The sequence below is a fragment of the Erithacus rubecula genome (assembly GCF_903797595.1).
Source record: "Erithacus rubecula genome assembly, chromosome: 1".
NCBI classification, from domain to species: domain Eukaryota; kingdom Metazoa; phylum Chordata; class Aves; order Passeriformes; family Muscicapidae; genus Erithacus; species Erithacus rubecula.
In genome coordinates this window covers 68107541-68234108 of record NC_136658.1, presented here as the reverse complement: position 1 = coordinate 68234108, position 126568 = coordinate 68107541, and the positions used below count along the sequence as shown (strand labels likewise).

The following is a 126568-nucleotide window of genomic DNA, read 5'->3' as shown; positions in this document are numbered from 1 at the left end:
TATCAGCTCTCTGGAATGGATATCTCCATCTCTTGCCAGAATCCTAGTTTTGAAGGAGGCATAGTGGAAATGTGACCTCCCAACAAAACCTTCCACACACCCCATGTGTTCTCCCAGAGCTTTCTTGTGACCACACCAACAGTTCAGCTTTTCCATTTTGTTTTCAGCCTTCTCCTCTCATCTAGCTGCCTTTCTCAGCCCATTCTCAAGCCCTTAGCTGTGGTTTCACTCTTTGACTTGAAGAGCCCATGGCATTTCTTGTCTTCTCACATTTGTACTTGTTGGATGCTATTGTTTAAATTGTTCTTGCTGCTTTCTGAACCCAACAAAGTAAACTCCTTCATCAGTTTATTCCACATCTGCAAAGATCCAGCTCTAGCAGGGAATTCAGAAATTCTTATACATTGGAGTACAGATGAAAATCTGTCCAGTAAGGCTCCTAGTAAAGAAAAGAAAGACATATTTTGGGGAGGAATGAGATATGCTTGCCTAAATCCAGCTTTCATAAGCATCTCAACATGAAGTGCAAATGTTTTAAGGTATATTTAAGGACTTTCTACCATAGAAGATATTGTAATTCTGTCATAATTCAAAGCCTATGAGCAACCTTATAGTGCCATAAAGCAAAGGTGAAGCAAATATTCTGCATGGTAGGACATAAATCCTAAAATGCTGGCAAATAGGATCAACAATGAAATTCAATTTGCAAGCATTCTTTCAGTGCTCATGGTATAACACTTTTTACAGCTCTGCTTATGGTTGAAAGGCAGCTGAAGCTTGGTTTCCTAAATTTGATCTGAAATCAGGGCTTCTAAAACTTATTTTGCACTCTAATATTTTTCATCTTTATAATGTATTAAATCTGAATTCCTGCCTTCCCATAAAGAGCACAGCCTTACGTCTCTTCAAAGTGAGGAAGTATCCTTCATGAGGTGCAGGAGAAAATGAGGTCTTTCAAAATGGCTATGCAGCTTTTGCAAAATTCTCTTTCCCTACCTACCTGAGACTGATGTTCCCTCTTTGTTTTTGTGGGCTTTCAGATGTTTTTTGTTTTTTTTACACAGACAAAATATTGGCTTTGGGTTTGCAGTTTTATTTTTAGGATTTTTATATATCTCTGTTCACAGATGGATTTTCTTGTGCTTAGTTTAGTAAATTGCAGCAATAATTTCATCAGACTGAGACAGATGGATTGCTACCAGACCCACTAGAAAACCTACTTTGGTTCTTCTGCACTATCCATCAGACACCGTGTGAATTCAAATGTCAGATCTGCAGTAAAACAGCATTAGTGCTTTCAGCTCAATCCCATTATGAATTAAGTCCACATCATATATCCATGACTCCTTATAAATCAGCTGCAGCATCCTGAGCCTCATCATCTTGAAGATGACAAAGGCTCTTGCTGTGCCAGTGCTGGCTGTAGGACTTGTTGGGAAGTGGGGCAGTATCCTCTGCTCACTGGACTTGACATCACACCCTCTGTTACATAACACCCTTATGAATACAGGCCAGTCAACTACTGAAGGATCAAGAGGTGGTAAATTCTGGACAAGTCAGGGTTATAGCAAAATGAGTCACAATAAACTACTGCATCCTACTGTATGGCTCTGTCTTGTGCATCCAAGGAACTAAATCCAATTGACAGTACTGTAGTATAGGTGATTTATCTGTTTTTCTAGCCCAACGCACAACTGAAAAACACTTTGATTGGAGAAGAGTCTGTCAAAATAGGGTCAGATGTGCTTCTTCTGCAATTGAATCAGAAACACCATCTCACATGGAAGAGCTGCAGATTTTGAACTGTTCAGACACAAGCATAAGTTTTTTAATGCTTTTTATTTTTTTTAGTTCAATAGACTCTGCCTACCAACACCATCAGACTGAAGGGTGGAAAACAAAGATTGCCATGTGTCACCACCAGAAGTCTTCACACACAAATATGACTCCTCTTCGGCAGAGATGAGCCTGCGGAAACAGAGAGGGTTTCACAGCAGGGTAGCACAGGACAGCATCTGCAGGCTCCAGAGGGGTGCACATAGAGCTGATGGCAGAGCTCATCCTCCAGACAGAAACTACTCAACAGGAACCCCTTGGAGTGCAGCCACAGAGGGGCTGCCAGGAAAGCAGTCAGACCTCCTGGGAGCAGCAAACAGCAGGAGTTGAGGCTCTGTGTAGAGACATTTCTCATCAGCACCTTCCACCTGGCTACAGGGTCTCTCCTCTCCTGGAACCTTGTCTCTGGAGCAGTGCAGGTGATCAGATCCACTGGGTCTGCATGTGAGTGGTCCTGCACAAGGATGCTGCACTGTGAGTGCAAACAGCCAGCCCTAGTCCTGCCCAGCTCCTTGGGGTTTGGTGGGCACCCAGCTACCTGCAGCTGCTAATGATTCCTCCAGGTCCTGAGAGTTTTGCTGCATAGCTCCCACCAGGATAATACTTGCTGAAAACCATACCAAAAACATATTTGGCAGAACATCACATTAAACCTGTACCTCATACCCCTGGCTAGGACTACAAGCACACATTCTTTCTCTCTCCACATAGGTAATAGACTAATGCATAGTTTTCTTATTTTCCTTTGGGCTTTGCCACTCCAGAAAATACATGTGAAAGATTAGGAGGCAGTGATCTCTTCAAGGGAAGAATGACTTTCATTACAAAGATGGCTCTTCTCACAGTACTTTTACAAAAGGATGCCAGGCTCCAAGAAAAAAACTAACAAACTGTAGTGGAAGGCAAATGGGAAACACCAATTACAAAGCCTGCTATCCTTCAGCCAAAATGAGCTTTATGTCTTCCAGGTAGGGAGAATCCTCCTGAGACGTTGCCTATCTGAATACATCACTTAATCTTGTAGAAAGCTCCAGGAAGAGAGGTTCTTCCTGATAGAAATTGCATCAAGTAACCTTATTGAAGATAAATGGCTTTGAACTTTCATAGCAACAGTGATGAAGTGCTTCAACGTCCATGCAGTACAGACTGAAAAATCAGAGCTTTTAGACAAAGAAATAAACTTATTCAAATGCAAATGTGATTTAGGGCAGAATTTCCAGGTGATCTTAAAAGCCCTTTTCTTACTGCTGAGACTGGATGTCTGCATAGCAAGAGATATTTCACTGTCAGCCAGGTCCTATTGGTTGAGTTCAGGAAAAACTCAGGTACTCTTTGCTTCTCTGCTAAGTAAGACCACTTTAAAAAGTAAAGCAAACACTGTAATGTATGAAATAAGTCTGGAAAGGATCTTTGTTTTCAGATCAAGCTGCCTGGTGAGCAGAATGTGGGGAAAGCACTACATCTCCCACCTGTTCAAGGTGATTCCAGACTGGCAAGAAGAGTCCTTGTAGAAATTCTCTTCATGTAGCAATCTCTGCTTCAGCCACTGAAGGTAACAGCTGCCAAGCTGAAGACTTTGATGACGCTGAGACTGTTCTTTAAATATACTAATATTGACTTCTAGGATGAGATGGTTTCAGGGCACGAGACACCAAGGCTCCACAGAGGCTCTGCAAGGCTCCTCAGTGTGAGGGCATGGAAGGGATGCAGGCAAGCCTGACATCTCTGCCTCTGCCTTTCACAGCAGGACCACTGGATACACCCACAGGGATCAGTCTGGGTCTTTCCTAACAAACCATAGCAAATAGCTGGGTCACAAAACTTGATGCTAGCATTCTAGAGTGGTTCAGTTTAACAGCAGCCAAAATCAATGTGAGTTTCTCCTTTAGCTTTGAGAATTAAAGCAGGATCTGGCACATCAGAAACATTAGGCCCATTCTAATCACCATCAGATATTTTCTATTTAAGGATACAGGTTCCTCTCTGGCCTCTGACAATGACAGCAGACTACAAAACATGGCTAGGTGCTACTGCAACTTCCATAGTACAGTTCTGATCCAGAGAGAGATCTCTGGGAATTACAATAACACAAATGAATAATTGTATTAAATTAACTAAAATTTAATCAATTAAATTAATTCAATTTCTGTATTCAATAACAGAAAATAATAGCACAGTGAGGGCTGATAACATCTGTAAAAGTAGCAGCTGATACTGAAAGTAGTCATTACTTTAAGTGAGCTTCAGGAGAGGCCTGTGTTCTTGCCTAATTGAGATGTGGAAGGAGATATCCAGGAGAGTGACAGTCTCAGGGTTACTCTGATTAGTAATGAAATGCTGAACAAAAAAAAAAATCAGCTACAGAGTCCTGAGTGAAACAGAAATACATTGCTGTTGCCTCTGGGCAGCAATTTCTTGTGGCATGTGTCCTTGGAAAAGGAATTCCAGTAGGCAGACAGGGTTGAACTTCAGCATGTCACAGCTAGTGTACTGTCACTTCCAGAGTTTTCTCTAAGAAATACTTAATCAGGACTGCAAAAAAAAAAGGAGTATAAATATCAACTGGATGGTGTGACCAGTGTAAGAGCTGCCAAGGAGATTTATCCAGCTTCCTCTGGGTAAGCCTCCACACAGCTCCTCTGCTGGATTGGCAGAAGATAGGGACAGCCCCAGGTATGAGGAGGACTGGCTGGATTCCTGGCAGACTGTAAATTGTTGTTGCAATTGTACAATGACTGTGTGTGATAAACTCCCACGCTGGAAACTAGTGGAGATTAAACCTGGGCCCTGCAGCAGTGTGTGTCTGCACAGGCTGATGCTGACAGCCAGGCTGTGGATTGTGGAAAACTCATTGGCCTTGCAGCCTATATGCAGGACTGGCATGTGTTGGAGGTTGTGTATACACTGAGGAGTCATATTGAAAAAATATTTCAGCATGAGATGTGTCCTTAGTGTTTGTAATCATACTGTCTGTGCCTGATCACACCTCACCCTGATTGCTCTTCTCCCTGCTGGAACCTGGATGAATCAGAGCTGAATCACCAGCCATGGAGATCTCAGGCACTGAGGAGAACCACAGGGCTGTTCACCCTGGAGGGCCCGTGGCTGTGCACAGAGAGAAACACCAAAGAGCACTGACTTAAATACAGAGAAATCTTTGTATATGAGCCGCAGCGCCGTGTTCCCACATATCAGAGGATTTATTTCTGCAAAACACATTCACCTTCACTCAAATTGCAGCTAAGTGGGAGCCCTGCTGTGACTTGTGAAGTTTCCATGTGCAGTGGTGGTTGCATTTCCCATTCAGCCTCGAAGGCTGGTGAGTGAGATGGGCTCTCAGCTCCTCAGTGACACAACTTTCCTCTATAGGCACAGCATAGCTCTGCTCCAGGCTTAGTGACACTCCCCTAGGTGCAGAAACCCCCTCTGCACCATCTGGCCATGAGATCAGAATGATCCTTCCCAGCCCCAGACCTGCAAAGGTGTTATGCTCACACTGCATTTGCTGTGAGCTCTGGGGTCTGACTACAGCACAAGCAGCACAAGCACCAGAAGCCATCCTGCTCTAAGAGTTATACCACTTTGTCAGGTTAAGGCACTTGCCCAGCTATGGTGGGTCAGCTGTCCATTAACCAAATTAACCCTGGAACCAAATTAACCCTACACATTGCACCCATCTAGGCTGATATACTGTCCAACAAAACAAACCCCATTCTCCTCTCCTGTTTGCCTTGAGCAGACACAACAGCCAGTTCTAGAGACAGGTCATAGTTAATATGCAGGTGAAAACTGACAGTGGGATAAATGACAGCAAAATTTAATTTGGGTGCAAGGACTAGTGGACTTCATCAGCAGCTCAAAACAAGAATAGGAAATGCTGATACTGACTGTGGTAAATAGAGATTATGGTAATGTGTCCAAACGCAAAGGCGACAGGAAAAAGACACTCCTAGGTCAAGAGGTTTTTTCTGGAGCAACCTTTAGTTTTGGTGTTAATGCCCTGGCAGAAGGCTGACAAAGCTTAGCTTTTAGACCAGTCAGGTTGGGCAGCAGCCAAGAACAGCTTTTATTCATTACATGTAAACTGAGCAAATTGCTCAGGGAAGGGAGTCAATAAACATGGAGCCTCATGGCACAGTTTTCCCAGAGTGACCTTTCAAAGTATAATTGCATGTTAAAAGACTCGATGGGAGTTGTCTCTGATCAGACAAGCACTAATTGAACTGGACTGGGGACTTATTTGTCCTCAAGTGGGAGTGTGTCAGAAAAGGGATGTGTAGTTAGAGATTGTTTTTGTCTGCCTCCCATGTGAGGCTGTGATCAGGAGAGCTTTATAAATTTTTGACCTCAGCCTCTGTGGAGAAAGGAAGAAATAACAGTGGTGATGCTGGGAAACATCTTCATTATCACTAAAATCCCTATGGCTTACTGCTCTCTTCTCATCCAGTGGTGATAACCACATTCAGATCACTTCATCTAGGAGAGATTTTGATTGTGTTCATGGAGATGCATGACCCCAAGCATGATCCTCAGTCCTTGGGACCACAGACTTCAGGCTTCAGCTCCAGCTCAGCATCATGGGGCATGGGTCACCACTCACAAGAACAGCTGGCTATCCTCTCATTCTCCCACCTCAACATTTCTTCCCTGGCAAGCAGCCTTGCCCCAGCCCAAACACTTCACAAAACTATCCTTTTTCATCCACAGGTAGCAATGTCATCCCTTTCCAATGCTTAAATGGTCTCTCTTTAATTCCTTTAAAATGAACATTTACCAGCTGAAAAAGTGAACCCAAATCATTTTTGTATTATGTCAACATAATTGCACAAGTATTCATCTCCCCAGAGGGTTAGGGGATCCTGGGTTTCTCTTCAGCCTTGTGTTAGATGCCACATGTGGTAACACAGTGTCATTTCCCAGGACAGACACGTTGAACCCTAAGGCAAGCTAGCACAAGGCATCATAGACTCAGAAAATCAGCAAGAGGCTGAGACACATCCTTCCAGCCCCAGTGAGTTAGAGAGAGGCATCAAGGAGTGCCCTGAGGAGGGTTTGGAGCTGGGCTGGCAAGGTGAGCACCCCTGGAACTCACCAGAGGACAATGGAGAAGAGGGATTCCTGGAAGATGACTGTTCAGGTCACTTAACCCCAAAGCTTAGATTGTCCTCTGAGACACTGAGGTGTGTCCATCTGTGAGCATCAATGACAGAATTGCAAAAGCCCAGTTCCTCTTTTAAAACTCAAGCAGTATCACTGTGTTACTAGGTCAAGAAAATGAATCCCTTGAGAAATTGAGACTGTTCTTTTGGATAGACAGTGCAAGGCAGATCCTTACAGAACCGCTGAATTGTTTAGGTTGGAAAACACCTCTAAGATCATCCTACCATTAACACAGCATTGCCAAAGTCACCTCTAAACCACGTCCCTCAGTGCCACATCTCAAATCTTTTAAATATCTCCAGGGACAGGGACTCAGTCATGTCCTATGGGCAGCCTATTCCAATGCTTTACCACCCAATACATGAAGAAATTCTTTCTGATGCCCAACCTGAACTTCCCCTGGAGGCCATATCCTCTCATCCCATTGCTGGTTTCCAGGGAGAAGAGACCTACCCCACCTGCCCACAGCCTCCTTTCAGGCAGCTTTAGAAGTGATAAGGTCACCCCTGAGCCTCCTCTTTGCCAGGCTGAACACCCCCAGCTCCCTTGGCCACTCCTCATCAGATTTGTGCTCCAAACCCTTCCCAGATCCATTGCCCTTCTCTGGACATCCTCCAGCACCTGAGAATCCTTCTTACAGTGCCTAGAACTGAGCACAGGATTTGAGGTGTGGCCTTGCCAGAGCCAGGAGCAGGGGGACAATCACTGCCCTGGTCCTGCTGGCCACACTATGGCTGATCCAGGCCAGGATGCCATTGGACAAGCACAAATAACCTGCCTGAACTCAGGTAAATGGTGCCAGATTGGAATTTAAGTAAAGAAAGTAGCATAGGAATAGGTCTTTTACTGTACAAATCCTAAGCAGTGTTTTTCTCCAGACATATTTTAACACATATTTGTATTTGTTTTCATTTATATGCCACTGACTCCCCAAGTATTTGATTTTGACTTAACACCTTACATTGCATGAAGTGCTCTAATTTAACATGCAATGGTACCTCAGAGAGAATTTCTTAATCTGAACTAATGTGTATAATCTTCTAGAAATTCTTATGATGGTGTATTACATGAAAGAGCAGCAATAAACATTTCTATGGGTATCTAAAAAACATTCCACAATGTGTGCCACGCAAATCCTATTTCACATTCTCAGCTTGTATCACCTGTTTGCATTGGGGGACTACCTTTATGAAGAGGGTGCTGCATCATGAGACAGTTAAAACGAAATACTAGGAAGAAAAGAAAAATTGCCAAAATGCACTGCCTGCTAAAGCTTGTCTTACAATTTGTTTGCTACATTTAATCTTCTACAGTCACAACTGATTTGAAGAGAAAAAGTGTCACCATCACTAAAGGCAAAACAGAAGACCCTGTACTCCTGCTTGGACTGTCCCTCATGAGCTGGATTTAGCACCACCTGCAATTTGTGTTAGGAGCTTGAAAATCCACATAGGAATCAGAGTTTGGGCTTGTGCCTAGTCAAATTTGGTCCTGTGGGAAAGCAAAGGAAGAGGCTCTAGGTATTTTCTAATCTTCCTGTCATTTCATTAAATGGAATCAACATGAATCTGCTCCTCATTTCTTGCAGGCTTTGGACATTGATTTTTGTCTGTTTGGATTTTTTTCTTCTGGACAATTAACAGAGAATATACTTTAGCATTACCACATGAGTTATCAAAGACCTTCACAGATTAATTACTTAATTTTAGGTTGGTTATTTGCAAGATCAGATTTGGGCAGGATCTCTAACCCTATTGCCTGTCAATTCCTTTTAACATCATTTTTTTTTTCTTTGCCTTCTTATTGCCCAAAGCTGTTTCAGGCGCTCATGAAGCTTGATAGGAATTGCCTTGAAAATTCAGCTGAGTGATCAAAACTGACCAGACATGCAAGATGAATATTCATGGTTTATTGAAGCAACTTCCACTCTTCTTCTCAGAGCAGGATACCTTCAGCTGACCTGTTGTGTCTCATACAAATTACTGCCTCATTGCCATTCATTCCTCTGGAACTCAGCTGCAAGGGACATTGAGCTCATGTCAAATAATTCAGAAAAAAAGTGAAAGAGAACTGTATCTGGTCCAGAGTGGAGGCACCTGAAATTTCCTGCTGTATCTGCAAATGGAAGAGGGCTTGGAAGGACTACAAGAACCAGCTTCTCCCATTGGACATGAGGCATGAGTGTCACCCCCTTTGATTTTAGACAAGTGGAAGGTAAGCACCTGCATTTGCTCAGGTGACCTGTAGTTTCTCTTGTGGAGGGTGGAGGTAGGGCACTTTGAGAATGTGATGCATTTCAAGTACTTAGACTTCAACTTCAGGAAGCAAGGAATAAAATCCTTACATTGTTCACATCAGCCTCCACTCTTTGAGGGCTCAAATCTCCAGGAAAACCAGACAAAAACCTGTCCCAAACACCACAGGCTAGGAGCAAAGGTACTTTGTGCTTGTGTTAAAATTGTCAAGGAAGGTCATTCATTTACCAGCTGTCAATAACAAAAGTTTACCAAAGGAGCACCCTGGGCTGTGGGTTAGCACTGGGCTCCAGTTCAGCAGCAAACAGAAAATTTGATTTTCATTGTCCTCATTTCTATGGCCTGCAGAGTAATCTTAGCCTTTCTTTCACCAAAGTTCAAACAGGAGGGCTCTGTGCTTTCAGGACTGACAACTTTCCTCCTGAAAGTTGACAACAGGAACAGAAGAAAAAATGCTGATGGTGGAAGAAGGAGATGTGAGAGGTGATTTTCCTCCATTTACCCCTGAGCAAACACACTGGTGGTTGCAGAGCAGACACTGATTTGCAGAGAAGTCAACTGTGCCTTAAACCCCTTAAAGGGGCAGATTGCCTTTAGTGGACCAAAATGATGTTTGGGGAAGGCATTGTGGTAACTCCTTTAATACAGCCAGATTTCATGTGCAGCAAGAAGAGGGACTAAAAATAGAGCAAGATGCTAATGAGGCCCTGGCGCACACCATCTGCACAATGAGATGATGATTCTTTTTGAAAATGCAATAATTTAAGGGGTTGTTTCATTTTGTTTCATTCTGCTGCTGCAAAATGTTCAGAAACACGAGGCTGTTTGGGTCTTCAATTTTTTCTCCTTAATCTTAGGAAAATGAAATTGTAATGGACAAAGAAGAAAACAACTAGAAGCAAGAGTTGTTTTATTTTTCCCAAGGCTGCTCACATGTGATCAGCAAACAAAGTGGGTCAGAGCAGGCTTTCATAACACTTCAGGTGGATTTCCACACAGCCCAAGGGGGGGATCAGGATATTTTTTATGAAGATGGACTTTGACTTTTTTCCCAATTTGTTGCCCAGGCAGCACTGGGAGCTCCCTGTTTTCAGCTTGGTCACCTCTATACCCAAAACCCACGTGGCAGCTGCAGGTTAGCCTGGGACTCTTGCTTTTGTGGCACACCAGTGATTCCTTGTCTGCCCCTTTGGCTCACACAGAGATTTTCCCTGGGGATGGACATCCCACTACCCTGGGAGGGAGACAAGGCAGAGGGAAGGACTTGCTGATACCTCTTAGGAGCATGGGCACAGCAGAACCCAAATCCAGGCTGGGATGCAGCTGCTGCTGCTGAGGTTGAGCCATCCCCAGCTCTGGTTCACCCAGGCTCAATGGTTTGGGCATGGTAAGGACATTGAGCAATGCAGGCCTGTGTAAACTACACCTCTGAAGGAAACAGGCTGAAAATGATAGCAGGAAGATAACTGCTCAGGAAACAATTTTTATTTTTTTTATTGTCAGAGAGACAGCTACCTGTCTGTTAGCAGTCTATGTTGGTGGATCATAAAAGCATGCAGCAGATCAGGAACTGTTTTCTGTGCTTTCTGGCACACTCATCTCACACACTCACTCGTCTGCCTTATTTATAGGAATAATTGCTACTCTGGGAGGGAACAAAACAGGTATTGTCTCTTAATGCTCCCATTAGACAGAGCACACAGATGGTAATTAATACATCATAGCATGGCTAAATTGTGAGGAGAAATTGCTGCAACAAGAAGTCACCCCAAGAACAGCAGGATTCAGATTAGTGTTCATTTCAAGATCAACTGCTTTTTCATTCCTTGAAGAGCTAGGGACCAGCTATTTTACATTATAGAAAATTTATTTGTCTGCTTTCATGAGTTTTGTGTCACAATAGAGCTTTGTTATCTTTAATAGATTCATGTACTCCTTCCCTAGTGCTTTGTCAAATAATAATACTTACAAGGCAATAAAAGGGAAAAGGAAACACAAAGTAAAGACCCACCCCCTGTACCATAACTCCTGGGTAGGTGAAGGTGTGTGTGTATTTGTGTGTGTGTGTAGGAGAGGGGTTGTTTATTGCACTGTCTGGCACAGAATTAAATAATTTACCTTCTACATGCAAATATATCCTTCATTTAGGTAATAAACTGCACCCTTGTATAATTTACCCAAACAAAGGAGCTGTGAGGACATCACCACTAATCTTCAAAAATCAACTGTGCCTTTTCAAAAGGGATTTTTGTCTTTCTGTGAATTGATCAAACTTGACAAGTAATTTCAACCTAATGTTCACGGCTACCCTTCTCTCTCTTCACCATCTGTAGGTGAGAAATCCTATTTTCTGGAAGTGACAGGGTAATACAGGAGGCTGCAGACATCTGTAAAAAAAAAAAAAAGAAGAAAGAAAGAAATTGGTTTTCCCAGAGCTACAGGCAAACCAAAGGTGGATTCAGGAAGGATATGAGTGGCTTTTAGCAAATTATAAATTCTTTATGCCTGCAGCTGCCCAGATGGAGTCACGTATTTTAAACCCCTAAGTTTAATGAGAGCATCTGAGAGATTAAAATGTCTCTGTATTTAAAATACTGTAGTAGAAATGCTTCACTGAAATAGCCTTGCTCTTGTTAACAAATAAAGACTCTCAGAAGAAATTAATTCTACAAAGTTATTGCATCAATGTAAACTACATTATAGACAAAGAGACTGAATGCAAACTCAATTTGCTTGCAGATTTGTTTGCAAAAATACCAGCTTTTACTGAAAGCTGATCAGTGCTACATCAAGCAGCAGAGGTGAAATAGGAAAACGTCAGTTATCATGCCAGTAGGATCACTGACATGACTGAGATTAATCCAAAACAATTACAAGAGAATCTTGTGCAAATTTTGGTGCTTTCTCACAGGAAGTACAGTGCCAGATTTTGGGCCATATCAGGACACTCCAGGGAATAGAGCCAAGCCCCCATGCACCACTGGGTGGAGATCCTTGTATCCCTAGGCCAAGAATATCCAACCTCAAACATGTGTGCAATCCTCATAAATACACCAATGCTGAGGGAGTAATTATTTTCTTTTTACTATGCACATGCTTTCTCCCTTTCTGGATCACTGCTGCTCCTGAGAAGTTGTTCAGGGTTATTTTCCCTAGCAAGTAGGAGTTTTTAATGTGATGCATCAGACACCCTCACACCCAGCTCAAAGTGAAAGTGTCTTATTCACCATGCCTCAATCTAGATAACTGGAGCCAGCTGCTGGGTCCTGCTGCAGGTATTGCCTCCAAGAGCCTAAAGGCAGGCTCTTCCCCACACACACTCCCAACACAGAGGCATTCCCTACATCCTACTCTCTTCAACCTTCTTCTGGGGATGCTTTTTGGATCTTTGGGACAGACACATAAGCTGAAGTGCTCTTGAGTAGGAGGAGGCAAAGTGGTGGCCAGCAGAGGGGAGTTAAGTCTCAAGGCCAGCTGAAGGTCAGGTTAAAGCTCCTGGCTGGGCAAGGGTGGCTGGAGGGTGGCAATGCACTTTGGTGTCACAGTAACTTTTGAAGTTCTGAAATCTGCTTTAATTTCCCCATTAGAAGAAATCCCACAGCTTCTGATGGTTTTCACAGCAGAGGATTATGTCAAAGGAGATTGAAAAGGTCCCTTGGAAGATTGAAAAGGTCAAAGTTTTCAGGTCTTTCTGTATTTCTGTATTCAGGTCTTTCTGCATTTCTCCCCCTTTGTTTCTTTCTCTCAAGGATTTAAACCACTGCCAACTTCACTAAAACAGAATGGGAAAACATGGTCAAAATCAATACATGATCACAAAATGTCTTCTTCAGGAAAAAAATAATAATAGAAGCTAGTAAAAATACATTTTTTTGATTAAAAATAAAAAATCTCTACCACTAGCCTATATGTATTTTCTCAGCCATCCCAGCTGAAAGAAAAATTAAGGTTCTTTCTGTTGTTGGGTAGATGGACACTATATTAGCTCCTTCACCAAGACAATCACCTTCATCTCAGGGTCTGGGCACTGCTGGGCAATGCAGGTCATTGGGTTTTCTGATTGCACACTGAAGAGCTGATCCCTTAGATTCACCCTGTGAGGGACTGGCAGCAGTGAGGTCAGGGGCAGGGGCAGACTCGCCATGCAAGGACAGAGATGAGATTGGGTTTGGTCACAAAACTCAGCAGAATGGATTTCTGAGGTGGGAAAAGGCCAGGTATGTTTATTTCTACTTCAATAAGGGGAGTGAGATTTAATTTTCATTTTGTGTTATTAAATGCCATTTGCCAAAATACACTGGGCTATACTAACAGTATTACTATTGCACACAAAACAGAACAAAGCATTTCTATTAATTCATCAATTTCTTGAACCATTCAGTCCTGAAGAATACTAAATACATAATAGAATACTAATACTAAACCTTTGGGCTTCCCAAGGTTGTGGGCTTTAACCCATTGTGAGGTCAGAGAGACAGACTCCACTGCTCAGAGCCCTTCTCTCCTCTCCTCTCCTCTCCTCTCCTCTCCTCTCTCCTCTCCTCTCCTCTCCTCTCCTCTCCTCTCCTCTCCTCTCCTCTCCTCTCCTCTCCTCTCCTCTCCTCTCCTCTCCTCTCCTCTCCTCTCCTCTCCTCTCCTCTCCTCTCCTCTCCTCTCCTCTCCTCTCCTCTCCTCTCCTCTCCTCTCCTCCTCCTCTCCTCTCCTCTCCTCTCCTCTCCTCTCCTCTCCTCTCCTCTCCTCTCCTCTCCTCTCCTCTCCTCTCCTCTCCTCTCCTCTCCTCTCCTCTCCTCTCCTCTCCTCTCCTCTCCTCTCCTCTCCTCTCCTCTCCTCTCCTCTCCTCTCCTCTCCTCCTGTCAATCATCCATCAAGTCAGGCAGGACTGGACCTGCTGTTCTCACTACCAGCAGAAAAATGTTTATTAAGTTTTCCAGATCATTTGGGTCACCGAAGGGAGCAGGGCAAGAGCTCAAAGCCAACAAAACCTTCATTTTTCTCTGAAAGGAGAGGCAGCAGCCTAAGTTACTGGCAATTTTCACAAAGCCATAAAAGTCCAGCAGTATCACTAAGATAGGATTCAGTCCACGGCTCCTCATTATTCAAAGGGATGGGAGGATATGGAGACGCCAGAGTAATCTGGAGCAGACAATGAAAGTTGTCAAGTCTCCTCTGATTAAAACTGCAAATCCTAGCACCCTAACCCTAATCCCTTCCTGTGGAAAGGGAAGATTAGCCTGGGTCCTGAGAAAAGATAACTCTATCTTTTCCTTAAGTTGTGTGTTAAAATTCAATCTTTTCTCAGGAGACAGAGGGCATGGATATTGCTTTTTCTATCCCTCTAATTAGAAAACCATAAGAAAGTAAACACTGGTGCTTGCACAGTGACTGGCATAGCAGACCTCTGCCCTCTGATTGCTTCATTAGCACCCCAAGACTACTAACACTGCTAGGGAGGCCAACCATAAGGATCTCCTTCCAGGCCCTGGGGGTTATATGGTGTTTTGTAGGACACTGAAGCAATCCATAAACTTTTGTTTCCATGTGCATGGTGTGAATCATCAGCAAGCAGGCATGCTGTCAGGGAGAGCAGCAGCATGCCAGGGAACTTCAGCCTTCTGCCTCCTTGGCTCTCTTGTCATTGGGAGCAATATTATAATGGGATTATGCTCTACATGATCTGTGTAACCAGGGATGATCCTGCTGTCTCTGAGGCTCCCAGTCCAGCCAAATCTTAACATCCCTAAAATCTTTAATGTCAGCAGGTCTTCAGGCTGTGAAGGCAGCTTTCTCAGCAGCGCTCTGAAGTGATACAATTATGTGTTCTGTAATAAGGAGCTCACAGCCCATGGCAGAGCCTGAAAGGACCAATGTCCTGTGGGGACAGGGACAGAGGTAGCCCTACAACACAGCTGGGGTGGGCATTCAGAGGAGGCTCAGTGCTGGTATGTGGTGAAACTCTCCCCCCTCTGGTGTCCTCTGCCATCCTTAGGGCCAGTGAGAGCCCCGTGCATTCCCTCCTGGCTGACACCTGGGCAAGAACAGAGGCAGGCGTGCCAGGCAATGAACAGGGAAGGACTCTACAGAGCAGAGGGGCTTTTTCCAGTCCCCACTGGTGTCAACACTTCCTCCTCACAGCATTGACAAATTTCCTGCACTCGGTTTTTCAAGCCACTGTGCTCACCAGTGCCTCCATAAGGGGCTGTTAGGTTTCAGCAGGAAAAGGCCAGTTTGGACTATAAGGTGGAGCAGAGAAACCCAGCTGGAGAATTGCAGTCACCACAGGGCAGAGGTCTGCCACTGTAGGGGTCAGCAAGGCCTGCTGAGGGGCACCAGAATGAGCCTCTGCCTGTGAACAAACCCTTCACAAAGCCTGGAGAAGATGACAGAGTAGCAGTCTGCATTGATGTGACACTTTTTTGTTAGCCCAGCTGTGACTATGCTCAAATAGTGACAATAATAACTCTCTCTGTCTTGGTTTCCAAACCAAAAACAGATGAGACCTTTGTGATCAACTGGAAACCCTGCTGGTGTCTTTAGAACATGTCCATGGGAGGACTACAAAGCATTAGCAGTAGTATTTATTTTTCACAGCCTAACTGTGTTTTGAGAAGGGGAGGGCAATGCTCATTAGCAGCACAAATGTACCAACCTGTATTTTCAGGCTATTAATATGGTGGCTAGTGTTAATGGAAATATAATGGAATGAGATGCTTTTAAAATATGGGATTTAGCACAGTCAGGGAAAAAAATCAAAGGCATTAATGAAATTTTAATGAGAAAATCAGCTTGCAGTAATTTTACAGGTAATGATTATTTCCTTGATTTGACTGCCCTGGATAGTTTTGCCTTTGGTAGGATGCACTTGCAAGGTGTGCACATGAGGGCAGTGAATGATGCATTACAGGCCACAGCTATGACTGCCCTGGGAAAGAAACATGGTTTGATGTTCAGAAGATTGTCTGTCTGGATGAAAGGCTAGAGCCTGACCACCCCCTTTCCACCAAAGAACAAGGGAAGGATCCCAGACCTGCTTTATCCATTGGCTGCTAGTGGCACATCATATCACAATTCAGTTATTTTAATATTTGGAGTCACCTACCCTCCTCTTTTGGAGCTGAGGCTCTTGGCATAGGTGGCACACCCTGCCCTCCAGCAGCATGTGCTCCTTGTTAGACACTCAGTATAAACCCAGTAATACACAGGATTTTATCACTACAGGTACACAAATAGTCGTGCCCACCTTACAGAAGCTTTCTCTTTGCTAGGAAGTGATCAGTGCTTTTACCCCACTCTGGGGCTTGCTAACATCACAGCTGCCCATCAGTGAAGCTGATCTTGAGGGATTGAGTGTAGGTACAGATGGTCAGGCAGGAAAATGTCTCCCTTGTCCCACAGAGACAGCACCACCATGATCCTCTGCTTGGAACACATCTCCCAAACCTCACATGATGGAAAAATTGCATGAGTAGCATGGTTAAATCTGTGCACATCTTAAAGGACACAGCCTCAAAGAGACACTTAGTGCTGTTCCTAGAATCTGGCATCTGGAATATCCTCTCACCCTTCTCCAGCTCTGCACTAATTACAGACAGATAACTCCTTCTGTAAGGCATACTGTCTCTGGTCCCCCATAAAGAGCTGGATCATGGTAGTTAGCCAGGGAAGAAACTCCCTGTGACAAAGACTTAAAACTGTTGGTGCCAGCCACTATTGGTTCAAAATTCATAAATTTTTGGGAAAGGAAGGAGTAAATCTCCTAACATGAGCCCCTTGACAAAATTAAGGTCCCTTTGATTTCACTCAGTACTCTGACACAGAGCTCAAAACATCTTGCTGAGCTGTGGCATGCACTTTAGGAGAACTTCCAATCACTTTCCAAGGTCACCAGTGAAAAAACAAGACTGAAGGTATCCAGGAGGATTGTCACTTATGGTGCCCTCTTCCTGAGTACTGGTCATGGTTTGCATAAAAGGGAAACTTCAGACCTGTCACACTGAAATAATTTGTTAATTTTATGCTCAGTCCTCTGCCTCCACTTTTACAGCTCACTCAGACAGGGTGTGAGTCTCCAGTGTAGGAGCTGTGTGCTTTGACAGATTAAAGTCCAGAAAATATTATTACCTGAGCTTTTATTATTTTTTTTCTTTCTATTTTTTATGGTTTCTTTTTTGTTTGTTTGTTTTGTTCTGGATTTAAAAGGATTAAAGTGGAAACTCAGAGCCAAACCTTCATGCCTGAACTTCAGTGACCATAATACAGCAAGGCAGCTCTGACCATTCCAAAACTGTATTACCCATGAAATCAAGTGAACACCTCTAACACTCAGAAATCACTAGAAGGATCATCCATGATTTTATTTTTCCCAGTGGATTTATTCTGTCATTTGTTTTGGGTTTTTTTTTTCTTTCCAATGTACATTAAATTTAAAATTAAAGATCTGCTCTGAGGAAAAAGGAATGCAAGAATTGTCATAATTTATCTAAGGTGCTAAAGAAGAAGTGAAAAACTCAGCAAAGATGTTTTTTTGTCCTCTGCCCTTAAAACTAGAGTATATTGTTCTGAAACATGTATAATTCTGCAAAGAACCCTTACTGCCATTTGGAGCATTGCTTCAAGCCTGGCTATCTGCAACTTAATTTCTCCAACAGTTTCTACCTGAAAGTTAATTTCATGTCAGGAAACGACACTGCAAACATGGATCAGGCAGAAACACTTTCCAGCATCAGCAGAAGTATTGATCCCAGAAGCACTGGGGAACTCTGGGGTTGTGCAGAGCCCTTGCCTCTCCATGCACATGGAGCCAAAAGGGATGAAGCAATCTGTGTCACTGTCTCATCATCATTTTCTTACCAACTCTCCTGCAAGTATTATATTAGTGAAATGTCATCCCGTGGAGTTTTGTTTTAGGCCTTGTCACAGACAAAGCAAAAATAGTCACCTTTCTTTTTCACTTCTCACTTTGATTTCACTCACTGAATTTTCTGTGACTGAACTTCTTTGCTTCAAATCCTGTATCAGCAGAGTACACAAATGTGTATTTATTATTCAGTGGGATATTAGTAAAATGTCATGTAAACAGTGTCAGGATGGGAAACTATATGTGTTAAAGCTACCTCTTCCCATCGAGAAGGGAAACTAATGGTAGTGAACCACTTCAAGTTTTTGCTGTTGTCAGCTTTTTTTTTATGCAGAAAGCTGGACATTTGCGGCAAATGTTTGAGCATGAGGAACCAGAACTTTCATCCAGCTTTATAGTTTAAAATGCAGGTGTTTGCATCTAAAGCAAATGCTGTGGCTTCTTTTACATCCAAGGAAAGAAGCACTCGGGGGGTTCTGGTTCTGGTAGTGGTGGCAGCAGACCCCCCTGCATGCTGGAGACCAGAGCCATAATGGGGCCTTCCCCAAGGGTAAGCCCATCTTTGCCTTAAAACTTGAGGAGCATGTGTTTCCAGCTTTGAGTTCAAGCAACTGATTGCTTTCTTCAGTGAAAACAATGAAGCCAGTTTGCTGAGAGTGGCATTTCTTCCTTCGTTACCCATTTGAAAGGGACAGGTAACACTACCAAGCTACTCAGTTCATGGGATTTATTTGTGTTCTCAGCTCAATGTGAAGCTTCAAAGTGCCAGGGAAGTATTATTGGGACTGTAATTTCAAGACTATCTCTTGCCAGTCTTACTGCTGCATGCTTGAGCACATAGCTATGCTTTGAAAACATCAAACCCCTCTACTTGTCCAGGCATTATTTATTTATTTATTCATTCCTAGACACCTTTAAAGGGTATAGAAATTAATTGTATTGAATTCCACACATATATATATTTGTGTGTGTACATGTGCATACACATATGTATATAGGGCTTATTTTTGTATTATATATTTATGTGTAATGAGTTGGAATTGCATTCAAAATGGATGATTCAGAAAAATAATTAATGAAGCATAGACTATGCCTCTTCATTTTATCATTGATGCATGTATTTGCACTAGTGCTTTGCTTCCACTCTTGCTGCCTGCATTAGTGCCAACACAACCTGGTGAAATAGATGTGGGATGGTGAAGCTGTGATGGTGAGGAAGCAAGAGCTCAGATGACTGGGAAAACCCCAACCATAGTATTTCCTGGGAATGGCACACATATTGGTTAGCTTATTAACAGGAAGGTGAGAGGCCAGGCAGAAAGGAAAGCTGTGTCTGCAGGTGAACAATCTCCCAGCCAGGAAGGTCATCCCAGGTACACTCAAGCCCTGAGAGGCTGCAGGCAGCAGCCCAAGCCCCAAGACTCATTTCCCAAGCTGACTGCAGCAGGCAGCTAAGCCCCTTTCTGCAGACCAAGAAGTTGTCAAGGACCCTGGCCATCATCCAGGGCATGTCAAGCCCAAAGGTAAAATAGATCGGTCTTCAGACCATTTTGCATGTGTTTAAATCCCTTTCCTGGAGACTGTTACTGGGGATAACTTTTATTAAAGCATTGCAGAAAAAAAAATTACCAGGCAGCGGCTTTTTGGTCTCTGCCTTCACCCCATGTCTCCCAGACCAAGTGGGTGCTGACTGTCCCTCTGTCACAGCCATCAGACTGGAAGCAAGTCCTAGAGAGTGTCCACAGTTCCCTTCCTGTCCCTCTCCCTTCCTTTGCATTCTTTCTCTCCTGAAAACCATGTGTTTTCCTGTCCAGCAAAGTAATGGAGCAGCACAAAGCTGTTACTGGGTGCTGCTGGGGTGGAACAGTCAGGGTTTCAAATGAGGGAGTGGATGAGGGAAAATTTTGAAATCTGAGAGCTGATATGCCAAGAGGGTGCAAATCCTGGGAAAGGGGCTTGTCATCAGCTCCTTTGCCTACATCCATGCCTCCCTCATGCATCTTGCAAATCACTTCTTGAAAGGCCAGAACTAATGTGCCTTTTGTCTTCAGGGGGAAAGACTCATTGCAACCCATAGTGAATCACAATATAGCAACTTTTCTGACATGATGTCTCCTTTTTCATAGAGAGCTCTGCTGGGTACAGGCAAACACAAGGGAATTCAGCCATACCTGACTGCGTTTTCTATTCAGAAAAATTAGTACAGCTCTATCTCTGAGCAAGTCTGTCCTGCTGGGAGCTAAGAAAGTTTAAAAGAATTTGGAAGGTTTTATTAGCATAGAACAGCTCTCTATATCTATGCACTTCTGAGCTGCATCTACATCAAGTTCCCCTGTGTTGGAGTGACACTGTGGCTGCACTCACCCTGCAGATTTGCCACAAATTGCAGTGGTAGAAATTTCAAAGCTAGATTATTAAGAGGAAACATTTCAAACAGGGCAAGGCCTGGCCCTCCCTTTTGCCTGAAAAATTTGTATCTCTATGTCTGCACTTGAAAAATACTTCTCTGTGTACTTGCATCTCTCTCCACTCCCTTTTACCCCAGCAAATAGCTGAAGATGGCAACAGTTTTATCTGAGCTTGCCTTTCAATTCCAACTGGAAAGAGTCTGTGCTAATTGCAAGGCTGACCTTCTGAAAATGAGGCCTTGAGTTACCCCTCTCTTGTATTTAACTTGCAATTTACCACACGGAGGGAAGATAAATTAGATGGGCTAATTAGGAATCTGGAATACTGTTCATCATTGTGCTATGCAATCCTAGATGCATCTTGCCTTTAGGACCCTGAATATGCTGACATGAAGCCTTTTCTGCATGCCAGCCTCGTGGCATCTCCATCACAATAAAGGAGAGGGAGGGGAAGATGGAGTAGCCAAGCAAAGCAGGAAAAACAACCAGCTAAATTGAGTGCTTTCTAATCTAATGCATTTAAGTCATACTCAATAAAGCTTGCCAACAGTCCCTGGCCTCTCTGCTGCAGAGTTCACAGAGGCATCTGATTAGAATAACATGTGTCTTCTAAAAATCCTCTTTTAAAAAGATTTTCATTCTGGATAGGGAATATGTAATGAATTGGAAATGTCCCTTTGGGAGAGTGGGGTGAAGGGGGGCATTCAGCAAGCCCACCCAGCCCCAGAAGTCTGACTGCTCTCTGCCTGCTGCAAGATGGAAAACCTATCAGCTGCAGCAAGTTTTATATTCCCTGCCAAAAATAAATAAATACAGCAGAAATAGCCCTGATCAGTTTTGTATTCAACTATCTTCCTGAAATTATGTGAAATCCAAGCCCGGTTTCAAATACCAGCAATGGCAGTGACATATCCAAGAGTCCCCAGGAGCCTCATTCTTCAGAAAATGTTGATTTCAACATGTGTGTTACATGACTTAGGGTAACGTGTTCCAGGTAAGGATTTTGAGATTTAAGAGTGGACAAGAATTTGAGGAGAGATTAGGAATATGGTAAGAAAATGGATAACCACTGTATCATACCATGAGCAGAGAGGAAGAGCCAAGCTGTGACATGGGCTGTCAAGAGTAAGAAGGGAGAGATGTTTTTTTCTTTTTTTTAAAGACAAATTAAGTTTTGTGACCGAATCTTGAAAACCAGACCACATGATATGTTGTAAAAGAGTACAGATTGTGCAACAAATGCTTTGTTTGTGACTGTATATTTGCCTGGAGCAGCTTCATGGACTGTGTGGATCCATGCTCTCTTTTTTTTATACTCCCTTGAAGAGTCTGAGATTTTTCCACTTACAGAACAGTTGGTGTCAGTGCTAGAAAAAGAGTACTTTCCTGGGCAGTCTTGGTTAGGGTAATGCTGACTTCTGGTATGTTTGCAGCCTGGGAGTCTTAGAGGACATATGATGGACAAGCTGTTTCATGTCCATGACATGCCTATTGGTGTAGTGGAGAAGGGGAGAAATGGGTGGATATTCAAGAGAGATCCATACTGACCTTGAATGGACTCAACGACCTTAGAATTCCTTTCCAGCCCAGATGATTCTATGGTTCATTGCCCTTATCCAAGAACTTCCTGAATTGCTGAAATAAAGCAAAGCTCAGGGCCTTTTAGAAGTCTTTAAGTCCAGTCAAAGCTCTACCTCTGGCCTGATGGGGTGGGATAACTCTTTCTATTCCAACTTCACCTGTGGGAGGTGATCAAATCTGCATGGCCCTCTGCTCCTTGCCCAAGACCCACTGCACTGTAAAATCCGGTTGATGATAAAAGCCTAAGAGAGCTGAAAAAATGTAGAGTCAAAACAGAATTTCTGTGAACTGATGCATGAGAACAGCCACTGATATCGGCCATATTCTTCAGTTGCTTCTACATGACCTCACAATTACTTTGGAAAATTGGACAGGAATGAGGACATACCTCATGACATCTGATACCTGGAGGATCACTGAGCTGTCATGATTTTGAAAACACACTTAAACTGAGCAGGAAACCATTCTTGAAACTTGGCACCAGACTCTGCTTTTATTTGCTCTGATAAAAATGTTTCAATGTAGTACTGGTTTTACCAGGAATTAGACTGCCAGCTTTAGTGTGGCATATGGCATTTTGTTGTATCAACAATTAGGTATTTACAGGCATGTCATTTTGTGCCTAAGGCCAGCTTCTGTCAAGCAGTGAGGATTTGCACATATGGTGCAGATTTCCATAAACAAAGAGCTTAGGTAGAATAGCAGTCTGATTGTACCATGAAAAATTGTAGTTTCTCCTTGCCTATTCCATTTTGGAGCAGCAATTCACTACCCCTAAGCATTCCCTACAGTGTGTGACATAGAAAATAATTTTCCATTCTCTTTATAGAATTAAATTAGCACTGTTACAATTCCTCCTTCAGGACATTTAAGAATATATAAGGAACCTGTTTCTAATCTCCAGCTGACATGCACACACAGTTTTATACTTGAATATAAGTGAAATTTGCTCCAATCCCCTGGTTGCTTCCTTGTCGAGTGCTCTTTTGCAGTGCATATAAAATCTCTGACTTTTAAAATAGTTAAAAATAGCTATGGGTTAAGAGCACTTGAACCTTCTCATACTCTTTGAAGACTAATTTAGGAAACCTGACAGGGTTCATCATTCTGTTTCTGATCAGTACAATTTATTAACAGCATTGGCGGTGAAGTACCAGCTAGACCAAGGGAAAATGACTGCTCTCAAGTAAGCTGTTGAAATAAAAAGATATTAAGCAAAAGGCTTGGGCATAATTCAGCAATGACCTTCATCAGCTGAAATGCTTTTGTGTTTTAAGTGAATTAATGAGCTATAATTATTAGTGATCTTGGAGATGGTGATCAGAGAAAGGATTTTGCATAATGCAAACAGAACAACACAAATGGAAGCCCTGTCTGTCTCAATCAGACAGGGTCTCTTTTGTTATAATTAAATGTTATCACCTTCATTACTTCTTAGAATGTGCTTCACAGTTTATACTTTGACATCCTCATACCACCACACCATTGCTATTTATGGTACAGTCACATCTGCCATAGCAATGGAGGTTTTGAAAATGTTTTACCTGACTTTTAACAGATGGATGTTAATGGGATATTTATTTACAGAATAAAATTAAATTGAAACTGAATCTTAATGCACAATTTACATAATCAGCTTTGTTCTGAGCTGGTGAGCTGTTTTTTCCAGCACTTGGGACCCTTCAGTCACAGCTGCATCAAAGAAACAGCCACTGAGAATGGAGATTAAACAATTTCCTAAAGCTAGGAGTCTTGATGAGAATCTATTATTCCCTATTAGAATCCCATAATTTCTCCAGACATTGCCATAAGATCAAACATGCATATTAGAGCTTTGGCATAGCCCATGATCAAAAGGAAGATGTTCAATTTGCATTTAGAAAACATTTTGGGCAAGTATATTTTTCTGATGATTTGTGACTTTACCTTTTGCACCAAAAGCATTAAGAAAAAATCTCTGAAATCAAAGGCATAGAAAGGCTGAAACCCCAAAAGGTATGTATTTACAACAAATTAGGAGAGATTTGCTCACACTATTTATGCAATCTACCTACAATCCTCTGCCCTGCTGATGCTCAGCTCAGCTGGAGTTTTGTCACAGGCTTCAAGTGGCACAGGATAGAAGCCTCAGATGCAACACTAAAAACTGGCTTTGTGCCTAATCCCTAATTCTGAGGCTGAGTGAATGGCTGTAGGGCTGCATGAGATTGTTCTGATCCAAGTGTGGGACCCAGAATTTTTCCTTGTTGAGCCTCACACAGTTGACCTCAGCCCATTGATGCAGCCTGTTCAGACCCTCTGCAGAGCCTTCCTGCCCTCCAGCAGATCAACACTCCCACCCAGCTTGGGATCATCTGCAAACTGACTGAGGGTGCACTCTGTCCCCTCGTCCAGACCATCAGTGAAGACATTAAACTGGACCAGCCCCAGCACTGAGCCCTGGGGACATCCCTAGTGCCTGGCCACCAACTGGATGTACCTCATCAACCACAGCTCTCTGTGCCTGGCCATCCAACCAGTTTATAACATTGCACTCAGCCAGGTTGTGAACAGCCAGATTCTCTTGGAGAATGTTGTGCAAAGCTGTGTCAAAGGCTTTACTAAAGCCAATATAGACAACAGCCTTTCCCTCAGCTGTTAAGCAGCTCACCTTGTCACAGAAGGAAATCAGGCTGGTCAAGCAGGACGTGCTTTTCACAAAGCCATCCTGGCTGGGCCTGATCCCCTGCATGTTTCACATGATGACACTCAAGAGGATCTGCTCCATAACCTTTTCCAGTACCAAGGCCAGGTTGACAGACCTGTAGTTCTCCAGACCCTCCTTCCAGTAGACTGGAGGTTAGAGAGTCGACTCACAGTTATCCAGGACTGCTGGTAAATGCTGGGGAGTGCCTTGGTGAGCATTTCCACCAGCTCCCTCAGCATCCTTGGGTGGAGCCCAACCAGGCTCATATGCCTGTGTGTGTCTAAGTGGTGAGGCAGGTCACTGACCATCCACCCTCATGGGATGGGGGCTTCACTCTGCCCCCTGCTCCTGTTTTACACCTCAGAGGTCTGGGTACCCTGAGAACAGCTGATCTTACTGTGAAAGGCAATGAAAGCATTAAGTACCTCAGGCTCTTCCTCATCCTTTGTCACAATGCTTCCACCCACATCCCCTTAAGGGTCAAGATTCTCTTTAGCCTTCCTTTTCATGCTGATGAATTTATAGAAACATTTTTTATGGTAGTAACCAAATTAGGTTTTATTTGGGATTTGACCCTTTTAATTTTCTCCCTGTATAACCTCACAACATCCCAGTGTTCCTCTTTAGTTGCCTGTCCTTTATTGTCATGAACTCACTTTTTTTTCCCCTTAGCTCCATCCAAAGCTCTCTGTCAGCCATTCATCAAGTGATGTGACCATCTCTCAAGCCTTGACTCTCCCTACCTAATTTTGGCCACTCCAGTATCTCTGCAGTCAGCAGGGAAAGACCTGTATCCTCTGGCAATCCTGCCTACCTCCACCAGCTGCAGAAGTGTCCTCAGGAGGCCCTGAGTCTCAGTTACTGCTTTCATTTAAGTGTCTTCATCTAGGTGACATGGATACCACTTTGGAAAATATGGCAAAGTTTTAAAGTTTTCTGCTTTAAAACCAGCCAACATCCACCATAAGAAAGAATTTCCTTATGAAACTTACCTGAGGAGTTACTCCTCCTCTTCTTTGCACCTCACTGCAGGAATATTTTGAGTAGTCTGTGCTCAAATTGGATGTCAAAAAAAGAAGATGACTAATCCAGGTTCAGCACAAAGGTTGAGTGAAAGACTTCCACTGTATCCTGCATTTAAATGTACACTTATGTCTAGTTCTGAGCTAAACTGGAATTGGCTGGGGACTGGCTGGGAAAGAACAAACTGAGCTGCTGAGAACACCAATGAACAGTCTGCACCACTATGGCTTTTTGCAGCTCCACAGCTTTTGTAGAACTTCCTGAACTTCATGAAACCACAATCAAAACTCTGGGAAAACTGTCTTCAGCATTGTACAGGAGCAAGCCAGGGCTCAAAGAAGCTTGTAATGCTTTGAAAAAATTCTGAAATTGCAATTTAGGGATGAGAGGATGTGGTGGGGCTGATGAGATGAGCAAAAAAGGCCAGGGCAAATGTTCTATGAAGACAGTACAAACCCAGATGTATTAGACTGTCTAGTAAGAAATGAGAACAGGAAAGTCTGCATTTCCACAGAGCCCAGCTAGAGGCAAGAATCGAATTTACAGGGAAGTGAGAAGCTGATGGTGACCTTGCCAAAAATCCAGCTTTCCAAAAATAGTGCTGATAAATGAGTAGTGAAAAATAAGGACCTAATCAGTAATAATAAGGAGAGAGAAAGTTTGTCTCTCTGCAAAAGCTAAACTGTGCATTATAAGAATGATATCCTTTCATTTCAAGCCAGAATAGCTACCAATTTCCAGGCACTTGTAAACCAATGATCATACTAGAAAAATTTATTGAACTTACTCCATTTTTTCCCAAACCTGCCTAGATTTTATGATAATTAATAAGTTCTTCCTGTAAATGCCTGCTGTTGCACTTTTCTTCCATTTGTACATGAAACAGTGTGCAAGAGCTGTCAGTCCAACCATTCTCACCTGCACACACTCTGGAGATGGAGATCTATAGGATGGCCCCCACTGAGCTGGTAGATGGCACTGGTGGGGACATGGAGCAATGCAGAAATGGACAGTGCTTAGGGGACTCTCCCCATGCAGTCCTGTGGCACTCTGCAGGTCCCTCAGCCAGATCTCACCATCTGTGCCCGTAGCTCAGTTAACAGATTGAGCAATACTCATGATTATCTGCCTTTCCAGCACCTCCCAGGGATGATCTCCATTGTTGTCACCATCTCTGGTTTGTAACCAAAAGCACAGACTGGATTTGGGACCTTCTGGGATTGTGAGAGTGTCCTGGGGTGACTTTATGATGCTTGTATCCCCAATTGTCTGTTCTGTCTATGCTGGATATTAAGTTCTGCATCTCTGAGACTGATTCCAAGAGCAAAGTGGGGGAGAAGCAGCACAGAGTTTGTTTTCAGAGACTGCACTTGCACCCCTGTGCTCCTTCTCATGGGCTGTGTTGGCTGCAGGACAGGGAGAGAGAATTCTGTTTTCAGTTAGTTTTTAGTTAGATGAGTCAGAGAAGTTCCTTGGACTGTGAATTTCAATTTTCTTTGAACTGATCAGCCCTTCTCTGGACTGAAAACCCAGAAGAACACCGGGAGCTCACATCTGTAGCCCACTGGAGCCTGGGACGTGGCATTTTCCAGCACAGGAGGGATTGGTAAGAAACTGAGCCAGCCAAGCTGCACCCCATAACGGGGGCTTTCTGAACTTGCCATCTCTTCAGAACAGAGAGAGGTTTTATTGTTTAATATTATTCATATTTTCCATGTTTGTAAGTAGTTTGTTTGTTAAATAAACAGTTTTTTCCACTTCTCTCAAAGGCGATTTATGTCTCCCAAACCAGTTGGGGGAGAAGCTATTTGAATTTCCTTTCTAGAGGGACCCCTTTGGAGGTTTCCTCTCAAATTTGCCCTAAACCAGGACAGAGAGTTTGAACAGCACAGAGTCCTCTGCAAGGCTAAGTGCTGAGCAGTTTTTCATGGACATTGTCATCTCACTTGATAGACTTGGGGAAACCTGAAGGAGTGAGAAACTCAACTTCTTTGTGAGAGATGCCAAAAAATATATACCAGGTATAGACTTTTTTTAAAACTGGGAAGATCAAAGATCCAAAGAAGGGATCAAAGTGCAAAGGACTCACAAAACCTTATTTCTTCCAGAAGCATCATTAGCATTCAGGAGAAGTAGTGTGCTCCACTCAGGATCCTACATGTGTGCATGATATTTAAGCTCTGCCCAAACTAACTCAGTTTTATTCACAAAGTAATAATTTCACCACACAATAGAGAGATCTGAGTCAGCTGCTTAATGAAGGCATCTCACAGAAAGCAAAGCCAGGGACTGGGACACACTCCCAAGCTTGTGCCACTTCACCACTTGATGAAGCATCTCCTCTGCCTGGAATTGCCAAGTTTCTCACTCAAAGAGCTCCAAACCAAATGCCTAAGTTGGAGTTAATTGTCCTCGAAGTAATTATAGAGGCAACAGAGAGAAACAAGGGACTCCAGCTGGTGACACAGCCTACTTTTAGTCTAATAGGAGGCAGATTAATCACAGCCTGAACGTGCCCATTCCTTCCTGTAGGATAGAAAGGACACACAGGGAGACTAGCTGAGATCTGGATGTCCTGTCCTGGATGGACACCTGATATTAGATGGGATGACTCCTCCCAAACAGCTGGTGGAAAGATGCACTCCCAAGTGTCTTTCTTGCTCATGTATAGGGACATGGCAGGAGTCAGTATTCTGACCACTGGCAAAAGAGTGGTTCCTTCTTCTAATGGGACTCAAACTAGTTTGTTAAGATATGAATGCATGACCAGAGCTTTTTACTACTGCTACTCTCCTCTGAAACTCTGCATTAGGGTCTTCATAGTCCTGTTTCCCCTGTTACCCAACATTATGTTCAAACCTGGTGAGGGAGATGGCAAAGAGAAAAGCAGCATGTCTGAAGGCACAGAACATGAACATGTTCCCCAGCACAGTGCTGAGGTATTTATCTATTAACAGCTGTGACCCAGCCATTAAGCAAGAACACCTTGGTGTCTGCACATCCACCTATTAATGAACACTGCTCCTCTTTTTCTCACCTGATCTTTACAGATGCAGCCCTACCCACACCAGTGAGAGCCAGCCATATAACTTCATGTGTGGGATTTACCTCAGCATCCCAAAGCCTCTGAAGAAAACACCTGTTGTTTCAAGCCTCTGAAGTAAGTAGTCATCACTTGTAGTTGGCATGGTGTTGTCTGAGTGAAATACAAGGTGAAAGGTAGCTCATGCTTCAGGTAATTTGGTGCCAAATCACTTAGAGACTTTTAAACTAGAGTGGCAGCCTGTTTTTGGGGTCCTGTTGCAACAGATAAACCTCACTGTAACCTCTCCTTTGCTTTACAGTAATGCTCCTACAATTGCTCTGCAGAAGTCTACCTGCATCTGTCTTGTCAGATTATTTAAAGGCTCCCATATTGTGCCTGAAAGATTGTGACAAAGTGCACTACATCCAGACTGTCCAAGACAGAGGAAATGCATTTCTAGCTAGTCTGGCCACACAATTGAGACTAGACCAGAATTTCAACCCTGAGCAGATCAAAAGGCTCTCATCTTCTGTGTCAGCAGATCACTGGAGACTGGCTTGTCCATTGCAGTGGGAGCAGATACCCTTCTAAATATTGACTTAAGCTATGGAACAGCCATCAAAACGTTGTTTTTAGCAACCTGCTTTCTTGTTCTGAGGGGAGCTAAAAACCTGATTTGCCTGACTCTCCAAGAAGTCAAGAGGGACCTCACTGCTCTGTGTAGAGAAGTCCTGCTGCCTGCTCCATTCTCCCCTGGGGCCCCCACCATGATGTCTGGGAGGAGGGATTCTCCTTTATTAATCAATGCTTTTTTAGCAGAGACTGTGAGTATGTCCTTGGGCTACAATCTGGCACAATGTAATCAGAGTTGAGATCCTCAAGCAATCAAATTCTGAAAATCTAGGCCTTATTACCAGAAACTTTGAGAAAAAAAATACAGAAACATTATTCCTGACACTAGGCAAATTCATGACATTCACCTACACCATATAACCAGAAGGTGAAATATATCTAAGTAGTGCAAGGAGGTTTCAGAAAGACACAAGGTTCCCCAGATGTCTTCAGGCCCTATTGGGATTGTATTAGGTTCCCTGAAGAAAAGGAGAGAAGTTTTCTGGGACCTGAGCTAGGAGTTCTTATCCCTAAGCTTCACATGTCTCCAAGCTGATGCCCAGTTGCCTGCTTCTGTCCTGCTTCTTGATACATGGGGGAAGTGATGGCAATGATCTCCTTCTCCAGCACATCCATTTGAGCTGTGATGTCTGACACAGTGCTCTTCACAGCATTCAGCTGCAGCTTCAGTTTACTGTACTCTTCTTGGAAGGATCTGCTCACATCACAGAGATTGTGGCAGCTCTGTTTCTCCCCAGGAGGATGGTTCATTTTCAGGAAGGTGTGGAGGAGCTCACGTACATCCCAGAGAACCCGGAGGATTTCATGCTCTCCTGGGGCAGACTCAATCTTATTCTGAATTGGGGTGTTGCTCTTCCTTTTACCTTCATGTTTCTGCTGGGGGACTGGGCCAGGGTTACCCTTTTCCACAGCTCTGATGGTGTCAGTGTTCTTCTGAAGATCTGAGCTGGCATCTTTGCTCTCTTCATGGACAGTGAGGGCTTTTTGGCCTTTCCAGGTAGCAGGCAGTGCTTTATTCTCCTGCTGGAAATCCTCAAAGATTTTATTATATTCCTGGACTGCTTTGTTGCCTGGGCTGAACTGAAAGCCTCTGCTCCTCTCTTGGAAGAGTGGAAATGGCTTATTTTTGTTCTTGTGGCTTTGCTGTATAGCATCAGTGTAAATTACCTGGACAGATTTGTTCTGTGACTGGAGATATTGTAGGGCCTTGTTTTCTTCCCAGAGCATCCTGTTTTTGATCCAGAGAACTTGGTTTTCCTGCCAGAGTGCTCTGTTCTCCTCCCAGATGCTCCACTCATTCTGTGCCTTCTTGCTGAAGGGTTTCTGGCAGGAAGGAAGGCGTGGCTGGGAGAAGATGTCATTCACCCATTTCCCATCAATAAAAACAAACATCTCAGCTCTTGGTTTCACCTGAGGGGTGATGTAGTCCATCTCAGGCTCTGTGTGCTCCATGCTCTGGTTCCTCTCCTCAAAGGCAGACATGGCCCTTCTCCAGCAAATTGAGGAAGACTGTGGGAAAGGCTTCTTCCAGGGATTCTACAAGAGGCCAGTGACCACTGTCAAGGAGTAGGGGACACAGTGGGGCTGGAGAAGCAAGAACAGGGAACACAAATGTGTGGATTTACTGCCAAAATTCCAAATTAGAATTAAACTGCATTAATGATAGGAACAAGCAAATAAAACAGTTCTCACAGTTAACTCTTACCCCTCTGATGCTGAAAGGTAAGGAATCTAACAGATACCTGGTTGATAGATGCTGGGAAAATTGGCATTGGTGGATAAAACAGCACTATGGCAGCACTAAAAGCTTTCTAATAAAAAACTGGACTTTCCTTTTATCTCTCTACCTCATTTTTACAGACTTGTAAGGGAGTAAAATGCAATTTTCTGCCTCAGAATAGCCTGCTCCCAAATGCACAAACACATTAAAATTGTTATGAGGCTGAAACTTTTCAAAATAAATTGTTTTTAAAAGTTCTTAGAAAAAATCTGGCCTTGAGAGCTGGTTTTTCCTGCTGATGCTGAGTAGCCTGTGTTAACAGGATGCAAAAAAAATGCAGTGGCAGTTTTGCTTTTTAGAATCCTCAACATGTACATATCATTTGAAACTCCAAACCAAAGCTTTGGGACATTGGGGCTGACATAGCTCTGTTGCTCTTTGCATGGTTTTTTGACAAGCTCCCATCACCATGGCCCAAAAACTGTCACAACCCATAGATAATTCTCCACCTTTCATTCTCATTTCTCCTGTCACTCTTCCTCTTTATATCCTTTGATAGCTCTGTTATTTTGCTTGCTTTCTAGTCCTGCAATAGTGATTGCTTATCTTTTTTTCCTACAGTCCATCTGCCTTTTTTTAACATCATCGGAAAACTCATCTCTAAAATCCATACTGCAGGGCCAAACCTCTAATGTTTCTCATTTCAGACACAGAAACCTCAGACTTATCTGTTGAACACTCTCTCCCCTCCTTTCCTCTGCTCAGAATATTGCAGCTTAAATCACCTTCTAACCATGAGTGAACTGGGGCAAATGAAGTATTTCAGTTTTTTACATGAAAAAAAAAAGGAGCAACCAGACAATCAAAAATTATTATTTATTGCCAAAGAAAAGCTTGTTTTCTGCAGCTTTAACAGAAATTTAAATTATGTGATTTTCATGATGAAGTTATTTGATCTGAGGATGAACTACTTTTTATAACCAAATTGTTGGAATTCTCAGGGTTTCTTCACAGAGTTTCTGACAGCACAAATGTTCCTTTTTCTAGTTAAAAAAAATAAGTAACTTGTCAAATTTCTCTCAGATGTATTCCTCTCCCCCTGCTGAGGTCTCCTAGCTACCCTGCTGACCCTTGGACAGCCCAGTTCTGCATTTCTGTCTGTGAGAAGAGTTTTACCTTCATGAGCCTTGACCTCATACCTCTACCCCAAGCATTAAGCAGGGATGACCAGCACACACAAGCCCCTCATAGCCTCCAGCTCTGCCATCACACTGTGCACCTCCTGTCCTAGTGCTGTCCACTCCTTTTCAAAACTTGCAGCTCTCCCCTTTCCCTCTCATTTCCACCAAACAACACTGCATGTCCAGGCTCCTCCAAGTTACCTCTGATAGCCAACATCCATAGATTTATCTTGCACCCCCTTCCCAAGCTTGTCCAAACACTCATAAAATTACTGCTTCATTTGAAATCCAAAGTTCCTGCATTTAGGAGAGGGCAAATGCAATATAGGGCTGTTTGCAATAGCATTTAATTTTATTGCAACCTGTTCACTGTCTGAATTTCCACATCATCTGCTGCTTTATCTCATGTCAGACTTGTGTTTTCACAAAATCTTTTTTTTTTTTTGCTAAAAAGGCATTCTCCAGAAACTCTGTTTTGGACATTTCTTTTTTCCACTCGCACTTCATCCAGAGCCATGCATTGTTCCCTCTCTTTCATCCTTTCCAACACATCCCATTCCATTGGGTACCCAGTCCTTTTTTCCCCTAAAGGCCCCAAAATGTGGGCATGGTGGGGAGTGAAGGGGCAGAGGGCAAATCAGCCATGGAGGGGCCAGACCCCTGATTATCCAGAGAAGATGCAGAACACATCCAGCATCAGAATCCAGCCCAGACCCATGTGCCTGTCATGGACAGGCAGCTACAGTTCTTAAAGTCACTCACAGATAAAGTGTTTAGATTGCACATTTCCAGGATAAACAGAAAAGTGTAACATACACGACTTTGAAGGGCACTGTCTTGGGGACAATTAAACTTGACAGTGGCTCTGTCAGCTCTTTTGCACTGCCAGGGAGACCTCGACCCAGGCTGTAGAGAGACACTTCAAGTTCTCAAAGCTTTCCATATAATTTTTTTTCCCCATTTCTGAATAATCCCAGGAAACCCTGGGCAGGTGGATGGGCAAGGTGTGGGAAGCCACACCAACTCTAGGCAGGCAGGGCAGTTTGGCAGACATCATCACACATTACCCAGCACATGCTCACCTTGCCAGCGAGGCCAGCAGCGTTCCCTCCTCTTCCTGGAGCAGAAGCAGTCTGGTCTGAGGTCTCTCTGCTGCTGGGGTGTCCAGGGGCAGTGGGGTCACAGCAGGGATCAGGGGGCTGAGACTGATGTGAGCCCTGGCAGGGACCTTGCCCCAGAAGCAGCCACCTGCCCCCCAACCAGTGTCTGTGAAACTCTGCTCATCCTCCTTGCACAGTTCACTTCTGCACTCCTTCCCGCTGTCCTCACTAGACTGGCTTTTCCCAGCATTGCTCTTCTGGGTTATTTCTCATGGAAATGACCTTTGTGCTAGCTCGGCTCCCATGCCCTTTCCTGAACCCAGACTTCCCGATTTCCCTTTGATGCTCATAACTGAGAACAGTTTGGATGGATTCTTTCTCCATCATTTCCTCTTAAAACAAAATTTGCTTTTATTATGAATCTTCAAATTCTGTTTGTTGCTGACCTGATATTGATATGCTCAAAAATCACTGCCTTGTATGTGCTGTGAGAGATGAAGTTATTTTCCAAGCACAACATGAAGTTTCTTCTTTGACTATAAGTTTAAGAGAAGACTGTAGCTAAAAAGAAGAAAATAGAAGCTGATTAAGAAGAAAATAGAATATATAAGGCATATATAAGGAATATTCACACATTGCAGGTTTAGATATCACTCGTAGCAGCCATTTCCACTTCCACATTTTACATTTCTAATGAAGTCTCTCTTATTTGCTACATCTTTCAGAACCAGTTTTTTTTCTAATCAAGGTTCTTGAATAATAAATACAGCATTTAATTTCTTTTTCAGTGAAAATTACCAAGCTGGCATCACCCTCAAGGTGACTACTATTGCTTTAGGAACTTGGAGGTACAGTTCAGCTTTGGTGTTATATGAAAATCATAACTCAGATATAAAATCCTTCTCTGTAATTGCTCCCTTGCTTATATTTAATCTTGGACAACAAAAACACATCACAGGTTACTATGGCAACTCCCCAGGGAGCATCCTTCTTTATTTGAGCTCCAGTATTCTGTACAGGAAAACAGCAAAATGTTCTCAAAAGACAAAATATTTTATCACGGGCTGTTTGTGATTGGCCTACCATCAGATGGGAATTTAATACTGCTACCCAGTGCAAAAGCTTTCAGGAGGGGTGACTGAAATGTCCAATCTGAACTTCTGCAGAACTGGGGCTATGGTCACTGCAAGTGACCCTTGATGAATGTTTTAAAGTCTAAAAGCTGATTAGAAATTGAATTACTAAAGGGAAGTGCAGCACAGGACTGATCAGCAGGCAAAGCCTGCTTAATCCAGAAGCATGGAGAACTAACTTGGTAGTGAGTGTACCTTTGCTTTCTTTATGCAGTATTTTCCTTAAAGTTTTGTAAAGTTCTTCTGCTAAGTCTACTTTTTTCCTCTGAAAATTATGAATTCAAATGCCAATACATTTGGATCAAATTTAGTGAATATCTTCAGATGTGTTTACACACACATATGAATTGGAAATGCTGCAAGAGCTTACATCAGAATTTTTTATAGCAGCTACACAGATTTCTGAGCTGGACTCTGAAAAGGACTGAGATGTCATTCACAAGATTACAAAGGCAGAAATAATGCTGAGTGTGTTCCACTCGCTGCCAAGAGACAAGTAACCCCTGCTCTGTAAAAGGGGGTTGAACTAACCTGCCAGCTGCATGCTTTGTCCACAGCTTCAGACCACTCAGTTTCTCAATGTTTCACTCTACAAAGAATTAAATATTAATTGGAACCAAAACCATTTTCCCCCTCCTACCTGCACACTTCATGCTCAGCTAACTTTGCTGTCCTTCTTGGAGATCCAGTGGAATCTAGAAAGGATCCAGTGGGAAGGAGTGTGTGATCCCAGACACACTCCTATAATATTCTCCATGCTCTGAGCTGGGGTGCAAGAGGTCACCATCCAGTGGTGGGTTGAAAGCCAGGGGAGGAGCATGGTACAAACTGCTGCCATGAAGATTTTGCAAGAAGGACCCTGAAGACCCCATACCAGCATTCTTTCTATAAGATAGTGGCACTGCACTAAATGCCAGCCCTTTCCGTCCTTTGCTTTTGGGTTAGAAGATCTGGTCAAGTGTCTGAGCTCAAAATAATCTGCATGGGTTTTTTTAGTAAAAAGCATGCTATATTCCCAAATCTTTATTTGATAAAACCAAAAGTTTCTGCTGCCACTTTCTACCATTCCAAACACATTTGTGATTTTGAAAAGCCAGCCTTGTTCATGCCAGTGCAGGCTGGCCTAACCAAATACTCATCCACTGTTCTCCAGGGCATTAAGCCTGGATGTGAATCCCACCCAGTCACTCTTGCATATTTGAGTGCTCTTGAACCATCTCCTGACCTCAATAACTGGGTAAGGAGTAAAAATTATGTTTTCTCAGTTTCTGAGGCAGTGAAGTATCTGGAGGGAGAGGTGGTGATATCTCAGCATTGTATTGTGCCCAGGGTGGTCAGCAGTGTGAAAATCAGTAATGAAAAAAACTCCAGGTTTTTTTTCAGGCAGAAAAATGGCTTAAGTGACACACCTATGTCATCACCTACTTGGACTAATTGTCCTTCCAGAGACAGTCTCAGTGCTGCTGCCAGTGTGCCTCAGTGTAGCCCTCACAACACACAATGTTGTGCAAATCTCCAACCCTGCATTCTCATGTCAGCACTGGGTCAGCTGAGAGCTGAAATGAAAGGTGGAAATATCTACTTCCATACCTTCCATCTGATCCTAATTTTATTTTAGATATTTGGTAAGTGATCATTTCCTCAGGTTCTCAATGAGTTTGAGATGCTGACTTTCCGATGTAAGCTGTCAAGAGAATTTAGGTCTTCCTTGTAAAGTGCCTTGAACATGAAAGCATGACAGCAAAGGAGCTCTCTTATTTATCCCCCTGGTTGTAACACACACATGGTTTACAGGGTGAAGCAAAGCATTTTACTATTGCTGGTAAGTGACATCTTACAGATGTGTCAGGCTTTGTGTTGTTTCACCTTAGATCTCATTCTCACTTTGCTTGCTTTGTACTTTAGCTATGAATATTTAAAAAAAGATCATCAAAACCCATGTGCAGTCTCTTGGTCAACTCTAAGGCATTTTCTGTCAATGGTGTTCCTGTGTGTTGTGCCTCTGTGAGCCTTGCCAACAAAAACCAGCCCAATTACCATGTCACTCTCCTAGTTCTGTCTGAACAGATCAAAATTTACAGAGCAGTCCGTGCTGCTGAAAGAGCCCATTGTTCACTGTTGAGCAAATACTAGAAGAAATGATCGCTGGTGCTCTCCTCTCTGGTCTGAGAGCAGAGGGGCAGAGCTGGCATTGCCCCTGGGGGAGCTCTCTGGCCTTTCTGTACATGGGGACAATTGGGAGGGGTACAGTCAGCTCAGTGTGCCATGTGTGAGCATGGGAGCCCCCCTGGATGCCCTGAGAGGCAGGTCTGCCTCAGGCTATGCTGGACACACTGCCCCACTCTCTGATCCACAAACCCCAAACAGCAACAGGCTGTGTCCAGGAAACAGACCTGAGCCCCCAGTGACTTGTCAGCCAAGTGATGCTTCAGCCCCACCACTGCCCTGATTAGGTCTCTGCTGGCTGCACTTGAGCTCTGAGGTCCTGCAAACAGGTGCAGTGTTTGGGAGCTGGGGCCATTTCAGCTCATTCTGAGCACAGAGCAGCTCTTCCACGTGACAAGTCTCTCTGGGTGAGAGGAAAATCAGTGGCTCCATTCCTGATTGACAAGGAGAAAATTAAGGGTTCAGGCTTATTAAACAATCTCTAATAGTGATTTATGGGGTCCTGTACATTTTAATCTAACAAAAAAATTTCAAATCATCTAATTAGCTAAGTGTGTAATCCTGTATATTAATTGTCTATTAGCCACTTCTTAATTATAATGGAATGCTTATCAAATAACATGTGATAGCCACGCAGCATCAATTTAAGTCATTATCAGACCAGCTCCTACTTTAATAAGGATCTGTTTAACTGGAGTCTAACCATTTCACTTTATTTTAAAAGCTCTACAGAAGAAGAAGCAATGACCTTAAAAATGTAATATTTCATTAGCACTTTCTAGACCTTTTGCTGTAAACAACACTACATGAAGAATCACAAAACCAATTTAAAAAATCCAAGAAACTACCAAGGAACCTGGAAACCCAGATCTTGTGTTTAAGTTTGTCTAGGAGTTCCTTGCTCGTGCACACAGGCCTTCCAGCATTTTTACTGACTTCCTCTTTGTTGGGATGCATCACTCCTGAGCTTGGAGGGGGGGATCCTTGATTATTAACCAGCTTTTCTGGGCCCATCATCCTTCCAGGGTATTCTATATACCAAGAAAATCAGATTTGGCTTTCAGAATCAATCTTTACCCAGAGGGTTTCTCTAATGGTAGTGCTATCACCTGGTATTTTTAAAGAGCTCTGCACTCAGCTCCCAGGACTATCTTTCCACAGCGTTTTTGCCTGTTGCAATGGCACATGGATTTTTTACTGGAGCTGATGGGCTCGTGCAAAGCAAGCATCTTATGAAAGATATAAATATCTTGAAGGATGTCTGAAGCTTAGTGCTAGACAGTGTAATTTTGCCAAACTAGAAATGCAAAAAGCACGTTAAAAAAAAGGATAATGTAGACTCATAACTAAACTTAAATGTGGAATAGTACTGAAATGAGACCATTTCAAGCTCTGTAGAGCACTGGTTTACTTTTTCTAGCACATATCATGCTTTGATGGGCCATGGCACTCTTTGCTTAGAGGAACACAATTTTAACATCTGCACATCCCAGGGTTTAAATTGCTGCCAGAGTACTCTTTTAATGGTATGCCAGAAGAAAAGAGGCTTCAGCAATGAAATAAGAGAATAAACAGTTAGAACTCAGGTACTATTGTTAAGCACACCTAGGAACAATTAAACAGGCAATTTTAGAAATGTAACCCCTAGGAATAATTTTTATGCCAGAGAAGCAGCTCCTTTTTACCCATTTCCCTCAACTTCAAACCAGCAACGTCTGTCCTGAGGTGAATGGAGGTTACAAAAATTACCTGGTTTGCCAAAATTGCCTGCAAACCTCTGTGCAAATTTAGGATCACTGTCTGTCCAAGTGCTCTGTGGTAGCATCCAAAAAGTGGCTGGAACCAGAACACACATTCACCCAGAGAAATGCAATGAGAAAGAAATAGGTTAACCTGTCTTCATGTGTGTCCAGAGGATATCATTAACATTAATGTAGTCATAAAGCAGCACCTGCTGGCTCAACACAGCACATCTTTCCCTACTACCAATTAGCTCTTCAAAAAAATAATAGAGAACAGTTTTTGCCCTTCTGCCCCAAGCACAATAACTTGTTTCCTGTTAAGCTTTATTAATTATAATGTCCCTGCTGCTTTGCCTCACTGAAATGAACAGTCCCATTAGTGACATAAGCTTCATAGCAAGGTGCATCTCAGCAGGAGCAAGTGCAGAGTTATTGGGCTTTAAAAATATTACACTGCTTTTTATTACTATTGTTGCTCCTTACTTGTTATAGAGTTTTCACTCTTAACCATCCAGGAGGTAAAAAACCCCACACATCTCAGTCAGAGCACAGATCCCACCTAGGCAAAGGCACAAATTCCAAAAAGATGTTCATGTTATGGTAATGTCAATGATTCAGTGAGCAAAGTCTAAGGAAAAGGCTTAGGTGTGGCAAGCTGTGTGATGAGATGGGCAGAGACACTGCCCCAAAAAAGCTGTGGCCATGTTCTGCATTGCTAAACGTGAGCTGCAGCCAGGCTGCTGATGGGAAGAGCCAAGGGGAAGGTGAGCCCTCCTCTGTGGTCAGGTGTGAGGTGCTGTGACTGTGCTGCTGCCCATCAGTTCAGGGTTTCCAGCTTTCACAGCCCTGGGCTCTCCTCCAGGGTCCTTTTAGGACCAGTTCTTCCCAATGCAGCCACCCTTTGTGCAAGGTTTCTGACATCCAGTGAGGTCAGTTACATATGCATAAGCTTTGTATCTCTGATTTACAGTGTGAAGGTCACTGTCTCTTCTGCAAGGTGTCTCTTACAGCCTATTTCATGTTCTTGGCTGGGCTGCCTGTCTGAGCAGAGTTGGTTGTACAAGAACCAAAGCTAAGCCTGCTCTGCTCAGGGAAAGAACAACTCTTCCTTTTCCAGCTGTATGCAGGGATGAGGTGGCAGACATATGCGATGCCCATTAAAATATTTTGCACTGTATTTAACCTGAGCATTTTGGCAGAAACCATAATCCATCTGAGCTGTCTGTACAATATAAATATGTGGTATATGGCAGGCAGCCCATTGACTGAAGAGCTGTTTTACATAACACAAACACTGAGGTTGCACGTTGTGCTTGTGTTACCCTTCCTATCTCACCAAAGTCACTTTCTGCACAGACAGGATGTCAGGAATGTGATTTACTGGCTTTGCTTGTGAGTGCATTGCAGGTGATTACAGACCAGGTATCATTGCTGAATGGACAAACACCAAGGGCACTGGCTCCTGTATGTAGAATAGAAAGACAGCAATGTGCAACCAGTTTCAGTCTCAAGCTGCCATTTGTAGCTTGTAGAAAGCTGCATGATTGCTCTTCTTAAAGTGTGCCTGATTCCATGTTTATCCACAAGTTTGAACTGCACAGAGATGTGCAGTTATTTTGGTTGCCAAATCTCTGTCAGTCCTTCTTTTATGAGACAGCCAAGCCTTTTCAGAGCCATTAAATGCTTTGTATTATTTGCTGCTGGGATTGACACATCTTCTGTATCTAACAAGGTACCTGGAGACCATCCTTCTATTTCTAGGAAAGATCTCTGCCTGACGTTAATAAGATGACAGCATCCCAACAGCACCTTTTGGAGGCAGAAAGGGGCACTCCAGTGACCTGGGAAGCCTCATCTGAAATGACTAAAGCAAAGTCTGCCCATCATCTTACAGAGAAGGTACACGCCATATCTCACTCACCTTCCACCTCAGTGCTGATTAATTTCTCCAAGTCTCATCCCAAAAATTGCTGAATGACAGAAAAAGAGATATTTCTGCAAATCACAGGCCAATTTTTGCAGTGCAACTTAATCTGCTTTGCCTGATTGATCAAAGATACCATTATCTGCTGTACTCTGCAATCTCATTGACTAGGTTCAGCCTTGCTAACTTCTGGCCTTCAACGATCATAAAGATTGCTAAAAATAAAATTAAAAAAAAAAAAAAGAAAGAAAGGGGCTTTCTCTGTTTCTTTTACTGGATTATGGATCTTTATAGAGGTCACATTTCCTTCCTACACCCCAGGGAAGTTACTTTCTTTGTGATGACAGTGGACAATTTCTTGCAAATTATGAGACTAATTAATGAGACTAAATAATGCCTAATTATTTGTCCTTGTTTTTTTCCTTCTCTTTGCATCAGCTCCACCCTACCAAACACAGAGCCCTTATAAACCAAAGCCAGCCATCTCCATTTACATCTACACATATCCCCCACATTTCCTCTTTTGGGGAAGCCCCAGGCAGTACTGTTTAAAGGCAAAAATTCAGGTGCAATAAACACACTCAAGCAAACAAGGTCAGAAATTGCTTGCCTTGCTATTGAAACCCATCATCCTTGATGCACAGCTGCCACCAATGCCCAGCCATACCTGGGTGATGGCAAGGGCTGAGCTGCAGATCTCCTGAAAAGCCAGCTAAAAAAACTGCTGAGATTCAGGTGAGTGGTAATACCAAGTGAAACTGTTGTTGTTCCATGGGATACCTGTGCCCTTTGTGAGGAAAACACAGAAGTGGAAGCACAGGCACTCACAGAAATCTGAAGCAGCATTCCTTCCATATTATGCATATGAAACATCAATAGCTGAGAAGTGACATCCCACAACCTATTTTTCCCCCAAAACAAGAGAATCACTGCAAAACTTCCTAAGTAAAGAAAAGCAGATGTGGTTAAAGAAATAATATATGGTTGGAATAAGAAGTTTATTAAAAATATAGTTAATTTAAATGCCTTGTCATTTGCAATTACATTCAAAATAAATGATAGAGATAGTGGCTCTTCCTCATACTGACATCTTTTGTACGGTGTCTGAGAAATCTTGGGTGCAAGTTCACATACATGTCACTGTGCAAAGTGCTTGTGCTAATCATTTTCATGGGGAAAAATAAGCGCTTGAAGGGCCATATATTTTATGTCATGGATTCAGTTAATGCACACATCAATCAGATTGTCAAAGCTGTTTACAGCCCATGACTGGATATTTCCAGCTTTTGACATACTATGTCAAAGAGAACCAGAATCCTTGAAACATAATTTTATAGCTCTCTCTACTCACAGCTTTCTTCCCATACACAATTTTTCTGGTAAACTCTTTATACCATTTGCATCTGTTCCAGGATTCCAGTCACCAGCTTATTAGCAGCATCAAGACCGCATTATTCCTCTTCTGAGACTCTGCCCTGGGTTTCCCCCAAAACTTACAAGGACTAAGATTAGCCATATTTAGGTAGGTTCAACTACCACATCCTTTTGAATTAAGTTGTTCTGGTATTCCTTCATGCATTTGCACATCACTATCTAGTTTATTCCATCCAATTTCAAAAATGTACTCTTATTCTTTTTTCTCCATGGTCTATTTTATTTTTTTTTTACTTTTGTACTTAATGACGTTATGTCCAGTTGTTGATTACTAGCTGTGTCTCCTCTGAGGTTTGTTCAAAGTTTAGAACTAGTCTAAGACACATTATTCCCAAAAGAGGGTGTGAGAAGGAGGGAGAGTTGGAGGATCTATATTTTTTCTTGTGAAAATTTAGAACCTTGGAATTAGAAATTAGAAACCCTTTCTGCTGTATTTTTCCCTCAGATAAAAATAATTAAGAAATACCGATTTTTCTCTCCATGTATACTACATGTAACAAAACAGGGATTTTTGGAGTCAAGTATTTCAAGGCATGAACATACAACACTCACTAACTTAGTGAGTGCCAGCAAAGGAAATTTCTAGCAACATTCACTGGAAAGATGAAAGCTCAGATGTGCTTTACACCATCACCAAATGAGATCAGCTCCACCTGATGGACTGTCTTTAAGAGACAGACACTGGACTTGACAACCAGCCCATAAAAAATTAAGAAGTGTGATTTATTCAAAGGACCAAATATCTCACAAAACTGGGCAGGGAGCAAATGCAGGAGAGGAGAGGGGTCAGACACATTCCAAAACTTGTGCAGGCAACTGCAGCATAAAAACAACCAAACAGTACTACTCCAAGAACTTGGTCATAAAGTTTAATGGCTTGTTATCTATACAAAGCCTTCAGCAACACAGTAAGAAGTGCCTGTTTTCCCTCACTTCTCATCTTTACTGTTGAATGCTTTCTTTTCCCTCTGTCTCTCTCTCCCTTTTAATCTAAACAATATGTCTGGTTTGAGTGTGACTATAAAGCAGAGCCTTAGCAGGGACAGAGGTGTGTGCCAACTGGAAACAGCTCTCTAATCCTTTCCCAAGGTCATTCCCCACCAGCCCACCTGAGGACAGCAAGCCAGCAGTGCTGTGATCAGCCAAGGATGTGCCCCAAGGGTAGCAGAGACAGAGTGCTCCCAGCAGCCTGCTGGGTTGTGCTTGCATGCAGCGGGATTTCAAGTCTTTGAGGAGTTGTCAAACATTGTTTTCTTTCAAGACATGTATTAAACAGTGGATTATAGAGTGCCCTGATAGGTTTGCATGGAGGACATTGTGAGACTGAGTGACAGACTGATGGGATAAAGATGTCAGGAAAGCATTCAAAATTTACTTTTGGCAAAAGTCGAGAAAAAGAAGTAGAAAGCCTTTCAAATAGGCTTTCCCATAGACTTAATAGGGAAAATAAATGTGCATATTCTGAGACCCTACTTTGAATCACATTAGTGATTTGAGATGCTGCATCATTCTCTACATCATACAAACTGCAGACTTTTGATTTCCCAGACTCTGCTAATAACAAGCCCTGTAATTAAGTATCTGTCCTTTGCAATCAGCTCTATGGCTTTCTGTTCATGGGAGAAAAATTGTAGGGTGGGAGAGCCACTCAGGAGCATAGGAAAGCTGTAGTGTGGCTGGCTAATGGTTTCAAAATTGTTATTAGGTATGTAGCATGCTAATAAAAATGTTCTTGCTCATTTATCTGTCTGATTGAACCCATACAAATTTTGGTTGCGAGCTCATTTTCTCAGACTCCAGTAGTTAAGTAACAGATTTCTTCTGATTTCCTCCTCCCCTGTACCCATGAGCCATTTGCCTGGATGACTGGCCACAGACTGTTCCTGTTCATTAGGCAAGACTTGCTTTTGAAGTTTGATACAGCAAGATGATGCAGAAAGGCGTGATGGAGAGATGTAGCCTGGGGATTTACCCTCCTATTTTACCCTATTTTTTATTTTGCCCATGCAGTTTGCTGGTTTCTGTTCTTTGACTTGAAAAGAAGAGCCCAAGCATGTCAGCAGGCAAAAATCAGACTGTTACGTGACTATCTTGGAAAGCTTTGAGAGGCAGCTACAAGGAGGCCTGTTGAAGTCACAACATCACATGCATGAGGGATTTTGCACCCAAACATAGAGACATTTTGCCAGTCTCATCACAACCATTAGAAGTAAAAGAGTGAAAATTAATCTGATCACACTGCCTACAGTAAGGCAAAAGTCTGCTGCTCACTGCATGCACTGCTGAGATCATAGCAACTCCACCAGCCAGCCTGGTGGAGCTCCTCTGGACTCCATTTTATGTCTGGAGAAATAAATTTCCCCACCAAGTTGTCTCTGACTACATTTTAAAAATTAATGTCAGTGCATCCCATTCTTCACTCCAGCGAAACTGCCTTTGGAGAAAGCCATGACAGCTCTCAGACATAATTTTCTGCCCAGTACTTGCCTGGGAGTCTCTTCATCTCTGAGGTTGCCAAAGCCAGGAGGGTTATTTTCAGACACACACATATTAAAATTAATGCTAAATCCTAAGGACCTCATGCTGCGGGGCTTGATTGGATTTGGACAAAGAATGTCACTTTCTGAAGTCAACCTGCATGTAGATCATTTTTTTCACCACCTAATCATGATTGTGAGAACACAAATCATGTGAATCAGTGAGTGGAGCTGATGAATGTGCACTGCAGGAGCTCCAATCCCCTTCCAGGTCACCACTGCAGAAAGTCCCTTCCTGGCCTTGATTTCTCCTGCCTGGCACATTCCCTCCTCAGCCACACTCTTCTGAGGGAGATGAGAAGCACACCACCTTTGCTTCTGCTTTTTCTAGAACCTGTCTCTCCTTTTAACAGGAAAATAAAGCCCAGTCTGTAAAGGCATTCCTGTATTTTTTCTACATTCATTTACAACCAGGCTCTTAATAATTGGATATAAAGTGAAAATCCTCAGGAGCACAAGAGCAAAGTCTGCAAGTGCACAGGAATTCAGTCCTCTCAATATTTATGTTTAGTATTAAATACTTCATGCAAAAACAATGACTTTGACTCCCAAGGCCTTCCCTCTCTTATCTCAAAAACTGTTCATACATATGCTGCAGGATCCCTATGCAAATATAAAAAGGGGATAAAGTTGTACGTGTAGTAAATCCTGTTTTTACACTAAACAGGCAAGAACTAACAGAGGGCCTTTGGATTAAAAATAGGTCCCTGTTTGCTGAGCAGACTAAAGTGTTCTTACCTCTGGCTTCCCTGCCATGCAGAAATTGACTTTTTCCTGGTGAGAAATTAAAGTGAATTATAAAATCTATAGTGTATTAGAGGTATGTTCTGTAAAATAAATAATTTTGATTTAAATAACTGTATATTAGGGAATGTTCCTTGCCTCCACAAAACCACTCCTTGTTTTGCAATGGGAATCTGTGCCCCAGTCCATGCATGACAGTACCATTGCATAAGAAACTTCCATGCCCTTAAGGAAATATTGGGGACACAAGGTGAAAGTTGACATCACAACTCTCTGAGAAGAGGGTGAGCACTGCCCCTGGCCCCAGATATATCTGGTGTTTTCTCTCCACCCTTTTCAGCAGGATCCATCAGGAATAAAACTCCTCCAGTCCCATCAGATCTATTGTTACTTCTAGGACCACACACCAAACACATTGGCATTTTGGTTCAATTTTTATGGCTTGTCCTATGATGAGGAAAATCAGGCTGTGGTGTTGAGATGAAGGACACAGAAAGCAGAGGGCTCAGCAGGCAGCCCAGCTGCAGGACCACTGACCTGGCCATGTGATTTTTTGTTTCACCCATTTTCATTTCTTCCCTTAAAACATTTTTAAACACACCAAAACACTGCTGAGCACAAGGCAAATTCCTCTCTCTGAGTCCTGTGAGACCAGCCCAATGAACACAGTAGCCAGAGTGGAAAATACCAGACAGAGTCTGATGGAGGGACTTAAAGGAACTGACTGCAGAGGGTAAAGCACAGCTGGAGGATCAGAGATGGAGCCACAACCTCCTGAGAGCACAAGTGCATCTCACAGCTGGACTCAGGCAAGTGTTCCCTTTAAACCTGGCTTTCCTTTCTTTTCAAGAAATCTCTGAGAGAAATTAGAAAGAGGTTTTGCCCAAGTCATTAGCCTTTGCAACTTCCCCAAGCCCTTTCAGCTCTGACACTCAGCTGTCAGAATAAGCAGCCACCTTATTTCACCTCTGGATGGCAGAAAAAAGGGAAATAGAAAGAGGCAGGGTGGTTCAGGCACCAGCAGTATGATTCTTCCTCCAGACAAACTCACAGGCTGGCATCTCACTTCCAGCATGCCAGGTAGGCATGATATCTCTGGATGTGGTCTCACACATCCTTCACCACTGCAAATTCCTGTCCCCTCCATCCCCCAGCCCTGGCCAATCTCCCACAGCCCCACCAGGAAGGGCTGCAAGCTGGCAACCCTTCACTGAGAAATATGTCTTGGCAATGTGGGAACTATGGCAACAGAATGTCCATGGAATCACAAAGAACCCAAATGGAACCCCAATGAGTGCCCAACAAAGGAAGGGGGGTGAGGTGCCAACAGCCCAGCAAAACAATGAGAAGAAGAGTCCCAACAACACCTAGGGACACTGAGGACAAAGAGGGTACCCAGGCACTTCCCTGCCAGCAGATCTCTGCCTGGTCCTTGTGGCAAGGAGTGTCTTGGATATTCCTGCCCAAAGAGGTAAACCTGTTCTGTGACACCTGTGCAGGGTTTGATGGGGACAAAACTTTTTTTGTGGCTATCAGATGCTGCTTTACCATTTATCCCCCATGTATCCCTGTCAAACCCAAATTTGCTGCTTTCCTTTCCTGGTGTCCATTTCACATGGAAGATGAAAACCAAACCCCTGATGGAAAAAAACCCATCCTGTCTGGGAGTAGGAAGGAAGGAGGAGGAGGAAACTGCAGGATACCCCAAGAGCTGTCACTTCCCTGCAGCAGGCACGGGTAGAGACAAGAATGGGAGAGATATAAAGCCAACCTCTTCCCTCAACCATCCCTGAGATCAGATTTTGTTAAGATGTAGGAGAAACAGTTGACCAGACCACACTACAACATAACTTAATAAAAATTAAGAATAGAAAGGTAAAATTAAGAAAAACATTTTCAAATATACGTTGAGCCAATCCTTGGGAGAGCTGGAGTCAGTGCACCCTTTGCCCACTCCTCTGCCTGCAGATCCTGCACAGACCCTCAGGTTGACAGGCCCTGGAAATGGCGCATGGGGACAGCACATCCTGGCAGGTAGCCAAGGTGCCTATGGACAAGGCACAGGCAAGAAGTTTTTAAGGCATCTGGTAGGACTGTGCTTCAGCTGTGTCAGTGCTGACAGCATTGTCCCTTGGCATCTTCCTCATTTTCCATGTTCTCTTCATAAACAATATTCACATCCCTTTATCTCTTTATTTTCTTCATCATAAATTTCTACTTCAGAGCTTGTAGTTTCAATAGACAGTTATGTGAGTATATGTATTTTTACTTTTGACTTAACATGACATTAGGATATCTGGATGTGCAGCATAAATAAGAGGCTCTGTTGAACAGTGTAAGGATGGTTTATTCCATCAGGGTAAGGAGGAGACACCACAGAGCTTTTCAGCTCTCTCTCAATACAACTGGCTCAGTATTACTGTCATTTTTTCTGCTCTAAACCTACAGCAGTTGTAGTTACTCAGTATCACTACAAATTTACACCATTGGTGTTTGACTGGGTGCATTGTGACTATGACCTTTAGTTCTACCTTTAGGGGCCAATGGATTAGTTACCTCTTATTTGCCACCTCTTAGAAATGCTGTTCTCATCTCTACTAAAATGTTTGGCTGCTGCAGAGGGCAGGACCAAAGGCAGTAGAGCTGCAACTCCCCTTTTGCACTGCAGGACATAAAGCAGGAGAGACTGTCCTGCCAAAATTCCTTTGCGTGGATGAGAGGATCAGGCCCTGTGAGCCAAAACAAGGAAAAATGTTTCTACCTGCAGTTTGCTGCAGTGCTAGAAATCAAAACCACAGCCAGCAGTAACATGTTACCCAGAGCCAAACTCAATAAATCCCCAGCACTGCTGTCAGATGAGTCCTTTCCTCTTGCAGAGCATGGAGGGGATGGAAGCGCTGGCAGTTAATCGGGACCTGTGCTGTCAGACAGTCTGACTTCAGACACTTCTGTGTCTCAGCCACAGGTCCCAGTACACACACTAACAGCCATGATTTATGGCTGGAGCTGCTTTGCTTTGCTTTGCTGTGTGGTGTAATTGCTGTGCTCTTGAAGTGTCAGGCATTCCTGGACTCTATTTCCTCAGCTGTGTGTCCTGCCTGCTCTGTGGCCCAGGCAATGGCATCTGCCAAAGTCAAGTTTTAAATCCCAGCAGTAGAGGTTGGTAGCCTGATTCTGCATACCCCTCTTAAGCTGTTTATTCTTACATGTTGCAAATGCATTTTTTTCTGACTTGCCAGAATAAATGGGTTCCATTCTCAGTTGTGGGTATTACTGGTTGCAAGCAGAGGCAGCTGGTTCTCATCCCTGCACCTGCAGAACTAGCATGTTCTTTAAAGCCCTGAGGCTGAGTGAATTCTCTGGATCATCACATATTTGCCACGTACTTCCATAAGCCTACTAATGGCCACTGCATGTTACAGAGGTAATCAGCCACTCAGTTGGAGCCAATGTCACTTCTATGGAAAGACCCAGGCTTTTGGATGCAGTCCCTCAAATGGAAAGGCAGAGATGAATATTGCTGGCTCTGCCAGTGCTTACAGCACTGGTAGGATGCAACAGGCTCAACAGCTGCACAACAGGAGACCACTCAAGAGTCTTCTGTGTGGTTTACTGTGACCAATTGCTTTCCAAACATCTCTCAAAGTGCAAAGTACAGAAAGAGAGTTATTTCAGGAGTTTGTTTTCTCTATGAGAGTTGTGGTTATAACTCAGAATTTGGAGACATACTCTGGGCACAGCTGCAATGGCAGAAATAGATGAAACAACCTTCTTGCTTTTAATAGGCTTATTTGGCAGTTAAAGTCCATAAATCTGTTGAGGTTTCTTCAGAGAGATATATATTCTATTGCATTAGGTTGTATATATGAACATATATAATGTGTGTAATAATAAAAACAGTACTGTGTGCATAATGTGCACACTACTCTCCTTGAGCCTGTAAATATATGTATAACTGTATGTATGCACACAAACATATCAGCCTCTTCAGCATTTAAGGAAGTGTGGAGTCCACCACCCCAGCCTGCCCTGGGTGGGTGGTGTTAAGCTGTAGCTCTGAGCATTACAGCACCCGTGGTGCCAGCAGGTCCCTCTGCCCCCAAAAAATGGGAGACTGCAGTGATGCTTTACTGGAGACCCCAGTCCCTGCTGGACTGTGGGTCTGACAGCTCCTGACATCAGCAATTGCATTGGCAAGTCCTGCCACAAAGTCACATCTAAACAAAGTGGAGGCACCATCAGATGCCTTGCATTGCAGTGGACTATAAACTAGGAGATTACACATCCCATAGGATCAAGCAGGCATTGCTTAGAGGGAAAGATTCCCTCTACAAGCACAAATATCTTGAAGATTGCTATGGAAAGCAGAGGCTGACTAAACTCTTATTTACATAGTATTCTCTCCAGACCTGCTGTGGAGCAGAAATTCCACTGCAATGTCTGTATTGGATGTCCCTCTAGTCTTGTGTACACAGCACTCCTCTACTTTTTGGGATATGTGCATGGTTCTTACAATCAGAATTAATTTATTTGACATTTTGCAGTATGACACAGAGTTTAACTCTCATTTGATGGCACTGCAGGTCTTCTGCCTCTGCCTGGGGAGTTACAGATGTGCAAATAAAGCCATTTCCCCTGAGATGATCCCACAGGGAAGGCATTGTCTCTTTTGCAGCACCCTGCAGAGCTGCCTGGGACACTGGGTCCTGTCAGTGAAAGCTTGGCAATGTTTTCCTGGCCATCCTTCCCCCCAGTGGGGGACCCCAGCCCAAGAGATGTGGTCATAGAAAGGGCCAAGTCAGCTTGATTCTTTATGGAGGATGGTGGGAGAGCTCAGAGTAAGGAGAGCAAGGCTTTGAAGGTGAGGCTGGCAGCTGTGATGGGAATACCCACACAGGGCTGGACAGCCCAGTTTGCCCAGGAAAGTGCCACAGGATGGGGATGGCAGGAGGTGCTGCTGTGGCCTCCCCTGGACATATTCAGCCTGGCTGTGTCTGAGAGCACAGAGTGGGGGGCTGATGAGGCATAACAACAAGAGCTAAAGACATATTGGGGTAATTCCACTGTTATTAACACAAACACAGCCTCCGCTCTGTCTTTGTCTCCTGATGAATCAGAGGAAATTGCCTCCCAGCCCCTCGCCTTCCAGCTACTTCAGCTGTGTTTTGTTTCTCTGAGATTCAAATATTCTGACTAGATTTCAGCATATCATTATGAGAACACAAGAGCTATAGAGAAAATGAAGCTTCTCAGAGGAAATAGCCAGTAAATGTTGCTTTGAATTTTCTTGCTTTTTATGGCAAACTCTGATGTCAGGGACAGATATGGCTTTGGAGAGGATGAGTTGCATTGCTGCAGATGTGTTTGTGAATAATTAGTGACAATCTCTTGTGACATTGCAGTGGGCACCTTATCATCATCTATGAGATTATTCATCCTGCCATTTTTATGTCACTGATTCTTCTACTTAATACCAGTTCCCATGAACTATGAGCTTACAAAAACAAAAGCACTCTTCTTTGTGTGTCAAACCTATCTGGCCACATTAGCAAAATGTTATATTTCATTTTGCAAAAATATGGGAATTTGTAATGAAAATATGCATCAGGTCAAGTGAAAATGTGGCAGTTTGATATCAAAATCACACAATGGCTCATGATGGAGAGGGTGAGGCAAACTTCCAAAGCGGGAATATTTAATTTTGGCACTTTCAAAATGTGGCATTCCATCCCTCTAATTTGCTATGGGCTTATTGTTTCAAACATTTCTCCTGATGAAAAGAATCATACAAACAAAAAAAAAAAAAAAAATTCACTCCATATTTAGAACTCAATAAAATACTTCATTTGATTCTCTTCTGTTTCTTTGAAAAGTTCAACAAGAACACTCAAGTGCTGCATTCCTTCAAACTGTGGAGAAGCTGCTGATCCAGGAGCTGTGCAGCTTTGATGTGCCAAGTGCAAAGAGAGGGTACTCTAAAAGCTGCTGTAATTCAGATTATTCAGTGGGACAACCCTGATGGGTCTGAAATCTCAGTCTGGCAGAGTACAAGAGCAGAGACAGAAATGGTTTGTCCTGAGGGCTTTACTTTCCTGATCTATGATTCCCATGGGGTCAGGTATATGTTTTTGTGTGGAGTGACACAGAGAGAATGAGATAATCCATTCAAAACATTTTTCCACCACTGGACAGGTAGTTCTCCACACTTCTTGCATGAGGTGATTTTTCTCTCTTGTTTTGGAGAAAGTCAGGGTAGGAAGGGTGATGAGGCAAAGTAGACAGGCTGTTTATGAAGTGTGAGATCCTGCCCTTGGGCACTGCTGCTGCTGCTGCATGGGGCCAGGCAGGGAGCTAAACCCTCAGGTTCACAGCTCGTGCTCTTCCACTGGGTTTGAGAAATACTCAGCTCAGTTGTGTTTTTTATTTATACCAATTTCCCATTTTCAAGCTTGCAAGAGAAAATATTTTAAAAGCCTTACTAATAATACATTATAAGACATCCTTTGAAACATTCATGAAGAGGAAGAGTTCAAGGAGAGCAGTCACTGTGAAGTGATGGTGGTGTGCAGGGTGAAACACTGTGCACAGACACAAGACCAGGACAGCCCTTGCCACACAGACATTGTGAAAGTGGCACCACTTTCCCCAGAGCAGGCTCTGAGCTTGCCCTGATGCATGCACTGCAATCCCAGGCAGTGCAATTCCAGGGCACTGCAGCAGGGATGCAGGTGGTCCTGAGCTGAAGGAAGATGCAGCCAAAACAGCCGGGTTAGATTTGGCTTCCAAACACAAGGTGGAGAAACAGGATTATTGCCCTGTGCTTGGCACTGGTGAGGCACATCTGGAATGCTGTGTCTTGTCTGAGGATCCCTAGTGAGAGAGACAACTTACTGGAGCAGGAGGTCACCAAGACAGGCAGAGGCTGGAGCTTATGTGCACAAGAGGAGGTTGAGAGAAATGTTCAGCTTGGAGGAGAAAATTCTCAAGTACCTCTCATTGCTGCTTGAATCTGCCAAATGAGAGGGTGAGGACAAAACAGACTTCTTAGAGCTGCTCTGTGGTGGGATAAGGGGCAACAACACACTTTGGAGTATGGGAAATTCCAAAAAAAATTAGCAAAAATATTTTCAGCATAAGAGTGGTTAAATACTTTAGTTGGAAAAGTTGTAGAATCTTGGCTTTTGGAAATACTTAAAATTTGCCTAGGCAAAACTCTGGTCTAGTAGATTTGCTTTGAGGAGAGTCCTGGACCCTGGTGGCCTCCAAAGGGACCTTCCAGCCCTGTTTGTTCTGCAGCTCTGTGACCAAAAAACTTGACAGGGAAAGTAGAATGACAGCAGTACAAAGATCAGCAGAGGTAATGACATAGAGATGTCTTAAAGTATGATTAACAAGCAAAGGGATCTTAAAAGGCTATTACAAGAGAAATGGCAGAATTGTGCATAAAGGCAGAAATGGCAAACTTTTCCAAAACTAGTTCCCTAAGGAGGTTAAAATTAAGCAACATAATTAGATTACATGTCAATAAGATGCTTTGTGTCCCAGCAATGAAGTAAACAAAGCTAGGTTCTTCACAATCAGGTGTTACAATCCCAGCTAACCCAGACCAAAGAGTAGTAAGAGAAACCTTTGAGGGTTTTTCTGGGTCATCTGCAATCAGTTTTCACCGTTACCTGGATCAGAAGGAAAGTTCCAGAAAACTGAAAAGAAATTTATCCCAAGGATAAGAGGAGAGTTAAAGGTCATCCTTAATGTGAATTCAACACAGAGTTAGGGAATATGGCTTTTGCCAGACCAACTAACTCAATGATTTCTTTTAATGAGATATTGTATAAGTTTGATTGATCAAGGTGAAAATACTGACATCCCATGCATGTGCTTCACTGTAGCCCTTGAGCTCCTTGTGTCAGGCACTTGTGTTACACAAGCAGACCTGTTTAGCCTTGTGGATTCAAACATGCTAAGCACTGTGTCTCAGACTTACACCTTCAGTACCCAAGAACTGGCAGCAGAACACCTCAGAGACAGCCCTGGCTGTGACCCTGGCTGGGCAGCACCTTCACCCTGGACAGTGCTGTGCTGCTCCTGCTTGGCCCTTGCCTTCTCCCTTCTCAGCTATTGCTCCACTGGGGAAGCCCAGCCCAGGGGTGAGGAGCACATCCCACTGAGCCATCCCAAGGGCACCTGCAGTGCCTGAGTGTGGAGGTGTCTGTGGGCTCCCACAGTGACCCCTCTGCCCAGGGCAGTGGAAGGTTTTGGGTCTTCTACACTGATGGAACACCTGGAAACAGCCGTGTCAGTCTGCAGTCAGAGCAGAGGAGCATCCTGCCCGATGGGAATTGACAGGGAAGGGCAGGCCAGGAAAGAGGAGGTTGCAAAGCACTAGTTCTGCCAAACTAACCTTATTATTTTTGCCTCCTTTATCTTTTGACATTAAACAGACTGAGTGGATGAACGGAAGATGCAGACACCATTAAGCAGATATTGCAAACAGAAGGGTGAGTTGCTTTTCATGGCTAGTTTATGTTTCAGACACACAACTATACAGAATAATGCAATAAGAAAAACCATGCAGTATTTACCCTGGGTTTATTCACTGCAGGTCCTCTGAGAGCTGCTTTTGTTTGTCTTTATTTAATTGGCATGGTCGGATGGCCACCAGCAGGTCCAATTAAGCAGATTCAATAGATTCCACTGTACATTTTTATTTTTTTTCTCCATCAGTGTGTAGCAAAAACTGTCCAAAATAATTTGTCTGAATACTAGTAATGAATATAAAGTGTGCTCTATTCCAGCCTGCACAGTAAGTTTCAGCTGTACAGCATTTTATAGCCAAAGCAAACTGGGTTAATAATGAAATTACTGATGCAATCTTCAGTACAGCCTTAGTGGAAAAGAGGGTAACATAGTGTGTTATGATATGAGGTATTTAGTTGCTCAGCTTTGGGCATATCTGAAACACAGATAGGCATTATGTCATCCTTTGTAGCTATCTTAAGCTTTGGCCTTAAGTGTTAGGTAGGAACAATTTAAGAAAGCCCCACCAATAGGACCTGAGCATGCCTTTGATATCAGGTATTTGTTTAAGTGCTTTGTTGAATTGGAGCCTAGGAGATCCTCTTGAAAAGAAAGTGATTTTCAATCTAATAAGGTTATCTTAGTGTGAACATTTTAACTACATCAATCAATATGGCCATCAGGAGTAAATGACTAATGGGATTTCTCCTTTCTTTCTTTCTTTGTTACAAGAATGATGAATTGACTTTGCCTGTTGCTAAAGATTCTCATCTCCTTAATGCATTGCAGATATGTTTAATGGACACAAGCTGTCAGGGTCTTGCAGTAACCTGCTCCAACCAAAAATATTTCCCCTTCGGATTTGGTCATCATATTCCAGTTCTGCTCTCACAGTGGAAAACTTGAAAAGGCTGGAAGAGGAATATGTGGCTTCTAAGGAAGCCTTCAAAATGCAAAGAATCCGAGATTATATTGAGCAGACTAATCTTGCTCTCTTCAAAAAAAAGACAACTAGGAGAACCAGCAGCAATTTGGTCTGTGATACAGAGCCTGAAGGAGCCTCCTCATCCCTTCCTGCAAAACAAGCAAAAATTGCAATCAAGTTTCCTGAAAGACCTCTGAAGAAAGAAGAGATATTGACAGGTATTTTTTAGCAAACTGTTACAAGGAAGGAGAGACAATAAGTCAGCTGTTCTGGAACTTTCCTACATTTTTCTCTGCGTATCATAGGATCATAGAATGAGCCATCATAGAATGGCTTGGATTGGAAGGGACCTTAAAGATCATCTCACTCCAACCCCCCTGGCATGGGCAGGGACAGCATCCACTAGACTGAGCTGCTCAGGGCCCCATCCAACCTGACTGGAACACTTCCAGGGATGGGGCATCCACAGCTTCTCTGGGCAACCTATGCCAGTGTCTCACCAGCCTCACAGTAAAGAATTTCCTTCTAACACCTAATAGAAATCTCCCCTCTTTCAATTTAAAACCATTCCCCCTTGTCCTGTCACTATCTGACCATTTAAAAAGTCATTCTCCTGCATTTTTATAAGCTTCTTTTAAGTACTGAAAAGCCTCTAGTGAAGTCTCCCTGGAGCCTTCTCTTTTCCATACTGAACAATCCCAAATCTCTCAGCATGTCTTCATAAGAGAGGTGCTGCACCATTCTGATCATCTTCAGGCCCTCCTCTGCCCTCAGTCCAGCAGGTCCACGTGTTTCATGTGTTAAGGTCCCAAGAGCTGGACACAGAACTCCAGGTGGGTCTCACAAGGACAGAGGACCAAAATCAGCTTCCTCATCTGCTGGTCCCAGCCTTTTGGTGCAGCCCAGGATGCATTTGGCTTTCTGGGCAGCAGGAGTACCTCACCAGGTCATGTCCAGCTTTGCATCCACCAGAACTTCCAAGTCCTCCTCCACATGGGCTGCTCTCAGTGAGTTCTTCCCCCTGTCTGCACTCATGGCTGGGATTGCCCCAGCCCACTTGGATCACCTTGCACTTGGACTTGAACTCAGGAAGCTCTTATGGGTCCACTTCTCAAGCTTGTCTGGGTTCTTCTGGGTGGCATCCCACCCTTCTGTTGTGTCAGCTGCACTGCTCAGCTTTGTTATCTGTAAACTTGCTGAGACTGCATTCCATCTCACTGTGTCATTGATGAAGATGTTAAAGAGCACCAGTCCCAAGGTGCCCTGGGGACACCACTTGCCACCAGCCTCCATCTGGACTTAGAGCCATTAGCCACAACTCTGGCTGTGTCCACCCAGCCAATTACTTATCCACTGAATAGCTCACCCTTTAAATCCATGTTTCTCCAAATTGGAGAGAAGAATGTTATCTGTGTCAAAGGCCGCGGTCAGTCTTCCCTTGTTGAGTGTTGCAGTTGTTCCACCATCTGGTGAAATACGAGTACCTGGGCACCTAACATGGTGAAGGATTGTGAGGAGCAGCACAGTTCCTGCCCTTCCCCTCCTGCAATGAGGGTTGTATTTGTGTAGGCTGCTGGGCTGGTTTGTACCATGTTTTGGGAAAAAAAAAAACTGAGCTGCAAGAGCAGGGTAAGGCACACCAGCACCCAGACCTTAACCCCAGCCAACACCACAAATGCCAAGTAGTAATCTGAAAAGAAAGGAAAATCAGAATTAAACTAAAAAAAGAATTTAAACAGAAAAACCCACCCAGTTGGGTTCTGCTCGCTTTTTGCATTTTTCTCAATGTAATTTTGCCAGCTCCTAAGAATGAGAAAAATAAACTGTTCACACACATAAGGTTAATGTATTAAAGAGATTTCCATGTGGAAATCAAGTATTCTTATCAGGGTACAGTGAGCTGCATCGTCGAGGACAAATCTATCCTGACAAGAGGCTGAGAGTCAGAAACCACCACAAATGACAGGAAGCAAATGTATGCAGAAACCTCTCTTACTGCTATCCTGGGCAGTCATTTCTTGGATTTGCACACCACAATTAAAATTCAGGTGATATATGAAGTTTGTTTCAGTAGAGAGCTAGTATGTAGACACAGAAAGATTTACCAAGGAAAATCAAATATGGGAATGCCTCTTTAGGGACCCAGTGTCAACATTTAATATGTCTTCAAGAATTTGTATACTACAGTGGTTCACGGGGGTTTTCTGGCTTCTTTTGATCTCTTTTCATTGTTTTTTTGTCTTTCATAAGAGTGGCTTATGTAATCTGAGCATTAACCTGCATTTCAATGCTTTTTCTGGCTCCCTGCCATAGTTATCCATAACTCTCTTTTTTACCATGTATCTTACTCTTCTACATTTTCTTTTCTACCATCTATTCTGCCACTCTACTGCCTTTCCCAAATGCTTCCTTGTCCACCCTCTTTCCCCAGATCCCTGTGTGTCCACAGGACCTTTCCTCTCTCCCACCTCCTTCTGCATGTGTCTGCCCTAAATCCGTTCCATCTGTCCCTCTGATTTTTTGGAAATAAGACCACTTGGTATGGAGACACTGAGGCAGGTTGCATAAGAGCTGTATGGCCTGACAGAGCATGAGACAAGCCATGGTGCTCAGCTGGCCCTGCAGGTGTGGCTGCAACAGACCCCAGCTCTGCTGGGCTCAGCACACGGGGGGAATGTGCAGCCTGTGGCCACTGGGTTAGGGCAAACCTGCAGGAGGAAGGTGCTGTTCTGTCAGTGAATCCTTCATGGCACTGCACCTGGATGTAGGACACGTTTGGGCCAAAACCATTTTGGGTCCACTCCCCATTCTTGCAGCATCATGACCTTCCCACAGAGGGGCACCCCCACTTCTCTTCACCCCATTGCCCCTGTGCAGCCCAGGGAAGGTAAAATACCCATGGGAATATGTCCTTCCAAAGAGTCTCCTGTGAGTGGGTCAGGGGCTCACTGAGGAGAGTCTCCTGATGAGGAGGGGATGGAGGAGATCCATCCTGAGGAGATGATGGAGACCCAAGCTGAATAGATGAAACCTGAGCAGAAAGGCAAAGTAAATCAGCTTGTTACTCTTGCCTCTTCCTCTGCAAAGCCTGCCCTCAGTCTCCAGCAACCTTTTTACAGTTCATTTTCAGGAGCTTTTTTTTTGCTCTCCCTCAATTTATTACACCATTAAAACCAATGGGGGAAAATGCTCCTCATTAAGGGGAGAAGGTTTTATCTCAAATACAAAATAATGAAATGGCAAGAAATCTCAAGGCAGAAAAAACCCAACCAACCTGCTGTTCTACACAAAAGGAGAATCTTTTTTTTTATTTTTAAAGAAAGTTCTTTCTCTCCCCTTCAGCACCAGTGACATATTCTCCGACAGCCCAGCCCACAGGACCTGTGCCAAAGGAATCCAGGTAAGCAGAGTAATTGGTAACATTTTTCTATATAATTCACTCATGTTAGGCTGTATTTATGCCATACACAAGCAAGCAACAGGAACAGTGAGCAACTGGAAATTTACAGTGTGCCTGAGACACTCAGAGCCTGGCAGCCTCTGCTGTGCCCTTGCTATTAATAAACTACAAGTTATGTCTGTCCAAGGGTTGTCTTTGGGCCCCTCAACATCAGCTGTACTAAAAGGAATGCTGCCAGCCTCTGCAGAGGGGTTTTTAACTTTTTTTTTTATTTTATTTTGTTAGACAGATAAATCCTACACAGCATCTCTCAAATCAACTGAGATGTGTGATTTTTATTTTACAGGCTGTTCCTCCAGCTGGGGAAAAAAAATAGGTCTGATTCCCCAGGCACAGTAAATCAGGATAATGCCACCCTTCCCAGCACCAGCACTGCTGCAGCAGCACCGATTTACACCGTCTGGAGACGTGGCTCCCTCCTCCCCTCTGCCTGATATAAACACACAGACACTTCTCATCTTCCTTGCAGAGAGAAGGCAGGGAAAGGAAATTGAATAGACACTCTTGTTAAGAGGCAAACAAAGACCAAATTCTTTTTCAGTGACTTTAAACAGCACTCGGTTCATTAATAACTATAGTTATAGGAATATCCAAATGATTTTTTTTAACTTCTTTCTTCCCTAAGCACCAAGGGAAAGGGATATAAGCAGCTGTTTTAGGGAAAGCTGTTACATAAACATGCTGCAAGATGTTTCTCTGATTATATTTTATAAATTACATTCATAAATTGTAAATATGTGACAGAGTTTAAATAAATATAATTGTCCAACATTTATATAAAATACTGTTCTAAATTCATAACTTTCACCCTGAAAGAGTGCAAACTCTACTTCTTCCCATGCCTTGCTGAGGCTGCACCCCAGCCCCTCCTGGGCAGGCAGGTTGGTCAGTGTGAGCACATCTGGTCTCAAACAAACACCAGTGGGGTGATCCAGGGAAAATTCCAAGCCACCCACCCATGCCCTGGTCCCAGGAACAGGGGGTTGCATGAGATTTGGGCCTGATACTGGTCCCAGTTAACCTGCACAAAGTCCTTTACTGGGCTCTACGCCTCATGTGCAAGGCAGAGATGATGGGATTTTACTGCCTCAGGAGAGCTGGTAGAGCGAGCACACAATGGAAGCATCCCCCTATTCCTCATCACCTTTCATCCACATGACTTTGTGTGTGCTCTGGCCAGAATCCTTTACAATTCATAGGTAACTAATAAGAAAGCAGTGATGTGTAAAGGCCTTGTTGAATTACTAATGGGTATAAATAAATAAATAAATAAATAAATAAATTTTGAACACTCTTCACTCCTTACCTTGAATCAGATCACAGTCAAGCCCTAAACACAGTTTGTTCAGTATCTTATTTTCATGGTTTTGTGGTTTGTTTGTTCCATTTGCCAAGCCCACAGGTATCTTTAAATTAGTTTATCACAGGGACTGTAAAAAAATTATCCCTACATTACACAGATAGCAGTGACTGGATACTTTGATATCTCTATGCTCTAAGCTCAGAATGATCTTGTACCCTGACTGGCAACTTCAGGTGAAAGGAGAGAGTGGGAGTATGTCTGGAAAGCCCCAGTTGCTGTTGTGGGAGAAGGGGGGTGTCCCAGCAGGGTCCCAGCCCAAATGTGTGCACAGGGATACCATATTGTCAGCAGAAGAGGAGTCACCTACAGCCTTTTGCAGAGCTCTGTGAGCTGAGATCAGCAGGAGGGTGATTTCAGGACTGATAAAACCTTGTTATGTCCAGTGGCCAGGAAAGCAGTAAGACCATAGAAGAGTCTGCACCCACACTCCTTGTCCATTCTGCTGTGCTGGCTGCTTTGCTATCCTTCTCCTCTGTGCTGTCCTCAGCCTTGTGAGGACAATTCTCTCCTCTGCTTGCTGCAGGGCTCATTTCAGGAGGATAAGTGCCTTTCATGACCTGTATCCTGAGTTCTGTTCCTGTTCTCTTAAGCAGGTGCTCTCCTGGTAAGCCAGGGCAGTGCTAAGCCCCTCACCTGATAGCCCAGCAGCTGAAGAGCATCATCAAGGGCACTCTGAGGAAATGTGACCCCGATCCACTCTGTCAGAGAGCAGGGATTAGCTCATTTTGCTGCGAGGTGCCCTTGGAAGGCAGCTCTCATCACCCTAAGCCATGATGGCACAGCTGAGGATGACATCTCTGAGGTGGGAGGATGCCCAGAGGTGCTCAGCATCTCCAGGCTCAGTGTGTCAGCATGGGCTGTCAGCCAGCAGAGATGGTCATGACCCAGAAGGGGGCAATACTCCAGTCCTCAGCTTCTTGTTTGTAGCAGGCCTCCTCAGGCTGATGGTTCCCTCTCTTTTTGGGGAAGTTAATTCACTTGAAATTCAGCAGGTCAATGGTGTTGTCAGTGTGCAGAAACTCTCCCTCTCCTCCCTGCCTTATGCAGTCCTCAGGTGCCTCCCCCTTGCCACCAGTGAGGTGGGCTTCAAGGCCAGCATCTCCTTTTAGGCTGGCACAACTCCTCCATCTCCAGACAACCAGGTCTCAAAGGACATTTGACGGCCTTCTAAGCCATTCACAAATGTGATTCAAATCAATCACATTGATTTCCAGGGTCTCATTAGACACCTCAGTGTTTTAGGGGGTCCTGGCCTAAGGGTTTCTCCATGAGAGAAGCACAACACTGTCACCAGGATGTCTCAGCCCACGAGGGTTGATGAAATGCTTAGCTGGCAAAACCAAAAGCATTAACTTATTGGCTACAGCTTTCTGCCAAAAGATAGGCAGGTCGTGCTTCAGTGCAGATGTCTTAGGGAAAAAATGTGCAGTGCATTAGAGAGCTGTGACTCATAGAATAATTATCCTTGTTTCTCATAGTTTATTAATAATTTAAACCCAATCTTGATGTTATTGATCTATCATTGAATTGGAGATTTATTTCAGATCTGTAGTCACTGAAGCAGTAAATTTAATCCCCCTTTCCCCCCGCCCTTCCATCCACTAAACTCACTTTATAACTAAAACATGATGTTTAGGCTGTTTCAGTAATAGCACAGGAGGATAAGAGCTCAGAGGCAGTGGGTGGCAGGAGCAGCCTTAAGCCCACATAACACCAAGGGAGGGCATATAAGGTTCTGGTTTTAATATATCATTTTAACCAAACCATCCTTCTCACATGGTCTCAGGGATGCCAAAAGGGCCAGAAGCCACCTGCTGGCATGTGCATCACAACCAGATCCTGGACCCAGTTTGCCTGTTTTCATCTAGATTTGATTATCCATGCCCACGTTTAAACCCTGGTTGTGCATCCCACTCCTGCTCTTTGTCACAGATACGAGCTCACTGAGGTAGAAGTGCCCACAACACGTGGGCTGTTGCAGGGCACATAAGCTCTTGGGCCTGATAATAATCTTACTTAAACTGGCAAAAACCTGAAGCAGCTGCCTGGGTGTCCCAGGAGCATCATGAGCGTAAAATCCATTTATGTGTGTGAAGGATCAAGCAGAGAGAACTGTAATGTGGAGACTCCTACAGCAGTGCTCACTGGGCTGTACTGTGTGTCTGGTGAATTCAATAACACAGCAGCAAGACATGGCCTTTTAAAAGAAGCCAGGGATAGAAAAGAGCACCCTTTATGGCTGTAACGTGCCCAGAAGAGTGATTTTTGTAGGCAAATGAAATACATTTTTATTAGACCAATTGTAGTGTGCAGTTGGTTAGGAAAATGTGTTCTTGGCTGTACCAACTCCTTCTCAGGTCTAGAAGAAAACAAATGTGTCTGAATGCATGTTTGTTCTTTCCCACATATATTAATGGACACAATTAAATATATTTCCATCCTCTGCCAGCTTATTCTTGCTGCTGACCTTGGACCCTGCAGCTGGAACCACAAATGGGGTCTCTTGGCCACCATCAGGGTCCTTGCAGCTACAGAAATGTATGACAGGGCCAAGCTGTCACAGTCTTGCTTTAAAAGCAAACCAGATGGGTGTCACAAAACAGACAGGATGTGCTGGTGTGGTTAATGCTGCTTGCACCCACAAATGTATGTTCTTGCCCAAGTAGGAGACATTCCTAGAGAAGAACCGCAGGAAAACAAGGAGGCACAACAAACTCAATGAAGTTGATGTTTTCCAGAGGTGTCATTCTTAATGAAATAGTCATGAAGCTCAGCTTTCCTTTTTTTGGATTTGGGGAAGTTTTGGTTTTAGTGTATGTTTGCTAAACCTGGAATAGGACCAGGGAAATGCTGCTATTTCTTTAATCCTGCAGGAATTAAAGGGATAGTGCCAGCTGTAACACAATGTCAGGATCCTAATCCAGGTTAAACTGCACTTAGGGTGTTGATCTTGAGCTCTGGTTCAGCTCATACAGGACATGTTTGGCTTTCTGGGCTGTGAGTGCACATTGCTGGGTCATGCTGAGCTTCTCCTCTCAACCCACACCCTAAGTCCTTCTCCTCAGGGCTGCTCTCAATCCACCCTCTGCCCAGCCTTGTTTGTCCTTAGGGCTGCCCTGACCCTTGTGGGGGACCTTGCCCTTGTCAAACTTCATGATTTTCACATGAACTCATCTCTCAAGCCTGTCAAGCTCCCTCTGGACAGCATTTGTCAGGTAGAGAGTGGTTGTCTACAGCAGAGGATGTGCATTGTGGTGAAGTCTGCTCCAGCATATTCCAGAATAAATACCAGGAGCTGGAGTGACACAACTGTGGAGTCACTGCCTGTTCCACTTCTCTTTGCCCACCCCAAACCTCTCAGTCTCCCATCAATGGGGTGCAGCAGCTTGAAATCTGCAGAGGGAGAATTCCTGGAAATCTGGCTCTATGCCTTGCCCTGCCCTGCAGCTTGTCCCAGCAGCCCTACTTTTGCTTGCCAGGCATTTGTATAAATAGGATTAACATCCACAGTTACACTTAGCTAGGTTGCAAATTACACAGGCTATCAAGGCTCGTGCTTCAGGGCATACACTGATTACCATCAGAGGGGCAAAAATGAGTTTTTCCAATAACAGAATATTGCATGATTGACTGGGAACATTACAGGGCAGAGTGGATTAGCCTTTGCCATCAGTATCAGTTATATGTCATTACCACATCAAAGCACCAGCCCCCTCCCATTGGGCAGCTGGGTCTGCAGGAGCAGGGCTGGCTGCTAAACCCGACACAGATTTTGGAGTGTTTATAAAATGTGCCTCCAGCCAGCTCTGCTCCCTGCTTCTGCTTGCCTGCCTCCTGGGCTGCACACCTTCCTCTGCTCAGAGCCTCTCCCTTGCCTCCTGGGGTTTCCTGGCTCAGGTGGGACCACAGGGCATCAGCAGATCTCACTGACAGGAGCCTGGGAGGCACCTCTACTTACAGGCCTGCTGATGCCATCCTCATGGTGCTTCCAGAGGCTTGCAAGAGGGGCTGAAGTCCCTGTTAGCTTTCTGTCATGGATGAACAGCTTTGCCCACTCTCAGGTCATCTCATTTCCTTCATCTTGGCAGCAAATGATTGTCTCATTTGAATGGAACAGCTAAAACTGACAGAAAATCTAAAATAAGAAACATAATTAGCAGCAAACTTTTAATTCTCCTTTCTAAGCCATTTCTAAATGTGATAGTGCTTATTTATTGAACCTGGCATGGAATTTAGACAGCTCCTTTTAGTGCTAATAGGGTTGATTGCTGGGTTGAATACCACAGCTTTGAGGAAATGGCTGCTCATATTCAGAGTTGCCAAGTTCCCTCGACACAGAAATACTCACCTTTCTTCACAGGAAATGTGTTTTATTCAGCACAAATATATTAAAATAAGGCTGCCATAGGAGCCACAGGTGTCACAGATGACACACCAGGACAAGGTGTGTGGCTGTGGGATGCCAGGGCTTGGCCTTCCTGTCCTGTCCTGGCCTTCCTTGGGCAGGACAGTGCCAGCCCTTGTGATGGGAACTGAGGAAGAGGAGGAAGAGGAAGCTGCCTGGTTTTCCCAGGTTACAGTCAAGATTTGGGGTTTCCTGCCCTTTCCCACTTGCAGTTCACACTGAAATCAAGGACTCTTGTCTTCCATCCAGAGCCAAACAGAGCAGGGTCTCCTTCCTAATAGAAATCTGGGGGCAAGAAATGTGGGTGGAGATTTTTTTCCCCATAACAGTCATTATCAGAGTAGTTGCTTCAGTGTGTGTAATGCACCTTTTTGTGTTCCCTCTCCTGCAGATCAATCAACAGGACAGATGTCTGATTGTCCTCCTGTTCCAATGTATATCATCATTACTCCTTTGGAGTTGCTGCAAAATAGCACAGGTGTCAATAAAAATAAAATGTGGACTTTCATTTACTTTCATTTAGGCTTTCTAGGCAAAAATGGTAGGTTTTCAGAAAATAAGCCTCACCTTCACATTACTGAGCATGTCAACACAAGGCTGCTTAGGTGATGCAGCAGCATCCAGAAATAGGGCAGGCTCCTAAAATCTGAGTGTCAAGCCAGCCTGGCTTGATAAGCTTAGCCAGTGGCTAGCCAAGTGCAATGAGATTACCCTGATCTGGGGAACAGAGATACTTGAGCTCAGGAATTTCTCCCTGGGTGTGATTATCTTGTAATAGCCACTATCCCTCATTATCATTTCTAGCTGGGAAGGAGGTGCAGAGTGAGTTTGCTGCTTTGTGTCCACCAGCTTGTAAACTGCCAAGGCATGGCTTTTTAGGCAAGCTTGGAAAAGTGCACAGGAACACAAATTTCTCTCATTAAGGCACTGAGATTTCAACCAGAAGGGTCACTTGCATTGTCAGTGCAGCATCCAAGTGTTTGTTTTTAATTTACTGGAGGAAAACCTAGCAAATCACTCAGGTTTGGATTGACCATTAGAGCCACTGCTGCATTTTTTTTTCCTTCATCTCTTGTTGCTCATACCCAGGCATTCTCTTTCAGTGGTGCCTTGGAACAACAAACCCAGAGTGACCCAGGCCATACAAAGTGAGATGCACATGAGAGGTCTACAGGGAGAACAAGGCTGCATCCCTTGGCTACCTGCTGCATTCCAGGACGACTTGGCCTCCAGTGAGAAGCCTTGTCCATACAGGTGAAGACTTCTTTGGGAACAAAAGGAAAACAGGACCACCTGCCTGTGGGTCTTGGTGGAAGATTTTTTAAAGTGTAAATTGTGCCTGATATGGGAACAGTGACAGGCAAGAGCACCAGACACCTCAGGCTTCATTTCAGCCATTCCCCTTAGTGAGATGCATGGCCTGGTGTGAAATGAAGGACAGAGAGATGACTGAAAATGATCAGCCCCCAAAATACACCTGGCCTGGCATTCTCCCTGGATGAGACCCAGCAGATGCTCAGGAAGTGATACAAAAATAGAGCAAAGCTTTGTTTTTACTTCCCAGAATAATTTCCATTTCCCCAGTGGTCTGTGACTCAGGAACCTCCTGACCTGTGTAGATGCCATCTCTGCATTTAATAGCCCTTGATGGATTCCTCTTCTATCGACCAGCTTACACCCTATTGAACCAATACAAACTTTAAACATCCACTGTGCCCTATGGCAAGGAGTGCCACATCCAAAAATCTCCTCTGTTTATTTTGAACTTGTCACTTGATAGTTTTCTTTGATGTTCACTCTCTTCCTTTGAAGAGCACTGAATAAAATGAACAGCTGTTCCCCAGTCACATTGCTCTTCCTTTCACAAAACTCGGTCATATTTCTTCTTCAGTCATTTTTTCCTCCAAGATAAAAAGTCTTAATCTATTCAGTCATTCCCTGAATGGAGGCCCTTTTGTGCTTTTGATCATCTTCAATTGCCTTCCTCTGTAACTTTTCTATTTCTTCTGTATCGCATTTGAGATCAGTGAATCAGGACTGCACAATGGCATTCAAGAGAACAGAGTCCATGGATTTATACAGCAGCATAATGATTTCCCCTGTTTTGCTCTCTCCTCCTTTCCTAATAATTCCTAGTTTTCTGTTTGCTTTTTTGATTGCTACTGAGTCTTGAGCTGACATTTGCATAGAGTTATCTATTATAACCTGAGGATTTTGCTCCTGAGTGGAAATAGCCAGCTTGGAGCCCATTATTTTGTATGTAATGCTAGGATTGTCTTTTCCCATGCACATCACTTTACATTTATCTACATCAGATTTTATCTGTGGTTTTATTACCCTTTCATTCAGTGCCACAAGGGTCTTTCTGAAACTATTCACAGTCAGCCCTTTGCCTCAACTACCCTTAATAACACCAGCAAACTTCTCCTCTCCCTGCTTGCTGCTATTTAAGATTATTTCTGAATATTTGGAAAGCGTGGGACAATGTTTTGGCTAATTTAACAGCTTCCTCTTTCAAATTTGAAGTGCTAGCTCCCAGGGAGAGGGGATAAATGCCATTTCCTGAGCTCTTGGGGCATCCCTGGAGAGCAGCTGGGGATAAATTGCATTATGCCTCAGCAGCACTTCTACCTCTCCCCTTGCACAGATGGGATGGAGGGTGATGACACTTGCTGGGACGTGTGTCTACCCTGTACCAAACCAGCCTAAGATGGGCACAAGCCCAAGGAGGTGTGAGGAAGCCCTGGGGCCCCAGGAAAGGGCACAGAGTGGAAGCAGTGGATGGCAAAGCCTTTCTCTGAGAAAACCTCTGCACACAGACTTGAATGAACAGGAGCCAGCTGGGAACTCTTCCTCACAAAAAGCAATCTGGGAGCTTGTCAACCTTGCCCAGGGGAGTCCAGGGCCAGAGTCAGACAAGGAGCCTCTCTCCATGGGAGGAGAACACAAGGATGATGGAACAGTCACTCCCCTCTGCCCAGCTCTGGTTGTTCAGTGAGAAAAAGCCAGAAATGCCCAGTGAGGAGCCCTTTCCCAGTGGTGTGCTTTCCCTGGGAAGCAGCACCTTGCTAGTGCCTGGCAGGGGATCAGAGTTGGGTAGCAACCACAGGGGCTCTGCTTTCTGCTGGGAGCATCCTTGTTTGGGGCAAGAGGCTGGACAGCTGCCACTGCCATTTGTAGCACAGGAGCCAGACTGAGAATCTCTCCAACATCACAGGGGAGTTTGAAATTAATTCAGCTAGAGGAAAAAAGCAGGAGAGGGTTCCTCATCCCTGTCCAGTGGCACTGCACAGAGCCACAGGGTCACATAGAATATGTTTCCTTCTGCTCTCTGCTCCTAGTAAATTCATGTTGCAGGCTCTAGAGCCAGACAGTGCAGGGTTTGCGAGCTCTTTGGTGAGATGCCTTTCAGAAAAAGCACGTGGCTTTCAGAAAAATGCTGAGGACCAACAAAGGACCAGGGCTCCTCCGGAGTGTCTGAGGATTCCAGCAGTGCCTTCACCTCTGGTGTAAGTGTGATGTTTGGGGTGGGAGCTGTGTGGTGAGCCCAGTGCCAGCCCAGCACCAGTGACCCTCACCTGCATGGCTCACACATCTGCACAGCCCTGCTGCTCTGACAACAGGGATAAAATCAGCCCCTTCTGTTCCTCTTACACACTTTGCATTTCATTCTGGTCAGAGCTGGATGGTCTTTGCCTTCCTCCCTTGATGGGTGGTTTTGGAGAGGAATGAGCAATAAATAACCACTTTTCTCACTACCAGAAAGGTAGATGTGGATCATACACAGAGCACAGCTTTTGTATAAGCAGCAGTGGCAGCAGCCTGTGTAACTCAGCCAGCACAAACCCACAGTGCCTGCAAATAAAGCTGGAGTAAGATGCAAAATGCACAGGTGCCATTTACTGGTGCTGGCGGCACCAGGGTTTGTGCTGTCAGCCTGCCCACCCTGCCCTGGACCACAGCTGGTTGACAAGTGAGGAAAACCCATCTGGAAAGAAACCTGGGGAAACATGGGCTGGGTTTAGGTGACAGGACTGATCACAGTAGAAGGCACCAGAATGGCTACTATAATTACAGAGAGGAAAAGAGGAAAATGCTTCTGAGCCATTATCATACAATTACAGAATGGCAGCGTATTTTGGGTTGGAAGGGACATTAATGATCATGTGGTTCCAATCATGCCACAGGCAGGGACACCTTTCACTAGACCAGGCTGCTCAGGGCTCCATCCAGCCCAGCCTGGAACATTTCCAGTGATGGGGCATCCACAGCTTCTCTGAGCAATCTGTTCCAAGAGCTTCATCACCCCCACAATAAAGAATTGCTTCCCAGTACCTAATCTAAACTCTCTGAGAGTTTAAAGCCATTCCCCCTTGTTGTATCACTACATGCCTTTGTCTAAAGTTCCTTTCCAGGTTCTGTAAGGTGTACCTGGAGCCTTTTCTTCCCCAGGCTGAACAACAGGCTGGAGAGAGGTTCTCTCAGCCTGACTTCGCAGGAGAAGTGCTCCAGCCCCCTGACCATCTTTGTGGTCCTCCTCTAGAACAGCTCCATGTCCTTCCTGTGCTGGACCCCAGAGCTGATGCAGCACTGCACTGGGGTCTCACCAGAGCAGGGCAGAGGGGCAGAATCCCCTCCCTCTTCCTGCTGCCCCCACAGCTTTTGATGCAGCCCAGGACACGTTTGGCTTTCTGGGCAGCAAGTGCTCATTGCTGGGCCATGTTGAGCTTCTTGCCAACCAACACCCCCAGGTCCTTCTCCTTTGGGCTGCTCACAATCTATTCTCTGCTTGGCAAATCCCCAGTCAGGAAGGAGGAGAGCTGAGAATGTTTCCATTGCAAATGCTTTGCAAGTGCAGGCTATTTTGCCTTCCAAAAATGCAAATTTTCTAATTTCCCTTGAAGATTCTTCATATTAATATTGTCTTAAAAACTGAGAGGAGTGTGTCTTGACTTTTAATGTAGTTTCTCAGGGTTTTCTCTCTAAAGAAGAGACAGGAGCAGCTTTTTAAAAATTTTGTTTAAAGTTTTAAGCCTTTTAAAAATGCATAAAGCCTTTTTTTCCCACTTTCTCAGTGCTTCACAGGATGTTAAAAGAAGGCCAAATTCCCAAGTTGTCCACATTTTCATACGAAAAACAACTACAACTTTCCATTGAGCTCTTAAGAGGGAAGTGTAAATATGCTAACTGTGTTTATGTGGGAGCACAGATAATTAAATATAACTTACATTCCCAGACTATACATACATATATATATATACACACACATATGCCTTTATGAGAACAGTCTAGATCTACACTGTCTGTCAGAAGGAACAGCCCAAGGAAAATGTGAGTCTACCCATACTGTGTGAGCATGGCTGTAGCACAAGCATCTTCCTGACAAAAAGGGCTGGGAGGGTCTCCCTGACAGCTCAGACCCCTGCAACATAGCTCCTTCTTCCCTGCCTGCTTCTCCTCTCCCTTCCCCAGCCAGACAGCATTGCAGTTTCTGCCAGCATGCAAGAAAATTACCTGTGATTTATCACACAATCAATGATTTTGTTGGCTTTTTTTATTTTGGACATAGCAGCACGTTATACTGCTCTCCCCCGCTGAAATATAGGGGTAGCAAATCCGCCTGCCTGGGACCGTCTGTCTTTTTAGCCTCATAAAAAGCCTGAAAAATGAAAGCAGGTACAAAATCGTTAGTTTGTTGCTTTTTTCACTCCCCTCTATCCCTTACAAGCAGGAAGGAATTCTCAGCTATTCTGCAGAGGCATAGCCTGCACCTTCAGGTTATTAAATTGGTCACCCACTTCGAGCATACAAAATGCCTGCACCTGGGAGCTGCTGAGGACGAGTCCCTCAAGTCCCTGCCACAGACACAGCCCGAGCAGGGTCCCTTGCTGCAAGTGAGAATTGGCTGCTGCATTAACAATGATCTCTCTGCTCCCCCCCCTCCTAGTTGCTCCCCATTCTTCCCAGAGAGGAAGGTGGTAATGCTGCTTATTCCTATTAGAAAGTATTAAACCCAGCTCCCTTGTACTGCTGGGAGCTAAGCCCTTAGCGAAGAAATGTTTCTATGTTCTTTGTCAGTACCTTGCAGGATTAATTACTTTTGTGTCTGATGAAAAGAGGGCCCTTAGCAAATAATATCATCAGAGAGCAGTTAATAACATAGAATAAAAAGAGTTATCTTTGTATATGGAGTGTGAAAACACAGAAGTGAAGGATAAATTCTCCTCAGTTATTTGAAAGGGTTTAAGTTAACAGTAAGCAAACAAACAAAAATACCCAAGGCAAGGTAGGAAGCACAGAGTGTGATGGTCTGGCAGAGCTCTGGGGTTGGTACCAGTGGAGGGGGGAAGAAGGCCTGGGGCATCACATCCCATCCCTCTGTCCAGGCAGGCATCCCCACCATGCTTCCAGGTGGAGCCTCAGACAGCCACAATGGGAAAATGTGGGCTTGTTACCTGCACCTGTGAGGGGAAGCTGCAGTAGAGTTGGTTAGCTTTAGGTGAATGCTGCTGGATTGTTTCTCACTGCCAGTGAGTGTTCCTCACTAAAGAATGACTTAGGTGACCAATTTCTGGCAGTGTAAGTTGTTATATTAGGTGAGTGATGACTTTAGTAAAAGCTGCAAGCATCTGAGTCATCAAATAATTTTTGACACCCCATTCCCAGTCTCTGAAGTTTCTCTTCAGAAAGCCCATATCTGGGGGAATCACTAAATCCCATCTCAATTTTACAAGTCCTCCCTGTGCTGGGGCTAATTAATGGACATCTTAAATGTCTAACCAGCTATTACAAATCATTTTAAATAGCTTTTGCAATAACGCTCCCATCAGACTGCTGCAGTCCTGCCTGCAGACATGTTGGTGCTCCATCCATCTCACAGCAGCCAGGTTTTACAGCCTGGCACCGAGGAGATGCTGAGCAGCTCTAAACCATCACTGATGTGCCCCAGTCTCTCCCGACCTCGCAGGACCGCACGCTCCCGTCGGTGCTGGCCGTGTGCTGGCTGCTGGCTCACCTCAGGGCTGGGGCTGGCTGCAGCAGCACACCCAGCCTCACCCAGCACCTGCACCTTTGGGGCAGTGCCAAGTGGCCTCTCTGATATTTGTGAATGGAATGGGATCGTTTTGATGGGAGGAAAAGAGAAAGCTGACAGCTTGTCCTGCTTACAGACAGGCTCAGGCTTGCCCATGGCTTGTGCTCTAACACGTCACAGATGCAAAGTTAGATTTTTTTTTTTCCCCTCTGTTGTTTTTTTTCTGAGGTAACACTGAGGGAGACCAAGCCACTCTTGCAGCTTCGTTAGAATCAACTTCTTCATACTGGGGCAGGAAAAACTCAATGCAACACATGCTGTGAATGATAAAAGCTCCCTGTGTGCAATAGCTGGGGGATGCTCCAGCACCCAGAGCTGTCTACCAAGGCTGTCATGAAAAGGGGAGCATCAGTTTGTATTTGCATGTGAAAACATGGGCTGCCTTCCCCTCTCCTCTGGAGTTCAGCAGGACTACTTACCATACCCACCCACACACACACGGCTTCCATAATGCAGCTGATGAACTGGAAATTTGGGAACTGGTTGTGCCAAGTGTGACCAGCCAGCTCGCTTTGGCTCTCAGCCAGAGACACCTGGGCTGGTGCAGAGGGGATGGCAAAGAGCAGCCTGGGAGCAGGGCAATCCAAGAGAGGGAACACAAGGTGTCTCCTGGGTTTCTAGGCTCCAGCTGATGGCAATACCCATGGCTTAGTGGCATGGTTGGCCACCACTGAAAGGAACTGATTCTTTTATCCTTTTGGCCTATTTGGAAGTCTTCATACCAAAGACCTGACTTGCTCTGCATATTGGTTGGTTTTAGGGCTCAATGAGGATGAAAAGGCACAACAGTAGGAGAAAACAGCATTTGTGGACAGAGCTGGATCTACCTGCAGTCACCATGATTTGCTTCACAGACTATTCCTTCCACCTTCTCACATCCACATCACTTTGTCAATACCAAATATGCAGTTTGAGAAAAGGACAATTAAGTTTTGCTTGGAAAATACATGGTACAGCATAAGATTTTGCTGCAGGCATCACTGTTGTCCAAAAGCTGGCCAGGCATTCACCTCATTTACAAGATGTAATCCAAAGAGCCAGACCCCTAGAGGAGGCTCCAAGTGACCAGGAAGCTCTAGTCACACATCACTGCCCCACAGCTCTCAGACAGAAGTCAAATTCCACGGGGAAGGAGAGTTTTTGCTTCAACAGCTCATCCAAATGACATTGAGAAAACCAGAGGGTGAAGGGAAGCTTCATGCTGGCATTACAGGGGACAAACCACAAGCTTCTGCATGATGTGTTTTACACCACCAAGGGCCAGAAGAGCTCTACAGGGTAGTGAGAAACTCTGGGAAGATGAGCCTGTGACTAACCAGGCAAGAATAGTCACCAAACACTGTAATACTTGTGTTTTCTGCCACCAGATCCCAAGTTCTCTTAGCAAAAGCCAACTTAGTAAAAACATGTTCTTGTATTACAGTTGTGGTTCACAGTTGTGGTTTCCTCCTCCTAACAAAACTGCAAGGAACAAGACCATTTAGTCACACAAGACTGCTTGTCAGTAAAGAAAATACAAATTTACTTTTATTATAACCAGGAAGAGGAATTAATTTAACAATTAGCTGTACCTTCAGCACTCAGGTATATATCTGTGCCAAATAAACTCAAGTTCTCTTACTGCTAAAAAAAGAACACTTCTCAGCAATGCACAACCTGTGCTTATAGGATGTTTATCGTCTCTGTATTACAGTTATCTTGACAGACAAGCCTCAGGATACAGAATAAAGCTTTACTCTTGGACCAAAATAGGAAGAACATTTTTATTTAAAAAAATTAAAAACAGCAAGTTTCTAGTCAGGTAATATAAAGCATCTTAAATTAATCTTTTGAAAGTATTTACACTATTTGTAAACGTAAATATCTGAAACTGTACATGTTTAAACAAATGTTCATTTAGCAAACAGGCTGTATAAACTGATTGCTCTTCTAATCCTTCCACCAGCTATCCTAGAGCTGTTTGGGGACTCAGAGAGAATAAGATCCCAAGCACAAGAGTGACTACTGCCATGGTTTACCCTTCACATCTCTTCTGTACAATGTCTGTATTCAGTCATCACTCTGTACAGTGACCATGCATTCCTTCTGAAAAACTTTATAAAAAACAAATATACATATATTACATTGCACTGGACATTATTTTACAGCCTGTATTTCTACATAAGTAAAGGGAAAGGGCAAGTTTTTCTCCTTGTTAGTTCCTTTACTTAATTTTTAAGGAGTCATGTAAGGTCCTATGAGTACCATTTATGTATCTCAGCACCACTGCTGCAACACTTCTTGTGGTAACTTTCAATCCCACCACCTTATACTCCAGCCTTGTTATTTATAGCAGGAAAATTATTAAATCAAAATACCACCGATGTGCAAGGAAATTTCTTCATATTCAGAAGTACAGAACAGGCTTTATAAGCAAGTTTAAAATCTGTCACATCACCCACTACATTTTCACTTTGCAGGGCCCCACAACAAAGATTTACACACTAAGACACCCTGAAGATCATTAAGCTCCATTCCATTAAGGGCCAGGCATTTGGCATCCAGCTTTGCACACTAATGTCCAATTAATGCTCATTCAACAGCATGCACTGTTTAAAGTTATGAGTACTTATCCTCTCTTCACAATGCAGTTTTGACAGGCTTGCACATGGAGGTTCACGCGTCCCCACACTCCCTGATTAGCACTTTCTCCATGGCACAAAGGCCATGCAAGTTCCAGACCCTGTTCCCACTTTAAACCATGTGACACCACCACCTGATCTTGGAAAAGGCAAAAATACCAACCCTGCCCTAAAATTAGGTAGCTGAAAACCTCAACACTAAGCACTGCTGTAAACATCTGAAAACATGTGGCTCCCTCAGAAACAACAGAAATTATGTTGCACAGCTTTCCATTGCAAATCCCAAGGGTCTGAAAGACTTCACATGGAGAAAGGCTAGAGTATGACACTTCAGGTCAGACCTCACAGCTCCCTGTCACAAGAGTGTAAGGAAGACAGCCCATCCAGTGTTTCAAGAAACACTTCACATGTGGGAAATTAAGTTTTCCCAAGCAAGAGCCTCTGAATTACTTTCAAGCATGTGGTGGATTACCAGGATTTTCAGGGAAGTTAAAGAGAAACTCAGAACATGACTCTCTAAGTCAAATTGTCATACCAATGTGGTCATGTCCCAAGTCTCAGAAATATATATTGCTGCTCTCATTTGATTCCCTGCATTGTATATCCAGCATCTCTTTGAAAGTGTGACTTTCCATTGGTATATCAAAGGAAAGCAAGAATGGTTCCTAAATTAAAAAAAAACAAACAAGAAAGGTTTTCAATTTTGAAAATATCTGGAAAAGGCAGTATTTGAGCTTCAATAAGAGTGATCAGCAAAGGGGTTTTTGTTTCACTTTCTTCTGCCCACTGATCAAGCCAATGATCAGGAAGACCTTTACCAATCAACAAACCTGTCCATTTTGGGTTTTTTCCCTAAAAAAGGGCTAAGCAGCCTGGAAAGTTTTGATGCAGACTGGACTGCACAGCGGGATCCTTCGTTTACTTCAAGCAAATGTCTCTGCATTCACTTCCTGGCATTTGACTGAAGCTTATTCCAAGCAGCCTCACTGTTGGGTTACTTGGACATTGACAACAGTAAGTTCACCTGAAAGACAAAATTAAAGCCTACGTTAGACAGAGCAGCCAGGTTTCAGAGCTGATGTGCCATATTTTAACCTTCAAACAGGATTCCTAGGAAGCACATTAATCAGAAGACAGTTACAAACACAGCCAAAATTTCCACTCAAATGCCTAATCTCAGGCTTTTTAGAATGCAACTGTTGACCATGCTGACCACTCATTTCAGCAGCCACAAACCACTATGATAAAATTCCTAAGATAACTTCACATGTTGTCAAGAAATTCCAAAAATCTGGCAAAAAATGTTACTATTCCCCTCAAATATCTGAAACATGTTTGGGATCCTTCACAGTACTTGTTTCCCATAGATTACAATGTGGTTTTCCCACACACTTCAGTTTATAGGATAAGTGATCCTAAGGTTCATCAGATAAACAATTAGAGGAAGCCATCTCCTCTAGGATAACCCCAACTCCTTATGGTGCATTACTCCCACTCAGTGTTCCATGAGATTTATCACACATTCCTGTGGCTACATGCACTGCAGACACCATCCTCTAATCCATAAACAGGATTACCTGTTTAAATACCAGCATCCTGCAATAAGATTCTACCCACATTCCCATGACTACTAAGGTCAAAGCAGTATTTTTAAAAGCCTACCTCGTTTCTGACAGAGAATCCTAATACAGGGAATTCTTAACCCAAATTATCTCTGAGACTAAAGACCATGTAGGGTTACACTTCCATAAACATCTGCACTTTTTCTTAATACAATTCACTTTAAATGCACTCTAGTAATTCATTCTTGTGCTTCCTAAATGTAAAAGCTGCTGCTTTTTGTATTTGTCAAAAAAAAAAGACTGCCTTCAAATGCACCAAGTTTTTTAAAGGCATATTCATTGACTTTGATACCTTTCCAAGAAGACAATGTCAGAAAATGGCAAGACTCTTCTACAGTGTTGTGCAACTCAATCCCCAGCAACATCAATCACCACTTTGCTTTAAAAAAATCTATTAGACATTCATTAAAAAACCCAACAAAACAAAGTCTCCTCCTAGCTAATAGTCTTAAGATCAGATAAAGCCCAAAGTTTAATCATCCAGGATTAAGGGGGATAAGAAATAAATAATGATTCTGAACACCAGAAATAGGAAAAATGAAAAAAAAATCAATGTTTATAAAAGCCAGTCACATGAAAGAGCAACTGATAAAATAGGGAACTTCAATATATACCTGTTCCATTGAAGGACAAGCTATGATCTGGAGGTCTTCATTACTAAATTCTTCCTTTAACAGAGCATGGAGTTTCTGGAACATTTGCTGAATGTTATTCTTTTAAAGCAAAGAAGAAAAAATCAATATTAAAAACCACAACACCCATCTTAAACATGAACCAGAACAAACACAACATACACAGAATAGCTACTGAAGTGACCAGGTAGGGAGAAGCAATCAAGCTTCAGAACTTTACTAAAACAAGCTCCAAAACACCTACAAGGAATCCACATCAGTTGTGAGACAAAAACTTCAGCTAAGATGTGCTAAAGTGAAACACTGAGTCCTAAAGACTTAACCTGGAAGCTTAAAACTCAAGCTTGGCTCTTCTGGTGGTTTACACCAGGTTTTCCACTGAATTTCTATCATCCTCTCCGCCTCTGGTGCTTCTGCCTATGCACAAGTGACCAAAATCGACTGGTTGGTGTGAGACAGAGTTAATTTTCCTCATGGTAGCTCATTTGGTGCCAAGTGGAAGATGTACACAATAAAGAGCACCAGGTACTTCCCTGCAATATGTATGTGTTGCATAGTACATCAAGAGCAGTAGAGCTGTTTGGATTTGGCTTTTTTAAACTAAAGATATCACCATGAAACATTTACAGGAAAATATGACAGCAATACTCACCCTGACTGGCTTAAACAAAATTAATTCTGTATCTTTATTGGACAAGTATAAGGACATGCTTCGTAAAGTTGATGGTAACTTTGTTTTTATTGTCTTGTAAGTGGAAGAAACAAGATCGTTGATCTTTGCTGAAAGTAAAAGAAAATATGTTTAACAGGCTAAAATGGAATGCTGCTTGCTCAAACTACGTTCCAGAAAATCACCTCAGCTCTCCTGGGGCAGATCATTAGCACAAGTTTGAGTGGAAGGGAGAGAGGGAGCGCTGGGCTGTGTAGTGTCAAACCCATCACAGGACCACAGCCTGCCAGACACTGCTTCCTTTCCCTGAAGAAAATGCACCCACCCCATTTCTGACAGCTACCACATCCTCCTGAGGTTTCTGAAATCACAGCCCTTCAACAACAATGAAGTTCTACATAGGTTCCCTCCCAGAAAACTTATCTGGAAAAGAAACTGCTGGGAAATAGTGCTAATAAGGAGAACAGAGGAGAACAGAATATCACAAATTCTCCTTACTGATCATAGGCCATATCTGTGAGAGGAAAGGCTGCACAGAAATCTGGATTTTGAATTAATTAGACAAGAAACCTCTGTCAGACAAGACCTTTCTTTATTGCTATGAATTTTAATGATTTTACAAGATCATTGTTTAAAGGCTGGGGAAAAATATATTTTGTAGTTTTAAACTACTGAAGTTAATATCCTATGTGGGTTTTTCCCGTCCTCAACTTCTGCCACATCTAAATGTTCTGCCTAGTCCTGCTTCCCAGACAAATGACTCCAGCAAACAACAGAAGCTCTGCTTCGATCTGCATCTACACACATAATTATCTCCAAACAAACATTAAAAATACTCCTGAAGAAGCGGGAGATGTTAAGTAGAAGCTTGAGCTAGCCCTTGAGAGTCTGACCCATGGAGCAGCACTGAATTATGTATGAACATGGCTGGCTTTGCATCTTAAGAACATGATGCCACAGAAGGTTCCAATGTATGATTTGGAATAATCAGATTTTTTCACCCAGAAGCACAACTTTGTAATGCGAAGAACAAAACAACCAAGGAGCTACTAAAACTGCTCCAAATGCTCCTATGAAGCATTCACATTTGAATTTTTAAAAAAGAGAGAAACAAACCCAGATTCCATTTTTGCATAGAGATAGGAAAACTGAAAACTAAATACCAAATGTACAGACAATAAGGGCTTCAATGAGGATTTATTCTTTCCTACAAAAGCAAAAGCTTTATCATAATCAATTAATTCCTTAAGCACACTCTGTATGCAGTTACAGAAATATGGTTTACATGTAAGAGCAATCACAACTTGAGAAATACTCAAGGGATTCATCTACTGCACCAATTAAATACATATTCTGAAGTTTGTCAGGTTTTTAGAGCTGGATTAAGACATTTCAAATAGCACACAAGTTAAAATGGAAGCCAATATTTGCAAGAAAAAGGTAGAGAGTTCTTATATGTATAATTTTTCAAAATCAATCACAGTATCTCAGTTCAAGTTATTCTGACCACTTCTTCAGATTCCTAACAGTAACATGAATATAAAGCAAAGTAAATACCTGGTTGTGCCCAAGGTTGCTGTGAAAGGCTGTAATTGGGACCTCCTTGAGTGGCCATTGTTTTTAAAGCAGCTACCTAAAACAAGTAAAATCAATAAAACGATGTTTCTTTCAGTTGAGTTCCCAACAAAATGACCAAGTAAATACTGCACAACCCTCTTAGATACCACAATGTACAGAATCTTCACTGCTCTGTCTCTTCTACAACCTGACTTAACAACACACAGGGGAAGCAGCTTGACAGAAATGCAATTCAAAATTACAACCGCGATCAATTCTTGAAAGTAAAATTCAAAAATGGGATTAAATTTACAAAGATGCTTAAGCACCTAAGGACACATAACCTCAAAAGAGACTTATCCTTAAGCAGCTTAGTTAAACTCCCCAGATTCCCAATGAATCATTGAGATCACTCAGACAATCTACCAATCTCACCAATTAGCAATCTATATTTTAGGAATGCCACAGACCCCTACCCCAGCACAACAGGCATGAGTAAATTTAATACTCTAATCATTTAGCTTCTCAAAAAATCAGCAACTTGGATACTGCAGTCCACATGGTGATGTAGCCCCAGTTTCTGAGAGGTCATGTCCCTTATTCTCAGGACCTAAGGTTCAGAATAGATCCTGTTGTGAGATTTTCTCAAGAGACCTAGAAATCCTGACCTCCAGAGCAGGTTCTAGAATGAAATGTATTGTACGTAATAAGACATCTAATACTCTAACACCTCCCTCAAGAACACACATGACCCAAGATTGTTTTTGAAGGCTTACAAATACAGTCAAAGTAGTTCCTGCAAAAGCAAAAGCTCCTGCCAACCTTCACACACCTGTTACAATTCAAGGAAAAATTAAAGCTTCTTGATCATAGAAAACACAAATGTTGCTTTTAAAAACAAACTATGATGTGTTCCTTTAACCCATTAATCTCAAAAATGCCTGGAAAATTGCTGTTGGAACTTAAAGGAAAGCACATTATCTTCAGCTAATCACACAACACTAGCAGCTTGTCATACACCCAATTTAAATACCAATTCTCTTATCCTACAAGTACTTCAGTTATGTTAACAAACATACAACACATTTGTACCTTTGTCATGAACTCCTCCAGCTGTTCTATGAACTGTTTGGTTTGCTGCTGAATAAACTGCTCGCAAGCTGATTTCAGATGACGATCTACGTCTTTCTTGGAGTCAATATAATGCTCTCTGATTTCTGGAGTACCCTTGAACAGAGAATGACAATTCTCTTCTTTTTATTTGCCAGAGATCACAACACACTTAAATGGCTCAATTATTCTTAATGCAATAAGATTCTGCATTACCTCCAGTAAGAACTGTATCAACGCGTTGTTGCTGTTTAGTCTAAAAAATCTTGAAACTGCCTTAGGATTCAGGATTTTAAATGCTGCATCTGTGAATCAGAAAGTCACTCACACTGTAAGTCAATGCCACTCAGGAACTACAAACTCTAATCACTCATTTATGCATAAAAAATGGCCCAGCATGCATGATTATGACTGCACACAAGGCTTAACACACTACTTTTAAATGGCACCTACAGTACACCTGTACCTAACAGTTGCACGTCTCAACAGATAAATACATTACAAGAAACTGACCAGTTGCTGATATTAACTACTGTGCTATGAGCATGAAAATTGTGTGAGCTCTCCTCTTCTTGTTACTCTATCTCCATGTGGAAGACTTCCACATAAGCTATTTAAGCATTTAAAACAGTATGAAAAATTTTGCACACATTGTCTGGGAAAACCAACTACAGCTGCATGAAATGCCTTTGAACTGGCACTTTTTTCCTCTGTGCTTAGCTGTTTTAGTTAGGACTAAACAACAAAACATCAAGGTTAATAAACACTCATGTTTATGTTGTCTACAGAAGTCTCAAGAAGGAAAAGCAACAATGTCTGTAATTAACACAATACTAAAATTACACCTATAGTCTTAACAGGATGCTGTCAAGCTAAAATCTAGTCAAATCGGGAAAAAGAAAATTATTAGTTGCAGTATAGTTTTTTTACCCTACTGTCAGCCATTTAACATCCTACACATCCATCTCCTTTTTTTTTTTTTTTCCATTTCAAAAGGAATTCTGCACTCTGTATAAAACACAGGGAGGGAAAAAAGACATAAAAGAAGTGTTCTCTGAGGCATTAAATAAAGAGAGAACACCAAATGTATAGGTTTGTAGGTTGAAGTAAGAATCCACACTCCTATGCAGTGAAAGGTGAACACAGAGCAAGATTATTTTTGTCCTCTGAAATTTTTATCAGCAATTTGAGAAATTCCAAATATTTCCCAAATTCTTGATTAGAAGACTATGAACTAGTCCTTTCTCCCACCAAATGTTTCATTACATGAATCTTAACGTTATAATACCTCAGAGAAATTGGGCAAAAGCATGACTTTTACAGTAAGCAGTATCACCTCATTTGTAAATACCAAATTAAATCTTAAATCTGTGTGCAGGAAGTTTGGCTAGAACACAGTAAAGCTACTAGCCCTGTTATTTTTCTTCTACATCTTATCTCAAATATAAAAGCCCTACTGGCCTATATTAGACCACAGTAAGAATTAAGCACAACATACATTTTTTCAACACCACTGCCACCATCACCCAATATAAAGAAAATGTTTTCCATTACTTACCACTACCAACTGCAAAGCACTGGCTGGCACAAAAATTTATTTCATTTAATGAAGATGGAGAACAAACTTGTGTGTCAGCCAGGGCAAGACACCAAAAGGATGAATTTGCCCTTTAACCTCCAGGCAACTAGAAACCACTCAACAGGTAGGAGGTTTCATTGATGTTCAAATGCAACAAGTGAAATGGTTAGTGTAAGAAATACTTGCTTCAGAGTTAAGACTGCAGCATATTAGCAGGAAAGAGAAGTTATTTATTCAGCTTTCTCTTCTGGAATGGAAGGAGAGAAACTTGACATGCTTCCAATAATTTTTCTCATTATTCTAACAATCTGGAAAGTACATGACAGTTCAATTCTGTATTGAGAGCTTTTCTCCTGAATTTTACAAGGGAACAACAGTACAATTTCAAAAACCATGACCATGGCCACTACTATTTTCGTACAGGAGGCATGCTTGCTACATAATACTGATACTGTTTATTAAATTTGCAAAATAAGAAATCTTTCTCAAAACAAAAACCTCACAGAAAGGTCCAGGAAATCTTAATTTGCGCTAGCTAAGTTGACCATGTATTGTTAAATTCATCTGCTAAGCAGCAGTAAGGAAAAATTTTCCTTTAACAGTTAAGAAAGGAGGAAAGACATCTCTGTGCAATAGAAATGTAGATTACTTAGCTGTTCTTTAAAAAGACAGGAAAAATTAGTTAGGTCAGCAGTGAAAGTAGGCAAACGCATTTCATATAAAAATAAAAGATTTATAAGATATATCTTGGATTGCCCTAAACAGGAGAATGGTTTTGGGTTTTTTTTCAGAGAAGCTAGGAACAAAGCAAGAGATTAGAAAAAGCATACAGGTCATTGCAAGTGAACATAAAATAAACCCAAAACTTCTGCTGGCACAAAGGGAAGACAATCCCATCCCATTCTGTAGCCAGCAACTGTTCAGTACCTCTAGTTTTCTTAAGGTCCAGGGAAATTTCCTTAATGGTGAAATCAGTGTGGAAAGGAGCAATTTGTTCACGAAGAATCAGAAGGTGTTTTATTAAGAAAAGCTGTCCATCAACCTGGGTCTACAGCACAAGAGAAAGAACATGCATTACATGTAAAAAAAATGCCAAGCAATTAAAGGAAGAGCAAAGTTTCAGCAATTCCACTTTTATTAGTTAACAAGCTTTTTCCATTAGTCTGTAGTGTCATTACCTACACTCCGGGATCAACAAATCCCACTTCTGTACTATTCCTAATACACTGCACTACAGAAGCAGACCTTATTCCCATTTCTGAGAATTAGATTGCACAGCCATATTACTAAATGTCCTCATTAAGTAAAGGTATTCACTATTTGAAAGATACAAATTTATTCTTCTTCAGAGAGAGGAAGTATTTCATGTAATTTATATAATTTATAGTTGAAAAACATGAGGTTCTAAATTTGTTTTCATCACTACAATGACTAAAAAAACTTAATGTTCCTGTAATAACCTTGATTAACTGTGCTGTTCTGCAAAGGTCTTACAATGCATTTTTCTCATGTCATTAAACACAAAGCTTAGTTAATTTCCAAACAGTACAGCAAAGATACAAAGAGTAAAAGAAGGCCAAGTTCACACCATCAAAATGAGCAGTTTTGCACTGCTTGTTATTTTAACCACATGCTTTATACTGCGTGCTGGTTTTAATCTTTAAATTTCATGGCTCATTGAGGTAAAAGGAGGAGGACTCTAGAATTTGAATTTGCTTTTGCAAGCTGGAGAGAGCTTCACTTATATATTCATATATAACTTCATATAATGTTAAATAAAACAGAAAAGAAGAAATCACATTTAATTCAGTTTCAACAAACAGAAATTTCACTTGAATGGTGAAAAGGACTTCTTGAGTTGTTTGGGTTTGGCTTTTTTTTTTAAATTCTTATATGCATCATTTCACCAGAAAATACTAAATTAACATGCATCAAGAATGAAATGGTAGAGATTCTAGTTCTGGGCCACCCTATATAGGGGTCATTGGAGGACAAGATTCATTCTCTGCAACACTTTTAAGTCAATGCTGGTCAGGTACACAGTTCTGGAATTGGTATTTAACTGTAGAATCCTGAATCAGCTGCACAGCAAATAATTATCTGCTCAAGCTAAAGAGAAATGTGGCTTGAATTTCTTTTTAAAGATGCTATGTTTAACATATATTTTTCAAAGGATGCTCAAAAGAGATACTTTAAAACAGATCATTTCCAATCAGAACTAAAACCTTTTCCATTACTAAATATCTATTGCTTATGAAAATCCAACAATTTTAGCCTCCTAAGAGGGGTTTTTTAAAATTCACTTCCTGGCTGTTATGAATTAACAAATTACTCTAGGATTTAAAGCAACTGTGACAGTAAAAAGGAAGTTTACTCCAATTACTTAAACACAGTTGAAGACCTGATGAATCTGCATTTAATTCTGAGCAACACATGAGATCAAAATTTTTCATAATACAGTTCTGAGAAGAGAGTACTTAAAACTTCTTCCCAGTGAAAATAAGTTTGAAAGATTTTTGAAAATTCAAACAATGAAGGCAGAGAAAAAGAGAAAAGAGTAACAGACAGTGAAAATAAATATAGAGAGCAAAGTCCTCTAGCAGAAATTTCTCTTTAGGCATCACCTCACTGAATTTCCATGAGCTAGAGCAGCCTGTAAACATGATTGCTATGATCTGTATTCCACCTTTTCAGACAGGCTAGCATGTGAATCGTTATCTTTGCCCTGCAATACATTAACCATAACTAAGAACCGGCAAATCCCCAAGTCTCTGGGGGCAGAGCAACATGCTTTGACTAAAATTATAACAGAATTCTGAACCACTGCTTCATGACTTTAGATATACAAGGGGCTGGGGGCTGTGGAAATCCTACCCAAAGCACAGATTCTGACCTTGTTTTTGCTGATGGAATCAGCAGCTCCCAGCAGTGACTGGATGCAGGCAGATAAGGCCTCTTGTGATAATCCCTGAAACACTGCCCTCTGCAGGGAAGAGGAAATCAGACCAACAAAAGAAGTGTTAGCAAAGTTTAGGCAGAATTTTAAGATTGCACTTTGTGAACGATGTGTTTACCAGTTTATAAAACTCCAGATTAACTAGCTAAAAACAAGTTGGCTCAATGCAGTGACATGGGATGGAGCATTCACATACAAAAGCTTGATACAGGCACTCGGGCTAGATCACCCTAAAGCTCTGAATTGGCACCTGGGTAGCAACATGGTCAGTGACACCTCACACATTCAGAGCTAACAGCATGAATGGTGTGTGCTGGGTAACTGAGCAGACACTTCTTCGTGTGCCAGGGCAACTACCTGTGCGTGCAAGCTACATCTGCAACAGACACGGGATCATTCAACTGAGCTTAACCTCGGGCAGACTCAAATTACTTCACATTTGTGACAGCTTAGTAAACAAACACGACAGCTGCCATGGCCCAGGGGACACAAAGCAAGTCCTTAAGTGGCAGCAATATGATCCTACAGCTGAGCCAGCCATAGGAACACAGCTTGCCCCCACCAGCACTGCATAAGAGCACAGGAGAGCCCTGTCTGCCTCAGACCTGCCAGCACCACTTCATTCATGCCTTCTCTATCTGCAGGGTGCAGGCAAAGGGTATCAGTTCTGCTACAGTGTCTCAGGGGATAACTAAAATAACCTCCGTGCAGACACACTGTAAATGAGCCTTGCAAAAAAAGCAGAAAACACCCCATTTACAAAGGTCTAGCTGAAAACAAAGCAAATACTCATCTATCTTTAGTAGGATTGATATTTTAAGCAATAAAGCATTAGTACTTTCCAGCTTCTTTTTTAGCAATAGCATCTTGGCAGGAGTTTCATGTAACACCCATCAAAAATATTCTGAAATCCATTAAATGTATCTAATAAAGATACAACACACGCAAAAAAGCAAAAACAGTTGCATTAGTTTCCTCAGAGACTTGTCAGCTTTATATACTGTTAAGTGAGCAACACAAAACATATTCTAATGGCAAAGTCTTAAAATATGTTAAGCAAACACTGCTTTTGTTTCTGCTAGACAAGAAGATTTCCGCTGTCTTAAACTTTGGAAACATGTTCCTATGTTTTGGAACATGAAGAGATGTGCCACAAAAAAAAAAAAATTAAATTCAGAACATTTTCAAAATGTAAAAGTAGGAGAGTCACCATTTTTAAGACTAGAGACATCACACAAACACATTCACCCAGTAATTTCAGCAATAAAATAATTCCCTGTAATTGACCCAGAACTTCCTATTTTTTCTTGTCCTATTCACTCCTCAGCTTTGCTGAGACCAGGATCTTGAACATCAGACACTAAATTATTTCTGTAACAGCAAAAGCAATAGATGTACAAATCAGTGCCATTTTTTTTAATTCTACAAATATAAAACTGTCTTAGAAATTAATGACCTAAATTTGCCAGTTCACTTGTTTTACATAAAGATAGCAGCAGAAAGACCAAGAGGCTAGAAGCCAGTAATTGTTCATTCCTAGTTTATATTAAAATATTTAGGCCTATTTACACACTTTCTAACTTCACCTAAAAAATTAGATAAAGAAATGTTTGCATACATCTATACATCTGTACAGTTTGGAGAGACACACTAGAGTCCTTCTGACAGTAGGATACCACATTCCATGCAGATCTGCAGGTGAAACTGTGCTCTGATGCCTGGGATTAAGGGATTCAGCTGAACCTGTTTAAAAGCAAAATACACACATGAAAAACTTGCCCATGTGTCCTTTCAGCCAAAGGCAACTGTAAGATCAACTATATTTTAAACTCTCTACAGAGAAATATAACATTTCCTTTTACCCAAACAAGTTAATTTTTTTTTCCTTCTGAGCAGGTCAGTATTAGATTCTGATGTGAACTGAGCACAAGCCTGTGAAAGACATGAATTTGCTTTCAGGCATGGCCCAGCTCGACCTTTTTAATGAGTTAGTTTCACAGGCATGTCTCCAATGGCACACACCTTCCACTCAGCTAAACAGCTGAGATCATGGAATTACAGGAAATATTTAGGCAAAAAAAAAAAAAAAAAAAGGAAAAACCATTCTATTTTATTTCCTCATGCTTTCCCTTCTGCTGGGGACCCTGCATGGATTAAACAGTTGCAGAAAACATAGAGTTAAAACATAATTTTAATAACTGTAAAAATAACAGCAAAACCAATTTTGCCATGAGGTTGCTGCAAACATAAAAAAGTGCTCCTTCTTGGTATGCTTCACAACAATTCTGTATGCTCAAAATAGATTTTCACAACATCTGACAGACAGAAGTCTGTTTGCATTTTGTCCCTAAATCAAGCTGAGAAACAGCAGAGTCAATAGCATCAGACCTCTGAGTTCAAATACTAACAATTTTTTAAAAAATTAATTTTTTGTAGTTTCACCTACTGATGGAAAATGCACTTGTGTTCATGTGATCAGTGAAGAAATCATCTTTAATAATCCAGTAATATTTTTCTACCTTTTGCACCTATAAATTTATTGTCACAGCAATTAGCCTGTAAAATCTTATGCTATCAGTTTGAGATTCCTAGGCCATTTATTAGTCACTTCAGCTACTCCTGCAGGTACTGAAATGGGAGAGAGGCACCTCTGAAGGGCAAATAATGCCAATTATCTCAGACACATATCTTCAAATTATACCATACAGGTTCCTTTCATTTCCTGGGTGCAGTGAGATTTACAGACTTGCAAATTCTGTGCACCTGAGGTGAAGTACAATGAACTCCATTCTCAATGGGATTTGCTAGAAACACCTCTGCAGACCTTCTATGCCAAATGCAAGAAACTACCATGTAATCAAAAGGAATACAAGAAACAAGTGATAAAGAGCTGAGAAAGATGCTGCTAGAGAAATAACACTGTACCACTCTGAACAATGATAAAATGAGAAATTCTTCATGGATCTTTGACAGTAATTTTAAAATTTGTAACACTCAAATGCCTCAAAATCAGAACAGCTACATTTTATGGAATTTTATTCCAGTTTGCTGTAATTTACAGACACGTGGGTCACATGTTTAAAATGTCAAGGACTAAATTCTGAATTATTGTAAATACCTATAATTTAAGAGACGTGCCTGACACACCAAATCCCCTTTCTCATCTTAGCACAGCTAACAAACAAAAGCATTCTCAAGTACATATCTTGATGGCAGGGATACTTTTCAGCAGAGGATACAAAAACTCAGGTTTATACAAAGTAAAATAGATGCTGTTGGCTGTAAAAGTAGTTGCTTCACATAATGGACTGCACTGGAAGCACAAAGAAATGGCATCAAAAGAACAATATTAGGCTGTTTCTCATAAAAAATACAAAACTAAAACCCTGAGACAAAGTTCACCTCTCAAAATCGCTTATGAATTTGTCTAGGAAAATAACCCTTTAAGATATATTCAAGTTTCTTACAGATGGTTCAAGCCAGCATTCACATTCCATGAGCTCTATGCATTACTTTGACAACATGAGATGTATTTCATACCAGATGTAACTAAACCACAGGACTCAGGATCTTCTAGCCGGACATCTGAAAATGAAGCTTCAGATGGTAGCTTCTTTTGTTCCTCTTTCAAACTCTGTGCAATTTGCTGCAAAGAAAGATACACAGCAATATTTTAATATCACACAACACTGCTTTGGTTACAACAGATAAAAGCATACTGAATTGCAAAAGAAATCAGCTACACTCAGTTGCCAGTGTTTCAAAGACATTTAGAAGAAATAGACAATGTTTCCAAAACAGTATCAGAAATACTGTAATACAATAAAGATTCACAAATACATATCTGTAAAGCATTGTTCTTTCCATTTTGCCTGTTTTACTGATCTCTCAATAATGACCTAATAAAGCCACCTAGAAAGAAAAGTTCAATACAGGGTAACCCAGTTCAACACTTACTTGGATTTTAAAGAGATCATTTTTGATGGCTTTATTTACACAAATGGTATGTGCATTTGGCCCAAAAGTACTCTCTAGTTTATTCCCTGCAGGAGTTCAACCAAAAGCTTCCCCCTAACATTACTGAACATTTCCACACTTCCAACCTTTTCTACAACCTGGTCTGCTTCAAAGCAACAAGAGGCAGCAAGAATGGGCAAACTGCATTAATATTTGAGCAGAACAGCACAAGAAACACTTCTGCCCTGTGCTTTTAACATTTTAATAATTCATTTACTAAGACAGAAGTTCTCTCTAAATAGCAAGGTTTTGAGGTTTAAAAGCAATCAAGTAGCAAAATGAATCTCAAACCAGGCAAGAACTGAAGTCTTACGAGGACATACGAAGACCAGCACAATTTCTGAATTTGGAATGAACTTTCTCTTCCTTAACCAAAGGGCCATAGGACCTTTGTTAGAAAAAAAGACCCCATACAGACCAAACAACAGAATCACATGCCTAAAGATGCTTATTAGTCCTTAAACTTTTGTACAAAGAGCACATACTCAACAAACTCACTAGCATCAGGGTTTAAAACCCCATAGATATCCCACAAAATTGCAAAGTACAAGCTTTGCAACAAGGTTAGCACAAGAAAAACTTTAGATGTATATAAAGACAGTATCATAGCAATATGAGTTCAATACTGGTAATTTTCTCACAGTGTTTGGTCTGTTTGCAGACAAGAATTGAGCACAGCAGGGTAGTTACACAATGTTAATTTATTTCAGCCCACAGCAAAATACATATATTTTAGGTAGTTAAGTAGGCAGGGAGAAGAGAGAAAGATATTAGATAGATAGATAGATAGATAGATAGATAGATAGATAGATAGATAGATAGATAGATAGACAGACAGACAGATAGCAAGCTTCTGTATTTTTTTTAAGTAATGTTCTGATTCTGTAGTCAAACAGCACCTTCTCTACTAACTGGCCAGCTGGAAATAAGTCCTACAATTTTCTAAGCACCACCAGCTATTCTGGCAGCCAGGTGGAAAGCAGAATACAGCAAAAAAATTTGTGTCTTGCCAGTCCATGTTGGAAAGGCCATTCTCAGTCACCTCAGTCCTTTGACAGCTTGGGCCTCCCACTATGAAGTGAATGGAAATAGTTATTTGGAAGGGGATCTTTACTATGGAAGGGGGTCTTTACTATGCTTTACTGCTTCCATGAAGTCTTCATGCAGTTGCAGCTTGTTCTAGCCAAAAACTTATTAAAGGTTTCTCATTGGCCATTTATTTCTGTGAGTTGTTTAATTCTGAAACTTTCATCAATATAGCATTAACCTTTTAAAGTAAGTTAGAATTAGTTTGATACATTTCAACAGGAACATTGACTCAAAGGGCTTAGAGTGACTAAAAAAATGGCTAATACAAGAAATTGAAAAAGGCTTCTGGAAGCATTGCTAACATGTTAAACTATCTAAAGCAAGTCTCACACTGCCTGAGCACAGGGTATACACATGCCTACCAAAAGCTAGTTGACCAGTAATTCTGAAAACAAACTTGCAGCTAGCTGGGACTGTCTAAAGCATCTCCTCAATTCCAGCTCAAGTAGAAAATACATCAGGTAATACCTATTACTTAAGAATTTAAATAAAAATTCAGAAGCTTCAAGTTTTGATAAAACTATCAACTGTGAGAACCACTGCCATTGCCACTAAGTTTGACATAAAACACTGACATCTAGTTTAGGGTCATAATTGAATGAGCAGGAGTCAATTTAAAAACACCAGAATCACTAAATCCACCGAGGAACAGGAAAACCCAAGCTGCAAAGCACCGTGCTGCACAACTGCATAGACTGCATGTCCAAAGCCAAGGGCAGTGAGAGAGCTGAGGCTGTACCTCCATCATTTCCAGCTTGTCAGGATAGGCGAGATCTCCCGGCGCAGGCTTGTAGCCGGTGATGTCAGTCTGAATGTAAATATGTGTCCTATAGACAAGGCGCTCTTGTACATCTTCCAGCATCTGCTTGACACCAGCGGCAAACGCACCCAGTTGTTCAGCTGGCAAAGGCAAGAAAAGGCACAAACCTGTTAATTACAAAACAAGCTTATAGAAACACCAGTTTGAAGTATCACATACAGGACCATAAAAACCTGGCTTGCTGCAGATGGAGTTGGGTTATTTTTGGAACAGCAGCATGCAGACAAATTCGTGACAAACAAGGAATTTACTGAACTCCATGCTGCAGCTGCTTTGGCTCCCCAGATTTACATTAGGCAATGAAAATGCAACCTCACACTGATGACATCAGATGCCTTGTTAGAATTAAGGGTTCTAATTATTTCAGACCTAGGTACATTAAGTGGAATTTTGGTGGGAGCAACAAAGCAAGGTGACTTTGGTTCGACCACAGCCAATATCCATGGTGTGACTCTTGGGATTTGTTAAAAACAGATGAACCAAAGCAGCTCACATCAAACTTAAGAATTACTGTATCAGCCCAAATTTAAGTAGTAGGAAGACACTTCTTATGACAAGCCACAAGATTAAGTCAGCAAGGTTTTGCTCATTCCCAACAGTGTTACAAATATATTTCCAGGAAAGTGAACAATTCTTCATGATTATTGGCAGAGCTTCAGCAACAAAGAGCTACGCTGGATGATACACCAGCTACCAAGAATGATTTCTGTTTATTGTGTGGTGCAATAAAGACTGTGAAAGGGTCCATTATACACTGGTCATACTGGAAGTAAGACACCAGGTTGGCTCATTTCTATGAGACTTCGAGCTCTGCATACTTATAAAACTCAAAAATCTACACTGCTACTTCTCTGATGAAGTTACAACTTCTAGTCTAGGGAACATGACAGAAGAATTGGAAAAAAAAAAAAACAGCTTGCATTCCTTTGTTTTATCATCATTATGCAGAAAGTTCTACATGGATGATGCATTAGCAGGGTCAAGTGAAGCAATTTGTCCATCTGAAAAGTTAATTTAAATCAACCCTGGTGCATGCATATGCACTGGGTGGATGCTTGCTAGCATTTGTACAAACTGGAGAAAACATGACTAACATCAGTACAGTACTTTAAATGATGCTATGCAGATCCAAAGATACAGACCATCATACAAATGAAGAAGCATAATTAATTTTGCACATCAAAGATGAGGTTAGGAAGAAATAAGCATCTAGAATTTCTGACTGTGCAATAATTTCATCAGTTAAGAAGACACTTTAAAACAATAATATTCAATCTATGAGTTACCATTGTTCTGTACATGATCCTCAAGCATCTCATTTTTGAGAATCCCACAGAGTTCAGAAAGTGTCTCTAAGTGAATGACATGGATGATCATTGGCCTCAGGACATCATACAATGAAAGACACAACTTCTCCAAGAGTTCACTATGAAGGAAGAATAAAACAAAGCAAAATACTTTCAGGATCCCCAAAAGCAAAAGAAAATTTTATCACAAACATAGATTATTTTATGGCAAAGATTTTTGAAAGGAGAGTGAGAAAAAGAGTCTCATACAAGACTTCAGACAAGACTGTTTAAAACATAAACCCACTATTTCCTACAAAGTAGGAAAAGTTTTCCTTTTAAAAGATGTGGCATATTAACTGTTTAACAATGGTTTTACAGCTTCTAAATAAAATTTTAAAAACCCAAACAAACCAAACCAAAAATCTACACACACCAACCAACAGCTCAAAGAAAACTTGCTGCTAACTGGTTAACTTGGCTTCTGTGTAAAAAAAGCTCTTGCTGAGCTCAGAATTGTAACCCAAATTTTCCCTTGAGAAAAGGCTCATCTGATTCCAAGTACTCAACAGTGTATTAGAACCAGAAACACACAAAGAGGGACACAGGAGGAGAAGCTTGGTAATGTTTTCTGTAATAGCTACCAACATCTCTAAGCACACTTTCCAATCTAACTGAAGTTACAGTATCAATGAACTGACACACAAGAAATTCCATTTCAATTTATTTTTTTCTTTCATGCTCAAGGTGATGCATATTTTGGTTGACACCAACAGCACTCACTCCAGATCTTTTTGCTATTCTCAATGCTTCCTTCACTAATCACATATTAGGCATGAATGCTATTACCAGTAGCTGAAAATTCAAGTAATTTCCCAGTTAGAGTTGGAAATTCAAACATAAGAACATTGAAGTGATCACAGTGTGATAAAGATACTGAGTTTATTGCACAATTTGTTTTTTCTAATTCACAAAGAATGTCTGTCAATGGGACAAGGACACTTCAGTTCTTCAGACAGGGAACAAAAATGCTCATGAAAGAATACTCAGAAGAAACATTTTGAACACCTCTTTTCCTTTGCATTCTATAGTACTATAAACAACTTGATAAAACAGTAATTCTCCATCTTAAAAGCAGAAACAAAAGACTAAGTTTCACCAGCCTTACTATTAAATACAATACTCAATCTCAGATTTCTACTCTTGGGTAAATTTTGGTAAACTCTTATCTCTACATGGACATCTGCCTCTAATGTTTTCAGAGCACCTTAGCACTGCAGAAAAAAAAATGAGGCTATGTATTATGCTAAGAGAATCCTAATAAAGTAGCTACTATTTGAAACATTTTTCTTAAAGTATTTTATTTAGATGTAGGCAAAAAAAAGGGAAGCAAATTCTTAGGAAATGAGGTAATTACATTCCATCAAAATAAAAAAAATAAAAAAAAACAGAATTCTATTCTTATTCTTGGTGTGAATAGAACTAGTGACAAAATTCCTGGATGAACAACATTTTAGACTGATTTAAATTAGGGGTGTTTACTCCAGGACTTGGACTGAGATAGCTAAACTGATTCTTACACAAATTTATTTTGGTCATTTCATATTCTGAGCATGTCCCACACGAGATCAAAATTCCTCAGAAAAGACTGCACCTACTCAGGCACTGTGGTTTATCTCTAATAAGGCTTTATGCAGTTTTGGTTTTTCTTTAGCTTTGAAAGATGAGGAGGGTAGCAGGCAATCTTTTGTTTCAGGTTACACACTTGTTCAACTCAAGCCCCACTCAATTTAAGATACTGCAACACTTAAAGCCAGTCTCTCAGTTATATTAATAGGAATACACTTTAGTTAGGAACTTTATAGCAAGGGAACATGACCTACCCAAATTTCAAAATCAAGTATCATTACTAAAACATACCAGAAAACTGGAAAAGGGACATAAACTATTCAATTGCTTTAATATTACAGGTCTGTTGTCAAAAACTTAACAATACTTTTACAGTGCAATTACTGTGTGAAGCAACGGCCTGTCCGATTTTAGGTTTAGGCAGAGGAGATTGGGACACTCTTCTCATCAGGCATCCACCACTCTGCCTTCTGTCCAACCCAAATACAGGTAACATACAAATATTCCTTGACAGCAAGAGCAGATTATTAAATTCTTCTGGAAAAACAGCTGGAGTGCATCATCCTAATTTCACACCAAAGCAAATGAAAGCACTTTTACAACAGGCTGTGCAAAAGATGCTGTACAAAAACAGCTGAGAGCTGTAGACTTCTATAGCTATTTTCAAAGAACCTGAGTATCTTTAACTTCTTCAGATTATCTACAGAGATATTTGCAAAGATTATTTATGGAGAATGGGAACTTGCTTTGCTTGAAGAAAAAAGGAAACACAAGACCATCAAATTCTGATGCTTGAAGTGATTAAGCTGGTTTTTTATCTTGCTAATTCTTACCAAACCACTTGAACACAGCCCTGTTTGCCACATAACATTGTCTGCTATATCACAACACACTAAATGCAACATGCAGTAAAACAAAACAAGCATGTACCACCTACTCCAGTTTTGGTGTTGGTTTTGTGAAGAACTCATTGTAAAGCTGGTGTTCATCCTGGCATACATGGACCATAAAGGCACAACCGCTTCGTACCTGCATTCACAGAAATACAAATACTTGATTATTAAATTCTTTCCCTTGCATGAGAATCACAAGAGATATTACAAGTATTATTACTATATATTATATACTGTGTTGTGATTATTACAACTATGATTAAACCAAAACTTTGTAAAATTTAAAAGTAATGAGATGAACTCTAAGACTGTGGGCTGAAAAGATGCTACTAAGCCAAATAAAAGCTCACTCCCCAGTTTTGGTCCATTTTTTGTTTCTGAAATTTAAGTAACTACATCTTATACCTCTTTTTTATCCTCTCCCCCTCGGTGAGGTTTGTAACAGGGTGAAGTTTTTACAGAAACAAAACATGTATGACTTGAAAATATTAGTAGAATGTTAACGATTCAAACTCACAGGCAACAATAACAATTCTGCATGTAAATGACTGAATCACGTAAGCTCATTTTACCTGGGGGAGAGGGGATTAAAACATAACAAAACTCACACAACACACAACTACTTTACCTACCAGAGCACAATGATCTCTGTTATTCTGACTGGTTAACTCTGTAACAGTGCTAGCGATACTTGGACCAAGCAAAAGCTCCCGCTGGTCGAGGTAACATTGATGGATTTCATTGAGAACTTGCTGATACCTATCCAAGAAATTAAAACAGTAACTGCATCCTGAAGATCATTTTCTGGCACACATAAAATGCATTTTAATACCCTCTGTAGGTCTATGTAATTTCAATTTTAAAATCTTTCTTTTAAGCATGTAATGTGTGCAACAGTACTTAAACGATAGTAAATATTTTCAAAACTTAAAACCATTGAAGATAAATTATGTAGACATACTCACTCTGGCATTTTTTCAGATCTTTGCTCTACTTGTTCAATAAGAGTCTACTCAAAAAAAAAAAAAAAAAAAAAAAGAGAAAGAAGTATTATTAGTAAATTACTCCTTTGTATCAATTGGAAAGATTTCATAGTATTTTTTCCATGGATACAATATGCAATCTTTGGACATTCATATTTGCACAATATGCAATCCCTGCATTCACACAAATAAGTTCAAACCTCATTTTCAAAACTTCCTTTTTAAAAGTTAGTTACCAGCTACTTACTCTGACTTTGGGAGCAGCTGCCCTGAATTTCACATAAAACAGAGTGAAGGCATTGTCAGAATTTGGCACAGCTGAAGGATCCTGAAAGAAGAGATGAGTAATTGGTTAAAAAGAAAAATGCTGTATTTGGCCACTAGTAAATATAATGGCTGAGATAATTAGCCTCTAAAATAGAATACTGGTTCTTAATGCTTATGTTTCCAATGGAACAGCTTTTTGCCACTTCCCACCAATAAAGGCGCCCTGGTTTCAGAACTCAAAGTCAGACAGAAGAACAAAACCCAACCCACAAGTTTCATCCAACAGCCTCTACAGAAAAAGGAACATTTTTCTTAATCATGACATTCTCCATTAGAGACAACAATTTTCTCTAGACCTGCCCGAGTAGTACTGATTGTTGGTCCCTAATATGTAGTACTAAAATGGAATAAATTTTCTTTTTATCTGCTGGTCCCAAGGCAGAGAAGCCAAATTACAGCTTGTATTCAAGCTCCAACCAGAATATCAAGTCTTGAGGCAGCTCCCCCTAGAGCTCCCCAGCCCAGCGGGGCAGACAGCTTGAACTTAGACAAATTCTAGCACTAACAAAGCAGAGCAGAGACTCAGCTTACCCACAAAGCTTTCTTCCCCTTATCCCTACTGAAGTGAGAGAGAAGAGATGGTCTTCTTTAAAAACACGATGGGGACAGGAAAACACCACCCTCACCTCCTATTTTCATCTCTGTGAGCAACCCCATTGTCCTTCTACAGACATACATAAAACCTCCATTCATACGGGTGCATCACCAAAGAACATCCAGATCTCAGTCCCTTTCCAGTTCTGACAGTCTTGTTCTGTTGCACCAGGAAAACTCAGCACTTGATCACAACTAAAAAACACTGATCCAGTACTGCAGTTCTAGCAGAAGGAGCCATTTGATGTTTCAAAGTATACAAAATATCCACAAAACCACTATATACATGGGAAGGAAAGGTCATCTGACCCTCAAAAGACGTATCCTTCCTGACTTAAAACTCCTACGTAGCAATTCAAATCCAGAAATTAAGTTACACCCTTCTTTCTCTAGATATGCTTATTATCAGAGATGTTCAATTTTGTTTAAATTCAGCTCAGAGCAATCCACTGGCATCAAACCAAGCCATTATACCTTTTTTTTAAAAATAAAATCTAGTTTTTTACCAAACATGAAAAACGCTCAATGCCACTTAACCAAGATCTTCACTCCAGAAGTGCTCTCACACAAGCCCCCATGTACACTGCCTAAAATTCCCTTATTTTAGGTGTGTCAGTTCTCAATTCTAGCATCTTTCAGTTTCACTCATTATCCCTCAGGACATGCAGCTTTCTGTAATAGAACCGAGCACAATCTACACAACAATTATTTGGAGAAAGAATCAAAATGCGTAGGAAGAGACATTCCCCTCTCCTTTCTACTCTGACAGAATATTGCAGCATGAGACTATCAACACTTTAATGGGACCAAAAAACTTCCATGCTCACATTTATGCCTAAATCTCACCGAAGTGAGGGGGAGTAAACACCTAGGACAGAGTGTCTCTTCCCTGGGACACTCTAGCATAACTGTCAACATTTTAAAATGAAACAAAAAACCTGGCGAAACTAATAGGAACCTGGCACAGCTGTTTTCTGCAGCTACACAAACCACTGCAGAATAAATGAACATTTACATGACCAAGAGCACCCAAGAATACCTACTGGAAGGTAACACTGAAACAATCACAGCATGAACTCATAGATGTGCTTTACAATTATCATCCTCTAACACCTAGCCCCTATATACTTTTTTCAAGTATTCCCCTCAGTCTCTCCCTGCCTCCAAAGCAATCCACCTCCACAACAAAACACTACAGTACCTCTGTTTCTGTTGTGTACTTTCCCCATTTGGCAACAGACCAACAGCCAGTTCGGAGCTCCAGTGTACACTCTGGTTCAGGAAAGCAAACTGTCTGGCCATCTGGTGTCTCTAACACAGTCCTTCATCCTCTCCTCCCCTGGCCTTCACCAGCTTACTGCTCACCTACTTTAATTCACCAATGTCACCTTCTTCAATTTCCATCATTTTCTAATTATTACTACTTCCACATATTTTGGATCACTAGGTCTCTGTCATATTTGGCTGAGTATTGGACAACCTACACAAACACCATAGCACTGACCTATTTTCACAAAAAACTGCTGACACATCCTACTCTCAAAAAAACCCCAAAAGATAACTGTTTGATGTTATAATAGACATTTCAGTACAGCTCCACTTCCCACTTACTGATTCACCTTACCCTTTTCATTAACTGGGTTGTGAGGTTCTGTAGTGTATTCACAGTGTATGTCTTGATAAGGTGCATAGCTTTAGAAAGGCATTGTTTAAACTTTGTCAAATATACAGGATAGTCTTTAAAATTTGGCTGAAAGAAAAAAAATCCATTTTAAATAGAAATAATAAGAGTCAAAAATTTATCAAAACTTATAATCCTCACATAACTAGCTAACTTGTACAAACTAAAAGCAGTACTTTACAAAAGTTAAGCAGGATAGTAAGTAGATTCAATAAAAATTTCCTACGTTTATAATGCACCATCCTTAACTTTTTCTCATATTTGATAGAGAAAACTACTTATAGGAAAAAAAAAAACCCATTAAAAAAGTATGAACACACAGTTGTGACAATTTAACTAAAATTAATACAGAATGACTTACATGTGATGAAATATATGCAATACAATCATCAAGTTTAGCCAGCATGGGAATGAATCCTTCACTGTTCACAGACAGCGTAGGGGAATTCAGTTTCTTTAGAAAACAAGACAAGGCATCATTGTAAGGAATCTAAGTGCATTACTGTTGGTGACTAAGTTCAAAACACAGATACACTTTCATTTCCTAAAGACTATTAACAACAAAATAATACTTACAGTGTTGATGTTTTCCAGCTCATTAAAGTAAGAAAGTTTCTGCTGGATGTTTTCAGCCAGGTCAACAAGCTCTGACTATTAAAGAAACAATAAATGAAAGAAAATAATCAACCTACCAGGCAGCTTTAAAAAAAAAAAAAATATATATAAACATGTGTGTATAAAATTGAGCCTCCTTTTCATCTCCCAGTATGCACCACTATTAAACAGCTCCAAGTAAACTGAAACTAATTAAGTACAACAAAAGATGCAGAATACAATAGTGATCTCTTGCTCTCTCTTACCAGAGATTGACATATTATTTTCAGTAGAGTATTTAAAATAATATATACTACAGGTTTGTCAGTATTCCACAGACAGTGGCACATACAAGCAGCAGAGCTGCCATCAGCATTACGGAGAATTGCAGAAATCCTGTATTGCAGGATTGGAGTCTTAAAAAGTTCTCTCTTACCCAGTCTGACCATAAAAAAAATGTTTGTTGCAGAAGTTCATCAAGAAAAACAAAGTATCTGGAAAATAAGCTCCCAGTTTTAGGGATCTTGCAGTAACCAGCTCAAAATACTTCTGCAAGTGATATGAATTATTAATTCCAACAGTTTGCACTTGTCAGGCATCAGTTACAAAAGCTGCCCTCAGCTAGCTTGCTTCATTGAAGCATATACTGACACATACTGAACATTTTACTGCAGAGCCTGACACCCCAGCTGCAGGTGAAACACACCCAAAAACTTAGATCCAAAGCAAATGGACCGATTGTTACCACAGCTCACGTTTCCCCAGCCCAAGAAAAAGAAACTTTCATTTAAGATGTCTTAGCAGTTCCCAGTAATCCTTCCATCAAAGATTACCTGCTCTTTCAAAAGCTGTTCACAGGCCTCATGCAGTGTTCCTGTCTTTGTGGACACAAAAAGATACTGTTTTTGTAGTGACTCCAGGTGCTGAAGGGCACTATTCACATCATTCAAGATAGCATCACACTGCTCCTGAAAGCCAGACAAGTAATCCCTCATCTGTCTAGAAAAAAGAGAATCAACAGATAACAGAAATAAAATTTCCCTTTCTGTATTTGCAAATCCAGCTACCTGCAGGGACACTGCCACCACTTTTCTCTCCCTAGGAATAAGAGATCACTTGCATCAAGCAAGAGCACACAATAAGCATATGTTTCATCACCTCAGAAATAACAAAGCTGAAGCGTCTGGAACAAAAACTCTAAATGATAACTGCTATGTCAAGCATTCAGCTTATCTAAAGCATATTAAAAATCAATCACTCTTGGATATCAACTAAAACTTCTGAGTTCTACTTTACCACTTAAAAAGCTGCAAGTAAAACAATTCCCTGTATCCATGTACAACAGGCAAATAACTCATTTATTTTCCTCCTGCACCTTTGGCCTCCTGCAGACAGTAGCATACTGACCATCCTACAAACCACTGTGCATCCATGGCACACTTGAGCACCTGTGTGAACATTATGAACACATCAATTGACAAAGTGCAAGCCTGCTACTCCTTTTAGGTCCTTAACGATCAGATCACAGGATCAGTATATGCCTCATCCTCTGCTTTAAAGAAAAATCACATCCTCAAATGTCAAAGCAAAAGAGAAAGAAACAGCCCAAAGAAAAGCAGAGGAAAAACAGAAGAGGGAATACAGCAGCATCTCTTTGTGGCCAAGGGCAGGTTTGTGAAGTCTCCAAACAGAAGCCAGTTTCCCTAAAAGCCACCAGCAGACCTAGCTAAGCCATTCAGATGTACTTCAGATGCCCAAGGAGTAACTGTGAAAGTCAGTGGGAAGGGGTTCCTCTGAGCCTGATGGGAAAGTCAGCTACACAAAAACAGATGAGAATGGCAAGACTCAAAACAGGAGTTGAGTGAAGTGTCAAGGAATGCAGGGAATGCAGATACAGAATGACAACCATAGTCACTAGTGAGCCAAATGGTGAGAACAGAAATGACCACCAGCCACCTCTGTTTACAGTCTCGTCCTCAGAGGATGCCATTCCAATAGCAGCAGTAACTGAAAAATCATAGGAAAGCTCTTGGATTGCCTTTGTCTACAGCCCTATCTGTAAGCCAAAACTAATTTCCATCTGTCTAAACATACTGGGCAGTTCAGAAGGAAATCTGTGTCCCCTGTAACTGCTCTGCCACTTGGGCAATGGCCTTTGGGAGTGAGGCACATAGCTTTGGAAAGCTTCAGCTGCTCCAACACATTCCCCCATTCCCCACCAGCTGAATGTGAGTATGTGCTAACATTAATGGACAAGATGAAGTCCTTCAAGGGTGGAACTGCTTATAGTGAAAAGAACTGAGGAAGAGCACGTACCTATACTTGGCACCTTCATCTTGATCCATCTGTGTTTGCACCTGAGCAAACCAGGAGAAGAACTAGAAGAGATTTTATGGTGTGAACAATAGAGATATCACATGCAATCAATTAAAAAAAATCAAATCTATGATCTATGAAATGAAGATGAGCTTTTGTTAAAAATAGAGCTGTTTCAGGATTCAGTTATTAATCTAGGAAACAAATTCCTCACTGTGGGTCCCTTCCAACTGAAATATTCCATTCTATGCCTTTACTGAGTTAAAATGGGAAAGACTGAATTTCATTTGGCTTTATTTGCACAAGAACAAGGGTATCACATTAGATAGTGGGGGTTCTTCTTCAAGAGCAACACCACTTTACTGAGTGGGTGCCTTATTCTCACATTAGATTCCACTCCAAATGTGAAAAGTACCTGTCACTTCAGACCTAAGACTTCAGGAATATTTTCCCCCCTTATGCATGTTGAAAACGGCCCAAAAGATTTAGCAAACCCACCAAAAGCTAGGCAGGAAAATAAAAGAATTCTCTGAAGATTAGTGCATCTTGGAGGCCATTCACTTACCTGCTGTGCTGTTTCAATTCTTTCATCCTCCATCCCTAGTGCTGCAAATCCCTTCAAAAGGACATCCTCCGTGGATTCTGGCACTGCAGTTGTCACCAGAAGAGGCAGCGACTGGGATGTCAGGCTGCACAAGTCCTCAATGGGAAGCTGCTCACAAAACACCACAAACTTTGGTCAGATAACTCACTGAGAATTCGTATGTGCAGCTCAACTATAAAGCAACCCAAAGCAGTAAGATGAGAAAATTACAGGCATCTACTTTTGAAGAAAAAAATGCAATGGACATTTTATCTATCAATATGATAATCACAGAATAATTAGGTTTAGAAAAAAACTCTGAGATCACTCATTACATCAATACCTACAACATTTAGGAACACCACACAGAAACTGTCAGGTTTTTTTGCCAGACAATCAAGGAAAATTCAATACTGCTGCCATAATTTATTCACAAGACAAAGAATAGCTCTGCTGAACAGGAATTATTTTTTAGCCACAATTATTTTGTTTAAGCAAGAAAAATACAGAAAAAAATAACTGCAGATAAACTGTATTTAAGTATGACCAGAGACAATTAATTAGCCTATATAGAAATTAATTAAGAAGAAAAACATTGTTATATACACTCAAATATTATAACACCCTCTTAAATTGCAGGATGATGAATTGTATGTTTTCTGAGAACATCAAAAGGGTAAGAACAGAAAACACTGCTTAACTACAAATTGGTATCTCTTTAGAAAACAACTCGCTGAGTAAAATATTCCCTGCCTGGTAATACTAGTCTGGCCAAAAAAAACCCATCAGGTTTTCAACTATTTGAGAAAACAAAGACTGCCATAAATTGCTCAACTTGCACACACCTCTCTGCCCTGCCCCCCAAAACAGGGCTGACCCCAGCAGGACAGGTTTCTCCTGTGTCTAAGACAGAGGGAAAGGTGAATCCATCAGAACCCACTGTTTCAGGACAGCTGTGACACCACTATCCCAATCCCCTGAAGAACTCCATGTCTTGGCTTTCCTGTTGTCCTCACTGGCAGATAGAGAACCTGCCTTGTTGCAAAACTAGTTTAGATCCTCAAGAACATCCTCTGATAGCAGGACATCCTTCTACAATCACTCTGGATGCCTGCCAATATTTACTTTCTGCATACTGCTTACATTAAAAAAAAAAAGAAGAAACCAGGAAGGATTAAATGAAACAGGTGCATTTGAAGAAGGAACTGCTTTACACTCTCCCTTTTGCACACTTGCTGAGAGCAAGTTTTGTTGATTTTATGGCACTATATCTTGCACCACAATCCCGTTCAAATACAAACCCTCTCCTGAAAATTGCAGTTAGGAATGCAAGCATTCTGCTCCACCTCCCTTTGCAGACAAAGGAGTGTTCATAAATAATCACCTTATCAGAGTTTGGAATTTTATACAGTGAGAGACCACGTCTTCTACGATGCCGACAAATTACTAAGCTTTTTACCACTATTAACTGGCTTTCCTCAGTTCATTCGAGAGCCTGCAATTCGTACCAGGAAATAACGTTGGCGCCAGCAGCTACGCATTAGTAAGGACCAATTTAAGAATGAACTCCGTGAGTAAAGCTCCCCACTTCCAGAGGACAAATGCTGGTGGACTGAGGGAAGCAGCGAGGGCAGGCAGAGAAAGCCCGTGGATTCTCGGGGGAAATGCTACAAGCGGTGCCTCTAACCCCTGCCAGCCAGGACGGGCGGGCGGCGAGAGGCTCCTCGGGCAGGCTCCGAAGGGCGAGCTCTGCCGAGGGGATGGGGCAGCCTGGGGACGCGGCTGCGGAGCCCCCAGAGCCCGGCAGCGGCCCCGCAGGCCCAGCGGGCCGGGCCGCCACCCCCGCCCGCCTGGCGACGTGGCACCGCGCCGCTCCCGCCTCCTCCCGCCCTCCGCCCCGCCGGGCCGGGCAGCGCCGCCGCCTCACCTCGGCAGGCACCGGCAGGTTCTCGGCCGCCGCCTTCAGCTCCAGCACCGAGTCGGTCTGGCGGTCGCTGAGCGGCGCGGTGGGCTGCGGGCGGCGGTCCCAGAGGCTGAGGCGGTCCCGCACGTCCCTGCCCGCGGGCGGCGGCTCCGCGGGCGGCGGCTCCAGCATGCTGCCGGCGGCGGGACGGGCGGCCGGGACGGGCCGGGCCGGGAGCGGCGCCGGGAGCGCGGCGGAACGCCGGGAGCGGGGCGGCGCTTCCGGGGGAGGCTCGGAGCGCAACGCGCCGCGTCGCGGGGCAGCGGCGTCATGAGCGCGGGGCAGAGAGGTGCGTCATGAGGGGCGCCGGCCGGGAGGGCGCCTCCTGGCGGCTGGGAGGAGCCGGGCGGCGGCGGCACCGCCCCACAGGTGTGTTCGCAGCATCGCAGACTCGCCTGGAAAAGACATCGGGTCGTCGAGAGCAACCTGTCACCATGTCAGCTAGACCGTGGCACTGAAAGCCACATCCAGTCCTTCCCTTAACACCTCCAGGGACAGTGACGGCATCCTAGGCAGCCCATTCTAATTAGCCCAATGTCTAATGACCCTGAGAAGAAATTCCCCCCTGATGTCTAACCTAATCCAACCCTGGAGCAGCATGAGGTTTTGTGCTCTCATCCTATCGCTGGTCTCCAGGGAGGAGAGACCGACGGCACCTGGCCCCAGCCTGCTTTCAGGCAGTTTTAGAAGTGTTAAGGTCCCATCTCAGCCTCCTTTTCCCCAGGCTGAACATTCCGGCTCACCCGCCCCTCCTCACAGGATTTGTGCTCCAGACCCCGCACCAGCTCCACTGCCCTTCCCTGGACACACTCCACACTCTGTATCCTTCCCGGACAGTGGGGCCCAGAGACAGATAGAACTTGAACTGCAGCTTTGCCAGCACCAAGGCCAGGGGGCACAGTCCCTGCTGTCATAGGCCAGGATGCCACTGGCCTTCTCGGCCACCCGGGGAACACTCGCTCATAGTCTCAGCTGAGATCCTGAACTACTGTTTTGTTGCCTTTGGGGCTTTGCAGTCAATTCCAGTCCCTCTTGTCCAGCTATGCCTCCACAGATGAACTGGTGCAGTGCAGTTACTGTCACTCCAAACTAGGAGATTCCTCACCCCCCTCAGAGTTAGTCCATGACACATCACACACCATCTCAAAAAAATCCACTCTGACCACAAGTGTGATAAACTCACTCTATTGCTAGACAAAACTAAGCTTATTGATCTGTTTCAGACCAAGCAGTTTCTGTAACAGAGGGGAAGAGGGTCTTGCTGTTTAAGATATGCCAAAGAACCAAAGACCTGGGGTCAGTGCATATTACTCAGCCACAAGTCACAGGAACACAAGCTTTTAACTACAAACAACTTTAGTACGTATGTCCTGGCTAAACAACCCATAACACAGAACAGTTCAATGCCAGCAACAGCTTTCTTTTAAGAACATTTAAGTGTCCAAAACTTCAAAATTAAGTCATCACATTTTACATTTTAATGCTTTCAATAGGGTTGAAAATAAAGTCAAACAGATTTAGATAGCATACAAAAATATTTACAATTTTTTTTATTAAAGCACAGAAACAGTTGTAAGGGAAAACACTGCACATCAGCATACCCCTATATAGAGAAAATGTTTACCTTAGGAAAGAAAGTGCCTTGTGCATTTAAAAAATTCTATTTGTGAATTCAAAATTAGTAGCTTTAAGCAATTATAGCATTTTTGATATTGCAATGAAGCTTCTTCAAGTGGAATGCATGATTCTATGAAAAATGTGTAAAAGATTAACAGAAGGCCACAAAAATCCAAAGCAATGGATTCTAATTGGCTGCCCTCTGTAAACACAGAGGATCCATCCTACAACTTGCATCTCACATATTCCTTTTTCCTGGAATTCAACAACATCACTTACAAAGCTCAATATAACTGTTGAGTTAATGGCCCTGAAGTTTTGATATACCTTTAATCCTAAAGGTAATATTTAGAGAAGCTGTGGTTGATTTCTACATCAAGTGTTTCCTTGCACATAACAGCGACTTGAGCCTCTTTGGTTTATGAAAGTGTTCACTAGTTCTGGACTTGGGTGTCTTTTTAAAGGAAGGCAGTCTTCATAGTAGATTCACTTTTGGAGGGGTTAGTTCTTGTCACATGACAGTCTGACTGCTCAGTGTAAAACAGCCAGTAACCCATAGTTCTTCCAAGAATGGAAGAGGCATGGAAAGTTGTTTTGTAAGATCAGCAGATGGCCATGAACTTGTTTGAACTTCATTCCTATTCACAATTTCCATATGAATATGTTGAAGAATCACTTATGCTGAAACCAAGAACTATACATTGGGAAAAAAAACCACAACACTTTCTTCAAGCTATGCAAAACTGTCAACTGTAGCAACCACACTTGCAAATGAAGCTGGATTATTTCCAGAAAATTATGCAGATATCTCAGGACTTAGAACACAGTAAAACTTCAAAACCAGAAACAGATTTTATACTGCAGTAGGTATTTTGCCAGCCTGAAAGCCAGCAAAGATGTCTTGTGACACTTCCAGTTAAATGGAAGCTTTAAGCTATTACAATCAAATTGTATACATTACTGGAAGCAGGAATAGCCCAGCTCCTTGGTTCTGCTTATCTTCCCTTACAGAAATACTTTTTTCCTTTACAGAAATATATCTTTCCCTTCCTTTATGGAAATATATGGAAATACAGAAGAAAAAACCCTGTTCTTTGACTCTTATAAAACACTATGCTTTGAGACTCAGATGCATGAAATTGCATTGCAGATCTTTACATTCAAGAACATTGAAACATTTGACAGAAGGCATTCCACCATGTTTGGCTCAGTCTGAAAAACAGTGCACATCAGCCACTCAATCACGTGCACAAACCATGGTTACAGGAGCTAGTTTGCCTTGAAATCACTTCCAGGTTCTTCTCACTCAGTCTTGCAGTGACCTCTTCCTTTGGCCTGCAGCTCAGACAATACAGAGCAGACACTCAAGACAACTTGCACATTGCTCTAAACTCAGACAGCACATTAACAGAATTCTGTACACTCAGAATGTCAGGCATCCAATTTCTTCAGCTGTTCATATGTCAGAAAGAACTGGTACAGTGGATTAAGGAAAGCTTTCCTGTTCATGCAGTAAAAACTGGTCATTTCACTACTGAAGGTCAGCTACATCTCTGTGCAACTGTGTTCCACTCCTTGTTCCTTCCTATGCCATGCTGCATACAGGTTGGCCACTTTTTTACACAATGCTAGGCAGAACAATGAACTTGCTTTAAGGCTGGTGATTCAAATTACTTTCCCATCCCTCCTCCTCAGGATCTTAAACCCAGGACTGAAGAGGCAGAACAATACTGCAAAAACCCTTTAGAGTCTTTACTTACTTAGCTTTGCTGGGCTAAAGCAGGTTTGTTTATAGTAAAAAACATTTCTACCAACTCACTTCCCAGGGCTCTGATCAGCTGGCTCTTGAATCAAAGCCAAAATTCTGAGACTAAGATTACATCAGTAACTGCCCACAGTTTCCCTAGTTCTGGAAATAGCTCCCATTCCTAATTCACCTGGTCAACTTGGATTAAAACTGGGCTTATAACAAAGGAAATTGACAGGTATGAAATTGGAAGCATAAAATTATTTTGCAAGATTATATTTTAGTATTGACTCTGTGAATCACAAATTCAATCTGACTGGAAGTAGTTGACTAAAAAAGCTTGTCAACTGTACAATTTCCCATTCATAAAACAAAGGGAATATCTATGCTGATATGACACTTCCCACACTAATTCTGCAAAAAGCAATATTTGCTGTTGTATGGCTAATTTAGTAGTTCTGCACATATGTGAAAAGGATACAATGATGTTCCAAGGACCAAGTCTTAACCAGTTTGGCCAAAACCCTTTATACAGAGCAAAAAAGCCTTCATTCTTCCACGTCTAAGAAAAAAACAAACAGACAAAACACATAACAAAAGCACACTTGGATAATTATTTTCTAGTGAGAAATCCAGACAGCATCTCAGCTAACAAGACTGTATCAGACAAGGGCATGGCTTAGTCCTGTAACCTTAATTTGTTTATTGTCTGACAGGACAAAAATACATTTCATTGGATGTAAACTTGCAGTTCACATTTGGTAGCCCCTTGAAATTTGCTGCATGTAAAACTGTAGCTAACATTTGGCAGTACCTTGAAATATTTCAGTTTGCTTTATGGACCTCAAAGAATTTCACTGGACAATGTGACTTGGGCTGTTCAGTTAATAGTTGAACAGGAGCAGCTTACTATCCATTATTCTCCATGTAAAAGGCTATCATTAGAGTTAGAGACTTAAGAAACCAAATCAAAGAAATCAAAATCAGAGACTGATCTTGCCTCTGGCTGTACTAGGCTTTGCATTATGCAGTAAGCAACACAGTAACCATCTATTCCAGAAGAACTTGTTTGTCAAAGACTGACCTATGAAATTATAATAATAATTCCTTTCAGCCTGATGTAAAGTTGAGCAAGAGAGACTGCTGCTGAGAGCCTTCCTCTCCTCATCCAAGCATCCAAAGGAAGTAAGGTTCTGCAGCAGACACTAACTTTCTTCCTTTCTGTCAAGACAGTCAATACTTTTCACACTTGAGTGCATTACTGACAGCATAGTCCTTTTAAGCACTATGGCAAAAGGCATATCTAAGTTACTAGGGAAAACAGAACAATTTTGAGCTCTACAGCAAAACCATTGCTGGATGGCAGCAGTTCCTATTCATGAGGATACATAAATTACTTACCTGTAACAAGCAATCCAAAGTGCCCTTGTAGGCTGAGTGTCCCCCATGTTGTTGGCTCTTCTGATTCATCATGCGTGTCCTTACCACATCAACTGGGTTGGATGCAAGGGCTCCAGCTAACCCACAAAGAAAACTGGAACTAGTAAAAGAAGGGTTTAATGAAATCTGATCTACCACACAGATGTACAAGAATTTCCCCTTCCCAGGAAACACACAATAATGACTGTTTAAATGCTTTTAGTGAAAAAATTAAATCAGCCAATGGATGCGAAAAGTTACTTTTCATTTACAATAAAAACATAGTTTTGAAAATTTACTATACAGCCCTTATATAGGGTATGCTTGAAAATATGTTCATGCCCCAGGGAACAATATTCGACTGTAAATTTCTTCTAACCTCAATTTGCACAGTTGAGTGATTCAGACCACCCACAAAAAATTTCCATATTTCAAAAGAAAGCTAAATCCAAATGTTAAATAAAATTATCTTCCATGTTACCATTTAAGATGTTATTACACTAAAAATTATAAATACATCAGAAATATATTTACATCTAGGCAGATGATAGAAAAATCAAAATACTCATCTCCCCGGTAGCAAGAACTAACCGATCATGAGCTATACAACCAGTTATAAAAACTTACAGGAAGTGAGTATATACTGTATCTCCCATATAGCCAGACATAATTATGTGCTTCTTGGTAAGGTCATACACTGGCAGCTCCACTCCAACAACAATAGCAGCTCTCTGTGCTGTCAGTGATACCCCCTGGCAAAAGAAAGGATATAGTTAAAGTTTAAAGTCAACTTTTGTGCACTGCTAGAAAAGCCAGACTCTTCTAAACACAAAGAAAAACACCACAGATGTGTTAAGAACATTGCAAATTCAAATAAGGCTAATTAGTACAACTCTTGCATGCTCCAAAACCCAGAAATTTGAAATAACAGCCAAATCAGTTCTCCACACAGAATGGCAGTTTCAGATCCTTCACGTTATTTTCTGTCTGTGCTTAACATCTCAATTTTTGCATCATCAGTCAGCTAAAACCTCAAAAACAGTGTTCCTTTGCTGCTGGCTGAAAAACTGACAAAGTAAGGAGGATGAACAGAAGACTGGAGATCAAGAAACTTTGTGAGAAAAGCACACTAATAGAAAAACATTCCTATTGTCTAGCTGTTTCAAAGCAATTGTCCATTTTAGCTCTTGGGTTGTTACACAGTCATTGACTATAATTGGGCCAAGAGATAGCCTGTAAGAGAATGAGAATTCCTGGGCAAGAGGGGATGCTCAGTAGCTCCTTTGCTTCTAAATGTTCTTCAGCAGATGTTTTAAAAAAGGCAGAGCATGCAGATTGAGAGGTGTCATGCAAAGGGCTGTTGAACTATTCCTAGAATAGTCACCCTAACTGAACCCTACATCTGTCTTCCCTCTCCTAAGTGGCAGCTAATCCTCACACACAGGGCTGGCTGTACCCTTCACCAAAAAGCACTGAGACACCAGCAGTGAAGCAGCCACAAAAAAAGTGAGACAGAAAAATTACATCCTCCATATTTCAGCTGAGAACACTGTAGGAATACATGACATTCAAGTGAGCAAGGAAGTGTAGTTGCAGTGTAAGATACAGTTAAAAAAAACTTGCCTTCCATAATCCTCTAGCGCCTTCCTTTTGGTAGATCTGTATGAAGTTGCCCATCATTCCTCCTTGAATCATTCTACCTTGAGCTTGCATTCTGATCTGAGATTCATTTGAAGATACAATTAAAAGATAAATACAACCACTAAAATAATGAAACTAGATTAAACTATTAAGTTACAATTGCAAGTAGTAGAGTCAATTTCTCTTTGAGTATAAAAGCAAGAGCTGACATTAACACAACTATAGCACAATCTTTTGCCTTAACTATCCAAATGCAGTTGCTAATTTTGAACAAGTATGTGGTGGAATTCTTAGCTACATTAAGTCACTTCTATTTCTGTATGGGTACACTGCCCCATTTAGATAAGACTGGCAGATGGGTTCTGCAGGATGTTTCACAATGTTCTGACAGGAACATGTTGAAATGAAGAGTTAAAAAGATTGTTGTTTCATCCACTGAGAACAATGGTCTTTAACCCTGTAGATTTATAAGGACATCCTTAGGAACCTGCCAAGGTAATTTCCAAATACAAGTTGCCAATAAGTGACTTGGTAAGTGGACATGATTTTAGGAAGTAACTAATTGAAGCTGCACTTGAAATTCAAGCTTATGTTTGAAATGCCACTACATAACCACACTAGCACTATGAAGGATTAAGCTTTTCAGTTTCAAAAGAACTTCCTGTTTATTAGGAGCAGCTGTGTAAGTTACAAGCTCCAGTTTTACAAGATAAATACCATCAACTCTTTCAACTATCTGGCTATGATTAAGATGACAGGTTCTAAAAGAGGTGGTTGTTTTACCAGTTCACTTTAAATGGCTGCAACACCATTTCCTTGGAACACAGGTTTGCAAAGCCTCTCTACAGAGTTATGGAATCATAGAGTACAAGTAGCATTCACTGGAACTCTTGCCTCTGAATCTATCTTCACCTATTTTGAACTCTAGAAACATTCAAGTGTAACAGTGTTATCAAGAAGTACAGATGAAATGTGCAGTGTGGCTTCCACACAAACACTATAGCATCAAAGTTATTCTGCCCCCACACACAAAAAAATGTGGATCTAACTACCTCCCCAGCCTTCACCTTCCTCATGCATACTTCCAAATGATTAGTGTGGACCAGAAGGAGGTTCCAAGAATTCAGGCTGTTACTGATTTTTTAGAAGTTAAGAGATGAAAATAAACAGGGTTACAAAACAAATCCTATATTCATCAGGAGAGAACAGAAACTAAAAAGACAAGCTCTAAGTAATTACCTTTAAGACATCTGTAGGGTTGGCAATTGATGACGAGATCACTCCCGAAAGAACGCCACACAGAACATTCATCATGAGGGTTTCATCTGTTTCACAAACAAAGATTTTAGCTGCAGATTCACCAAGCTTAAGATGCATTAAGACAGGATGATGCCTATCCTCTTTTAACCAGAGGGTGCCAGTTACAGAAGCCATAAAACCTGCTCTGCTGAGTTACCCTTGCTGACTAACTTTGTTGTAACTGGTATAAGCAATGTCTTCTGGCAGACTTGTTCAAATGCTACAGTAAAATACCAAATGGAAACAATCAGCTTCAAGCAAATCAATCCCCAATTAAACAGAAAATAACACTTACCTTCTGGATGCTCAACAAACATTCTTTTTAAGCTCTGGTAAGTGCCTATTTTTATAGTTCCATATGAAGCTTGTCGTAGCATTGCAGGTGCAATCCTATAAAAACAAGCGGAAATAATGTTTATGCTCAAGACTTCAAAAACTCATAAAAAATCCTTCCTAATGCAGAGATATCTAGCAGAGAAAGGTTTGTTCATTTAAATCAATGATTTAAACTCACTATAAACAAAACAAGCTTTGGAACTTTTTAGGTTTTGGTTTTTGAATTTTTTTTTTCAAATAGAACCTGCAAGAACATGAATAAATTATGAAGGGATTATTACTATTAGACCATGCTTCAACTTGTAATCTATAAAATAGCTGGCAGTCATGTCTGAAATGCAGTTCCCCCACCATCCTGTATGTTTTGAAGAAAAGCATGCTCATTTATAGACAAAGGTAAATTCAATTTTAATTCTGAGAGATGGAACAATTATAGCAGCACTGCAAAGAATAAAATAACCTTATGCTTAGCTATTTTGTTTCATGTAGCTATTGTTGTTTGAGGAGTTTTTTTCAAATAAGAAATTCTATGGCTGTGTGCAGCACTGAAGGTATCAAAGCTGGGTCTTCCAACTTCCAGATTAAGCCTAGACAAATCCCTTGTGATTATGAAACCCAAAAATTCACATACAATGGGCTTATACTCATATCAATAGACTGTTCATAAGCTATTGCTGCAACTCAGTTAATCTTACCCACAGTACAAGGCTTTCAATCCTTCTTCTCTGCATATTCTGACCAGTGCATGCAACATCCCACGGTAGCGGATCTCTTTATATTTGGCATCATTAACTTGACCTTGAACCTGGAGACGTGTTTTGGTCAGATCAATGGGGAAAGTACCTTAAAGGAAAATCAGTGAGAAAATTAATGAAATACCTACCTAACCAAAGACAGCAGAGAACATTGTACTAGAAACAGCAACATCCATTGTATATTATAATATAGAAAAGTGCTCCCATGGGGGAGAAGCCTTTCTTACCAAAACTTTGTTTTAAAGAAGTGATTAGAATTCTATCACCTTATTTCTTCTAAAGGCCTACCTGCCTACTTCCTGTGTTTAGATTCCACATTCACTATATTTTCAGGCAGCATAGCATTGCCTGGTTGTAGGCAGCCACACTGAACAGGACTCTGCAATCCCAATCAAGCACTGAGCTTACAAGTGTATTCCTACCAATACCTTTGAAGAGGACATCACTGAAGGCAGATAAATTCCATAGGACACGCTGTACAGATTCTGGCCTACTAAACTGAAAAAGCAATAGCAACAGTACCTATTTCTGTTACTGCTTTCCTGTAGCCTACTGCTATGTTATGGTCGATTCATAGTCTGCATGCTCCCCTAATAAAAGAATTCAGAAACTGTATCCATCCAGGAAAAGGACCACCTCAACATTCCATACTCACCTAAGCACTAACAGAAGTCAGGACTAACTGCATCTGTTCAAATGAGGCATACCAGACAAGCAAAGCTTTCATGAACTGTTTGTCTACCTTAAAAGCTTTTGGCATTATTTGGCCATATTCAGTCAAGTCAAATAATGACAGGTTTCCGACTCAAGTTTGCACAAATTCCTAAGTAGAAATCCTTCCCGTGTCTGGAAGAATTCAAAGTCAAATTGGACAAGGCTTGAGCAACCTGATCTTATTGAAGATGTTCCTGCTCAAAGCAGGAATTTGGACCAGATAACCTTCCAGCCCAAACTATTCTATGATAACAAAATAGGGGTTTTTAAGTGTAATTTTCTACTGCATCTACTTTACTAGACAGACCTTTCATGCAAGCCCACCACATGCCCAACCATGTCCTGCTACAATGAAAATCCAGATTTCCTTTATTTTCATGTGAATTTCAGATACAGCTTTACAAAGATGTTGCTATTTTAGGTTTGCCTTCAGAGCAGGCCCAAAACATCAGATGCATTGTCTCACTACAGCAATTATTCTGTGATGCTCACTATTGAATTTAAGTATTCAAATCTAAGCAGCCACTCACATTCAAGAAAAGGCAATTTTAACTGCAACCTAGATACTCGGTAAAGCTAAGGGAAAAAAATTAAGATCATAACTCACCTACTGCAGCAAAGCAGAATCTGTATCTACCTATGTCTAGGAACAGATCAAACTAACACCAAATAATAAAACACAGAGGCAAAATATGTATAAAAAGACTCACCAAGAATGAGAGTTTACAGACACAAATGTTCTGACATTGCAACAGAGATCAGAGCAGCTCTTCAGTCAGCATTAAGCAAAAAATTCTATGCTGCAGACCAACACATACTACTGAGTCACTGGCAGCATGGAATCAAACATGTTTTACATAGAAACTACCCACCAATGAAAATCATGTTAACACTTAAAGCAAACACTTACCACATTCTGCAGTGATTGATGCTAAACCTCCATAGATAAAGGGCTTCCAGTTCAGTGCTGGCATTATTGGTTCCTCTTTCTGTGAAAGAGGAAGATTTAACACTACTGTAAGTACATGCTAGCACTTCACAAAAACTTTGAGCCTAATCCATTTAAAATGGGCCTTTCAAACAGGAGTAAAGAATAAAAAAACCATAAGCGAAAAAAACAGAAAAAAAAAAAAAAGCATTTAATACCTTGGAAAATCAGAAGAGAGACAGGAATAGCATAGGAAGACATCTGGGTTCAAATTGGCGTCTGCTATATATTGGGCCACCACTCTCCTCATCATGAAAGCTTCAAGCATTTTGTCTCCCAGGCACAATGTTAAAGAGCACTGCAGTGAATGCCCTCCAAGGGTTTTTACCAAGCTGAACTAGTTGGACTACATCCTGTAGTCATTACAAAACTTCCTTTTTTCCAGTTACCAACACTTAGCATGAACCAAGCTGGTACACTTGGACAGAAAGTAAGGGTGCATACACCATTTTGCTTCCTTCAGACTCTTTCTGCTACTAGTGTTTACAATGTTCATTCTTGTGAATGTTACATGAAAATTGTGTCAATTAAGTGAATTTGACAAAGTGACCCAATTCATAATTAACTACAGCATATTTTTGCAAGATGTTAAAGTAATCCAATTATATTTGGAAAGAGATAAGAACTTCAAAACCAAACTAGTCCACCAAGATGGCCCTTCCAAAACCAAGCATGTCTCTCAACATCTTATTTTTCCCCCTTCCTCACAATATAAATACTGTTTATTCCCTTTTTTTTATAATATCCCCTGAAGCATTGCATTCTAAAGGTATTTTTGCCAATTAATTTTATGGGAAAATTATATTTGAAATTACTTCCCTTGGCACTTACACTCTGTTATTCTCCCCTGCAGTGCCCAACTGGAAAATACAAATACACCAGTTACTTAGCCCTGCCTTTTGTACAGCTGAACCTTCTTTAATCACTTCCTCTAGAAATGCCAATAACCCAGCACCTAAATTAATTTTCAGAGTTTCAGACACTCGGCAGGTCTGAACAATTTCTTCAGCTCTAGTTTTCCTTTTATCTTTAGTTCATGAGTTACCTGATCTTCTAACACAGGAGGAAAATAAAGAAGCTAAAATCACAGTTTCACATACTCAACACCTACATGCACAAGAGCTTTCTTAAAAGAGTAAGAAATCCATCTTAGTCTTTAGACTGCTGCAAAAAAACAATGATGAAGGAAAAAAAAAAAAAAAGAAAGAAAGAAAACAACAAGGAAAAGGCAATTAAGGTCCTCCATTACACTGCTAAAAAGAGTGCAGTACAAAGGTCTGGAGGCAGGGGCTTAGACCATGCCAGCTTTTCAATATGAAGGAGCAGAGCTACAGGGGTACAACACTGTATCAGAGGGAGGCCAGTTCCAGCTCCGAGTTCCTCAATCCTGTTCTGCCATGATTAATGGCAGATCATTTAATTAACAAAGCCAAGGTCACTGTGCCCACTCTCCACTGCACACCTAACCTTCACTCCTGAGAAACTTATCAAAACTGATAGTTAAGCCCCTCCAGCATATAAAAACAAGTTTTCATCTATCACAAATACTGTAACACCCATAAAATGAAAGTAGATCTTTTTCCTGTTTGTTTCATGTTTCACTCTGCCTAGAGAATGAAGGCTACTTGCTTTTTCTATGTAATTCTGAGCACAGTCAAAGTTTTCAATGTGCACACAGATTTATAAATGTTAGTTGAAGCTTCAATATATAAATAGGATACTCTAGTGCAAAAATTTTACAGCACACTCTTCCTTTGACAGATCCCAAGGTGAAGATCAAGGTCTGTATATCTGAAAGGCTTTCAAGTCTCATTTCCTGCCAGTATGCTAAACTAACAACATGGATCTTTCAACTTCTAGCCTCCAGTCCCTACTTTAGAAAGAAGAATGAAGAAGAAGAAAAAACAGAGCCAATAGGGAGAGTTTTTCTCAGAAAAAAAAAAAAAATCAAAAAGACACACCAGCCAGTAATTTCGCCCCATGATCTCAGGTATCTCATTTCCCGCTTATGTTCCAAATTCTTGGTTTGCTTCTTAGTCAGAACTTCTTCCCTATATCAATAAAAATAGTAAGTATCGGCTCAGAAGAATTCTGTGTCAGCTGAGCAAGTCACAAAATAGTTTAAAAGAGAATCCAGCCATCATTATAGAAAAAAATTAAAGTCTCCACTTTTACTAGAAAGATACTGTCTTTACAAAATAAATATATAAATCAATGATGATAGAGGAAATACTCGATCCTAAAGGACATTAGGTTGAATTAATACAGAGGTTCTTCCACGCACTTTTTGCGGAGGTCAGAAGAGAATCTTTTTTCTTTGAAACACAGCGTGACCGGACTAAACCCAGAAGCCCAGGTTCCATAAAAGAAAGAAACACTTGAATAGCTCGATATTTCCACAACGGGGAGCAGGCTTGAAAAGTCACACATGGAGTTACATACCAGTTGAGAACATCGCTAGCGTATTAAGCGCGCAGCACACTCGAGCTGATAGTAGTTTTAACTATTTAAAATGGATTCGGGTCTGGAGATGCAACAAGGACTGTATAAACTACACACGGAAAATGATCACCCACCCACCAAGACCTGAGTGCAGCATCCGCCACCCCCACTCACCGCCGAGCCCTGCCCGAGCCCCGCGTCCCGCCGTGCCGTTCCCACCGCTCCCAAATCCCGGCGCCGCTCCGCCCGGCCGCGGCGGCTTTTGGGGAACTCGGGGCCCCGCCCCGGGGCGGGCAGGCCCGGGGGCCGAGCCAGCCGCGGGTGTGGGAGGGGTGGGTGCACGGCCGCAGTCAGTCTGAAGAACCCGGCGAGCCGGCTGGGATTATCCGGGCCAAAGATTAACTGAGCTGACCTTGCAGTCAGAGGTCTCCCCTCGCCGCTGGCCTTGGGCGGCTGCTGGGCTGGCGGGGCAGGCTGGCATTTTCCATTAGCATTCCTGCCCCAGGAGAATGGAGCGGCTGTGTCCGGTGTTTCAGCGCTCCCCGGTTAACGAGCAGGTCACGCTCCCCGCAGGATTTCTCCTCATCACTCTCTGTAAGGACACTGATCCCGCTCCTCGGTTTACGATCCCATGGGCGCCTGTGCTGCCAGCGACACCGCAGCAGTATCGGGGCTGAGCTTTCCTGAGGCGACACAGGAACATTTATCCACCTGCTGTGTGGAGAAGCAGAAAGGGGCGGGATGGGCTTAAATAGCTACTTTGCTCTTTAAAACATCCTCTTCAACACATTTGGCAGAACAGTTACACGGGTGATTTAGTAGTCATAGTGGTATTACACAGTTCTGCGCCACTCTATGTTTGTCTTCATTACCAGGGCAGAAATGATGGATTCCGTATATATGCTTTCCATTGCTTTGTTGACACACGTCCAGTGCCTGTCCACAGCGGAAGGGGCTGTCCGAAAGGGCAGGTCTCAGCCGCTCTACAGGTGGCAGTGACCAGTGTGTGGAGACTGGATGAGAACCAGAACTAGTCTGCTCCCGAGCTCCTTGTGAAATAGCTGGAATCAGCTCTTTTGCTGTCCCTAAAGGCAGAGAGTTCTGGCAACTCGGTGCTTTCTGTTTGTGTCTGAAGAGCTGCCAGGAATGCTTGTAAGGACCTTCCCCCACGGGGCAGCCCTGCTGCCGCTGTCAGTCCGCTGCCCTGCCCGCGGATGGCATGCCTTACTCCGGAAAGGGCAGAATATCCTGCGGGATTGCTCCCCGCAGCAATCGCAGAGCAAGGCTGGAGGGTGAGAACCTTTATTCAAGCTTACCGGCTGGCGGAGAAAGGGGGTAACACCCGCTCTGCTCTCATTAAGAAGCTGGATGTGGCCTTGCGTGCAATCCTCGATAAAGCATAGGAAATCCAAATTTGGGTTCCAGTGTGCGTAAAGGGCTTCATACAATGAAAATAGTTCTCTAAAGCAATGCAAGTATGTTACAGACTTCCCAAGAATTTTACATTTCAGCTGCTAAAGAATGAGTAGCCTACAGAGCTCATGCTCTAATCACAGTGTTGCAAAGTTGTCTTCGCAGATGGGCCTCACAGAAAGTAGCTACAAACTCTCACTTCAGAGCTGGTATTCGCGTTCTAGCCCTGTCCTGGAACTCCTAATGACTGGATAGTGCTTTACAGGTTTTATATCTACAGCAAGTAATAGTATGATCTTACTTGAGATAAACTTTGAACAGCTTCTTTCTTTTTGCACAGAGATCATTTGGACTGATTCTAACATTGAGTGACTTTGCACTTTGGTGCAGCTGCTTTGGTTTTCTGACTTCTCAGATTTCTGCATCCTTTTAAGAAGGGCTTTAGTTCCACTCTTATCTTGAGTTGGGCAACTCCTTTTGCAGGCAGATGGATTTTGTTACCTCTGATGAAAATCAGTTCCTGCTCACATGTTAACTCTTGCACCCAATCACATTTCTTAAGTACGTCATTGCTAGTTCTCGACTGTGTACTTCTGAATACAGAAGAATTCAGGTTAACTTTTGATATCACTAGTGATTTTTGCATGTGTCCTCTGAATAACATCTTCTGTTGTATTCTTAACCCAATTCGTACTATGTATGAGGTATGTAATGTTTTTTTCAACAGGCAGTAGACTACTTTTGGCAAGCTGCCTTGAGCCTGGCATCTGCGTCATACCAGCATTGACTTAGGTGCTCAGCATCTTTCCACCTGTGCTACTGATTACACAGTCTTACAACAGTTCTTTCCCAATGGGCTGTTTAGGGTTACAGTTTAATTAATTGATTCTTCGACCCCTAAACTTACTGCTCCTAAATTTCTTCACACAATTTTTGTTTCTTTTTTTAAGCAAAAGAATACAGCCCTCAAACAAGGGAACTCTGCTTTTTGTGCATTCATTCCTGTTTCACTATTTCCACTGCTGCTTGAAATGAAAAATGAAAAACCGTTTCACTTCTGGTCTCTGCAGTGAAGACAGTTTTGCCAAGTCTCCTACTGTTTAAATGAATGGTTAGTGCAGAGACACAGGTGGTTACAAGTATTGTTCAAATTGCCTTGTGGTTTTGCGGCTATGTGTAACCCTGGAGAGTTGCCTTTTCCCTTGGAAACTTCCACGATTATTAGTTACATAATTGATTTGCATTTTTCTTGTTCCATTAGCTGTGTGCTGAAAGCAAGTCCAGGACATGGGAGTCAAGAGCTCCCTGCCCTGGCACAGCTTCCTCACCTTCAGTTGTTTGCATTTTCTCTCTGAAGATCATTTCATCTGACCCTCAGTCATACAGCATTGGAATGGACTCTCAAGGATCTTTCCAGATCTTTTTTTTTTTCAGTAATTATTCAATCACATTTCCTCTTCCAGTTGCTACCATATGTCATGTACGATGACAATACAACTGAAGTTTCTAACTTAGTAACAGAATCTACTGCGCAGACATCAAGGAGAAAGGAAGGTGAAATCAGGAGTAACAGTAAATGTTATCCTGTAGTCTTGTTTTTAATTAATATTTTTCTTTATAATCTGATTTGGGCTCTGGCATTGGCAGGAGCCAAAGGTCTTTACTGTGTCTTTGTTTTGTGGATATAAAAGGGTCATGTTATTTGTTTTTAGTGGGTAAAAGGTGAAGGAACAGAGGGCAGTTCCAGACTTTGTGTGGACGAGAGTCTCACAACGTAAGGTCCCAGCAAAGGCAGTTCTAGTAAATGCAAACTTGTAAAGCAAACAAAATTTTCTGAAAGTGTTGCAATCTTGCAGCAGGTCCTGAGAAATTGATTTGTCTTCTTTTCTGAGACTCCATACAGAGATAATAACTCCTATGTACGTCACAGTGTTTGGCTTGATGTTATTTGAATGAGTAAATGAAAAGTTGCTAAAGTTGCTCAGACAGGAAGGCACTATAGGAGGCTTTTCACTACTACAAAATACTTTCCAGCCTCAACAGGTGATCCTCCAGATCCTTGCTAAATAAAGATCTGTCACAGTTGCTTCACAGAGGCTTTTGTCCAACATTGCATTGCACTAAACAACTGGAAGAAACAATGCCAATTTAAATGCCAGTAGAGGCAACACACGGAAAAGCAAACATTTTTTATGTCCTACTGAAAACCAGACAGAATATGGTGTAAAAAACAGCCTGGCCTTTCCCACAAGGGAGATGATTCAATGTTAAATGAATGACAGAGAAGTTGACGTGACACCAAATAACTTCTCACATGTGGTATGTTTTCTGTCACTTTCAGTACACCCCTTGCTGGCAGTACTCAATATCCAGGGATACTAGGCAGTGTCTGCTCAGGGAAACATATTTGTGGAAGTGACTGCTGGGGGAAATACATATTTGCACTAGACCATCCTGTGAAAGCAGAGTTGCAATTGAAGTAGTTCTACAGTAAAAGAAATGTGATTCAAACAAGACAATGATCAGGGAGATGTGCTGGCAGGTGACCCCAAGCCATGTCCTTCAAAGTGCAGGATTTAGGTTGTTCCGGACACAGAACAGCCTATGTAGGAAAATTTCAAGCTTTCGGTGCTATTACTTCTTAAATGAGCCTCACTTTTCTCTTTCCTGATCCTCAAGTTTTGATGTTTTTCCTCTACTGTTTACAGAATGCCTTGCATTAAATCTTTACCCAAAGCAGCTTTTCTTCTGGTACCTCAGTCAGGCTTTGGGTAACGTAGCTTTTGCTACCAGCATCTGAATACCATTTCTTTCCTTTTAAATTTAAAATGTACTTTATAAAATTTTGTCAAATTAAGCATTTCAATAACTTCTAAAAATAAAAAGTTCTGAAAAGGCAGGATGCTTTCTGAGAGGTATTCTCCTGCTTTGCAGGCTTGCTGATCCACAGTATGACAACACCAGAACTAACACAGTGTTTGGCTGAGATGAGCTGATTGCTGTTAACCTTGAGCAAGACAGGTTATTCTACACAGCAGGGAAAAACAGCTGTAGGATTTTGTCCTTGTGGTAGTTGTCTGTCACAAAAAACACATGCTGGACAAGTCACTCAGGACTTTTAATGTGCAGTGGGATTCCTTGCTGATGCTGCAAAGCAGCAGTCATGAGTAGGAACTCACATTTCCACTGCTTCTTGTAACAAAGCCTGGCAGAGTGGGGAAACAACTGTCTTCCAGAGGCTGAAGAAGCAGACTACAGTGATAGACATCCTGGGTTTTCATGAAACATGGCAGCTGACATGCTCATGTTCCCCTATTTCCCACAGTTATCCTTTCCTACACTGGGTACAGTGGATGCCAACTTTTGGTCATGCTCATGCCTCAGGAGGCAGCACCAGGGAACAGAGTGATGTGTACCACAGCTGTAAGAAGGGTCTTTGTTCTGCAAAAAGGCAGCACTGATGTAGCAGCTCACTGCCAAAGCAGTAGATGCTCCCTTATCTTCCCATATTCCCCTCTCATTCCCAGACACAGTTCTGGCCCTTGGCTTAGGCTGGTGATTGCTCCCCCCTTACTGACAAGTGGGTTGAACTCACTAATTACAGAATGCACCCATTGAACCACAGGCTTCTGGCAGCTGATGGGGCTGAGCTGGCTTCACACTGGCAGCAGCACCAGTGTAGCAGAAGAAGCAGCAGTGCATGACTTAAAGTGGGTTCATCCTGTTGGAAGCATTGAAATAATGGACTGCCTCAACATCTTACAGGACTTAGCCACAAGTACCTGGCAGAGCAAAAACTCTTGAGGGGTCACAGTATGCAGCCTGCCTTTAACTCCCCATCCTGGTACCTCTGGCCTTCTGTCTGGCTTGCAGTAAGAACAGGAGGTGGCATTAATGCCTCAACTTCACACAGTGTGCTAACAATTTTTTCTGACCTTCAAGGCAGGAGAACAGAGTCAAGGCAGAGCCACCTTGCAGCCAGCAACCTCATCGAAGAACTTTGGATAGCCTCCTACAACACAGCTAAAAGTGCAAAGTCTAATTCATGCCAAAGACTGGTTGGCCTTGTTTCAGCTCTAAGGCTATAGGGAATCCAGTCCTGCCTAATCAAAGAAGCAGCCTACAACTTCCTTGCTTTTAATTTCAAATACAAAGCCAGCAAGATGATAGAAGAGAGACAAAAAAGCAACTAAGTAACAAAGATGAACAGGAGAAGATAATGCAAATGAACATTGAGACAAGAGATATGAGGAGAACAGGCCTGTATAAATTGTGCAGAAGGTTCTACTGGTGCTAGACTGCCTGAAATGACAAAAGGGGGTTTTGTAAGTGGAAAGAATAACTATGCTTTGAAAACAGATGGTTTGCCAGTTCAGTGATAGTTGCCATGAGGACTAAGACATCTAGGTAGCTTGTTCCAGAGGAAAGCACTACAGGTGAAAGCTACTTCTGACACTTTCAGGATTCTGAGAGAAGAAATGTTCTAAGGAAGGTGTCTGGGGATTGAGTGATTGTCTCCACTTCCTGGAGGAGTTATTGCAGGATCCTGGAAGGTCACAGCACTATGCAATCACACCTCAGAATATCCAGCATGGCCATCTTTCCAGGCTGCTTGGAGCACAGGACATAGCAATAGATTATGTACTTCCCCCTGGATAGAGTTAAATTTTGTGGATTTGTAATATCTGTAAATTTTATAGGAAACTAACCCAGCTCTTGCAGTTCTTCCACATCCCAGATTTTATGTGATTCCAAAAGATCCACTGTTGTTTTGGTTTTTGGGGTTTTTTTTGTATCTTAAATAACAGTCCCTATCTGACAGGCTTCTATAATGGAGATAACTATATGTGTATGAAAATGAGGTAAATATAGAAGCTACAAAACCCTTTTCCAAATGTATCTCAGCAATGTGTAAATGACACCACCTTTTTCTGATGCTGATTTTCTCTGCAGACTCCATTGTAACATTGAATTTTGGAGATTGTAAACAGGCTGTTCTCTGTTTCTAAAACCTTGAAGTACAAAAGCAGTGCCAGAAATAGGGGAACCCCAGAAAATGGCTTTAATCAGTAAGTATACAGCATCTGAAAGGAGAGGTGAACGTGTGAACAATGAAATGGACAGTATAGATGATCTTACTCAATCCCTACAATCTAGTACACAGTAGAGGTATTTAAACTGTGTGGTTAAAGACTAGGTGGGGAAGTGGTGTGCAGACTCCTGCAGCTCCATCTGGTTTATCTGAACAGAGCTCTTTTGTTTAGCTCAGCAAGTCTCTAATCAGCAAAAAAGATCTTGGTTTACCCACTACCCACATCACCAGTGCAGAAGGAAATTAGCTCCATAACCACGCTAATCTAACCATGTTAGCACATAGTTATGTGTCTGTCTTTTCCATGTTAACACACCTGACTTCACAGGTTTCAAGTATCAGATAGTTGTATCCCAAAACCTCTCTAAACTTAGCCAAGCACAGGCTTCTGGATGCCAGCCCAGAAACCATTCTAAGAATTTTCTTAAAGTCTGCATTTTGTTGTAATCCCCTAACAACTGTAACAGGAGACAGAGCTGCAGACACAGTGAGACCTTCAAAACTACTTTTACCTGTTGCAGGAGGGCAGCATTAGGAATGAATTCTGGGCATATTGTCAGAAGTGCAGCAGTTCTTGCAGCAGGAAAACCAGAACTGAGACTCTTACAATCAAAGCTTTCTGCCAGTGCCACAGATGTTTTGGTTTGCTGTTTTGCATTAGAAACAATGAGCAATATTTTTGCATTTTCATTAATTAACTAACATTCTTGGTCAAAATCAGTTTGCCCAGAAAGCTCAACTGAATAGCTTTTTGGTTTTTCCTATGAAATCTTCTAAATCCACTGCAGAATACATCTGGAAACAATTGTTCAGGCGGGCCACAGCATTCTTGCTCCCGTCCATTCTCTCAACAGTTCTAGCAAGCCCAGAGTGCACTTGCAAAGTGTTTGTCATTTGCTGGCAAGTGGCAATGGTATCAGGCCCTGGAGTTTCTTACTGACATTCACTTCTTTCTCCTTTATTTTCCCTGTTTTGTTTACTTCGAATGCACTGAAACAAATGGCTGTATAAATGTTAATGAATTACAGGCTCATTACTCAAACTCGGGTTTGCCTCCAAGTTTTAGCTGATCTCAGCCTTGTGAGCAATGTACCATGAAAATTCTTGAAAAGCCAGTTTAGTTGCAGAGGGTGGTGGTGAGTGGACAATTATTATTTTGTTATGTTCTCAGACCATAGCTTTTATTGTCTTAAAAATGGGGGGCAAAGGCTTCAATTAAAATCAAGGGCAAAATATTCTTGCAAGGAGAGCAACTGCTCATCCTGATCCAAGGGTTTGAACTTCCAATATTAGGCTAGACTCAGCAATGTCAAAATGCTCCGTGTCCACCAGCACTTCAGGTGCTGGTGCAAAAGATGTGGCTGTATGAAGTAAATCATCTTGTCTGGGGTACATTACACCTAGAGACATCCTGTGACACTGGCAGCCAGTATTGCACTCTGAATACAGTGTTCCAACATGGCTCTGAGCTCACAGAGGCTCTGCTGATTCAAGTTGACTGTGGCCATTGGGGTGAGGAATTAATGGTGCAAGTCACAATTTTAGTCACTCTGCATTTTTGATCACTGAGATTAGCTTGCTTTATTCATAGTTAAAGGCTGGTTCAGCTTGGTTCCAGTGTGTCTCAATTTTAAAATCTTCTAGATCATAGACTGAAATGTTTTCCTTTTCCATTTCTATTTCCATCACAGAACACACGCATCACAAATAGAGATACTCTCCACCCCGCTCCCAACCTTACTTCATACTTGAGGTGGGGCTTGCAAATATGAACCTTAGAAAGTACAGCCAAAAGGGCAGCCAGGAGTTCTGTGGGACAAGTAAAAGGATTATAATAAATCTTCTCTGTCAGAACTGTATCTTAGTTCTTGCTGACTCTGTTTTAAAGCCCAGATTTGAGTGTCTGAACTTCCCCCAAGTAGCACATGACAGAGCCAGTTTGTGCCAGGTTCCAAAATCAGCCACCAGAGACCTTTCTTGACCACAGACAGGAGCCAGAGTAGGCAGTGTGACCTTTCTGTGGGGTCACTCTGTGACCATGTATTAAAAACGAATTATTTTCTTTTTTGCCTTTCACTTGTACAATTACATGAATGTTTCCTTTCATATACACTATTAACATAAGAATTGGTGTTTGATCTAAGTCAAAACAAAACTATGATATCACTTGCCAGAGCATGGAAAATAAAACATTGCATTGAAAATCACAGATCTTGTCTTGCAAAGTACGTGATTAAAAAATATAACTACAGTCAGCTCAATGTTACTACTGTATCATACTCTAGGCAAAACCAGAACTCATGTATTCAACAGTCTTTAGCTCTCAGATGTCTACTGAACATTCATATTAAAAGACTAAAGTACTTTCTCCATGAGTTCAATATGCAAGTCCAGATGTGCAGTATATACAGTCTGAAGCTTTCATATTTATCACATAAAAAATATTTTTGTATAAGCTAACAGTAGTTAATATTGAGTGAATTTTAATATAATTTTTAATCTTTGAGATAGATACATAGATAATAATATATTGTTTAAATGTCGTGGTGATCATACAAGTTTGCCTTTCTCCTCTTTGTGCCCTCCTGATAAGTTCATAGCTATTCTTAGTTACAGTTTTGAAACTAATAGGTCCCTCGCATTAACGATATAAAAAAACCAGGACTTCAGAACTCTGAGTATGACTGAAATTGCACTGACTGTGCAAAAAGGCTGTACAATGCCTGATGCTGTTCAAATCTCTGCAGCTGGGCTTGAATAAGAGGGTGCAATTCTTACATGCTTTGTAATACTCAGTCTTCTTCCTCGAGGCCTAAAAGGGATCTCATCCCATAGACTGCACTTCTGAGCTGTTAGCAATGATTCTGCAGGGTATTTCTGTGTAGTCTGTTACTGCCCACATGTACATGTTATGAATAAAGGGACTGATACCAAAAAATGGAAATCCAAAATGACTGCCAAGAACAAGACCTGAACACCACAGGAAGTTTCTGCCTCTGCTGGGAAGCAGAAAAGTACTTTGATTCCTAAAAGCATACTTACAGGCTTTGCCCTGAACATCCTAGAAAGTGGGGCAGCCCCAGTAGGGCTGGAACATGGGAGTCCCCACTGTCAGTCCAAATCTCAGCCCTTTTCAATGCTTCTCTTTCAAGATTAATATTTTGTAACTTGGGCCAGATGCCACACTCTGAAAACAAACCTTGTACCTCTCTGTAGACCAAACTTCAGCATCAGCACCACTGAAAAATTATTAGCATGGCAAGATCTCAGGTTCTTGCTATCCATCCTGAATATCCACAGTTTTGTTTCCATACCTATGGAAATAAGTAATTATTTGTTATGACTGCATTACACCAGGAGAGAAGCTATGATTGAAGAAACACTTTTGGTCAATATAACTACCAACCATCATGGTTGTGTTTGGGAATGGAGAATACAATCAGAAATCAAGGAAATAATGAAAAGAATTTTCCTTAATTTTCAGTGGGCTACAAAAATCAGAAGCGTTGGCCCTTATATTTGCACTTGTGAAAAGCTCAAAAAGAAAAAAATAAAAATTCTAATAAAAATCATGCTCTGAGCCTCTGTCGCCCTAGGTCAAACTCCAGATGGGAAAGATACCCACAAATTATCAGGTTGTTCTTCAGAAAAGCTGACCCTCGGGGAAGCAGCTTGCTTATAAACAGGACTGCATGCAGAAACTGAAATGGTGCCTTTTGTATTCAGCAGCAGCAGACCTGTTCAATAAACTAATGGAGAAATTGCTATTTTTCTCTCTCTGTTTCTTGTGTAAAGCATGTGACTGGGGGCTTTGGATGAAAGCCTAGTCTTTAAATAGTACTGGCTACCACCAGAAATCCAAAGCAGTGGAAAGGAAACTCAGACTAACAGAATGAAATAAAAACTATCCCCATTTTCATGGCATTGCTCTAATGTGCCTGGCTGGAGCTCACCCTTGCCCCAGAGGATTCTGAAGCAGAAGCCAATTTCTATCTGCTGTTTAGGGGCCTGGCACAGCTCTGGGCACCATGAGCACATCACACCCTGCACGCTCTCACTGTGTCTGCAACATCCACTCTCCCAAAAGCAGCTTCTCTCTAGGATGTTCAGCACAAACCCATCTGTGAATAGTGAGAAAATGCACCACAAAGATGATCAGAATAATTTTCATATATTTGATGTTCAGTGCAGTGCATCTGTTGCATGGTTTCCATATTCATGCTGTTCTCAGAGGAGAATCGTTTGCTTTGTGCTCTGAGAGCTACGCTCCCACGCCTCCCTCATTTCTCTGCCTTCACTTGCTCCCATATGTATTAATTTTTTCAGCAGGATTTCTTCCTGGTTTCCTATCCCCGTAGAGTAGTAATGATTTGTTCTATGAAGCCTTGCAGTAGGTGGATAAATATTACTGGCCTCATTTCATGCACAGAGAATCTGAGACAGGAGGCTTATGCACAGGCTGCCATCCCAGAGAGGAGGGGCTGTAAGCACTGGTTTGGACACACAGGAATTTCTCTGTTGCCTCACAGGTGTGTACTATGCTCCCACCCATGCTCTTGAGCTTCTTAAAACTGAAGGATAGCATGACCTTTTGGGAAAAACAAGCCCAAACCTAACAGGCACTATGTGCACCACGGCCACAGTGGTTGTTATTTACAGCACTGTGCACAACTTTGGA

The 126568-nt window shown here is 42.1% G+C and overlaps 4 protein-coding genes across 6 annotated transcripts; 1 reads left to right on the top strand and 3 right to left on the bottom strand.

Moving 5' to 3' along the window:
• Positions 1 to 29830: 29830 nt before the first annotated feature.
• CBY2 (chibby family member 2) lies at positions 29831 to 33758 on the bottom strand. Its single transcript, XM_079300628.1, has 2 exons — positions 33445 to 33758; positions 29831 to 31045 (listed from the first exon to the last, which is right to left on the bottom strand). Exon 2 carries the CDS (start codon positions 30941 to 30943, stop codon positions 29978 to 29980), a length of 966 nt encoding a protein of 321 aa, XP_079156754.1. The 5' UTR covers positions 30944 to 31045; positions 33445 to 33758; the 3' UTR covers positions 29831 to 29977.
• A 12834-nt stretch (positions 33759 to 46592) lies between these two features.
• On the top strand, positions 46593 to 64300 carry LOC306801006 (uncharacterized protein). Of its 2 annotated transcripts, none has more exons than XM_079303607.1 (5): positions 46593 to 46613; positions 53584 to 53640; positions 54449 to 54802; positions 57927 to 57984; positions 64204 to 64300. In XM_079303607.1, the coding sequence occupies exons 2-5, from the start codon at positions 53604 to 53606 to the stop codon at positions 64226 to 64228; spliced, it is 474 nt and encodes a 157-aa protein (XP_079159733.1). In that variant the 5' UTR covers positions 46593 to 46613; positions 53584 to 53603; the 3' UTR covers positions 64229 to 64300. The 2 variants fall into 2 exon arrangements, with proteins under 2 accessions (XP_079159733.1, XP_079159732.1); XM_079303606.1 differs by lacking the exon at positions 64204 to 64300 and adding an exon at positions 58331 to 58826.
• Positions 64301 to 72403: 8103 nt separating this feature from the next.
• On the bottom strand, positions 72404 to 102681 carry COG3 (component of oligomeric golgi complex 3). Its single transcript, XM_079307145.1, has 23 exons — positions 102392 to 102681; positions 100447 to 100593; positions 99882 to 99943; positions 98399 to 98564; positions 97548 to 97622; positions 97333 to 97425; positions 96915 to 97040; positions 94617 to 94697; positions 94352 to 94395; positions 94019 to 94145; positions 93431 to 93522; positions 90865 to 91004; positions 89498 to 89658; positions 87193 to 87298; positions 85271 to 85395; positions 83590 to 83679; positions 81624 to 81744; positions 79334 to 79422; positions 79100 to 79234; positions 78008 to 78083; positions 76433 to 76560; positions 75763 to 75861; positions 72404 to 74550 (listed from the first exon to the last, which is right to left on the bottom strand). The coding sequence occupies exons 1-23, from the start codon at positions 102557 to 102559 to the stop codon at positions 74521 to 74523; spliced, it is 2481 nt and encodes an 826-aa protein (XP_079163271.1). The 5' UTR covers positions 102560 to 102681; the 3' UTR covers positions 72404 to 74520.
• A 2402-nt stretch (positions 102682 to 105083) lies between these two features.
• SLC25A30 (solute carrier family 25 member 30) lies at positions 105084 to 115658 on the bottom strand. Of its 2 annotated transcripts, none has more exons than XM_079310157.1 (11): positions 115560 to 115658; positions 114905 to 114994; positions 112866 to 112944; positions 111182 to 111329; positions 110446 to 110540; positions 110091 to 110176; positions 108834 to 108929; positions 107838 to 107962; positions 107193 to 107331; positions 106273 to 106353; positions 105084 to 105517 (listed from the first exon to the last, which is right to left on the bottom strand). In XM_079310157.1, exons 2-11 carry the CDS (start codon positions 114923 to 114925, stop codon positions 105476 to 105478), a joined length of 912 nt encoding a protein of 303 aa, XP_079166283.1. In that variant the 5' UTR covers positions 114926 to 114994; positions 115560 to 115658; the 3' UTR covers positions 105084 to 105475. The 2 variants fall into 2 exon arrangements, with proteins under 2 accessions (XP_079166283.1, XP_079166282.1); XM_079310156.1 differs by having other exon boundaries at positions 115563 to 115617.
• Between the last annotated feature and the right edge of the window lie 10910 nt (positions 115659 to 126568).

What these genes read in the sequence shown, in the direction of transcription:
- CBY2 (XM_079300628.1), bottom strand. Translation starts at nt 30,943, where the DNA reads ATGTCTGCCTTTGAGGAGAGGAACCAGAGCATGGAGCACACAGAGCCT.
- LOC306801006 (XM_079303606.1), top strand. Translation starts at nt 53,604, where the DNA reads ATGCAGACACCATTAAGCAGATATTGCAAACAGAAGG. An exon ending in CAGATATTGCAAACAGAAGG is followed by an intron (nt 53,641 to 54,448) that starts GTGAGTTGCTTT and finishes AATGCATTGCAG; the next exon opens with ATATGTTTAATGGACACAAG. An exon ending in CCTGTGCCAAAGGAATCCAG is followed by an intron (nt 57,985 to 58,330) that starts GTAAGCAGAGTA and finishes TTTATTTTACAG; the next exon opens with GCTGTTCCTCCAGCTGGGGA.
- COG3 (XM_079307145.1), bottom strand. Translation starts at nt 102,559, where the DNA reads ATGCTGGAGCCGCCGCCCGCGGAGCCGCCGCCCGCGGGCAGGGACGTG. An exon ending in AAACCAACACCAAAACTGGA is followed by an intron (nt 91,005 to 93,430) that starts GTAGGTGGTACA and finishes CTTCCTTCATAG; the next exon opens with TGAACTCTTGGAGAAGTTGT. An exon ending in AACTGTACAGATGTATAGAT is followed by an intron (nt 83,680 to 85,270) that starts GTATGCAAACAT and finishes TCTTCCCTGCAG; the next exon opens with AGGGCAGTGTTTCAGGGATT.
- SLC25A30 (XM_079310157.1), bottom strand. Translation starts at nt 114,925, where the DNA reads ATGGGGCGAAATTACTGGCTG. An exon ending in GTTTGTTGAGCATCCAGAAG is followed by an intron (nt 110,177 to 110,445) that starts GTAAGTGTTATT and finishes TTTGTGAAACAG; the next exon opens with ATGAAACCCTCATGATGAAT. An exon ending in ACCCTACAGATGTCTTAAAG is followed by an intron (nt 108,930 to 110,090) that starts GTAATTACTTAG and finishes AATGAATCTCAG; the next exon opens with ATCAGAATGCAAGCTCAAGG.